Genomic DNA, 144179 nt, shown 5'->3' with positions numbered 1-144179 from the left:
AATCACAGAGATTAGTGTCATCATAGAAGGCTTAAAATAGTGCAGGGATGATGATTCTTCTCATATCTACGTTTAACTCATAGTAGATGATACACAAGAAAACTATGGGTCTTGGAGAATGACAGTGGATTACCGTAAACTTAATCAGTTGGTGATTCCACTTGTATTTGCTGTTCGACATGTCAAATTAACATAATTTCTAGCACCTGGAAGGGACCTATACATTTAGCAAATAGTATTTTTTTCCTTCTAGTTGGTAGAGAACACTAGACTCAGTTATATTTTACCTCACAGAGATAGTAGTATACTTTCCCTGTTTATCTCTGGGCTGGGTCATGTATCAGATGCTCAGACATATTTTAGTTTTCAGGGAAGTTGATCATCACACCATGCTATGGAACATCATACAGGTCCACTATGTTGATGACATCATTCAACTGAGCCTGGTGAAAAAGAAGTAGCATGTGTTCTTGGTAAGATGCATACATGACAGGATATTTAAAAGATCATAAAAATACAAGGGTCTGTCACTTCAGTAAAATTTATGGAAGACCAATAGTCTGGAGCATTTTGAGATATCCCATCCAAAGTGAAAGACTAACTGTTGTACCTTCTGCTAAGAAAGAGGCTCAAGCTTGGAAGCTTTCTTTTGGCTTTTGGAGACAGCACATACCACATCTGCATGTGCTACCTGGACTCATTTACTGAGTAACCTTAAGCTGCCAGCTTTATGGGGGGCCCAGAGCATTAGAAGGAATAGAAGCAGGCTACCACTTGGCCTAATAATCCAGCCAATCTAGTAGTGACTTGTAAAGGAAAAAATTCAGCTTTTTTCTAACTGCTTAGGGAAAAACCCATTTCTTCCTGACTATGTGTTTCTTCCCTGAGAGTTTCCTTTTCTTTTACATAGACACTTCAATTCTGACACTTCTCATCGCCAAATGTGTGGAAGTTTCCCCCACACCAATCAATTCTCTGCAACACCAGCTGTGTATCCTACAATTTAACTCAATTCTTACACTATCTCAGTTCCATAAGACCACCCTTCCCTTCAGATGCCAGTTATCACCTGTGCTTCTGACCAACTGGCTATAGACCAGAGGCTCCAAAAACCTCCCTTGGGTTTGATTAATTTGCTAGAGCATCTCACAGAACTCAGGAAAACACTCAATGACTACTAGTTTATTAAAGGATATGATAAAGGATACAGATGAACACCCAGATGAAGAGATACACAGGAGGAGGTCTGGGAGGGTCCTCAGGAGAAGACCTTGGGGACATAAGCTCTGGCGCTGGAATTGGGGTGTGTCACCCTTCCAGTGTGTGTGTGTGTGTGTGTGTGTGTGTGTGGGTGGGTGTTCATCAACCCGGGAGCTCTCTGAACCTTGTACTATTGGGATTTTTGGAGGCTTCCTCACATAGGCACAATCAATTGTTTACTCCATTTCCAGCCCCTCTCCCCATTTTGGAGAAGTGTTGGAGTGGGAGAGGTGCTGAAAATTCCAAGCTTCTAATCATGACTTGGTCTTTGTGGTGACTGGCCCCCATCCAAGAGTCATCAGAAGCCCACCCAGAGTTGCCTCATTAGAACAGAAGATACTCCTAGTGCTCTTACCACTTAGGAATTGACAAGGCTTTAGGAGCCCTGTGTCAGGGACTGGCTCAGATATAAATACTGGAACACGAGATGATCCTAGTGTTCTTATCACTTAGGAAGTTACAAGGGTTTTAGGAGCTCTGTGCCAGGAACCCAGGGCAGAGACCAATATATATATTTTCACCTATCTCACGTGACTGGAGTGTCTTTATCAGATGAGGATGGTGCATGGAACCTATAGGAGTATGGAGCTTCTACAGGAGCGATACAGTACACATCCCTAGAGTTTGGAGCAAAGTTATCCTCTATTTGTCAATTGATTACTCTCTCTTTGAGAAATAGGCCTGGCTTGCTTCTCACGGTCAAGTGACCACGTGACCTGAGCTGTCCGTCATGGGCTGGGTGTTATCTGATTAACCAAGCTACAGGAATGGGTCTGCTCATTCTTCATTCTCCAACACTTTATGATTAAGTGGTCTTGAAGGATGAGTACATTGCATGAACAGAGGGGTCACACTGCCAGGGCATCACTCACTGCTGCATTGCCCTCTCCCTCAATCAATACCTGTAGATCCTTGGAGTGAGCCCAATGAAGAAGTTACCCTAGAAAGAAAAAAGTCAAGCCTGGTTTATGAATGCATCCATATGATGTGCTTGCATCAGCTGAAAATCAGCTTCTGTAACATTATAGCCCCACTCAGCAGTGACCTTGAAAAACAGTAGGGAAAGAAAATCTCTCTGTGGGAAGAACTTGTCAATGTTGCTTGAAAATAAAGACGTTCAGATGTCCAGGTCAACACAGATACATTGGTAATGGCTAATGGGCTCTGGATTAGCCGGATGGCCAGAGATTTGGAAGGAAAAAGATTGGAGGACTGGTATCAGAGGTGTGCAAATGGAACTCTTAGGATGGGTACAAAGTAGGAAGATATTTGTGACTCACATGTTTGTTCAAAATAGGGCATATTTTGAGGAGAAGTTGCTGAAAAATAAATTGGACCTGTTTTGTGTTTTGTGGATGTCTGTAAGCCTCTTTCTTCAGTCTGATGGATTGTTTCCTCATGATTAGATTCAGGTTATGCATTTTCAGCAGGAATACTACGTAACTAATGTTGTATCCTTCTCAGTCAAAATATCAGGAAGCACGTGATATCAATTTGTTCTGTTAAATTGGAACTTGAGATTGTTATTCACCATTTTGGTCACCATGTGCAAATGAACCAACAGGCAAAAGAGGGGTCAGTACTATGTCAAAGGAGTGTTTCAGCCCAGTTATCAAGAGGAAATAGTGTTGCGTCTTTACTATGGGAGCAGGGAGAGGTATTTTTGGAATCTGGAAGATCCTCTGGGACACTTCATAGAAGTGCCATGCCCAGTGGTAAAAGTTAAATTAAATTATGTATTCAATATGTATTTTAATTTAATTTATATATTTAACAATAACTTTTAGTGGAAGACTACAGAAATCTAGTATAGTCAGGATCCCTGAGGATTTAGATCCACTAAGAATGAAGATCCGGGTCACTCTACCAGCTAAATAACTTGGCCCAGCTGTTATACTGGCTGAGGACAAAAGTAACTTATAACAGGCTGTGGAGGAAATAAGTTGTAAATACCAACTGTAGACTTCCAGCTACCTCTGGAACTATCATGACCACAAATGATTTCTTCCTTGCTCTGTTATGTGTTTTTATATACATTAACCATTTTCCCTCCTCCCTTTCCATTTTTCTCAAAACTTTATAAATGGTCTACTGATGGTGGTTAATTTTACAAGTTAATTTATATAGCATGGAATATCATGATGGAACTGTTACTGAACTAGAGAAGGAATAAATATCGCCCAAAGATAGATACAGAGACTTATGGAACTTTGGGTGTTCCCTTTTGAGGGGAGGTGAGTACATTTGTTTTTTGTTTTTTGTTTTTTTGGTACAGGGACAATTATGTTATTGTTTGGAAATTTAAATATGGAGAGAAGGTAAGTATGGATGTTGAATAGCCAGAGGAAGTGTCTATGGCATTTATGGTGGATTGGTGCTCAATATCCATTCAAGTTTTCTTCTGTGAACTTTCCCAATCTGCAGAAGTTAGAAAGTTAAAAAAAAAAAAAATCTGTTTTTTTTTTTTAACCTGGACTCTCTTGCAGCTAAGGTTTTGGAATTTGTTAGGCTGGGCCAATCAAATACACTTGTGCAAGATTTGGAAGGCAGAGTGGAATGGAGGCTGTATTTCTGCTGTACTTGCTTTTTTTTCTAAAAAGTACAGGCATGGAGGGATTTTTTTCCCCCTGAGGCAGCATTAACATAGATACCAGTGTCTAGGAACTCAGCTGGTTTGAGTACTAAAAGGCAGAGCATGAGGCCTCCCTGCTGGTGCGTATCAGAGTAGGGATGGTGCAACTTCCTGATGTGGCAGGTTCCTCATTGTAGCAGCTTCCTGCCACAATTCTGGAGCCAGCTTCTTCCTGACCACAGAAGAGGCAGAAGCTCCTTTGGTGACCCATTTCTGCACTGAGACTTTCTGTTCTTGAAAGCTTGTCGTGGAAGCTATTTCTTCAGCTTTCCCAATGATTCAGTAAGCCTTTACAGTAAGCTTGTAATAAGTATTTTTCCTGCTTAAACCAGCTACAATGGATTCTGTTTTTTGCAAGTAAACCCTGATCAATATAGGGGCTTAGGAGCCCACTGTCCTGTGCCAATAGTTTACCTAAGGAGCAAGCAAGGTTCAGGTGTAGCTTCTCCACTACTGCTTGTTATGCTTCTATTCTGGAGAGAAATCTATCACACCCTCTACGACAGCAATTCTTAAACTCAGCACATTAGAATTATCTGGGGAGTTTGAAAAATTCCTGGTTCATGAACTGTCCCCAGACTAATAAAAGCAGAAATCTCTATGTGTGGGACCCAGCATTCAGTGCTTTTTTTTTTTTAAAGGTTTAATTTTATTTATTTTTGGCTGCGTTGGGTCTTCGTTGCTGCACGTGGGCTTTCTCTGGTTGTGGTGAGCAGGGGCTACTCTTCATTGCGGTGCACAGGCTTCTCATTGCGGTGGCTTCTCTTGTTGTGGAGCATGGGCTCTAGGCACACTGGCTTCAGTAGTTGTGGCTCGCAGGCTCTAGAGCACGGGCTCAGTAGTTGTGGTGCATGGGCTTAGTTGCTCCGCGGCATGTGGGATCTTCCCAGACCAGAGCTCAAACCCGTGTCCCCTGCCTTGGCAGGTGGATTCTTATCCACTGTGCCACCAGAGAAGTTCAGCATTCACTATTTTAAAAGCTGCCCAGGTGATTCCAATGTGTGTCCAAGTTTGGAGAACCACCGCAGTCTGGAAGAGAGAGGGAGGTGAATTCTCAGGTTATGTATGAGTTGCAGTGGAGGAGAAATAAAACACTAGTAAAGTAGCAAATTTACCATCTCACAGTCACAATACTGAAATAGGTCTTACTGGGCTAAAATCAAGGTGTCTGCAGGGTTTGTTCCTTTCTGAGTTCTCTAGGGGAGAATCTGTTTCCTTGCCTTTTCCAGCTTCTAGAGGTTGCCTGCATCCCTTGTTTCTTGGCCCCCTTCTATCTTCAAAGCCAGCAAAGGCTGGCTGAGTCTTTTTCACGATGCTGTCTCCCTGGTTTTGACTTTTCTGCCGTCCTCTTCCACTTTTAAGGCCCCTGTGATGACACTGGACCCACTGAGACAATCCAGGTTAAACTTCCCATCTCAAGGTTAGTTGATTAGCAGCTTAATTCCACCTTCAACCTTAATTCCATCTTGCTATGTAACTTAACATAGTCACAGGATCTGGGGGTTAGGATCTGGATATCTTTGAGGGGGCATCATCCTGCTTTTCCTAAGGAAATAAGGGACAAGATCACTGGGAAAGAGATACCCCAGGGATTCCTTCCCCACACTTTTTGAATCAGAAGAGGCAACTGGAGAGGCCAAGGAACTCAAAAGCTATTATACTATTAATTTCGACATAAGTGGGAGCCTGGTACACTGTATATTCATACTTCTGTAAGAAGCATGGTTAGCCAGAATGGACTGCTGAGACGTTAGATTATAATTTGAGATTGTTTAGTCTTGCCACTTTTCTCCTATTTGCAAAATTGTATTTCAATGATTTGAAGCTTCTTTGCAATCCCCTGGTTGCCCAGCTATGGATAATGGGAAAATACAAACAGGTAAGCCTTACAGTTTGCTGACCTCTGGTTAGGAACCAGGAGGCTTACCACAAACAGGTAACCATTCTAAAATAAAAATTATGCTTTTGGCAGATGTCCTTCAAAATTATTGCTTCATATCTGGCAACCGCTGCTGCAGGCGAATTCATCTAGTTCCTCCAGCGGCATGCTGTGCAGCTAATTCATCCAGGCAGGTTCGCTGGGAAGCTGACAGTATTTCTGATACGGTTTTTCTTTTTTTTGACCTTGCTGAATGATTGGTCACACTTTTTTAAGCGTAGTCCATGCCAAGAGCATTGGAGCCACGGTCCGTAGTATAGAATGCCACAACCTTAGCCTTTACTTGTTGCCGTGCTAGAGTAGACCCTGGTTCTCAGGAAAATTCCTGGCTTGGTCCTTGGTACCCTGCAGATGCTGCCTTAACCACTTGCTCGTCTGATCTCAAAAGCACCTGGATCCACTTTTAACCAGCATCTTGAATTATCTGCACACTGGGTCCTTGACTGAAAACTCATAATCTGTGCTTCCCTGGGGCCACACTAAATAGGAATGGGTGTGGAGTGAGGTTGCAAAAATGCAAACAAAGTTGGGCTTCTCTGGCTCACTGGTTGCCCACCCCCCCCGTCCAGACTGGCAGGCCCGACAGACTCACCCTTGCCTACAATTCTCTTTGTAATTCCAGCGGCCCCTGCCATTCTCTCCTCTCTGGGCCTGAGGTTGGCCTCATGGGCCCCGGCTCCTAGGTTGCTGCTCTGGCTGCCTGGAAACTTCTCTCTCAAGCTAAATTTGAGGCACAATTATAGGCCCTATATAAGCTGTCATGGGCTTTCCTCAGTCTCGACTTTCTATTTTTATTTATATTGTCTCTGCTGCTGATTCTTTATTCTAACTTTTATTACATCACAATGTTATTGTACGGGTTTTGGTGAAAAGCTCTTCAAGTCCTCCACGGACTAATACAGAATACAAATTAGTATACAGAATAGTAACACTGATGTCCCTGTCCCCATCGAGAGACTGGGGATGGTGTCAGCTGTGTATTTGATGTCTCTACATTGAAAGGGTAGAGGGGATGGTGCCAATGCCGCCTATTCCACTATGTGGATCAGGGAGGTCTTGGTTGCCTGGGTCAGAAAAGGGGAGCTTTACCCAATCAGGCACTTTTTCCAGATATTCCAGATAGACAATGATCAATGAAACTATAACCCACCAGGATTTAATCTCGGGACTGAGTAGGTAGGAAAAATGATCACCTGGGTTTTTCATTTTTGTGAAACAAACACACAAACCACCCTCCCCCCCTCAAAAAAACAAAAACAAAAACAAAAACCACCTAAATATAGCTAACGGAATTTTCAATCTTGGGAAAATGTTTTTCATAAATAAAAAGCATAAAATTTTGGCTCAATTGGCAGCATCTAATAATCAAATTTAGGAAAAGGTCATTTTGGATGGTGCATCTAGGGTAGAAGCTATCCTGAGGAAAACTTGGAAAACTTGTCTGTCTGACTCTTGGTCTCTCCTGGTCTCTCCTCTTTCTCTCCCTCCCCACCTCTTACTGCACGTTCTTCCTCACTTCTCCTCCCTTTGCCTGACGCTGGATGGAGTTTCCATGCGGGCCCCACTGTGGTGCTAATAATAGTGATAGCTGCTGTTTATCAAGCCTTTACCACTTGCCAGGCGCTCTGCGAAGTGCCCTAGATACATTACCTCACTCATTCCTCCCGCGGTCCTCCCAGAGGATGGGCATCCTTGTGTAATGAGCCCGGACAGACATGGTGCCTAATAGCTCCATTATAGCCTTTGTCAGCACTCCAAATAACAAAGTTATTGGTATTCTTGACTTTTTCATGCTTGGTTTAAAATATATTGGTAAATATCATGCTGGCTACAGAAAGGAACTAGCAGGCGGGCTATAGGAAATTGGGGTTAGGCTTTACATATTTTTTAATCCTTTCTCTGAGCAGTAATTACTGGTGGTAGATGAGAGTACTGGGAGCTGTTGTTTCATATTGAAATTTAACTGCTTCCTTCCCTGCAGTAAAAACAAACAAAAACAAAAACAAAAACAAAATACTAGTACAGATGATTAAGAGCCTAAGATGTAGGAAAGTGCTAAGTTTTGAACTCAACCTCTCCTGACAGGCTCAGTATTAACCATTATTTTCAATGCCTCATCATATGAGAACAAAAAGTACCAGGTCTCCGTGCTGTATATTTTGCAGGCAAGATGTTCCAGGCTGTCTCTGGAAGGTCTGACCTTTTGGATTGGAGCAAATGAGTCTGGAGAGGATGGTAAGTCAGTAGAGGCCGAGATTTTTGTTTTTGTTTTTTCCTCCTCCTGGACCGTATATCACCTTCCTACCTTCCTCACTGTCCTAGTGATCCCACCAGAGTACAGAGTTTTCCAGAGTTCCTCTGCTTCACAGGTAGAGCCCTACAGATTGCTTTTAAAGTCAGAATATTTGCGACTTCAGGGACTGGCAAATGTTCCTCAGTCAGGCAGCTCTGTTCTCACACAGGGGCACGGAGCCAACTTGTTGGGGCATGAGGACACCAAGGAAGCACAGTCTTGCATCAGATGCTGAAGATCTTTCATCATATTGCTCTCACAGTGAGGCTAGAAAACCACAGTTGAAAACTGATGCAACGGGATAGAAGGGGCTGGTAGCACTGCGAGTTAAGTTACCCTTGCTAAAGGGAAGACAGAAAGGAAAATTAAAAACAATATCTTGAGGCACTGAATTTAAATGACCAGCTGCATATTACCTGAGACCATTCCACATCTTTTAGCATGACCTAAGGGAATATAATTATGTCACTTAGAGGGAAAGTGATGAGTTATATTAGAGAGTCATCAGAATGTCAGTTTTATTAACATGAATAATGTGTAGACGGCAGTTTTGTTCTCGTACTTGTCATTAATTTGTGAGTGAAAACTTCAATTAAAAAAATAAATTACTGTAGTGGGCTGAATAATAGCTCCCAAAGATATCATGTCCTAGTCCCTGGAACATGTAAATGTTTCCCTATTTCGAAAAATTCTTTGCAGGTGTGACTGAGTTAAGAAACTTGAAATGGAGGAATTATCCTGAATTATCCAATGGGCCCTATGTAATCACAGTGTAATCCTTTTAAGAGGGAAATAAAGGGAGACTTGACATATAAGGAAGAAGAGGAGAAGGCAATGTGACCACCGAGGCAGAGATTGGAGGGATGTGGTCACAAGCCAAGGAATGCTGACAGCCACCAGAAGCTAGAAGAGGCAAGGAACAGAATCTCCCCTAGAGCCTCTGCTGACCCCTTGATATTGACTCAGTGATGCTGATCTGGATATCTCACCTCCAGAACTGTGAGAAAATAAATCTCATTGTTATAAGCCCTCAAGCTTGTGGTAATTGGTTACACCTGTCGTAGGAAACTGATACACTTAACTTGAACCTAGGGAGTTAGATTCTTAAGTCGTGAACATAGGTCTCTCTACTGAAAAATATGTCTGTACCTGTATGTGCTTGTAGAGAAGGAGACACAAGAAATTGGCAGCAATGTTTGCTTCTTGGAAGGGGAACCAAGAGAGTAAGTGTCTAAAGTGAGAGGCGGACTTACTGTTCATTTTATATACTCTGATTCTATTTGAATTTTTTCAAATGCATGTATTTCTTTTTTAAAAAAATAAACTTTTAATTTTAGGATAGTCTTAGATTTACAGAAAAATTGCCAATATCGTACAGAGAGTTTCCATATACCTAAACCCAGTTTCCCCTATGATTAGCATCTTACATTAGTACGTTTCATTTTTCACAATTTGTCACAGTGAATCCATATTGATACATTATTATTAAATAAACTCCATACTTTACTCAAATTTCCTTAGTTTTTACCTACTGTCCTTTTTCTGTTCCAAGATGCCACACAGAACACCACATTACATTTAATTGTCATGTCTCCTTGGGCTCATCTTGGCTGGAACAGTTTCTCAGACTTGCTTTTTTTTTTTTTCCTAAACATCTTTATTGAAGTATAATTGCTTTACAATGGTGTGTTAGTTTCTGCTTTATAACAAAGTGAATCAGTTATACATATACATATGTTCCCATATCTCTTCCCTCTTGCATCTCCCTCCCTCCCACCCCTCTAGGTGGTCACAAAGCACCGAGCTGATCTCCCTGTGCTATTCGGCTGCTTCCCACTAGCTATCTATTTTACATTTGGTAGTGTATATATGTCCATGACACTCTCTCACCCTGTCAGACTTGCTTTTGATGACCTTTCAAGAGTACTGGTCAGTACTGGCTACTAGTCAGTAGAATGTCTCTTAATTGGAATTTGTCTGATGTTTTTGTCATGATTAGACTGGGACATGTATTTCTTTTCTTTTTCAATTAAAAACTAGTTAATAAAAAAGGAAATATATTATTAGCACACTAAAAATACTTATGTAGATTACTGTGAGGATTAAAATAGTATGTGTGTGTGTGCATGTATCTTATATAGGATAATATATACAAATATATATATTTTGGGTAGGATAATGTTGTAAAGTCAGAAGGATCAAGGTTACACTCTTAGCCCTGTCACTTCCTAGTTCTGTGATCTGGGGCAAATAACCTCTCTGAGCCTCAGTTTTGAAATCTGTAAAATGGTGATAATAATATATGCTTAATAGAGTGGTGATACATATTTAAAAATATGTGTAAAACTCAAATGCAGCTATAGTAAATTTTGTATTGTTCTTAAGTATAATATTGGAAGCTAAACTATATGCAAGGAATTGTGACTAATTTGCTTGGAATACAGGGAGTGTATAAATAAAGCAGCCAAGTTATTGCTTTAAGTTAGCTGTATGTAGCTGTATAAACATCTATGCCTTTCTCCGTTAGCTGTATAAACATCTCTGCCTTTCTAATTGTGATGTTTTATCCATGAAATACTTATTTAGTGTCTACTAGAGGTGAAATTTTGTGCAACACAGAATTATGCAAGACACAGTGCTTGCTTACAATTTAACTGGGGCAGGAACAAAATGACCCATGAGTGCAGAAGGAGAAGGGGTATTCCTGGCAACTGGGGCAACTTTGTCTTGAAATATAGGTGGCTAGAATTTTTTACTGTATCTTCTCTTGATTATCAATATATTGGATGTGCACTGCAGAAAATTTGGAAGAGTATAGAGAAGTAGAAGAAAAATATCCAAACATAATTCTATTTGGGCATAATTCCTTCCAGTGTTTTTAACCATGAATTTTTTTTAAAAATTGCTGAGATCATATCATATATATATATATAATTTAATATCCAGTTTTTTCCACCTAATATATGATAAACATTCTTTCGTGACATTCAAACTGCTTCTTAAAGCATCATTTTAAATAGTTGCATACTATTTCCTTCTGCTGATAGGAAGTAGGTTTGGCTGTTGTGAAAGAGACATGGAACAATAGTGGCTTAAACAAGGTAGAAATGTGTTTCTCTGTTGTGGCATTCTGAGCTGGTGTGAAGCCCTGTGAAGTTGTCAGAGGCTCAGACTCTTTTATTGAATTGCTCTGCCATCCCGAGGTGTAGCCCTTGTCTGCGTGGTCCAAGATGTCTCACCACCATGTTTATGGGAAACTCAAAAAGGGGAGGAAAAAAGGTGGGGAAGCATGCCTCTCGTCTTTAAGGACACAACCCAGAAAGTATGCCCATCACTTCTGCTCATATTCCATTGGCCAGATCTAGTCATATGGCTATAACCAGTTTCAAGGAAGGATGGGAATCATAGTATTTATTCTAGGTGATTATATGCCCAACTAAAATCCAGGGTTTCTACTACTTTAGAAGGAGAAGACAGATATTGAGGGTCAACTAGCAGTTTCTGCCACACTTTGCCTGGCTGTCCTCTGCTTGTATAAACCACATACTATTGCTAGAGATTTTTGATATCTCCATTTTCTTTTGCTTTAATGATAAATCTTTATATTTTTGTGCTTACCAAGTTTCAAATGTTTGACATATCAGTTCATTTAAGCCTCAAAATAATCTTATAGATAAATACTATTATCCCTATTTTAAATTGAAGAGAGTAAAGTTAAGGAATTTGCTCAAGGTAATGTAATTAGTTAGTGGAGTGGCCAGGATTTGAACTGAGAGTCCATATTCTATAACTACCACTATACTTCTCATTTTTTACCATGTACTGATGATTTCCTTAGAGAAGACTTCTAGAAGAGGAATTAGTGGGTCAAAGGGTATGGACTTGTTTTTTTTTTTTGGGGGCTGTGTTGAGCAGCTTGTGGGATTCTAGTTCCCTGACCAGGGATTCCCTGAACCTGGGCCCTCAGCAGTGAGAGCGCAGAGTCCTAACTACTGGACCACCAGGGAATTCCCAAAGGGCATGGACATTTTAAAGACTTGTGATACATTTTTCCCAATTATTTTATAGAAAGTTATACTAACTGGCCATTCCTTCCAATGAGAAGAAAAGATGTCCTCCCACTGGTCCAAAATAAATCTTCCTACTTGGTCACATAAGTCATCCTCCTAGCATTTTCCTAGAACTGGCCCCATGAATCAACTCTTCTCTGCACTTTTGCTTCAAACGTGGTAGTGGTGCTCGTAAATGGGCAGTGGTTATTTTATACACACTTATACACCCACAGTGTCCAGCCAAATGTGAAGGAGCTCATTGCATGCTTATTGAGTGGACACAGGTGACACATACTCCTGTGGAAGGTAAGCTCAGTGCCTGGCCATGGTAGGTGTTCCAAAATACTTCTTCCATGAATTTACAGCCTCTTCCCATGTTGAAACGAATCTTTCCTTTTGCCCCCAGTACTTCTGTAAGCTATTACCTCATCACAACATTTCTTTCACAGCTAAATTTCACAAAACCACAACAGTACAGCTTTCAGTCCTCCTTCCCATCTACCCTCCAACTTCCTGACATCTAGCTTCCATCCCAGTGCCCCCTCCCAAATGCCCTTTCAAAACAGAGTTCTTGGAATCCCGATGTTAATAGCAAGAGAAGGCAGTACTGTATGTTTAATCCACCTCTATATTCCCCTAGCCCAGAGTAGATCCCCAGTAATTATTTATTAGATGAATGAATATATCTAATGGCCCCTTCCTAATTATAAAATCATGAAATCTTTGATCTAGAAGGAATCCAGCAACCCAAAACATGGTACAGGCATAAAATATAAATTGCTTCAGGGAAACACACAAACAGTTATTTGTGCTGTCAGTGGGGTGGGAAGTGAGATAAGGAGGTGAAGGCAACTTCAGTGGTTTACTCTGTATGTTTCCCTGTCATTCAAGTCTTTTACAAGGGAATGAATTTATGTTCTATTTTTAAAAACATAAATGTAAGGAAAAGAATTTAATATATCTCTTAAAATAATTTAGAACAAGTAATGGCTGCAGAGCCTTAAAGGTTTTCTAGTGTATTTGTGGAATACAGTCTTGATTATTTGAGATTGGCACAAAGAAGGACAGGAGTCTTCCATTAGGCTGTAATGAACCGTGTGAGTCTTACCCAGTATGGCCATTTTATTGTCAAATATATGTTTATTTCAGATTTCTAACACAAACACAAGCTCCTCCCTTTTTCCTTCTTCCCCCTCTCCCTTCCTTCTGCAACAAGTGCAGGACTGTGCTAGGTACCATGTGAGACGTAAAAAACATATACTTGGCTCCTGCTTTCAAAAACATTACGTATTGGCTTGGGAGATAACATAAATGTAAAGGAAACAGATGATCTGTTATGGAAGAGATAACACTACAAGCCCAACATGTATGTGATTAAATTCTAAAAGTGTAAACCCGTAGGAAATGTTATGAGGTGTCACTGCTGATGCGGATTAAAACAGAGCTGACCATACAAGTGTAAACAACATATAACCCTGCTTAAATCTTTTCACTCACTAATTGTTCTGAGTGGTTGCTTCAGTATTGGTTACCTCCATTCTCAAATTGTTACTGTGATGTTACCTAGCAAGTGTTTATCCTTAACATCAGAAGTGTGAATGGAGTCTTACCAAGTGATTTTGCCAATAGTTCACGTTTCTGCTAAAAAAGTGGTATACTCAGACTTAAGCTGTCATGTGTCCACACTCACCTGTCACTTGGGAAGGCCTCTCTCAGAATGCCATATGCCCAATATCACACAGCCAGTAAGAGGCAGAATCAGGAGTTGAACCAAGCAGTCTGCCTCTAAAGCCTGTAGGCTTAGCCATTGTCTTCGGGAAAGGGAAGGGAAACCTAACCCCTGTTGAGTATCTACCATGTGCCAGGTGCTCTGTTAAGCACTTTCACTTACACTATTTCACTGAATCCTCATGAAAATACTTAGAAATAGCAGTTATAATCCACAGTTCTGTAGATGAGGAAGAAGACAGAGGCTCAGAGAAGTTAGGTAAGTTGTTTAAGGTTAGGTAAGTTTTTTATAGTCACACAGCTGGTAAGTAGTAGAGCTGGGATTCAAGCCCAAGTCCTTCTGACTCCAAAGCACATGCATGTTCTATCATTTCAGGTAATAATGATAAACATCTTTCAAAACATAGTAGTGGGAGACTAATAAAAAATGGTGTTTGGTGATGTTGGGAATCTATACCCTCTGCTAGTCTGGCTCCATATTGGGCTTGTGTTTGTTAGCAATTCCGCTCTGACATTTCTCTCCAATCCCTAAAATCTCCCTCTGGCATCCTCTCCTACCCTGTGGTCTCCTGTTTCTTCCACCCGTCAGCCACTTGATTATTCTCATCTTTAATTTCCATTAATACCTGTCTGAGCATGCCCATAGCTCTCTCATGATATGTTCCTTTGGCATTATAACTTGTATAAGAGTAGTTTTGTAATGTGTATTTGTTGTTTTTGTCCTACCCTGAATATCCTGAGGGCAGGAACTACATCTCATTTATTCATCTCTGTTTCTCTCAGCTTTGGTGCTCACAGAGTAGGCAATCAGCGATTATTTTTTGACTTGAATCTCCCTCTGGTTGCCCATAGACGTCTACTTCAATTCCTTTTCCCCGACTGTAGTACTCATGTACCACCTCTCCCAGTTCCCACCCTTCACTATCAACCTGCAGTGTCCTGAGCGCAGAGATAACTCAATAAATGAGATCTTCTGCCATGATGGCCATGTCCAGTATCTGTGTTGTCCAACATGGCAGCCACTAGCCACATGGACCATTGAGCACCTAGAATGTGGTTAGTGCAACTGAAGAACTGAATTTTACATTTTATTTCATTTTAAATAAAATTGACTAATTAATTTAAATAATTGACTTATTTTATTTAAATTAATTTAAATAACCACCACCATATTAAATAGCACAGCTCTTCAAATATGGAAGACACAAGCTCCTCAGTCCAAAGCTCAGATTAGAGAACAGGCTTCTGCAAGAATTCTGTGGAAAGGTGTTCTGGAAATACAGAAATGAAGGCTGTACAATTCATTTCCAGACAGGTAGTTGCTCATGTTTGTTCTCAAGTTGTCTTGAACAAATCATCATGCAGTCAATCTGTGGACTAAATGTGTAGATACTACCTATTGTCTATAGAGTGGCAGCTCCATTAGAATAACATTCATGTATATAGGGTAAAATGGGGGAGACATCTAAGTGGTCTGTTACTGAATGGTCCTAAAATCCCTTCAAAGGCACTGAGGTGCTAACTGGAAAAAAAATTCCCTCTTTCTCCCGCTTCTCCGTTTCTGTCAAATTTAATTTTCTTGTTTTCTTTTCCTGGAACTCTAGTGGCTGTCTAGAATGTATTGCTGGGAGCCAAATTTGTCATTTTATCTTTGGCAGTTGAAGAACTTTAATTTTTCTTTCTAGGGGTAAATGCATCTCCACTTAGAGGATAGCTAAGTGAAAATGCACTCCTGAAACAAGATTTGTTCTGCTGGCTTCCTTCAATTTGTCAAAAAGACAAAAATCTCACCAGCCTCACTTTGTAATAATGCCCTGAAATTACCTGGAATCATCTTCCACCTACTTTTCTTGTTGCTATTATCTAATACGTGTGGCAGGGAAGACGAAAACGAACACATTTACAATTTAATGTTCTGCTTATATGTGTATTGTCAATGCTAATTGTTTTAGGCAAGGTGTCTTATCTTCGATTAAAGTGATCAGTGCCTCTGAGTATAAAAGAAATAATAGTAGAGATTCACGAATCTTTTTCGTAACAGAGTCCCATACTTAACCCTTTTCTATGCTGACACCAATAACTAAGACACAAGCCCTGACTTAAGCAATGATTATCCTTCAAATAGACAAATATACGGCACGTTCATTAATGAAATTCTTTGAGGTTCCTCTGTGCTCTACCCAGCTAGAAAGAGAGGCATTAAAAAAAAAAATTGTCTCATTTGCAGAGAAGGAAGCTGAGACCACCAATCAATTAAGGATTTTTGCTTTCCCAATTTAACCGGGTATCAGTGTTGAATATTCAGCATAGCTTTCAAATCTCAAAATCTCAGCACCATCTTCAAAGCACATAAGGCATCTCTTGAAGCTAGCCTTTTGTTCTCGACACAGACCCGCTCCTTGCCCTGGCAACATGACCCACATTTTCTTCTTTCTAGATTCCTCCTCCCTCTTCACCCTTCATCTCTGTCGTGAGCAGACTCAACATGACAATGCTATTGCTGGACAGCTCAAGTTCACTGTCTCCCAAGAGGGTCTCAAGAGAGCCTACTAAGCACCTGGTCCTTTCCAGAGCTGATCTTCAATCCTCACGTCAACCCTGAGAGCAGGTGTCGTTTCCATTTCACAGACAAGGAAACTGAAGCTTAGTCAAGTGCAGTGAATGGTCTGTGATCTACCTGATAAAAGGAAACGAGAGCTCAGAAGTCCTGCTATCCTTTGGCTCTAAAGTACCACACCATGCTGTTTTATTGTTGAGAGTAAAAGTTCACTTCATGCATGTGGAGCCCAGGTCTTGTAGAGCTTCCAAGTACCACCTTGTTAGAGAAGCAGGGCCCTAACCCGCAAAACTCCTCGTGGGAGGAAACCTGACCTGGGCTTGTGTGGTAGGCTGAAGTGTGGTCACCCAGCGATGTCCATGCCCAGTCCCTGGAACCTGTAAAGATGTTACCAGACATGGTAAAATGGACTTTGCTAACAGTCTTGAGATGGGGAAATTATGCTGCATTATCTGGTGGACCCGATATAATCACAAGGGTCCTTATGAGAGGGAGGATTAAAGTTAGTAGTAGGAGATGTGACAGCAGAAGCAAGAGGTTGGAGTGATGCAAGAAAGGGGCCATCAGCCAAGGAATGTGGACAGCATCTAGAAATTGTAAAAGGCAAGGAAATAGATTCTCTCCAAAACTCCCAGAAGGAATGCAGCCAGGCCAGCATCTTGATTTGAGACTTCTGACCTCCAAAACTGTAGGAGAATAAAAACTACAAGAGAATAAATTTGTGTTGTTTTAAGCTAGTAAGTTTGTAATAATTTGTTGTAGCAGCAATAGGAAACTAATACAGCTTATTAACAAAAAGAAAACGGTCACCCAAAGATTGGGTTGGCTGATTGCAGTCCCCATGTGTTGGCCCCAGTGATTCCTGCCTTTTCTTTTTTTTTTTGCACAACATCCCAGGAGGGCCTTTTATATCAAAAGTGTCATGAAGTCCTCAATTTTTAAAAAGTTGCTAAATTGTTCTCGTGTTAAATATACCACCTGGTGAGGGACCGTCTTCTGCGGGCAAACTGCTTTGCCTTCGAGATCACAGGCTAGTTTGGGAGACTGAAACCACTTGAAAGTCTAAAGGAGAAGAGCGGTTAAGAAAGACCTAAGTCTCTAGAATCAAACTTAGTTGGAATTCCAACTTTAGTGTTTGTTAGCTTTGTGACCTCAGGCAAGTTATTTAACCTCAGCTTTCTCATCTGTAGAATGGGGATAATGAAAAAAACTATCTTATAGAGTTTTAATAGAGATTAGATGAGACAAGGTATTAAATGGGGGGTGATAATAGTTTCTATTTCAGAGGGCTAAAGTGACTTGATTTTAACCACGTAAATCTCTTAGATTTCTCTTAGAAAGCTCCTGGCACATAGTAAGCTCTCCAGAAATCTATGTTTTTATTTGAATTGAGTAAGGCAAGCAAGCCATGATGGGAAAGAGGTAGGACTCTAGACTGTGAAAGACAACTAGTGAGTGCCTTACCTAAAATGACAGAGGGGGAAGAAAACCAGTATTTTTGAATGCTTAGTAAGTATCTGGAACTTAACATCAAAGGAGATATTTTGAAGCTTAAATAAAATAAGATACCCCCGTGCCCAGTGTAGCTTGTAATTTTCTTACCCTGATTTTGCACCTGAGTCTTGCCCAGTTTAAGTAGTTTACCCAGGATCCCATGACCCTGGTATGTTGGAAGTCCCTGTCCTTTCCCTCCACCTTGCTGCATCTAGCTGCAGGGAGAAGGGAGGCGAGTCAAGATGGGTGTGGGGACACAAGGAATCAATTCAGCTGCAGTCAGGCTTGGTACCTGGTTCCTGCTCTGGTCCCTGGCACCGAGTAAACACTACATATACTTATATATGTAAATTTATGTATATTTATATATATACATGATGAATTTCAAATGGCCGAGGTACTGGGTTGCCAGCCTCTTGACGGCCACCAGATGTCAGTGCTAACAAGGCATTCCTCCCCTTGGATCTGTTTCCAGAGCTAAGTGTCAGAGTGTACTTACGTCTTCATTTGGGAAGCAGCATTGGAGGATGCGGCTGTCTAAGAGAAGTTTAACCTGGTCTTGGAGCCCATCTTCAAGTTCACCAGAGAGTGGAATGATTTTGGAGGACTGGGTCATATATTTTAGCAGAGCCCAGAACTGAATTTGGAAAATATATGGTGGCAGAACACTTGGGTCTTTAAGATAAAAGTCCAAATCATCACATCCTAAGGAACTATTTGCACTTTTTTCTTTTTTTTGGTGGTGCCGCACTTGGCATGCGGGATTCCCCTGCAGTGGAAGCACGGAGTCCTAACCACTGGACTGCCAGGGAGTTCCCAAACTATTTGTACTTGGAAGATGAACTTTCCTTGAGGGTAGGCAGTTGTGGAAACCAAAAGGCACTCAAACCCTTAAATTAACGAGGTGAAAAAGTTATTGACTGGTGACTGGTTATTGATCAGCAAAAGCTTGGAACTGTAGCTTTAACCTTTGAAACCATGAAATGTAATTTACTCATGATGTAAACCTATACACATACTTATACAATTAAAATAAAAATTTCCCCAAACAATATTTTACTACATGTGGGGCACTCTGATATTTTCTCCTCTATTCTTTCATTAAAAAATGCTGGTTGGGACCCACCAAACTGATGACCCACAGTTTGAAAAACACTGACCTAGGAGATTATGCCATAGTATGTTTTAGATGAGGTCCTGGGTTTGCAGTGCTTCGTCAGAATTAAATTCCAGGGTTAGAGTAGTCTAGGGGGGAAACCCATGCTTTGGGTATGGATCTGGACTCAAATTGCAACCTTGCCTTGGGTAAGTTACTTATTCCCTGAACCTCTACTTTCTTGTATGTAAAATGGATATAATAATGCCTCCTCACAGGACTGTTGTGAGGTGCCTGATATATAACAGGTTTTCAACATATGCCTTGCCCTTCTGTACTTGAAGGGTTTTATATTATATATGGTTAGAGAAATTACAATTTAAATAAATCAGGGCATTCTAAAGTGGAAGGGAGGTTAGATCCTAAAACCAGTTCCTGGAAATCCTTAAGAATAGAATAATCCGGGAGTTCCCTGGTGGCCTAATGGTTAGGACTCGGTGCTTTCACTGCTGTGGCCTGGGTTCAATCCCTGGTCCGGGAACTGAGATCCTGCAAGCAATGTGGTGCAGCCAAAAAAAAATAAAAAAATAAAAAGAATAGAATAATCCTGTGCCTATAGTTCAGGCATAATCACGCTCAGTTAGAGAGCTGGAATAATGCCTCTTAAAGTTTTGGGGAGAGGATGACATGCCCTGTTTACAGTGATGCTTTCTTGGAATTCCCCTGTTTGACCCTCTCCTAGAACTTATCACACAAATATTATTACTCATTTAATGATTTTTCCCTGCTAGGATCTGTGCTTCGCTGGTAAACAGTAGGTGCTCAAAATATTGCTGATATTAATGCAGATTTATGACTGAGCATGGGACTGTGGGCCAGACTTTCTATCTGGAGAATTCTAGCCAAGGAGCCCTGTGACATGCTGAGGGGGAGCTAGGAAGACTTTTTAATTTTCAAGGTAATAAATACTGATCACAAGTGCACTATGATTTGTTTCATAATGAAACTGCCTGTACAGATTTTTTCAGTCTGCGAAAGCCTCCAAGTTATGTCACCTGAGGAAGAGACTGATTTCGTAGCACTTCAGCTCTTCTGAACCCCTGGTGTAAGAATCCATAGCACCGTTGGCAGTGTTTTCTCGTGATGTACTTATATCTCTCCTCTCCATTGGATTATAAATTCTTTGAACCTGTTTTATGACAATAAAGCCTCTTGTTTTGTGATTACCTGCTCTTCGTGTGCAAAATCACCTACCCTCACAGTTACCACAGCAAGGTAGATGTTGTTATATCTCCATTTTACAGGTGAGGGGACTGAGGCTCAGAGAGGGTGTAAAGCTTCCCCAAGGTCACACAGTTAGCAAACAGCAGAGTGAGGATTCAAACTCACCCCTCTAATGCCAGAGTTGGGGTTCATAATAAATATGTGTTGACCTCGTACACTGCTGGTGGGAATGTAAGTTGGTGCAGCACTGTGGAAAACAGTATGGAGGTTTCTCAAAGAACTTAAAATAGAACTACCATATGACCCAACAATTCCACTCCTGGGCATATATCTGAAAAAACAAAAATACTAGTTCAAAAAGACACATGCACCCCAATGTTCGTAGCAGCATTATTTACAGTAGCCAAGATATGGAAGCAACGTAAGTGTCCATCAGCAGATGAATGGATAAAGACGACGTGGTATATATATATATATATATATATATATATATATATATATATATATATACATACACACACACACACATACACACGCATGGAATACTACTCATCCATAAAAAGAATGAAATTTTGCCATTATGCTAAGTGAAATAAGTCAGAGAAAGACATATACTGTATGATATCACTTATATGTGGAATCTAAAGAATACAACAAACTAGTGAATGTAACAAAAAAGAAGGAGACTCACAGATGTAGAGAACAAACTAGTGGTTACCAGTGGGGAGAGGTAAGGGGGAAGGGGCAAGATAGGGGTAGGGGATTAAGAGGTACAAACTATTATGCATAAAATAAGCTACAAGGTTATATTGTACAACATGGGGAATATAGCCACGATTTTATAAGAAATACAAATGTGGTATAACCTGTAAAAATTGTGAATCACTATATTGTACACCTGTAACATATAATATTGCACATCAACTATGCTTCAATAAAAACAAACAAATAAGTAAAATATGTGTTGATGGTTGATGGGCTGATAGACTCAGGACTCCGAGCTCTGATTCCCTGCAGACAAGCCGGAGCCTGTATTGCGGTGTCCAGGTTGGAACTGAGTGTTCCAGGATCCTGGACCCGGTTAGTGGGGCATGCTTCAGAGCACAGAGCCAGGGGAGTGGTGATGCAAAAGATAATGCCTTAGGGGGAATAGAAATGAAAAACTAGCAAGCTGAGTCCTTGGTCTGAGGGCCAGGGAGAGAGAGAATGAGAAAGAGAGAGTGATTACGTGCAATCAAGGGAGAATAGAGGGGTAAAGAGAGGGGAAGCAGGGAGGGGGACAAGTCCTCTGACCCTCAGAACAGCCCCAGACTCTCTAAACAACGCCTGAAGATTCCCGCCTGGATGGGAAGGAGCAGAGAAGGATGTTCCTTGTGTTCTGGCAACTGGCTTGTGTTACAATTCAGTCCTCTCTGGCCTTAGTCAATTCCAGCTAGAGATCATTTTCATAGACTCATGAAACTTTCGAGCTGGGAAGGACTTTGAAGATCATCTGCTGCCATCCTGTGGTAAGAGCTCTCTCTCTCTCCAGATAAAGCCACCAGGGACACACAGTGTGAAAACAAGAAGAATAATAACATTAGTGATAACAATAGCCGGAGGTGATAGTGAACATACACTACAATTGCTGAAGCATGGATGCCGACCAATCAGAAAGCACACAGCAGCAAATATCTGGTGTGGCTGGACCGGCCACTGATTTTCAGCTGTATTTCAGCCCTGGCACGTGTATGTGCTGGGCATGAGCTAAGCATTGCTTAATTAAATCCCCAGAAAACCCCATGAGCCCAATGATACGTCACCAGAGGAGGAAACGTTAGGTTTAGAGAAGTGACATTAGTGTCCCGGGATACAAGTGAGTCAGTGGAGGTGTCTGATTTGAGCTAGGAGCTCCTGGCTGCAAGGCCCATGCTAGGCTTAACAACTCTGGGGTGACGCCTGTCTCAGAAGCGCATAGCTGGGACAAGGCGGGAACAGGGAAGCATCTGCTTGGAGTTTGAGAGTTTGAGACATGTGGGTGAGGGAGTTTTTTCCATTCTGCTTAGAGAGGCTTCTTGATTTTGTCCAACAAGGGCCCCCGAGAGTGTTATAGACATTCTGGTCTCTGATTCCCATTAGGGCAGGAAATGAATAGAAAATGCTGACCTCTTTCCTATGTCAAGGCTTTCCTTGGCCTTTTGGGGAGTGGATTGGGAAAGCATGTCCATTATTTTTACTTCAAGCCTCCTTTCCACTTCAAGAGGGCTCTTACCTGAGAAAAATGGCTGGGCTTGGTTTAGGCGTGGCCCTGCACTGGAAAAATCCCTTGAATGAAAGAACCTCAGTGAAATTTCCCTGCCACTAGGCCTCATCTTTCTATAATAATGACTAGTATTATAATAATTACATAATATTTTGGCGGGAAAAGTTGGCATGATTTTTCTCTTTTGCTTTTCTGAATATACTTTCTGCCGAGCCCAGCCAAGGGCACTCATCTGCCTCAAGAAATTAGGATAATTACAGCAGAAAGAAATGAATAGTATTCAGGTCTGATTCTCAAAACAAGATCTTATTTCAAGGCAATAGACTTGAGAGCAGGTATTGTGAAGAGAGGAGATTTTCTCAATTCCCTCATGTCCTTCCTTAGCTTATCAAAACCCAGCCCTGGTGAACCAGCCCATAGGGTTTTTGTTGCGAGACATGCAGGAAGAGTGGTGGGTGGCAGAACCCCATCCCTTCCAGTCATGGGGGTGGCTGGAAAAAGAAGGGAGGCCAGGAGAGAACTATTTTCTTCAAGAGGCAGGCGTTACATAGGCTGAGGAGAACCCCGTGGGCAGAGACCTCCGACTCCCCCCCTTTACTGTGCTGGGCTGCCCTGTGCCAGCAGAGGGTACGGTTTGCTCATCTGAGACCTCTCTCATTTCCTGTACAGTGTGGATATCAGGCTGAGAGCCAGCAGGTCTAAACAGGGACCCTGGCTCAGTGCGAGTGAGTTCCAGGGCTGGATTAAGAATGTGGAGAAGGGGACTTTCCTGGTGGTCCAATGGGTAAGACTCTGTGCTGCCAATGCAGGGCGCCCGGGTTCAATCCCTGGTTGGGGAACTAGATCCTGCATGCATGCCGCAACTAAGAGTTCACATGCCGCAACTAAAAGATCCCGCATCCTGCAACTGAGAAGGCCACATGTTGCAACTGAGTCCGCATGCTGCAACTAAGAGTGTGCACGTTGCAACTAAGAAGTTCACATGCTGCCACTAAAGATCCTGCATGCCACAACAAAAAGCCCGCGTGCTGCAATGAAGACCCAGCACGGCCAAAATAAATAAATAATTAAATATAAAAAAAGAAAAAAAGAATGTGGAGAAGAGGGGAGGGAGCAGAAAGTCTAGGGAATCGCACTAAGTTGCTGAGTTACCCAAAGGAGACTATTTAGATGGGCAAAGACTGGGATTGCCAACCTGGAGGATGAACAGAGAAGTTAGAGAAAAAATAGAGGATCCCCTGCCTCTCTACCCCCAGTGGCATCCCCTCACACCTAGACTAAAATCCACAATCTTCCACATGGTAGGCAAGACCCCACCAGGCCAGCACTCCTTTGACCCCTCTCTGACCCCTTTGTCTTTTTCCAACCACCTTGGCCTCCTGGCTCTTGCTCCCACACAGCTCATAACTGCACCTGGTGAGGGGTGGTGTGGCGTGGGGGATGGGCTGGGGGGTTGCACTGGTTCTTTCTTCCCTTTGAAGCCACAGGCTTGATCTTTCATTCCATTTAGGTATCTCCTCACACAGAGCCTCGTCAGGAAGACTTCCCTGACCAGCCTATTTAAATAGTGCTCCAACCCCTCTCCAGGCTCTTACCCGGCTTTATTATTCTTCATAACAATGCTTACAATTTGAGCCTACATTTTAACAAAACACCACATAACAAAATACCACAGACTGGGTGGCTTAAACAACAGATATTTTATTTTTTCATAGCCTGGAGGCTGGAAGTCCAAGATCAGGGTGTCAGCATGGTAGGGTTATGGTGAGGGCTCTTCTCCTGGCTTGAAGAAGGCAGCCTTCTGTGTGCTCACATGGCCTTTCCTTGGGTGTGTGTGTGTGTGTGTGTGTGCAGAGAGAAGGGCACCAATCCTGTCAGATTAGGTCTCTAACCTTATGACCTTATTTAGCCTTAATTACCTCCTAAAAGCCCTATCTCCAAATATAATTACATTGGAGGTTAGGGCTTCAACATATGAATTTTGGAGGGGACACTATTCAGTCCATGGTGCCCTTATAACTACACATTTATTAGAAAGTATTTACTAGAATAGTCTGTACATTGCTATACCTAAATTGCCCATTACTGTGCCTGGCACATAGTAGGCACTCTATAAATATCTGTGCAATAAATAGATGATCTACTCTGCTTATCCTAGTGGTAGTGTAAACAAGTTTATGACTCCATTATGATAACATCTCAAATAAGCACCATTAATCAAGCATATACATATGCCAGTGAATTTACCTTAGTTTCTGATCTAATCCTCAACAAAATCCTAGAAAATAAGAATGATTATTATTGTGATAGGGATGACTCAATAGAGGCATGGCGAGGTTAAGTAAATGGCCCAAAGTCACACAGCTAATAGGCAAGGCCAAGATTAGGACCCTAGTCTGTCAACTCCAAAGTCCATTTCTTTTTAGACTCTAGACCAGTGGTTCTCAAACTCTGGTGTACTTCACAACCACCCGGAGGACTTGTTAAAACAGACTGCTGGGCTCTACCCTCTGAGTTTCTGATTCTATAGGTCAAGGGTTGGATCTGAGAATTTGCATTTCTAATAAGTTCCCAGGGGATACTGATAGCGCTGGTCCAGGGGCCACACTTTGAGAATCACTGCTGTAGACGTACAATACTTCAAGTTCCTTTTTCTTTCAGACTTCTGAGCTATTTTCTGTCACTATAACCTTTGCTTGAGTCCATCAGAAATGAGTGTGCAGTAAACGCCTGGTGTTTCCGCCTTGTCTGGAGCGGCCATCCGGAGCCTGGAGAAAGACCTTTGCCACAGGGTGGCAGCAGCACCCCAGGCACAGAGAGTTTGGCTTGGAGCTGGGGACAGCTCGTTAGCACACCAGCCCCTGGGTTCCCACAGAGTGTGGGCCTGACTGCTTCTCCCTTTCCCCTTGGCAGGGAGGAGACAGCAGGAGGGGGCCTGGCAGAAGGGGAGGTCATTGGCACACAGAGTGGTGGTTTTGTTCTCTGGGAGACCGGGAGAAAGCTGGGTGGTCCCCTCAGAGTGTCGAATTGTGCCCTTGACAAAACCGTCATGCAACGCTGGAGAGCCGGGCCTGACAAAGGCCGGGAGGAGACTGGCAGGGGTTGCCTGTGCCCCGGGCGCGCGCAGAGGCCTGGGCCCCTCCGGCCTGGCAGTTTCTCAGGATGCCCGTTTCTAGGGGTGATTGACCCCGCAAAGCCTCCCTCGGAGGAGAGGTTGGTCTGTGGCCTCCTCGGTGAGTTCCTTCCTGCTCTGGTGGGCCCAGATGGAGCTGGGAACCACTCTCCCCTCCTCCAGCCTCATCCCTAGGCCTCTTCTTTTTTCATTGAGATGGTTTTGTTCTAAACATCTTAAGAATCTTCCTAAGTGCCAGGAGCTGTGCTGAGAATTTTATATTATCATTTATTTAATTCTCATTACACCTCATGGTCTTATTATACCTGTTGATGATGAGGGAGTTGAAGTCTGATCCATCACGTGCCAAGCTTAGTTGACCACAGAGCCCCATTCAACCTCCTCCAATATATGGAAACCTGATATGAAAACTGGTTTGGAGACTTCAGGTTTCAGCCAAACTTCACATGTACAGATGAGGACATACAGGGAGACTGAAGGATTAGGTCAAGGTACCACAGTCGGTTAAAAGCAAGTCAGGGACTTGAACTCACATTTTCTCATCCAGGTAACTACCATCACCACGAATCCAATAGATTATGTTCCAGAGTTAACCAAGACAGTCCAGGGACCTTGATGAAACTGCTCAAGAATTTAGGGTTAATAGGTTTGGATTCAACCACCACTCTGAAGCTGAAGGCCTTTAAGTTTTAGGAAGCATGAAGGTACTTTTAGTCTAGCTGTGTTAGTTTTCTAACACACGTGCAGACATTCTGCTTCTTTGGTTAATGGCTCATCATCAGCTTACATGAAACAATATCACTGAGGCCCTGTAATGCCAAAGCCATGGAATTTGGTGACAGTTTTCAGACTTGTGTTGCTGACAGAACTTTTGAATGCTAAGTTCTCCCCAGGGCAGACTGATCATCATTTCCTTTTGGGGCTGAGATGACTCTTGGATGGTCTTTATTTTCTCCTGCTATGTCTGCAAGTTCCCGGCTGGCTGCCTTCAAGCTTTTTTTTTTTTTCTTTAATGATCCCCTGGACCTACAGACTTGGAAAGGAAATCCAAAAGTTGTCATCTGCCACCCGTCTTCTGTGAGACACACTGTTGTCTTTAACCTGGCTGCACATATGTGATTATTGGGAAAGAATTTATGATTTTAAGGGGCATATTTTGTGCTCCTTCTGCAGTACTGATTGGGCCCCGCTTTTTTATATCCTTCAGCCTCAGCTGAAAGAAGGGGCTTTTGTGGGAATGATGCCCATTCACGGAGGCTAGAGTTCCCTCAAAAGACTTTGAAAAATGCTTCCTTCCGAACTTTACAATGACTGGAAAATGATGGTCTTTGAGTAGCACAATATGAAAAGAATATGGGTGCGTTTCTAGAAAGAGCACCCCAAATGAAAAAAATATGTTCACATTGGAAAACAATATGTGAATGCCAAATTGTTCAGCCCTGTAACGGATTACAGAAAATATTTTATGTTTGGAGTTGGTGGGGGGTGGGGGGCAGGGGAGAACAGGAGGAAGGAGTGAGAGAAGGAAAGGGGGAAAAAAAGAGAAGAAAAGAAAAACAGATGTGAGTCTTAAAATATTTCAAGCATGGATAACTGAAACATTGTTTAATCTATTTAAGATCATTCTGTGAAGTCTTAAAGGTGATTGATAAGGCGTTTTAAATGCAGCAACAAGATTTACAAGCACATAATGAGTGATAACGTCCCCAAAACAAATAAATAGTAAGAAGAGTCCCAGATCTGGACTGCCTTTTAAAGCATGTTTTTGTCTGCAAAGAGGAATTAAAAATTAGGATGATTATTTTTAATAATCACACAAATTCTTTCACCTATAATATTCTCTTCATCAAAGCAAACATAAATTGTCTTGAATTTTTCATTTTGCTTGTAGGTAGGGTTGCCAAATTAACCAAAAAAATACAGTATTTTGGAACATACACTAAAACATTATTTGTTACTATTCATATTTAACTGGTGTCTTGTATTTTATCTAACAATCCTACTTGTATGTGTACGTTCGGTAAAATGAGACTGTTTCCAAATTGAAGGCTGAGACACCAGTTTTGTGGGCATGATGAGGGAAGACCAGCTAAAAAAATGTTACCGAGCCACTTACTGAGAACCTGTTCTGTGCTTAGGAAACATAAGTGATAGGATGGGAAGATAATAATCTAGAGCAGGATGGCATCAAAAAAGGAGGTGGGAGGGGAGAGAGGCAGGGCACAGGGGAGAGGAAACAGAGAATACCCGGAAAGGAAGGGGCTCCTGGGAGAGAGGACTGGAGAAGCAGGATGACCAGAGGGAAAGGAGAAATGGGGCGGGGAAGAATTTGAAACCCTTTGATGGCTTTCACATACTGATCTTCCCTCTGCACGGACGACCTTGGAATTTCATACTGAGCTCATCCAAGCGAGTTCTCTAAGAGGAAGTTCAGTTCCTTCCTGCGGAGAGTTCCGGGCTCCCCCCGGTGGCTATTGTGGGTATCGCTCCCCCAGACCCTGCCTCATTTACCCCCGAGATTTCTCATCTCTCACTTTCCCTCTTAGAACTCGGCCCATCGGCTTCCTCCGCTCTTCCTTCCCTGCTTTTTCTTTTTTTTTTTCTTTTTTTTTCTTCCCTGCTTTTTCTGATGGCTTATTCATTCGGAGCCTGCTTTCGGCATGGCATGACACCTCCCAACTGCTCTGGCCCCCGGAACAGGCCACACAGAGCTGGTCATTGTTGCCCCAGTTCTGGGACCACCCGAGCGGGAGAAGGGGCAGCGCGCCGCCGCGGAGGCCGGATGACTGACAGCAGCCTCAGGTCAAGTGCCCGGCGGGCCACCCGGAAGGAGGGCGGGTGCTCCCCTCCCCCTCCCCCCGCCCCTTCCATCGGGAAATGAACCCTTCCTTCAGACGCACGTAATTAACGGCACCAAAACCTCTATTTTCAACACTCTGTATATGAATAAAGGCTTACCAAAAAAAAAAAAAAAAGAAAGGATTTTACCGGGAAAGGGAATCCTGCTTGGGGTGAGACAGGGCTGCTGAAGGGATAAATATGGGAAGCACACAGACCCCCAACTTCTCACAGTGTAGGATTTAAAAAAAATTGTTAGCGTTATTTACTCATCAGAAACGTTAAAAAAAAGCGCGTTAATCTGAAAAATTTTCCAAAGTTCCATTTGTGAACAGATCTGTGAGCTACCACACAGAGGGATCTCTGCTGCCTTCCCCATCACCTTAGTCACACCCTGACAGGGCTGCCACTTCCCTTCGCCCTAATGGCATCTCCAGCTCTTCCACAGGCTGATGACCAGCTTCGCAGGCGTGACTGTGGGCAGAGGGAGGGTGGAGGCAAAATGCAGCTTAGGCTGCGACTGGAAGGAAACTGGTGATTGCAGGAAGAAGCACTTCCTAGGGGTGGACTCATTTTTTGGTGGCATCTCCCTGATTGCTTCTGTATCCAGAAAGTCCCATAGATGGGGATTCCCTCAGGGTGGCGAGAGCTGGTTTGATGCCCTCAGGCTGTGAGCATTTCCCCAATCAGCCATTCCAATACCATAGATGCCTTGTAAAAAGTTAGATTAATCAAACAGTGATTTGTAAATGTTTTGGTCAAAAGATCCTTTAGAGAAATTGATGGAAATTAAGGATTTCTCCCCCAGAAAAAGGCAGATGCACAAAACTCTCCCCGCGCTTTCAAGGGCTATTAGAACTCACTTAGGTCTTCACATGGATGATCTAGGGGTTTGTGGCCCATACTTAAGGGCCCCTCCTCTAGATGGCTGCCACCTGCTAGTAGAGGGTCAGATTAAAATGTCTCTAGACACAACTTCGGTCTGGGCATTCCATGATATTGCCTCCCAGTCCTCTGTTAAAAAGCATGGCAGAAAAAAAAAAAGCAGTTGTCGTAACTTGTGCTTTATGAATAGAACAGTTCACTAGCACATTGGCTGTTTCTGAAATATCCCTTGAGACCTTATTCAGCTCTTTTCACAAATCGCAGCAGTAATCACATAGATAAATCTACCTACCTAATTTGAAGGTCAGACAGGAAATTACTTTTTTTGGAAGAACCAATGGTGGCATTACACTTTTCTAATTAATCCCAACATGGAAATGATTCAATTTATTGGAGAAATCTGAATCTGAGGTGAACAAGTAAATGCATGCTGTTACAGCAAAGTGCTTCCCTCACCTCCTCCTGTTTCCAGTTCTAGGAGTTGGGCAGGGAGAGTGTGTCCTTATTTATTTTCCTGTGGTTGGTTTCCCCAGTTGGGCCTTCCAAAATTTTACCTAGTAAAATCTAAAAAAAAAAAAAATCTGCGTGGCATCCTTCCCAGTATTGTCCTGAACTCATTGCAATACTTCCATGAATGAAAATTTTATTTTCCTTCAGGGAGAAGAATAATAACAACATGCAAAAGTATAATGTAAAACTAATTTTTTTCTTTATTGAAAATACATCTACAAGGTAATGCTTCTCAGTCCACACTGGGTGCATGTAATATGCAGAGCCTGTGATGGGCTGGCAAGAGGATCATCCCAGAGGACCTGCTTTCCATAAGAGATGGTTAGTATAAAAAAGATCACATTGTGTAACAGAGTTAATTTGACATGATTAATTTTTACTCTACTGGTGTCATGACAGCCATGTACATTAACTTTTGTAGTGTATTTCCCAAATAGAGCCTTGACATTAAATGGTTACTCCACCACAGCCTAATGTTAACTTTTGTACACATGTACGTAATGCTCGCGATCTATATAAAAATATCTCTAATTGTATATCAGAGGATGTATGTCTAGATTTTCAATCTGTTAGCATAATTAAGTCCATTCCTCACCATTTTCAGTCAGAAACTCAAACACAGCTGGTATTGTCTGACAGCTCCCACTTCACATCTTTGACTGGATATTCCTTAGAGGGTAAAAAAATTAATCTCCTCTAAACTTGGTAGCTGCCTTGCCTGAAACTAATACCCCTAGTGTTTTTTTGTTTTTTTTTTCTTGGAACCACACTGACATGACTTCATACTGTTTCATCTTCTACGGTTTCTCTCAGGGACGCAAACAAAACCAAACCAAACTCCACTTCAGCTGAAGGTTTTAAATGATTTGGTGAATGGAGTTCCAACACAAAGAAATATCTTGTTTTTCTCATTCTAAGAACTTTTGATGATAGTCAAAAACCTTTTCAAATAAGAGACCACCCACCCGGTTCATGGACCTCTAGTGGAGAGAGAGCTCATTCATTTGACTTCTTTAAAACGTATAAGAAGTGACCTTATATTTTGATCTGCAGACTTCCTTAAGGAATGATTTTTGAACTGAAAAGAAAAAGTGTTTCAGGTTAAAAAAAAAAAAAAGAACCTCTCCTTTTAAAAAAAAACCTTCCTTAAAGATGACTTATAATCTTGGTGTTTTCAAATCCTCTCTTTATAATGTCAGCCATGCTCCATTCTTTCCTGGCCATTTGTAGTGTTCCATAGTAAGACCGTGAGCACCCTTGCTAGTTGCTAGTCTTACGTTTTATTTTCTAAAAGTCTATGGTCAGTTGAGGAGTGGTGGGAGATAGCCTTCCCAGAGTAGTCCCTTTAGTTTGTGAAGAGTAGGAAAGAAGGGAATACTTCCCCTGTTGGGAAGAACTAAGCAGAGTTTCGTGAACAATTCCACTCCTGGAATGGCCTCCAGCCAGATGACTTGTGTAACTGACATTTTGGACACAGAACCTGGTAAACCACACAGCCATCCTGCCTCCACTTAGAAATGTTCATTCCCAATCAATGTCTATTCTGAAAGTCCCATGCTCCATGGAATGATACTTGCTACAGGATGTTCTTTGGGGAAATGGAGGGCAGGCTCTTTTATCGTGCCACAGGATGTTTGGGTGAGAATCGACCATAAAGGCATCTAAGGAACTCGCTCATTTTACAGATGGGAACACTGAGGCCTAGAGATGAGACGTAACTTGCCCATGGCCACATGGAATTTTCACTTTCTGCGCCTCCTCACAGCTGTGCTGGGTGTGTATTCGTATTGTCCTGCTACTAATAAAATAAGGACACAAATCATAAGAGAAAGGGAAAAAAAAACCCTTGTAATGTAATGTCCAACCGATAACCCATTGCTGATCAAGTTGTTTTGTTTTGATACTAAAACTGAATTGTATTCTGAAGGATTTTTAAATTCTGAAAGTTGATTTAAAACCATGTTTTTAGCCTAGTATTTGTTTTGACTCTTTAATTTGTAAGAACTATCACATTTACAGGATTGCGTGCCACATAAACTTGTAAGATCTGATCAAGACTATTTTTGATCTCAGTACCTTATTAGATAAGACTAACATGAAATGACTTAAAAATTTCAAACATGGGATGAAAACTATACATTTTGGCCACTGCAAAATCCCCCCTTGTTTTTGGATGAATATTTCCCAATCCTATCAGGGCAGGGAGGAAAAGGGAGGTAAGGGGCTGACTGGAGAGAATGAGTTGAAATGAGATGGAAACATTGTATAATGGTTTTCAAACACCTGGTGCTCAAGGAAGCATTTCTTTGTGTTAGTCTACATCTTGGTCTCACTATCAATGGATTTCTCAATTTCGCTTTCCTGGGCAATCAGCTGATATGGTTTCTTCATTTCATTCTCTTCAATCACTGAGTTACCCATTTCGACATCCCGGTTCTTCAGTTCATGTCGTGACAAGTGTTCAACAATGCCAGCTCCCAGGGAGTCTCCCAGCACATTGGTGGTGGTACGAAGACGGTCCCTGGGGAAGGGAGGGGTGGAAGGAAAAGCGAGGCTCCTGTGAACATCACGGGATTTCAGCTCATATTTTGAACCAGCTGGCTAAGTCACTGGGGGCATCTCTTAAAATTCTGCTTGGTATAGCCACCCACTGCATCATTCCATAATAGACACATAACATTCAAAATCGTAGTTACTAATATATATCCTTATAATTAATAACTTATATTAATAATTATATTATTATTAATAATTATATTATTATCCTTAAATTAATAACTTTTAATAATAATTATATTATTATCCTTATAATTAATAACTTAATTAATATATTATTATTAATTAATAACGTATAACTAAGGATATATATTAGTATTAATTTTCAGTTACTAATTAGAGTACCAACAGTAGGAATGACCCTCCCCTTTCCCCTTTTAAATAAATTTTTCTTTGGTTCTCTTTCCTACCACTCACTTTCCTTTTACCAGAAGGTCTCAGAAGTGTGATCTAGAGATCCCTGGGGGTCCCTGAGGCAAAAACAATTTTCATAATAATGCTAAGATGTTATTTGCCCTTTTCCCTCTCATTTTCTCATGAATGTCTGTCTAGTGGAGTTTTCCGAACAAACAACACAACACCAAAGATAACACAACAGATTGAATGCAGAAGCAGTTAGTCTTGTATTAAGCTAGACACTAAGGAGATTTGCAAAAATGTAAAATGGTATCATTCTTGTCCCTAAATTTTTGGTTTGGAAAATGATATTTTTCCATAAAAATGTTATATATGTGAACATGTAATGAATGGATTATTGTAACCTTTAAATGAATTTAACATTTAAAAAATGCCTAAGTTTTTCTAACATGATAAATATTGATAGATATGACCCACACAGATAAAAGCTTTGGGGGTCATCAATTTTTAAGTGTAAAGGGGTTGTGACACTAAAAACTTTGAGAACCACAGCTTTATACTATACAAGTCTTCACATGAGTCAAGTAGTGACTGTGGGCCAGACAGTGAGCTGAATGCTTTCCATGTGTCAATGCATTTAATCCTCACAGCACCACCGGGAGGTAGACGACATTATTGTCTTCATTCTGCAGAGAAGGAAACTAGGGTGGCTGCGTAACCTGGCCAGTGTCACACAGGCGCAGGACGCAAACCCAGATCCAAGTGACCGTGGAACTCACGCTCTCAATTAATTATCTTCCCCCCACTTATTGTGCCTTGAGAACACTGAACTTTTTGGGGTCATTAGATCTACCTCATGGAGTCTATGTAGACTCCAACACCTACTGTGTCCTTCTAGGCTGTCACCTTGGGCATCCTGGGGGGCAATTGTAAATGGAAGGAAAAGAAAAGAGGCAGAGAATGTTAGCTGGAAGGGTGAGGGGAAAAGGGCAGAGGGGTGGGCCCTAGATGTTAGTGTCTGAGGGTGCTTTTCTTGAAACTTTCCCCAGAGCCAAAAATCAATTCCACTGAATGACGCCAGCTCTCTTCCCACTGTCTGCACAGCTGCCCCACTCGCTGTTGGGGTCAGATGGGAACATCTGCACCGTATTACGCCATTGGAATGGGAAGCGCAAGAAGAAAGCCTGAGCCAGCCCGGGAGGCCCGCTGTTCGGTCCCAGCCACCATGGGGATGTGTTGTGCAATTCAGAAATGGCTTTGCTGATTTATGTTGGCTTTGTAGACAACGGGTTACCCAATCCCCGAATGGTTTTATAGAGTGAGAAGCGTAGCAGCCAGATGTACCCTGCAGGCTGATAAGGGAGAGTGTGCATGGCGCCTGGGGCTCGGTGGCCAGATAACGGCAGGGATCAGGCAGGGAGGACAATTTAATTACAGGCCAAGCCTCCCCTCTTCATGGAGCCCTTTGGCAGGGGTGCCAGGCTGCCTGGTGCCCTAGGATGACAGAGGAGAGCCCCACGACAGCAAGCCGAATGCAGTCTCAGCGTACTCACAGGAACCAGTCCACTGCGATGATGAGCGTGATGTCGTCGGTGGGCAGGCCCACAGATGTCAGCACGATGACCATGGTGACCAGGCCCGCCTGAGGAATCCCAGCTGCCCCGATACTGGCAGCCGTGGCTGTGATACTGTTAGAGGAAGTCCCCAAACAGAAAACATTTGTTTAAATCTCCCCAGATAGAGAGCAGACCCTGTAAAACATGCACAGGGGCGATGTCTGACTTGCCAAGTTAACATAAGAGGATGTGCTTTAGAAAACTGTAAGTGAGATTGTATAAAACCCATTGAGCTAATAATCATATTAACTAATATTTATCAAATGCCTATTACGTGCCTCCTGATTTGTTAAGCATGGCTTACCTCATTTATTTCTCACAACAACCCTTAGGAAGTTGGTCCTGTTCTTACAGCTGTTTCTAAATGAGGAAACTTGTGCCTATATACTTTTTCATGTACCTGGAAGTATTTTGTAAGGTCTAAAATACTGTACAGTTACAATAACAATTTGTTTCTAATAATTCCCTTATCCAAGCAGAGGATTGTAAAGATACTGAACTTGTATGGTTACTGGGGTCAGAAAAAAAATCAAATTTATTAATTCAAAAACAAAATGATTTATGAACAAGGTTCTGTAGCACTAGCAATATTTTTTATGGAGGCAGTGTGAACCTCATTTGTAGGGCACATAACCTGTCTGGGACTCAGTTTGTTAAATATCTATTTGATAGGCTTATGTGAGAATGTGAAAATGTTTTTTGAACAATAAAGTATTACCTAGATATAAAGTGGTATTCATAAAGTAATAAGTCTGTGGAAGAGACTCTTCATGGTTCCCCCGCATTGTTCCCCTTGTACAGTACTAGAATGTTTAGCTGGTGTATGGCCGCCCACAATGAAACTATATTTCCCAGCCCCGCTTGGAACTTAAACTAAGTTCTGGCCGATAAGACAACGGTGAGGGGCTTCCCTGGTGGTGCAGTGGTTAAGAATCTGCCTGCCAATGCAAGAGACACAGGTTGGAGCCCTGGTCTGGGAAGATCCCACATGCCACGGAGCAACTAAGCCCCTGCGCCACTACTACTGAGCCTGTGCTCTAGAGCCCGCAAGCCACAACTACTGAGCCCACGTGCTACAACTACTGAAGCCTGCACGCCTAGAGCCTGTGCTCTGCAACAAGAGAAGCCATGACAATGAGAAGCGTGCGCACTGCAACGAAGAGTAGACCCCGCTCACCGCAACTAGAGAAAACCCACGCGCAGTAACGAAGACCCAACACAGCCAAAAATAAAAAATAATAATAATAATTAAAAAAAAGACATAGGTGAAAGTGATCAAGCAAATTGCAGTTTGTGCCATTCCTCCTCCTCCCACTGGCTAAAATTTGGAGGTGATGTTGAGCCATCCTGGACCACCTGGATGAGGGCGATACCCCGGGGATGATGGAACCACAAGTTTTGGTCCCTTACACTGTAGAACACCCATCAGCCTGGAGGGCTTTGTGGGGCGGAGCTGCTCCACATGAGAGAGAAGTACAGTTCTATCTTGTCGAAGGCACTGTAATTGTTATTATTATTTTTAACTCTGACACACGCAACTGAAACCTTTTCATAACACAGGGCTTTTCAACCAGTATGTCAAGGTATGCCCAAGAATAGGTTATAGTGAACGGAGATATTGAGCTCCCAGCCCCAGTTTAGCTAGACTGGGCCTGGGGCTCCCAGAACCTCTGGCCATGATCAGCCCCATCTTTTTTTATCCCAATGCATCCTACAACTATCATCATTTCCCGATAGTACAAAATATGTATACAGAGTCTGACATAAATTATTTCTAAATAAACATAGATAGACATACACACACAAATGTGAGGGAACTGATAGAGATTTAAAAAGACTAAAGTGACATAAAAACCAAATACAAGCCGTAAACCTGGATTTGATCCTAGTCTGGGGAAAAAGCTATACAAGATATTTTGAAACAACTGGGGAAATTTGAATATAGGCTGGATATTCCAGAAGTTTTTTTAAGAATCTTACTATTGTGGTTATGTAGAAAACTATCCTTATTCTTAGGTGATGCATGCTGAACTATGTACAATGAAGTGTCATGAAGGCGGGGGTGGAGGTGGGAAAGAAGCAAAAATGGCAAAATGTTAACAATTGTTGGTTCTAGGTAGAAGCTGTGTGTTGTAATATTCTTTCAACTTTCCTATGTGTAAGACAATGTAAGACAATTTATAATAAAAATGTTGTGAAAAAACTGATTTATTTTGATTTCCAAATTAAATTGTTAATAATAATTAAAACACACGCACACACACACACACACACACACACACACACACTGAAGAGCAGGGTCTGATCTGGATTGTGAGATTTTGTCTCCATTATACTCTTTGGTCTGTTGTGCACCATGACTTTCATTAAGCAAAAAGAAGGGATGATATTCACATGTGCACATGGATATGCCTGAAACTGTCTCCAGAAGGATACAAAAGAAACTAGCAAGTAACAGTGGTTGCCTCTGGAGAAGGAAACTAAAAGATTACCGGAAGGTGGGAGAGGGAAAATTACCTTTCACTAGACAGCTCAAATAATAGTTAAAAAATAGTCCACAGGGCTTTCCTGGTGGCGCAGTGGTTAAGAATCTGCCTGCCAATGCAGGGGACACGGGTTCGAGCCCTGGTCCAGGAAGATCCCATATGCCACGGAGCAACTGAGCCCGTGAGCCACAATTACTGAGCCTGCGCATCTGGAGCCTGTGCTCCGCAACAAGAGAGGCCGCGATAATGAGAGGCCCGCGCACCGTGATGAAGAGTGGCCCCCACTTGCCGCAACTAGAGAAAGCCCTCGCACAGAAACGAAGACCCAACACAGCCATAAATAATAAATAAATAAATTTTTAAAAAAAGTATAGGTATTATTAAAAAAAAAAAAAAAAAGTCCACAAAAGGAAAATTCTCAACCTGTTTCTCAGTGTGCTCTGTCATATATACTGTCTAAAAATTAACCCAAGAGAAAATCTTAATCCAGTTTTTCAAATGTATTTTTATTTTCTAATTTTTTCAATAAAAGCTAATGAATAATAAAAGCTAAAATTTCAATGCCTTTTATTGAAGTTTAACATTTTTTAGAAAGAGAAATATCCATACTATGTATTCTACAGATTTTAAAAAGAAAGAGCTGGATATGTTTATAGATGGTATATGGATGAGTAAATCAATCAAGTGGCAAGCAGTATGTATGGTATGATTCCATTAATTAAAAAAAAAAATGTGTGTGTGTCTGTGCATTGGAAAAGGTCTTTGTACACCAAACAGTAACCCTGGTCACCTATAGAAAGATGAGGAGTGATGGTGGCAGACAAGTTTCACTTTTTACTTTATACATTTCTGTATTATTAGAAATTCATTATTTATAAATATGCACATCTGTAGTTTAAAAAAAAATAAAAATCTCTCAATATCAAAAATAACACTATTCCTATGAAGAGTCCCCTCTCCCAGTTTCTTCACTCAAGCCCTGATCACCGCTCATCATTTAAAGTCGTTCTTAAGAAAATGTCGTATAGAATGTTCCTTGTACCTGATTGTAATAATCTGTCCAAAGTTCAGGTCGAAGTTGTTAACTTGAGCAATGAAAATGGCAGCCAAAGCCTCATAGAGGGCAGTCCCATCCATGTTAATGGTGGCCCCTACTGGGAGCACGAATCTGGTGACACGTTTGTCCACGCCATTGTTCTCTTCCAGGCACTTGAAGGTGATGGGTAGGGTGGCAGAGCTGAGCACAGTAAAACAGGACATGTCAGCTGACCATCCTCACAGCTCAGACCGTGTCTGTCTGTTTTGGTATTTTGGACAGAGAGTTCCTTCCTTCCCCACATCCTAAGTGAAAGGGAACTAAGTCAGCACTAGTATAAATAGGGGAGCAGGGCTAGGGACAGTGGGTCCCCTCACTGGGTCATTTGGCAGCTCCCCTGCTTCTGGGTTCCACTGTGAGGCATCACTTGTGATTACTCCCCACCCCCCAACAAGAGCCTGTGCCAAGGCTCGGCCATCTCTCCCTTAGGCAAATGGCAACTGGACGAGGAAGATGAGAACGGGCAGGAAAGGATAGCTGATTTCCATTTTGTCCCCTGTAAGGGTATATAGCCAGCTGGTCTTTGAATCCCAACTAGGTCTGACTAGCATTGGAGTCAAAAAACCAATTCCTACGTCTGGACATTTAAAACCTGGAAAAACACACCCCCGCCCCTCAATCTGAAGGTTCTGGTTCAAAGTAAAGTTTGAGATACATTTTCTGATAGAAATAAGCCACGGGTATATGCGTACCTGGAGGAGGTTCCCAGAGCCGTGATGAGCGCTTGCAGCAACCCGCCGATGAAAACCCAGGGGTTTTTCCGCGTTACCAAGAAGTAGAGGAGGGGCAGGACAATGACGGCATGGATGAGTAAGCCCACGATGACTGTCACTGTGTACATGGCAAGCTGCCCGCCAATGACTCCCATGTCTTCCATCTCAACAATTTTCCCTGCAATCAGGAAGAGGATGCCCAGAGGGGCGTACCTATGTAGAAGCAACACACGCACAGTTGGAAGTCTGATTTCCAACAAGCTATTCCACAGAAATTACCAAGTGATAAGAAAAAGTCAGAGAGTTGACTTCCAAACTTTTCTGCGCAGAATATATGAGGACTTGCAGAAACTGTGAACGTCTTTCTTTTTTTTTTTTTAATATAAATTTAAATATAACTAGTGCATAATTAGGTTTTCCTCTCACTCAGAATTTCTCTAGGTCACAATTCTTTTTTTCTCCTAAACCAGGAAAAAAAGGCAGGTTCAGAGGTTTTGTTACTCACCTCTTTTTTTCCTAAATAACTGTCATTTCATCACACCTGGGTCACTTTGGGGGTCCTCAGATGCCATCCACCGCCCCCATCCCATCCTGCTGTCTCCTGCTCCCCTGCTAAGTACTCTGAACAGTCAGAATCCACTGAACCAATATCCAGACTTCTGGGAGCATTTCCCACGTCGGAGCCTGACTCCCAAGCTAAAGCAAGATGCACACGATGGCATTTCAGTGTTTTAGATTTGCAGACAGTCTCTTAATCAAGGACAACTTTTATTAGTTTTTCCCATATTACACACTACTTAAAATATTACTTAGTATTAATCTTTTTAAATTTAAATAAATGTACTCTAAGAGGAAATTGTATGTTACAATGCAAATGAAAAACTAGCATCATTTGCCATAAGTAGAAGGCAATCATAAAATAAATTCAGAGTTATCAAAGTTAATAACATGCATGTTTGTACTACCACAATCAGGTTATGGGTGTTCTAATTAAGCAATTATTACCCATAGGCTGCTACTGCCATTTGTGATCTTTCGCCTGTAGACTCGAAAGAATGAACAACGGAGACATGAAATGTCTTGTACACATTGAATCAAGGCCCCACTCTCTTTGTCCGATGTGTGCTGTAAACTACAACCCAACTCACATTACCCAAAACAGAGAAGCTGATCACCCTTCAGGAGAAGGGTCTGCTGGGAACTATGGAGGACTTATTTCATATTGAAAAATACAATGGTTCTTTTAAAACTCCTTTAAAAACACAGGCCAGGAAATTATAAGAGTACCTGTTTTCAGAAATGTAATAACTCAATGTTGAATGTGCAGGCAAACATACAGCTAGAAAAGCTACATGTGAGGTTCATTCAGCAGCCTTGAATAGGCTTCTTTCATAAAAGAGGTGAAAGGTGGAGGCATTTTAATAATATGAAGATAAATGTCCACTTTCAGCTCTGCCAAGATTTCCAAGGAGGGCCCCCAGCATTTCAATGGGGACTCCTGGGGAGATGACATTCTGATCATCTTTGTGCCCCCAAGTTCATATCCATCTTGAACAAACTCCTGAAAAATGGATTTCTCTGGGCCTTGGGGGCAATAAAGACAAAGGATATTTTTAATCATGATGGTGAGGGCTTTTCTTAGAAATGGATGTCTTCCTGCCTCAGGTGCCAACAGGGAGTCTGGATTTAAAACAAAGGAAAAAGGGAAAGCAACCCTCACAGGAGGCTTAAACCAATCACAGGGTTCTCTCCCTGCTGGGGAGAGTTTACTTTCCAAGGCCAGTGTTCCTCTGCGGATTTAGTCTTTTCCTTTGTCTCCTGCTCTCAACTTTCTTTGAAGGAAGTTGTGTTATAAATTGTGGCTTGGCCTTCTATAATACTTCCCATGAGTCCTTCAGGCTGGATGCAGAATGGCCATTTATACTTCTTTCTTAGGACTGAAATGGAGGAGAGAAGAGCTCGGTTTTTCTGATGGTCTAGGGGCTTTTCCCTCTCCTGGGAATGCTCTTCTCTCAGTACTTTGTATGGCTAGCTTCTGCTGATCACCCACCTCCTCAGAGGCCTTTCTGTCCCATCCAAGGCAAATTTTAAGCCTCTGCCCCATTCACTTTTTATCACATCACATCATATTACGTGAAAGAAAACCTCATGTTTTATGTTATTATTTTTTCCATAGCACTTGTGACTAAAGCACATGGATGATTTGTTTGTTTGTTTAAGAATGTAAGATGCAAACAAGGTCTTACTGTATAGCACAGGGAACTATATTCAATATCTTGTCATAAACTGTAATGGAAAAGATTTAAAAAAAAAGAGAATGTAAGATCCAGGACATCCTTGTCTGTTTTCTTCATTGCTATATCCATAGTACCTGGCATTAAATGCTTGGTATATAGGAGACAATCAATAAATATGTATTGAATGAATAACTAATTAGTTATCAAAAGGAGGAATGAGGAGTGGGATCCCATCAGTGCTGGAGTAAGGGAGTTGACACCTTTCAAAATCAAGGAAGCAAACTTATGCAGACAGGCTTGCAGATATGTTCAAGGTCACTACCAGCCCAGAAAGTTACTGATTTTCTTGTGCTTACCCGAATGAGATCATTGCAATTGGCTATCCTGCTTGGTGGCATCTTCCTCAGTACAGAACACAAGTTGATGGCAATAAGCATCTTCTAGATAGCATACATAGCAAATGGAAATACATACCACATTATCACCGCTACCAATCTCATGATGGCTTCGTTAAGAGAATCAAAGAACTCTCTCAGGGCCTGGCCCTGCTCCTTCATGTTTCCAATCACAAATCCGAAGCACATGGAGAAGACAACTAGTCCCAGGGCATTGACCCCATTCACAGACCCTGGCACTGGGACTAACTCCTCTGTGATCCTCGTCAGAGTCTCCATGGCCTCTGACACATTATTTATCACGGCACCCACAAGTGTTTCATTGGACTGGATGGGCACTTTAAAGCTTCTCTTCTCATAGTTGGTTTTAAACTTAAAAAGAAAAGGCACAACAGGGATTAAAAGTAATTTTTGTTTTCTTCTTTTGTACTTTTTGCTCGGATTTTCTATAATGATATACATTACCCCAAATTCAGAGAAAAGCGTTATACAAAGTATCTATCTACCCTGTCTGTCTGTCTATCATCTATCTATTTATCTTCTATCTATTTACTTATCATCTATCTAATCTGTGACAAACCTCTACTACTTCCTCAGCACAGACAAACACACACACACACTCAAATACACAACAAACCATAATAGGAAAGAGGTTGAAGATGGAGTAAACAGATACATGTGCTTCTGCTTTTTTCTGAAACCCTAATAAAATGACTATAAATTCAAATATTCACAATAATCCCTTTACGTTCTATGGGTTCATGTTAGGGGATCATGGACAAATCACCTAACATCCCCTTGTTCATATTCCACAGCTGTGAAACAGGGATAACTGTGCTGGTTCTACCTCACAGTGTTGTTGTAATGATCAAATTAAACAGAATATATGAGAACATCTGGTAAATTTTAAAGCACTATACTAATGTTGGCTGGTGGTGCTCAATAACAAAGCCCTTCAGGGACTAGACTTAGTTGGAGACTTCAGTGAATATTAAACAATTTAAAATCCCCAAAACAACATTCTTCAAAGTATTCCTGAGAGTATTAGTTCTTAAGAATAGTTGCGTGAATAATAGTTGAGGATGACAACCCAGTTCTCAAGTCTATAGAAGAGTCTCCTCTTTCCCCATAGCTTCTGCATAGATGCCCCAGACAGAAGATGCTGAGTGTATTACTGTGGCCATTTGAAACAATTAAGCCCATCTCTCTGTGATTTTAACAAGAGCAGAATTTCTGGCCTTCACATTGATGGGAGTAAAGCACCAGAGAGAATAATAATCTATGGATGTTGACTGGATCTAGAGTCTAGGTGAAGAAAGCACAGGTGTACATGAGTGTTGGGCCATTTCTCTACCAAGAGTAAATGGGAGACTTTTTTGTCCAGTGGGAAAGCACTATTCCCAAACAAGGACATGGCCAGCTGTCAATACTGTAGACATATTCCCTAAACAATCAGTGGCACTGCTCGTAATTTTAACAAAGAAAGTGACACCTTTTTGTCAGTCAGCTCTCAAATCTCTATTCTACTGGGGTGCTTATGCATTTTACGGATTGTCTAGGGTGAATTATCAATCCCAATTAGCCTTTCCTACACCTCCAACTCTTTCCCCTTAGACACAGTTTGCAGCCTACACAGAAATTGCAACCTCATTTGCATTCTGATCTAAGACAAATAGATCTGGGATGATACATTTGCTTCCCTTTCAAAATCCTGTAAATGCAATCCAAAACCAAATACAATAAATCTTCATGAGTCAGCACTTTTCCCAGCGTTGCTAGACATCAGCATTTTTGATGTCACCTAGTGCCAGCTGACTAACTGGAATAGTCAACTCCATGGTGCTGGGGTTGGCTGGTTGGGTTGAAAGGGGTTTATTATTTATGATTACAGTTGTTTTGAATAAAGAGAGTTAGATTTTGCCCTTGCAGGCTTTTTTTTTTCTAAATAAAGAAGGAATTCTGTTTGAATTTTGCAGTGTGCACATGCATTACCTATTAAAAATGGTCAATACAAATTTTAAACAGGGAAAAAAGCAAAGAGTGTAAAACTTGGTCCTCCATGAGTTTGGGGTTTGATTTTGTTTGTTTTACAGATCCCAAGCACAAGGGTTAGGGAATTACAACAAGGGTGAAGTGACACCATCTGGAGAAATGTTTGGGAGCTATAATTTAACAACTAGAATGTCTAATTGTTTCCCTTTTAATATCTTGGGCAACAAAGCTTTTTTGTTCAGGTGAGGTTAGAATGAACTTTACTAATTTTATCCCCTAATAGTAAAATGTATTTGTGTCTTCAACACAGAGAGCCAAGAGTTGCTTGGATTTGGGGCTAAAGGGAACTGGATTTCACTATGGCCTCCTGCTAGGGGTCTCATCAGCCTGGATACCCCTTCCCGGGAAGCAGAACAGAATGTAGAAGCAGAAAGAGGATGGAATTTGAAATCAACATAATGGATTTGAATTCGGGTCTGCCATTTACTACTTGTGAAATCTTACACCTACTACATAACCTCTCTGAATTATCATAGATAAGTTGTCTCATCAATGAAATGAAGACAATGATACCCATCATATCTATGTGAAGAGTAAATATAACATTAGTGCTTGGTACAGAGCGGACATTCAGTACATGATGGTGGCAGTGCTTTCTGATGTGGTTTCTCCTTTAGAATCTACAAGGCCCTTAGTAGACTTTGAAAAAAACAACCCATTGATTTTTAAAATCAAACCCAGAAACTTGAATAATCTCCCTAATCTTTAAAGCAAGTTATAAATATATCTTATACTGGAGTTTGCTTGCTTGGTGAGCTTTTGTGTATGGGCTATGGAGGAAAGGAGAGAGAGCCTCCTGATTAGCCTTCTTAATAATTAACAGAGACTTAATGAGTCATTTGTATGCAAGACATATAGTGTCTGGCAACTAATAAAGCCTTCAGTACAGGGAAGACCACCTCCCCTCCTCTCCCAATTCCCCAGAAAACTCTAGTGCTTTCCATCTGCTTGGCAAGAGTAGTGTTTCTTACTACAGAGAAGTGGGAAAAAATTAAATTAAATTAAAAAGAGAACCCTACTCTGTTTGGTACACCAAAGAGGAATTTTAAAGGTGAATTAGTGGCTGTGTTTACCTGTTTAAAGCAAGCTTCCACCAGATTTGGAGGGAACATATTCCTGTAAAGAAAATAATGGTCACTTGAAAAATTCCCAAATAATAAATTAGTTCCTTAAATACTTTTTCATTGTGTCTAAGGTAAAGATTGCACTGAAATAAGCAGCAAATGGAAAAAGAGAAAGATTTTGGTGGATCTTATGAAATGGGACATAGGTCATCCCTCAGCGTGGCCCATGTAGTTCATATTTTTCAAGGAAGTCCCAAATTCAACTCATCTGTCCTTTTGTCAGACAATGGGATTTTTTTATTCCAACATCAAACCCTGCTCCTAGGAAAAACCCAAGCGAGAATGGAAATGCCTTTTATCATAAGCATTCTGGTTAACTGAGGTATTATTCAGTAATGGCCATTTTGGTATCATGCCATGTGTTTAAGGACCAAGTGTTCGGAATCAAATGTCATGGTCAGACTGTTCTCCACAGAGTCCTCCCAAAGGCCCTCTGGGGGATGAGATATTGACTCTGAATTGCTAGAGCTTCTGAGGCTCTTTGGTGACCAACAGGGAGATGGCCCACAAAATTTGAACTTGAGGCCCATGTGGCAGGGTTTGCTACTGCCTCAGTGCAGCGTTTGTGTTCATGGTGGGGAAGAAGTAAGAGGCAACACTCTCGCTGGGGAATCTCTAGCCAGCTGTATGACCTTGGCTAATTCATGGCACCCATGTAGGTCTCAGCTGATTCATCTGTTAAAGAGGAGATTGGATTAAACTATCACCAGGGCTCCAAGACTAAAGACTGCGGGAGAAGGAGACATGACCCAGGCAGCTGGAGAGTCTGAGATTCCAGCAGGTGTATGTCATCAATCAGATTTTAAGGTTATAAACTCTTGTCTCTTCCTACTGCCTAGACCAGGGGTCCCCAGCCACCGGGCTGTGGGGCAGGAGGTGAGCGGCAGGCTAGCCAGCAAAGCTTCACCTGCCGCTCCCCATCGCTCGCATTACTGCCTGAACTATCCCCACTCCCCAGCCCCCATCCGTGGAAAAACTGTCTTCCACGAAACTGGTCCCTGGTGCCAAAAAGTTGGGGACCGCTGGCCTAGACCATCCAGTTTCTTTGTCCTTCCCATCTATGCTCTATGGGTCTGTTTCTACAAACCCTGAGAGAAAAGTGAGTTTAGGAGATTCCAAGATAAACGCTCGAACCAGGTGTCTGGGTGGGGACAGGTTAGTCTTACACTTGTCACTGGGGCAAGGAGGGGCAGAAACACACCAGATAGAGAATGACAAGATCCCAATTCTTTAAACAAGGAGTAGAAATTATACAGAAAGAAAGTATAATAAAATACCCCTAATCCAAACTCCCTCAGGGTAAAGTTCCTGAAAAGAAAATGGTGAAAAGCCTTAATTAATTGTACGAACTAAATAAAATCATTATCATTGGGTGCCAACTTGGTATGAAATAATACAGAGTGGCTTGTTACCTTCGGATAATTGCGATTAACTCCCTGAAAAGGGCTTTCAGGGAGGCACCGTCGGGCTGCCTTGTGCTTACATACAGATGACACAAAGTCACTCATGGTCGGAATTGAGAGGTGCTGCTGAAGAGACCCTTTGTTGTCCAAATCACTCTTGAATCTACCGGCCACAGACCCATTCCTTGAGATGGCACGTGAACTCAAGTCCCTAGGAGGAGTTTCTCTCAGATGGTCGGTGGGGAATCCTTTAGAGTAGGCATCTAGGATTGGTAAGCCAGTCACTGTGCAAGTACGTTGTAGAGAAGGGAGGAAAGGGCTAGGTTTGGGGAGGGCAGCCTGGGTGGGCTACTTGCTGGAGGAATGCTAAGCAGGTGGGGCATTGAGAGGTCCGTGCTGGGATATCTTCCATTTGCCTTTCTCCATCCACTCTCCAACCTGCTCTGTGCCTGGGAGGCTGACCGCTCACCTTCTGGCTTCCTGTTGGGTTTGTCCAGTGGGAGGCGCTGACAGATCACAGGGCAGTGGGAGGAGAGAAGTGGATGTATATATTCTTCCGGCCCTCCCTCTGGCAGGTTGGGCAACAGCTCCCTCCCTCCAAATTAGAGCTGTAGCCCCTATCCTGAGGGCCCTTTCCCTCAGGACACAGCCTGTCCAGACTTCCAGTATCGGCTCCCTTCTGTCCTCAGAGCCACAGGTGGTAACAAAACAGCTTCCTATTGCTGTTAGTCCTCTAGTGTCTCACCATCACTTGTAGGTTCCCTTTACCCTGCCCACACCTTTGCAAACCCCGTTCAGTGATCCTTTTGGGCTTGCAATACGCTTCCTGCCAGCAACTGACTGATGCAAAGGCAAGTGTGGAGAGAGAGCAGGCAGGGAGGTGCCAGGCTCAAACCTGGGCTTACTTCTCAGTTCTGTGTCCAACATATTCTATCCTCAAGTCTGTTTCAAGTATTAGATAAGCTAATTTTAATCAGTGTACGGTCTGTGTATAAAACAATGCTAAAGAAGCCATCCTTTAGTCTTTTATTATTGATCTGCCAAATCCTTTCTTCATAAATAGTACAAAAGGAAAACCTTGGGACAGGTATGATCAGATGATCTCTAAAGTCCCTTTTGGAAATAAATTGTCATGTACAATGGATGATGATACAGATCACAAGTTCCAAATTAAAAGAGTCCAATGAACAGGCTATACTTGAAAAAAAAAAAAAAAAGTAGCCTTAAAGAGCAAGACTTGAGAAAAGTAGGTCAAGAATTATTGAAAGGCATGATGCTAAGTGAGATAAATCAGACAGAGAGAGACAAATACTATATGATTATCACTTATATGTGGAATCTAAAAAATACAACTAATTAGTGATTATAACAAAAAAAGCAGATGTATATAGATATAGAGAACAGATATAGAGAGCAAACTAGTGGTTATCAGTGGGGAGAGGGAAGGAGGGGGCAATATAGGGGTAGGGGAGTAAGAGGTACAAACTATTAGGTATAAAATAAGCCACAAGGATATATTGTACAGCACAGGGAATAAAGCCAATATTTTATAATAACTATAAATGGAGGATAAGCTGTAAAAGTTGTGAATCACTATATTGTACACCTGTAACATATGTAATTGTACAGCAATATACTTCAGTAAAAAAATCACACACACAAAAGAACTATTAATATTGCAAGGTGAGCTGCACAGCTGAGAGGATGACTGAGTGCTCAGATTCTGAATCCTAAAAGCAGGGCTCTTAAATCCTTATCTTCTCCTTGCTCTTCTCACCTCTTTCACATGAGATCAGAAAACGGACCCTTACTTCAATTTCTGTTAGAAAGAGGTAAAGATGTGACCTTCATTTCAAGCCCAGCGGGACTGGTTCAGTCAGATACCTCTTCTAGGGTTTGATCAGCTCCCCCAAGAAGAGGGGTTGGATGGTCAAAATATACCCAAAAGGATGGGCTTGCAAGGACGTACCTGATCAAGTCCAGGAAGGCGTCTGCAGCTGTCACTTGTACAATTTTGCCTTCTCTGTGCATGTTTTCCTTTGTGCCCTTCCCAGGATGAATTATGATGACAACGATTATGCCAATCACCACGGCAATGATGGTCGTCGTCATGTAATAGACCACAGCTCGCATCCCCATCTTCCCTGACGCCTTACTATCTAGGGCCGCCATTCCTGGGGAAGGCAAACAGAAGGAGATTTTCAGCAAATCAGTTCAGGGAATTCTCCAGTGGAAGGTCACGGGAAGAGCATTTCCTTCACCACTCCCCTATCCTCTCCCACCCAGCAATGGGATTTTATACATGTTATGAGAACTTGGCACCAAATTTAATCAGGCCATCAACAAAAGGTGAAGGGAAAAAGCCATGGAACGTCTAGGCATCAGCTGTGTCAGCAATCTTGTGATCACCTATTTTCTGCCCCAAGAATTGATATCATGCGGCTCTCTGATGGTTTGAAGGGACAATCGAATTCTTTCCTAGGTTGCTACTAGTTGGGGAAGTTATGAGTGTTAATTAGTGAGGTGTGTGTGTGTGTGTGTGTGTGTGTGTGTGTGTGTGTGTGAAGAGATACCTTAAAAGATTTCTGGCAGAATAATCTAAGCATATCTCAGGTTTTGAGCACTGTGCAGAGTCACACAGATTAACTGCCATTAAGTTCTTTTATAAGAATTATTATTTTATGTATGTACTTGGGAGTCCTTTTTTTGGATATTTTTACGTAAAATTTCAGCTATTATTCTAATCACCTACTGACTTATCTTCAATTTACATTTAAAGTAGGCCAAAGTTCTCGAATAGCTTCTCTGTTGTTTCATTTTATCTCATCTCATCACAATTTTTTAAAAAGAATCATTTTGGTGGGGTTCTTCTCATTTTTGCACTCTGCCTTCCTCCACCTTGTCCCATAGGCCTGGAGTATCTTATCTCATGTGAAACATTCTTTCCCTCATTTTTAGGACATCTTCAAAATCTACCTCAGGCAAGGCATTATCCCCTGTGAGAGAGGAGGTATGACTTTGAAGGTTTCCCTAACTGCTCTAGCCAATGGAACACATCTCCATGCCTCTTGGGATGGAAAAACATTGGAAATGACCCAAAACTCTCAAGAGATTAAGTCATCTTAATAATAATATGGGCTCTTCTGTTTCATTAACCATTTCCTCACTTCTCTTCCTTCTTTCTCCTCCCCAAACCAGCTAAAACACTAAAATCCAATTACAGCATCATCCAATTATAGTTAATCAAACTTTTTTCTTTACTATTTAAAATCATGATTCTATAAACGTATTAAAAGTTTATATTGTATTTCAATGATCAGTATCAGATTCTAATAGTGGTTCAACATGTAGGTAGTGACCCTGTTCATACTAATGTATTGATATTTAGAGTAAGGTAAAGTATTGAAAAAAATAGTGTCCATGATTGCCAGATACCTCACTGGGTTTGCTCCAAAATCTTGATACAATGGTAATGAGCTCTATGGGAACTGAAGCCATGACCTTCAACTTATAATTTCATGTGTAATGTGTATTTGAATCATATCATTCATAATTTTCATAATAAGCACTTAGTACCTGCTACGTTCTTATTTTTAACAATTTATAAGGCAGATTAAAAAACAAATAAGTAACTTTCTAAGGTCTTAGTTAACACCAAATAAGGGGGAACTTGAACCCAGATCTTGTGTAACTGAATTTAACGTACTTTCTCCCCCTGAGAAAACCAACTACAGTTCCCACAAACAAGGAGGCCAATTTTGACTTTAATGCATGAACGTAGCTTCTTTTATCCTTGCCCTGGGTTTCTTGAAACCCAGGATTAATACCCACTTATGGGGGTGGCGCCACTTCAACACTTCACCATCATTAAAAATGGGCTAATCTGTTCTCAGTCCAAGTGGTCCCATCCCCCCAGGTTCATTCTCAGGTCTCCATCATAGCTCAAAACATCTTGGCTTTCCTGTGCTTGAAATCATTTCTCCCAGCAGGGGCCCACTCTCTTTCCCATCATTGCCTGAGCTTGTCACCACTGAAGCCTGCAATTCTTCGGTGGGCGAGTGGTGTGGGCACAAAAGGCCGGATATCTCTGCTAGGGGTACCAGGCGGCAGTATTTTCTTCCTCCGAGATGCTTTCTTTCCCTCTCGCCTTCTATTCTGTGGTGCTGTTCCGTTCTCTCGCCAACTCTTCTCTGCCGCTCCTGCCCACTATTCTCGACCTATAGCTATTCAGAGAGAGCGCTAAGTGGTCAAGGCAGAGCACTGGAAACCAACGTGGCAGACAAAGGAGGAGGCTTAAATCTCCCTCCCTCCCACCATGGGGGAGGGATGGGGAAAATTATACCAGAATCCACAGCTACAGGGCCATCGGCTCTAGGAAACAAAGTCTATAGGTGTTTTTTTTTTTAAAGAAATAAAGTTAAAAAAAAATGAAAACCAATAAGAAAGTATTTTCTCCATATGCTCTAATTCTGAAATAGATGAAGACAAACATTGAGGCATTTTTTAGCAGTGAGCCCAGAAGGAGAATCAACAGTCAAACGAGAGGCCTCACCAACCTCTGCATATTGACCTTGTTCCTCTGAAAGAGAATAAAGCAGCAGCTCCGATTGTTTCAGCGGAAGAAGGAATGTGTGGGAGTATCTTCATTAACCGATTCTCCATGTAGGTCCTTCCCCTAAAAGGGTTCTGGTGTCCCACAGCGGGGCTGCTTGCCCACTTCTGCCCAGGGTACCCCAGCATCCCCTCTCCTCCTTCCAATTCTAACCACTCCCCTTTTCTCTGAGGCAGGCTTGTAAAACTAAAGGGACCACTAGAAGCAAAGCCACACACTGTCATCAGGGCAACAGCAGGATGGATGTGGACGATCTGTCACAACACTGGGCCTGAAAGAGAACAGCCTCGATGCTGGTGGAGCCAAGAAAATGGAGGAAGAGCTCTGGAAGGCGAAACCCCACATAAGCCAGCTGTCATTCTTCCTGTCTCTTACCCAGACTCTGTGACCATCTTCTTCCCCCAGCCTCCTGAAATTCCAGACAAAGCTCTACACTAGAGATAACACGCGTCTGGGCACAAGGGTAAAGTACTAAATCACCTTGTAGAAAAGGGAACTCTGGTAGGAAGTGCCCTAAATGTTTGAGAAGGGAAAAGTTTGCATTGAGCCTTGTCACTTTAAAATATATGGAAGAAAAGGGCACTGTGGTGAGGGGGAAAGAGGTCCCTTGGGTATGTAGGTACTTGCGGGAGTATGTTATGACAACTATGTGTTCATCTAAATACGTATTTGAGAAACACATTCCAGAGCAAGTAGTAAAGATAATGATCTTGACTGGTCCCTTTTGCTTCATTTGATCTGAGCTTAGCTAAACCAGCCCCATTCAAGACATCCTGACATCTTTATTATGAAAACAATCTGTCATCAGAATTGAGATCCTCTTGAAACCCAAAGAAATACTATATTGTCTTACATGTTTGTAAGTTTATATGTTTTGTAAATACTCAGTTAACTTTTGTGCTGGTTCACTAACTCACCAAATTTGCCCTCTGATCAATGGCACATATTCATCTAATTTCATGACAACTGTATGTTGTAGATATTGTTGACGCCATTTTAAAGGTAAAGAGACGAGGCCAGAGATGTTAAGTAACTTGCCCAGTGTTGCACAGCTAGTAAACAGCAGTGGCAGGATTCGTACCCACAATCTCAAGGGAGTACCCTTTCCACTATACCTCAATTCTAATGGACAAGCTAGGAGTCACCCACATTTCATTTGCTTGTTATCCATGCTAACTTTCTTGCTTTTGAGATCAATATTGAAATGAGCCACCTGACTGGAAGAAAATTTCACGAAGGGAGGTAACTGTGGGAAAACTCTGACATTCCCCACCTTGAGGGGAAGTGAGTAACACTGGTCACCAGAAGGACCAGCCAGAGAGCTGATCAATCAGTTCAAATTCCTCTCTATGCCTAGAAAAACAGCCCAGAGCATGTTCTAATGGAGGGTGGAGGGTCATGGATATTTGCTGACTGTGGGCACATGGGTCTTACTTTCTTTTCTAAAAATCAACCTGTCAATAACTGGTCATCAAGAAACTAATCATTCATTCCTGCAAACCTATGATATGTTTACCAATGAGTCTGGCATCTAAGAAAGATTGAACAAGACATTTTCTAGAATGTATAAGATTTAGACTTTGCTTCAAAACACCTGGGTATTTTAGGCAGCAGTCACTTTGAAGAGAGAGGAAAGGAAGAGAAGAGAGTTTCTTGATACAAATGGGTCAATATGCATTTACCTCTTTATTTATGAAGACAGTCTTTAGGTAATCAGTTCAGCACAACAGATATGCACCAAATTCACATTTTGGGGGTGGGGTGGAGAGGGAGTGTTTCCTAAATATGTGTATGGAACTCTGTAAGTCTATTGTAAATTAGATTTCTTCTGGTATAATATTTGGTATGACTTCTCAGATAAATGAAATATGTATTCAGTCAAGTATTAGAGGGTAACATAAATAATGTCAAGTTCCCAAGGCTCTATTATTTGCATGGATTTTATTCTCCCATCAGCTAAAAATCTGTCTTATACATTAATGTGTCTCAGTCTATTCCCCCAATAACTCCTATTTCTGGTTTGAAATGTGAAATCTAAAGAAGAAGCTGTCTGTTATGAATTGTCTTTCTACTCATCCTCGTGGTGTTTCATTGTTCTTCCAGGGCCACTGGATCAGCCCAGAAAGAACGGAAAAGGGGGGATGGCAACTGCTGATTCAAGAATATTGTTCTGTTTCAGTTGTTATTTTATTTTACATATACTCCTTCTCCACCATGGGCTTCTCAAACACTCATCTAATGAAAGCCGCCTGTTCTCAACCCTCCTAGAATTTCAAGATGGGCAAACTTACAACAAGGAAATCAAGGATGAGCTCTAGTATGTACCGTATTCATTTGAATAAAAGGTAATGATTTTTTTTAATAAGAAAGTTAAGCTCTAGAAATACAATATACTTCATATTTACAGACTGAAAAATGAGCTCTTGTGTCCTAAAGCAGCTGCGCATTGCTGGAGCAAGGGCACACTGGAACCCTCAGCAATGGACAGTGAACAGGAGAGCCACAAAGGTCCGAGGAAAGGCGGTGAGGGGGAGGGAGGGAGTGTGAAACAAATCACTTTAAATCTCTGTCTAAAACTATGCGAAGGTTTTTTTCACTGAAATATTGTCTTCCGGCTTCTTTATAGACTAGATTGGAAAAAAAAAAAAAAGTTCTATGATTCTAGGGGTTCTGGAACAGAAAGCAAATCTTTAAAAGTTAGGTTAGAAACTGTATCATAGGGGGCTTCCCTGGAGGCGCAGTGGTTAAGAATCCACCTGCCAATGCAGGGGACACGAGTTTGAGCTCTGGTCCAGGAAGATCCCACATGCCGCGGAGCAACTAAGCCCGTGCACCACAACTACTGAGCCTGTGCTCTAGAGCCCGTGAGCCACAACTACCGAGCCCCCATGTGCTGCAACTATTGAAGCCCGTGTGCCTAGAGCCCGTGCTCCACAACAAGAGAAGCCACTGCAATGAGAGGCCCGCGCACCGCAACAAAGAGTAGCCCCTGCTCACCGCAACTAGAGAACCGCAACTAGAGGAAGCCCATGCGCAGCAACGAAAACCCAATGCACCCAAAAATAAAATAAATTAAATAAATAAATTTTAAAAAAACACGAAAAAAAAAGAATTCTTAAAAAAAACTGTATCATAATTTTGCATCACAATGAATATGCTGGTTATAGCCTCAGAATTTCATCGAAGAGACAATATTTCAAACTACTTGAGGCCAACCTCAGGCATTTTTAGAAGCACATTCTTCTTAAAAAATGGTGGCACAGTGATTAAGAGTTCCGGCCGTGAGGTTAGAATAGCTGGATTCCACTTCTAGCTCTGGTACCATGTGACCTCTGTAAGCCTCAGTTTCCTCATCTATAGAATGGGAATAAGGAAAGCTCTCTCACAGGGTTTTCATGGCATTAAAGGGACTTCTATACAGAAAGCACTTAGCATAGTGCTTGGCACATAGTAAGCATTCAAGAAACATTAGCTGTTATTATTATTAATTAATCAGATAAGTAATAAGCTACTCTCTAAGTGTTATTTGACCTCTCTGAGCCTCCATTTCACCTAGACAAGAAGATAATAATACCTACATTGCAAGTGTAGGGAAAACTTACATAAAGAATCTGTACAAAATAGGCCCTTGATAAATGTTAGTTATGATTATTATATGACTCCCTCTACTAGAATTTTAGTGCCAAGAGAGCAGAACCATATGTCTTATTCATTGATGTAGCCCCCTTGCCCAAAACGGTGTCTGCACAGGAAGGCGCCCAATAAATGTTTGTTGAATAGTCATTCTTACCACCACTGCGGCTGTTATGCCCGAAGGAGGCCACACACTTTTTAAAAAAGCGTTTAGATTAGGCTCCTGTTCAAATGACGAGCACTAAAGTTGCTTTTGCTTAAAGCACTCTGAAATGCGGACTCACCAATTTTGATTGCTCTTCCCGCCAATTAATCCAAAATAGTGAGGTTCCTTCTATCTTGAAGAAGGAGAGACAGACCTTGTGGGGAGTGACCCAGTATCACCTGGAGCTTTATCTCCAGAGCTGGGAGGTCATCAGAGCAGGGCAGGAGGGGCAGGAGGCTGGCACGCCTCCATGCAGAGAAGGGAATGGAAGAGGGGGTGGGGTCTAACACGTGCTTAAGTGGGTCATGGCTAGTATTTTTATCCATTAACGAAAGAGGATAGAAAACAATAGAGTGCATACATGGGGTAAAGGTATTGTTTTGTGAAACTTTTTTCAGCTGTGTGTGTGTATGTCTGTGTGTATCCAGGTCACAGTGTAAAATACATCTGTATCCTCTTTGCAGGTTCTGGTAAAAAAAAAAGAAGAAACACGTTTGCAAACACTGGTATCTACCTCCTTTCAGTTAATAGTAGAGGCTTTAACAAGGAGCCACGAGCTATGGGCTTCCCTTCCTCTCACCTTGCTTCTGATGCCCTTGGGCTGCCCACCCACCATACCCAAGACCTCATCCCATCTCTCTAGCGGAGACCAAGGACATGACGACCAAGGACATGACGGTGCTGATTTCTGGAATCTGGGCAACTCATTTGAACAGAAATTCTACAGACATTGTAACGAGGGAAAAAGTTTTAGAAAAGGTTTGTTTTGTGGAATATTGAGCCAAGAAAATTCTTTTACTTTAATCAGTGATTCTTTTACTTTAATCAGTGATTCTTAGTGAAGAGAGTTAAACCATCTCCACAAAGAGCTGAGAATGATTTTGTGGAATTCACAGTCAATTAAATCACAAGTATTCTCACATGGGTTTTCACCCTGGCCAACTTTTCCTTCCCGTTATGGCTGTTCACAGTCTCACAAAACTTGGCATTTCATTCACCTATAACACCACTTAGTTTTATGACGTTATATTGCATGAGAATGACAAGGAAGCTTCCTTACAAATTTACCACTTGTGATGGCATTTGTCAGGCAAGTTGATTTTTTAACTTGACCCTTACAACTTGTCAACGAGTCTTTTTTGAGCTCTAGTGTGCATTAGTAGAACGCAGTGTGGAAAGGTAAAAGGGAAACTTTCTCTTTCAAAAGATTGTTAAATAGAAAAACTAGCAGAGCAGACACTAGTACCATTGGCAGAAAAAGTCCTATCATAAATCACCTTTTATTCTCAGTCTGGTAGGACTGAGCAAACGATCCCTTTTCCCTGGCCATAGACATCCTTGAAAATGAACTTTCACAGAAGGAAGCAGTGAGGGGAAGCAGAGGCCCAGCTTCAACGGCTGCTACCTCTCATGTCCAAGAGCTTCTGGGTCCTTCCCCTTAACCTTTGGCGGGGGCTGGGCAGGGAGGGGGACTGCTTCTCCGGGGTACCAGCTGGTGAAGCCCTCTGAGTGGTCAAGCTTTGCTCTTCTCTACACTGGTCTTAACCATCCAATAGCCTCATCACAGCCTGACACAGCCCTGCCATGAATGGTTCCAGTAACGCGGGAACCCACCACACCGACTCCCTCTCTCTCTCAGCAAGGTCCCAGGAAACTCTCAGAAGGGCCAGCTCTGAGTTTCACATCTCACAGGCCATCGCTGCCGGCGGGAGCCCCACGGAGAGGTGACCGTTCACCCCACACACTAGCCCATCCTTCGCTCACGGTATTGGAATGTGCCACACAATATGCTTTTCTTGAAGAGGAACCAGGGAGTCGTTCATCTTCTTTATGTGTGCTAAGCAGAGCAAGAGGGAGAGGCGAGTGGGACCCACGATGAGCTGGGGAGTAGTGATTAGTAACAGCTGACAGCCTCAGACCGAGACCCTTTCTTTGGTTACCTCATTGTGTAGCAGCGGAGCACAAAGGAATGACTGTCTTCTCGCCAAGACTTAGAAACCCAGGACCACAGAAAATAGCAGCTAAAAGAAAAAGTGTGGGTTGGATGGTCGGAGCAAGGGCCGATCAGACGACTCTTGGTTATACCTGTGAAGCCTGGCTTTGAAAAGAGACCCCTATGATGTGGAAAGTCACACCCACAGGCGGTGGACCTTCAACCAGCCCCCACCAGGAGCACTGATGTGAGTGGGGAAAGTAGGTGACTTCACTCCTGACAGAAAGAGCACGCAGAGAGCAGCAAATTGCTCTGGTTTAATGAGAGGAAGTTCTTTGAGGGCCAGAGCTCCAGCCCCCTCTGCCTTTGCAAAAGAATCACGATTTACAACCAACCACCGGATAAGTTGCTCGCAATTTCCGTAACAGCCCTCTTTACTCCGGGTTGTCTAACTTGCCACGGAAAAGACCTTTATGTTCTGGGCCTCGTGCAACTTTCTTAAGAAGATGGTGATCAAAAGAGCACATTTTCTAAAATAGCTAGTGGGAAGCAGCCGCATAGCACAGGGAGATCAACCCTAGAGGGGTGGGATAGGGAGGATGGGAGGGAGAGGCAAGAGGGAGGGGATATGGGGATATATGTATACATATAGCTGATTTACTTTGTTATACAGCAAAAACTAACACACCATTGTAATGCAATTATACTCCAATAAAGATGTTAAAAAAAAAAAGCACATTTTCTAGCTGGCAGGATGCTGAATGGGACTGAGTTCTACCACTGGGCCAGACTTGTCCCAAGTTAATCAAAGGGCGTCGCGAGTTGACTGCAGAACATGTCAGACTCAAGGGGTGCTCTTTCTTCCCATGGAAGGCCTGTCCCTCGCAGGAAAAAAAGGAATTGAAAGCCTCATAGAAACTGAAAGCGACATATGGACATTAAAACCCAAATCCATCTGGCCCAGATTCCCAGAACAGTTGAAGCAGGAGTGTGACTCCAGGCCTTGAGGAGGCTGGGAAGCAGCAGAGATTCCTGGGGCCAAAAGTGTCATACAAACTATGTGACCCAAGGTCCACCCCACCCCTCCAATTCCTTGCCATCAGAGGATTCTGGAACCATAACCCAACCTGAAAACTCTGAAATGAACTGAGATTAAGTTCTGTTGCCTGAAACTGAAATTAAGATATTTTTAAAAGGTATATTTCTTAAAAAAAAAAAAAAAGAAAGAGAGAAATAGTTGAGAGTAAAACATGTTCACCTCAGCTATTTTCTGAATTAAATCCAGAATATAGAATCTTATATGCTACATAAAAGAATAAATTTTTAAAACTTCAAGTGCACATAGTATGAGTGTGTTTCGTGTTTGGTAATTGCAATCATTGTTGCTTTTGTTGTGGTCATCCATTTACAGTGCTTGGTGTCAGTTTATTTATCTCTTGCAAAAATAAAATACAGTGTGTGTGAGTGAAAAAAAAAAAAAATTCAAGTCCATGTTTTGACCAGTTAAGAGAGTGTACAAAATTAAGTCTTTGGGGATAGAGTTGGGGTTGGGGAGAAGAGGAAGCTAGTGAGAGTTGAGGAATGACAGATAAGAAAGGGGAGAGAGAAAAGAGAAGAAAGAAAGGGAGACTTAAAGCAGAGAAGTATGGGATGGGGAAACAGTTCAGAAGGTGCTTTTATCTCAGTCAGCATGTTTCTTGGGCTATGGCCAACACACCTCCTTTCAGTTCTGATTAGTTTTCTCACCATTTAAAAGTTCATCAATTGTTCTTATCTAATCTATAAAGGAATAGTTGCACCCAGGGAGTGGGAGATTATGCTCCCAACTACCTGACCCTAACAATAAAGCAGTATCACTTCGCAGAGTGAAAAAGACTGTAAACTCTAGAATTGGTTGGCTTCCCTCATCTCTGCCTTACACATAAGTCAGAGAACATTCCCTCCTTGGAACAGGAAAAGCTGCATTTTTGCCCCCAGGGCTAAGGGCAACAATGGAATTGAATTATTCCTGATATATTCCACTAGAAGTGGTGCAACACTTTACAGCTTTTTTCCTTCTACACAAGGGAGTTAGTTTTGCAGCATCAGTTTCATATTTTGATGTTTTTTTCCATGGGGTATTTAGGAATTCCAAAAAATTCTCCAAAGAAAATTACAGGCAGCCCCTTACATTGAATTTCACTTACCCTGAGTAGACTTCAAGGAGCTGGAGGATGTCAAAGAAAAGATGTGGAAATGACATTTGGTTGATTTTGAGACTGATGGTGCATGCGTGGGATTGGTAATAATATTCTTTAACTTGGAATTTAGGGAGAGGGTGGGTAACGATACAGTCACCAGTGTCTGGAAAAAAACACAACTAGTGGATGGGCACATTGGAGTAAAATTTGGTAACACAAAATGGCAAAGAGAGAGGGGGAGGGAGAGAGAGAGAGAGAGAGAATATGAACTGGGGACATTGTCTTTAACAAGGAATATGGGATAAAAGATTTACAAATAAGGTAAAAAAAAGCAGGTACAAAACATTGATTTCAAATGACTAATTCAAATGACTATGACTGCCCCATCACAAATAATGGAAAGCGGCAGTAAGGAAGTGAAGTTATATTAGGGGTAACTTACTTCTTTTGAAAGTGGCTATACTGATTGCTTTCATAATTAAAAATTTCTCACTTACGTGTTCACTCACATTTCATTAAGGACCTTCTCAATGCTCTGGCCAAAGACATGATCATTAAGGCCCTCATGTATTTAGTAAGAAGTAAGACTTAAAAATATATTATTGTGAAACAGCCCTGAACAAATGAAATGCATAAAATTATCCAGCAGTATGATTTGAGATAGAATTGGGAGGAAAATAGGGAAATTTGTTGGCATATACTGGACAGAAATGATTGTAATAAACTGAAGGGTTTGCTTGATTTGAATCCTGGCTCCCTTACTTATTAGCTTGTGACTGGTCAAGATATGCAAGCTCTCTGTGTCTCAGTAAATGAGGGATAATAATAGTATTTACTTCATAGGATTGTTCTGAGAATTAAATAAATTCCGCATGTGATGCCTTAGGACAATATCTGGCACATATCTTAGTCATGATGATGGTCATTTTTTTTTGTTTGTGTTTGAAAAATATTTTAGGTCTGAAAGACTCCTTGGAACACTACTGTAAAATGCGAGATCTCAGTAAGTAAAATTAGACCTTATATTTCTAGGCACATGCTAAGTGCTTTATCTGATTTAATCCTCTCAAATGACCTGCCTGGTTGGGACTTAACAATGGTCAATAACCATTTACAGATTAGGAAACAGGGAGGTGACACCACGTGCTCAGATCACACAGCTAGTAAGTGGCTATTGTTGGCATCTGAACTCAAATCTTTCTACCCCCAGAACTGCCCTGGAGATTCTTTGTAAAATAAAGTCTTCTTTGCACCGGACTTGTATCAATTGTTGATTTGCATTTGATTCGTCTAATGAGGAAGTCTGACAAAAATCTGTTAAATTCGTACTTGAAAGGATGCCTTATATCATAGTAAAAAAGTCTTGGTGCATGTGATGAAAAGGAAAGCGGTGATAATGAGTGGCTACTGTCAAAGCAGTGGGCAGCCTGCACTAAAATTAGTCCAATACCTTGTTGAACTGGAGAGTCATAACATGCCAGCTTTATTCAGAAGTTGACATACTAACAGATATCCTAAATCAAAGAGAAAAAAGAAACCTCAACCATGGGTAACTGCACATTGCAAAGGCCTTTGGGTAATTCCTGGAACTCCCAGGTCTCTTGGTGAAGCTGCAGTATTCCCTCCACCCCATACCCTTCAGAGCGGCAGTCATCAAACTTTCTCTGACCCCATCCATGATGGCACTCACCACCTCCTAGGCTAACTCTTCATTGTTGGGCAGCTTTGATTTTTAAAAACCGGTGCTTAAAAAGAACTGAAATCTGGTTCTTTATATTGCCCCTGAGATACATTTTTGCTTCTGGAGGGACACAGAGCAAGTCCGGTCCACATTTACCAGAGAGACCTCGGTCTTCTTTTCTCCAGACTAAATGCACGTCATTTCTCCAACTGATCCTCATGTATCACTGTTTTCAGAGGTTCATCAACCTGTAATCCTTCCCACTGCCTACCAGTCGGGGCCCTCATGCTCTGCTCCAAACCTTTTTTTCTCAGCTTCATTTCCTACGAGGGCCGATTCTACTGTATTCTTCTGGGCAACCTAGACTACTCAGTATTCCCTAGACACGCCTTGAGTTTTCCTGTCTCTGCATCTTTGCTTTTAAGGCTTCTTCTGCTCTTGTCTTCATTTCCTGTGGAAATCCTCCCGCCGGTCCAGCTCCTGAATTCCCAGAGCACTCTTTCTGTGCTTCTTGGCTTCAGAGCCGGCTTTGTTTTACAGTCATGTCTGTACCTGTTGGGCTCTCCATTAATATTTTCAACTCCTTGAGGCTAGAGACAGGTAATGTCTCTTCACATCTTTATTCTGCACACCGGTTAGCACATCACCTGCCCCAAATAGATGTCCAATAAATGTGTCTTGGATTGGATTCAACACCCTCTTAGTAGATACCCTGCTTTGTCAAAGGTACTCTTGAATGTGCTTGGCACTAAGCAAATACTCCCAAGGCATTGTGACCACTGCAGAGTACAGTGAACTATTCATAATTCTACCGAGGAAGCACACGACTATATTCATTCATTTTTAGCCACCACATCCTACTGTTGGTTCACATTAAGCTTTTAGTCACATTAATGGCTGCCAAGCTCAGTCGCTCCCCATCCTGTGATTGAATCTTTTGAATCTAAAAGCAGAAATGTGCATTTATCCTCTGCTCAACTTCATTTTGTTGGTTTCCATGCAGCACTGCAGCCCACTGAAGTCATTTTGACTCGTGCTCCAGAGGCATATGTGGTTGAAGCCATTCTTTGGGGGCTTATATCATCTCAAAACACAGTGTAGGTGCCTTCTAGGTCTTTAAGTTGTTGATTAAAAAAAAAAAAAAAAAGCAACAGGACAGGGTTTTTTTTTTTTTTTTTTTTTTTTTTTAATTTTTTATAGCTACTTTATTTATTTATTTATTTATTTATTTATTTTTGGCTGTGTTGAGTCTTTGGTTCGTGCGAGGGCTTTCTCTAGTTGCGGCAAGTGGGGGCCACTCTTCATCGCGGTGTGGGGACCGCTCTTCATCGCGGTGCGCGGGCCTTTCACTATCGCGGCCCCTCCCGTTGCGGGGCACAGGCTCCAGATGCACAGGCTCAGTAGTTGTGGCTCACGGGCCCAGCTGCTCCGTGGCATGTGGGATCTTCCCAGACCAGGGCTCGAACCCGTGTCCCCTGCATTAGCAGGCAGATTCTCAACCACTGCGCCACCAGGGAAGCCCCAGGGTTTTTTTTAATAAGTGCACTAGGGTACTTTACCAGGTATCTTTCCAGGTTGCCATGGAGCCTTAAACACTCTTTAGATCTAAATGTTCAGTCAGTTTCAAGTCCACACCACCGTTTCATTAGGTTCTATTTTATTGTCAGAGGTATTATAGAAGACTCTAAAATTTCAGAATAACCAAAATAAATTGTATCAGGAATTCCACAGCCAAATGTTATTATAGGAAGGGAGTATTTTTAAAACATAAAAAGATTCCTTGTACTACAGGGAACTGTCACAAGATGTTTTGTGAGAATACAGTAAGCCTGACTTTGTAACTTTAGGAAATAACTCTCTTCTCCTAAAAGAACCAGTAGTATCAATCTAGAAAATTATACACTGATAAATATTTTTCTCTATTAAATGGGAATGTAATATCATTGGGTAGATACGTAAATACGTCAAGGATTAATACAAACATAAGTTTTTCAGGACTTCCTTGGTGGTGTAGTGGTTAAGAGTCTGCATGCCAGTGCAGGGGACACGGGTTCGAGCCCTGGTCCAGGAGGATCCACATGCTGTGGAGCAACTGAGCCCACGCACCACAACTACTGAGCCCACGTGCCGAAACTGCTGAGCCTGAGTTCTGCAACTACTGAAGCCCGTGCACCTAGAGCCCGTGCTCCGCAACAAAAGAAGCAACCACAATGAAAAACCCGTGCACCGCAACGAAGAGTAGCGCCCACTTGCCGCAACTACAGAGAAAGCCCGAGCGTAGCAACGAAGACCCAATGCAGCCAAAAATAAACAAAATTTAAAAACAAAACAAAAAAAGTAAGTTATTCATATGAGAAAGAAATAGCATAATAATTATTTTAGGCTTCAGGAAAGTTCACTGTATAACTCATTGGCAAACAATTCTGAATGTGTTACGTTGATCATTAAAAAGTCGATTATTTAAGTGTATGCCTTTAATTCATCTTTACTTTTACTCCTTCCACCAGTAACATATCAGCTTGTGGTTTTCCAGGTTGTAGACCTTCAGTTCTAAACATACCTGATGGTCTGTATTTATTGCTATATGTCCAGTGGCTATCACAGTAGGGACCCAATAGATATTTTGTTGAACGAATGATGAGTGACAAAGCCTGCAAATTCAGCAGGTAGGAATAACTAAGCAACTGTACTAATCCACAAATCAATGAGTTATTTATGTAATATCTACTATAACTTGTCACTGTAACTAGGGCTGAGATGTAAATGTCCAAACAGTAGTTCCTACTCTCAAGGAGTTCTTTCGTTGAGTAGACAAGTCATATTCTCACCAAATAATCAAATGATCAACCACACGTGACATAAAAAGTTAAGTGCACAAGTATGGGAAAATTGTGGAGAATATTTAGCTCATGTGGAGAAAAGACTTTATCATAGGCAGTAAAATTAAGGCAACAAATGCACTTTAGCATTATAAATCAATCCAGTACAAATCTAGTGGCCACACCGCATGACACTACAGAGAGGGGGCTTTTGTGACAAATAGATCTGAGTTTGAACACAGGTTTGGCCACTTGCTGCCAGGGACACCTTGGGAAGTTTCCTCATCTGAAAATGGGGATAATAATAATGATCTTGCAGAAGGAATAACAAGTATGTGTGTTCAATGCCCAGCATGTCTTTTATACTCAGTAACTGCTAGCAATTAATATGCAGGTGAAATTTTAAAAGTCACTGACCAATCAAAGAATAAATCTGCAGTCAAGATCATCACTTCACCATTTTAAGGTAGAAGAGGGTAAACATGATCTGAATGGCAATACCAGTGTTCTCATATATTTTCAGCTTCAGATGTAAATCACACATTATTTAGCCAATTTTTGAGGAATTACCATGTGCCAGGCTCTGTCCCAGACTAAGTAAACCATGTAGCACTGTCTCTAATTTGCACACATCTTAATGCTATGGAAACTTGATTGTAGAGAACATAATCCCACGGGAGAATCTGCAAACACCCTTGGAAACCAAGTCTGTTATCAAAAAGCCAAAATTAATTGCTTAAAACTGGGGCTAGGTCATGGCTAAGGAAAGTTGAGTCCAAGAAACCAAGAGGCTCAATAATATACAAAATGACACCACTAGTTAGCGGTGAGGCTAGGACAGAACAAAAGCTTCACCATGAACTTTGCAAAGTAGTTTAAAGCTTTGTTAGCGCACCAATTTGAAACCGGTTAAGTTTACAACAAATAAAGTTTTCCCAATCCTGGAAGGTCATGAGCTTTTTTGGCAAATGGGTTTTTTATTCTAACGTAGAAAGTAAAGTGACTTTAATTGTTTACTCAGGGTCATCTACAAGCAGTCTCCTTGCTCAGAAACATTGACAAGCTGCAGCGAGCATGTCTCAGGAAGTAGCAAATCAGCTGAAAGGAGGTGGAGTAACACACAACACGGTCTCTGAAACTGGCTTCCAATTAGTGACAGCCCAGGCACGGTCACTGATGAGACCCGCGCCAAGGCTGAGGAAATGATCCTCTCTGAACAGACGCGAGATGCACAAGCAAGGAAGGGCCTTTCACCGAATACTCTCCAGCAAGGAAGCCAAAGGGCCTTTGAACTTGATGTTTACAGTATCAAAGCAGAATCCGAAAGTGGCTGTAATCACTAACATGAGTCCCGTGCCTGCAATTCACACAGAGTACCCTCACAGCCACGATCTCAGCTGGGCTCACCTCAGGGTCCCCCCACGTGGCATGGACAACAAATATTTCTATTACTATCACTACCGTTATTTCCACTCCATTGATAAGCCTTGAATGCCAAAGCAAAGACTTCCCCCATAGCTAACCAGTGCTGAAAACCTAGTCTGGTATGAAAACTAGTCTGAGAGTTCCAAAGTTTGTGTTCTTAAGAACCAAACAGGGATTACCACGGATACATGCAGCCGGAGGGAGCCGCCTCTTCTTTGATCCTATACCCTGCACTGCTCAGTTGGTCCCTCTTCAAGTTTTCAGAATTAAACATCTCATCTCTCCACAGAGGAAGGACATCCAGAGCCCGGAGTCCCTGTTTAACAGCTCTGTGACTTCCTTCTTCAGCACCTAACACAGCTGACTGGAGGAGCTCAATACTGAATGAATTAAGAGCCTCACCTAGACAGTAGCCACGGTGCATGACTCAGAGCACAAAAGCAGTGAGGACACGGAAGGGAATGAAGCATGAAAACATATGGCAGATGCTGTCAGGGCTATTTACCGAGTATCCGGTGAAAGCACAGAGTTAGACGAGGTTTGACAGGGAACATAAAGGAAGTAGTAGAGCCCGCGCTCCCTGAGAAGTGTATCGACAGTCTTGCTGAGGCCGCAGCACATGAAAATGCCTCACGAGGGCTTGTGGAATAACTTCCAAATGAGTAGAGATGTAAAATATTTCAAGTAGGGAGATAAACGTGTAAAGAAGGTGAACAGAATAACCATTCACTGGGAATCAGCACGCAGGATACACAAACATGCTCCTTAATCCACCACTGAGTGTTTGGAAGCATGAGAACATTTCCACTGGCTTATCCAATGCACTGAGGGTTTTCTGTCTGCACAAAGTTTTCTTTACGCTCCTGGAGGGGCATAGGAACCGCTTCCGAGGAAGATTCTGACACTGAAGCTGATTAAGAAGGAAACAGGAACGTTTTGCTTTTTTCTTGGCGAACCATCCTTGGCTCATTTGAAAGAAGTTTATTGAGCACTTATTGTATGCCAGGCCCAGAGCTACAGACAGAGCTACAACCCAGGGCTGGTCTTAATGCTCACAGGCTGGCAGGCAGAGCAGTGCTGGGAGAGCCACGTTCTGGCAGAAGAAAAGAGGAGCACCCGGGAAGGGAAGCTGGGGCACTGTGATAACCTGTAAGCTGGGGTCCTGGCAACGCTTGCCTTTGCTGTCAGGACAACTGGAAAAGCACATTTAGAAAGAAGGAGCAATTTTAGTGCCAAATCAGATCTGCCTGTGCATGTTTACCAGATTGGACTCTGACAGCCAAGGATTTAGCAGTGATGTCATCAGAACTAATAAAATAGGTTAAGAGAGCTCATGAGGGCTAAGTGCGGAGTCAGGTTAGGTATTTCTGTGAACGCTGAAGCACATCAAAGGCATAAAGACTGTTGAAACTCTAATTCGGAGACATGAAATAACCCAAAATTTGAAAACTAGTACCCCTCCCCATGCTGCCAAACACCTAGCATCTGTTCAAATCTATTATAAACCATTTCCTCGGGGAGGAAGTGAAAGAATAGTGTGCAGCTGCCGAGAAGTGTGCTAGCGGGGGATGCCGCTTCCACGCTGTAAATTTATGTGTGAACTTAGTCATTAAGTAATGTCATTACTGACCACGGACATGCTGCAAAATGGACGAGGAGTTCAGTCACAAAGCACATGTGAGGTCAATGCCCCTAAGACATCATAAAACAACTTAGGAAGTACATCTTAGAAAATGCATTAAAAAGCAAACTAGCAAATTAATCTCACATCTCACATTTGGTTTGTGAAGCTGTAGCTATGCTCTCCAGTGGAAGCATTTCAATTTTCAGCACCCTCTCCCTAACCATTTCAAAGTCTGCAATTTTACAGTAGCCGAGTCAGTTGTTCTAATCTGACTTTTCAAGGTTTTAACTTTATATGGTTTACTGGTACCTAAAAATTATTCTCGGTGAAATTTTCTTCCACTGGGCATTTACCTCCTAGAGTCACTATGGGAGGAGAATAATAAAGTCATGTGATACGGCAGCGTTAGTAACACACAGCTGTATTGGGTTACTTTCATTTTACTAAACATTTTTAGGCCAGTTCTTGCTCCCTGGATAACTCTGGGAATTCTCCAGAGGCACGCAGAAGACGTGAATCTAGCTCTTTGTGTCTGTAACTGTACACCTGCTATTGATGCAAAGGATGAAAAGAAAAACACCCAAAACACATTGTTCTATTTTTAAGCTGTTGTACTCAGTTCCTGGGGAAGGAAAGATGCCCTTTCTCCCCTTGAAAATTACTGAGAGCCAGCTACTCTGCTGTAGTGTAAATTCAATTTCCAAACGTTGAAGACAGATGATCTTAAGCACTGAGGGAGAAAGTATGGTGTGTGTGTGTGTGTGTGTGTGTGTGTGTGTGTGTGTGTTTGTGTGTAGATGTGTGCGCATACCAGTTGGAGCTGGGGATGCCAAAATAAATCTTTCCTCAAATCCGGAAATGCCTATCAGGGAAGCAAAGTTGCTGGCAATCAGAAACTCCCATGTAATGTTCACTGTTTTAAACGGCACACACTGTCATGTCCTAGGGCAGAATTGCATGCCACGGCTTTAGAAGGCACTCCACCAAATATTAACTGAAAGATTGAATCAGTGAATCTTTCCAGGAAAAGCATGTTAAAGCTCTCTTTGCCTGTTTAAAAAAAAAAACAAACATGCCAACTGCATAAATTGGCAGTAGGGTGCAATATTTCTCTAAGTCAGGAGTCCAAATGTTGGTTGTTCTGGTCTGATGCTACTCAAGGACACAATGGAATAGTTTCAGGAGGAGCTGGGTCACCTTGGAACTTTGATGCTTCTTCCCTCCTGTATTAACCTCTCTGAAAAATGGTATAACACTTTTTTACATCCAAAAGGAGACTTTCATGACTTTTTCTAAAATAACTGAAGACTCTCTGGGATCTCAAAAAATGATTGCTAGGGATGGAGTGCCAAACAAAATGGTCCCTCACTTTCCTGAAACTTACAGTTGGCTGGAGGAGGTGGAAAATGACAATGGGACCACCTGGTGACACAGCACGGGTAGGAAAGGTTTCCTGGAGGAAGTGACATTAAAGTAAGAACTGAAGGGAAAGGCGGGGTTTCAGGTAAAGAGTCAAGGCAGACATGGGGGGAAGACAGTGAGAAATGAGATGGAAAGAGAAAAGCAGGAGCCATGCTCAGAGTTCTGACCTTTATTTCAAAAGCAAAGTGGGGAATTTTAGCAAGATCATACAGTCTTCATGTAAAAAAGCAGGTCAGAAAACGGCAAGTTCCCATGGGGAGTGGGGGGAAGGCGGGGAGACTAGCGATGGTGTTGCAGGCTGCAGATTAGGTTTGAGACGGTGCTGTCTGGACTTGGTGGAGGGGTGACCACAGTCAGAAGTCAGAGTTAAGGAGGTAGAATCAACAAGCCTGGGGGTGGGGAGGAGTGGGAGAAGGGTCGAAGTTTCTGATTTAGCCCCTCCTTTCTGCATTTCCTTTGACTGAAAAACAACAACAAATTTTCAATAGTTTCCTACTGTTTCTAAATCTAAAATAGCTGAATTCTCCTCCACGTTTACGTCCTTTCACCAGGAATAAATTTATTCTACGTGCACTCACCATCTTCATAATAATGAACCAGCTCTGTAAAATCTTAGTAACTTGAAAGGGACCAGTGGGTCCCTTTCAGGCGGGGAAGCAGGCTCAGAATGATGAAGGCTTTACTGTGTCTTTAGGTTTATTTTGCAGATAATTCTAGTTTGCATACACCTGGGAACACATCCAATAGCTCTCTCCCATCTTGAAACAAAAGAAGAATTTTGGAATCTAAAGAAGTAGCAATCACATTGTCAAAGCTGGCCTAACTCAGGAGCCTTTGGCCAGCTGAGTTTTACCAGCTTCTGAAAGCTGTGGATCCTAAGGCTCTTCAAGGCCTCTTTCCAATACAGACTTCTACTGCTTGTATCTATCTGTGACTCTCTTGACCAAAAAACCATGGTCTGAGGGACAGAGGAAGATGTTAAGCAACACTAGGGAGATGTAATCAGCAAAATCCAGAATGTGGAAAACTAATTTTACGTGACAAACAATCTGGTCTCTTCAATAAACTGCAAAAGAAAAGGATGGGAAAGAGAGGGATAGAGACAGAGAAATAGAGACAGAGACAGAGAGACAGAGAAAGGACCTATAGATTACAAGATTTAAGGGATATGCAAAACAAATTCAATTTATGAATGTGGCTTGATTCAAACCGACACACTGTAAAAAGAGAGGGAGAAAAGAAATGGGGAGTTTTGAAACCGATTGGATGATATTAAGAGGTCATTGTTAATTTTTAAACAAATGATCATGGACATTATGGTTATGTTTAGGGAAAATAATTTTTCTCTTTTTAGGCATAAATGACTCCTACAGAGACCACACTTTCCCTCAGACTATAGAAAGTCCCTAGCCTGTATCCAGGAAAGATGATTTTTCATTTTCATCCCAGAGCTAGAGGTCAGGGTAGAAACAGTGGACAAGTTTCCCCAACAGTGAATCTACTTTCCCCACCTGCTTCTACACTAAGAGTTGGATACTCCAGATAAAAACGGTAAGGTAGACTGACATTCCCAAACTCCACTTTCACATCTGCCTAGCAATTTAATCCTGAAAGTGAACTGAAAGTGAAATCAATGTTCCTAAAAGCTTGAGTCAGATTTTAAATATACTAAAATAATCCACGGTGAGTCATTTTATAATTTATTATTTTTGGAAAACACACACTTATTCTCAATACAGAAGGCACATCTCCCTCAGGGGTTGGGGGGTGGGGAAAAATGAGTATCAGAGCGTATATCTTTAGAGCCCTTTTAAACAATACTTACAAGGCTCCTTCTCTCCTCCCCATACCAATAAAAACAAAAGCCAGAGATTATGTTAGCTACTATTAATCACCAGGAAGAGTGATTTTTCTCTCTCAAGTAAGTTGGGACTGGAAAAATTTTGAGAACCATTGATCTGGACTTCCCTTTTGGGTATTTTCTCAAAGTGAAGTCTACCTTGATCTTTCAACACAGTCAGGAATGTTCTAGAACAAATCTATTGGAATGAAGTTCCTGAAAGAGATAGGAATACCTTTCTTTTTAACAGACAAATAAGCTGCAGAAAGGCCAGAGCCTTGTTCTTTATGCCACTTTTCTACTGTGATCCTGTCAACCAACAGAAGTTAGGATTGTGTTTTTATTTTGGGAAGCCTAAAAATAGGAATTTAAACCAACTGTCCATTCTTCATGATAGAGAAAACGAAATCCTCAGAGAACCTTTTACCCCTGAGCCAATCAGATAAATGTATTCATCTAGGATAGACTGTGACTTTCATAATTCAACATACATAAGGAATATAATAACTGTACTGTACTATTAGGACTGCTCATCATACTGACATGTAGCACAAAAAAAAGTGTATCTGTGGTGTTTTCTTAAAACAGTTTTTGTTTTCATGTTTTTTTCTTTTATTGAAATCTTAGCAACTCTTGGACCATAGGTCATCAATGCAGTTAGAGTCAAGAGAGATCAAATCCTACTCTTTTCTCCACTGAGTCTTTTCACAATGTCTGTGGTTAGAAAGAAAAACAGAGCGATTCACTGTCTCTAAAGACCAGTCACACAGGGGGTCTGCTCATGCTTAAGAAGTCCTTTCCAAGCCTCTCTCCTAGTGAGGCTGCACTTTTTGAAAGTGGATTTTGACTGTACATGTGGGAAGTTGGGATCAGTAGCTCAGTGTCACAAGAAAGCCAAGGGGTTTTATCTACAAGAACACTGTGATTGTGAACAAAGCCCATCAAAGCCATAAATACCTTCCAAGGGCAATCGAAGGTTGTAAGAGCCAAACTCTCAAACTACACAGAGGAGACAGCATGAAGTGTGGTACAGACTGCATTTGGAGGTTGTCCAAAGAGCTGATGAACTATGGGGGCAAAAACGGTAGATTTAATTTAAGAACTGTGTTCCAACTTATATTAGTCATCAGTAAGAAAAGGTTTATTGACACAAATCTCAAATTTCCTTGAGAAGTTCCCAAGTTAAAATTTTGAAACCTAAGTTTGTTGCTCAGAGTGGCACAGTCCTGGCTGTAGATAAAATAATCGAACATACAAACCTTAAAAATTTCCTTTTGACGTTCAGCCAGTGCAATCATTTTTAAAAATTTAATAATGGAAAGGTATTTGGCAGAATAAAATACAATTTCTTGCACACTTATGTGGTTGGTCCTCAAAAAAAAAAAAACAAAAAAAAAAAAGAAAAAGAGCCAAATGGTAAGTTTAATGCTGATTAATGCTTTAATTAAAAGAAAATTCTAAGTGATCACATAGAAATGCAGAGAATGCTCACTACAAACTCACAGCACCCAGAGCCCATTTTAGCCTCCTCCACATAAGGGTTGGGATAAATTAAAACAAGGAATAAAAAAGCCATGAAGTTACTCTGATAAATTTCAATAAAAGAAACTGATCTTTTTTAAAGAATAATAATTGTTGGAATGGCTACCTTTTCTCAAAAAATGATTTCAGTTGTAAAAATAAAATGAAATGGATGATCAGAGTCTGGATATTTAAGGAAATAGCCTTGCAGTCAGAATTTCACCAAAGTCCGACTTTTTCTAGTGTTGATAAAAATCTCTTTCCATGAAAGAATCACGGATTCTATCTTAACTTTTATATGTACTCTTTGGTGTAAGTAAACCAATGAGTAGATTGGCAGGAATGTGCCAAGTGAAACTGATTAAATTTCCTTAATACATCTGCTCTCTCTCTCTTTCTCTTTCTCTTTTCTAAGCAAAGTTTGGAATCATTTTGAATGCCAAAGGAAATACTCTACTTAACAAAAGATATATTTGAATTTGAGTGTATCTTGACTGAATGTCACAAATGAACACTTATCTGGAAGGATCGAGTATGCTTTGCTCCAGAGAAATTCATGGCAGCTAATTTTGCCTTTTGTATATTGAAAATAATTAAATTATTTCATTCAAGTCCTTGTAATAAATTGCATTATGAGCGGCATGTGGCTGAGAATAGAAATTGGTTAACAGTGAGTGTTAGTTGAGTACCACAGGACTCATAAAGTATTTTAAGCGGAAAATGGTCAAATTAGATTCTTACTTGAAACTACAAAAGAAGAACTATGTATTTCCAATAGGGTAATTAATGAAAACCTAAAACTTAGTTATGCAGAATCATGCAACTTTCTCTGCACTGCCTGTGTGTATGAGGTGGGCAGAGTCTAATTCCATTGCAACTCTCACAAATATGTATTTTATAATGATATGGTGTCATATGGAACCTATATTTTATTAGAATAGATGCATTTTGGCTAGTAACACCAGGGCCGTGGACAGAAATGATTTCAACAACAAACATCCCAAGGGACCAATTCTGCCTCTGACCCTTACATCCCAATACTGTAGCACAATAAACACGGGTGGATGTAATGTACTTTTAAATTCCTGCCCACGCCTCTGCCTCCCTCATATAACACTATTTGTACTCCACCGAGGCAGGAACTTTTGTACTTGCAAAACTTCAAGAAATCTTTTTTTTTTTCTCAAAAATACCCCTTTGAGCATTATTTGGGAGGACTCTTGAAATACCGAAATAGAAAGTTTTCCAAGACTTAGCAACCACTTAGAATTTTCTCCTTTAAGAGACCACAAATATGAGACCACAAATTGTTTTCCTACTAATATCCAAATCCCATTTCCCAGCCGGGAGGTTAAATTGTCATTGTCAACGTGTACACACAGTTGCACAGCACCGCGCCAGTGTGGCGCCTTTGGGGGAGCTTGGTTGCAAAGCTTAATCAGAACGGAGACACGCTGTCTGCCTTCATGCAGCTTGCACTTGGAGAGGACACTGGCCCAGAGCCACTGACAGCAGATCACAGGGCTGGAGGATAAAGCCGACCCACATACCACAGTGTGGTTTGTCCAACGATGGAGGGGGCAGACATAACTGAACAATGTCTAATATTTAGACTTACAAAAAGCTTGGGATATTTTGTTTATTTTTTGAGGGTTTTAAGCTCATGCCCCTTGTGTGGATTTCAACACAGAAAGGATAATCTGAAACAGCAGCATAAACAGAGGAAACCAACTGTTAGGGAAAAAAAGCCAGCCCTTGCTATCAAGGATAGTGCTTGTAATACTCTATCAGTGTTCTTTAAAATTCCGGACTTCCCTTGGTCAGACCAATAATCCATCCTGTCTCTGGCAGCAGCACCAATGCTGCCCTCCGTGACATCAACTTCAAAAGACCCAACCACCTTTAGTTTTCCCTTAGCGATATAGCTTTGTCTCTTTAAAGAGTGGTCAGTGGCTTACATTTTGCTTACACCAAAGGGTCTTTGGGATTTTCTTTAATAAACACAAATGAATGATTTATAATTAGCCTGTACATTACTTATACATTTGTAAGAGGATATCACCATCAATGCAAGAGATTGCTTGGGCTATAGTCCTCTTCAGGCATACAAATGAGCAATAATCAGTACCACAATAAACTAGCTCATCAAGCAGAGGTACAACTCACAGCTGACAATTCAAGAAATGAGATGGAAGCTGAATGAAACAACCCCCAAATTACTGAGAATGGCCAGTTGGCAAGCTTCACTTTGGCTTACTGATGGTCAAAAGGCAGTAGAAGCCATTCTACAAAGACACAGTCCAAGATTTGGATTGGAGGTCTTATGAATGCTTTAAAAAGTGGAGGGTCCTTAAAGAATGGAACTTTAGGGGCTCTTCTGGAATTACCCAAGTGCAGACACCTCAGGAAGCAAACCCTTTCCTTCTGAGTTGAAAATAACTGACCTGGAATTATAGCTCATAATGCAGAGAATTATAATGAATATATAATTCAGTAGTATTGTAAAAGATCTGAACAGAACTTTCAGCAACGGGGAACATTCTGTAAATTAAGATGCACCAGGCCACTGAAGCAGCTCATAAAGGCCACTTCATACCAGTGAGATTTGTACCAGCACTCCAGTCTTAGCATCCACATTCCTTGGAGGAAACTCGAGTATGTAATCCAGAGGTCCTCTTGCTTCGGTCTGTCTCTTCCCACACCCCTACCCTGACCCCCAACCACTCCTCAGGGAAACCACAGGGGCCTCTGAGGAATGTCTCAATTTGGAGAGATTATCCGATCACTGCCCTCAAGACTTAACATTCTGGATACCTCAAGCGTCTATACTATACATTTCCAAAAGTGAATTCCCGGCACAGGGAGAAAGCTATCTGATTTAAGCAGTGTATGATGTCCTTTGAAAGCTACGTGTAAAAACTCTAGCTGTGGTAGGTTAGATTAATAAGCAAACAAGCATTTAGAATGCCCCTTTCAAAAGAACTGACATTAAAATATTACATCTACCTTATTTTTGAAGATGTCTAATTGTGTTAAAGATCATATAACATAAAATTTACCAACTTAACCATTTTTAAAGGTACAGTTCAGTGGTGTTAAGTATATTCACATTGTTGTGTCACCTGTCATTTTTTTAATTAAGCTGATTTTTATTCACTATAGCTGAAGAAGGTAACACATTATATTCTAACATAACAAAAAGTTATAATTGATGAGTCTACCTACATTTCAAAGGATTTCAACAATTATTTTAGTATAACCAAAGATGTAACATTTGAATTTTATCTTTTTTGAAAGGTAAAATGCACAGTTATAATACCCAGACTACATATCTTATGACTTCAAAAGTTTTAGCTAAAGCATACATCTTTTGCAGGTAAAAGCAAAGCAAAAAAAAAAAAAAAAAAAGACATGATAAGTGTTGGCAAGAATGTGGAAAAATTAGAACCCTCATATGCTGCCGGTGGGGATGAAATTACAATTACAAGTGCAATTACAAAACAGTCTGGCCGTTCTTCAAAAGGTTAAGCAGTTTCCATATGACCCAGAAATTCCACTCCAAGGTATATACCCAAGAGAAATGAAAACATAGGCCCATGAAAGTCCACAGCAGCATTATTCATAAGAGCGCCCTGCCTGCAATGTAAAAAATCCCCCAAGTCCACCAACAGATGAATGGATAAATAAAATATGGGATGGCCAAACAATGAAATATTATTTGGCCATAAAAGGGAATGAAATACTAACACACGCCACAACAGGGATGAACCTTGAAAACATGAACCTTGAAAGAGACCAGTAACAAAGGACCATGTATTGTATGATTCCATTTATATGAAATGTCCAGGATAGACAGGTCTATAAAGAAAGGAAGAAGACTGATGTTTGCCTAGGGCTAGAGGAATGGGGTAATTCGGGGGTGATGGCTAGGAAGTGTGTGGTTTTTTGGGGGTTAGTAATAATGTTCTAAAATTTATTGTGATGATGGATGCACAACTCCGTGAATACACTAAAAGCCATTGAATTATACACTTAATATGGGTAAACTGTATGCACGTGAATTATATTTCAATAAAACTGTTAAAAAAATAAAAACCATCTTGAAAATAAGATAAACCTAAGTCTACCAATACCAAGAAATAATTTTAGGGACTTCATATAAATAAAAGCCCCTCTCTTTCTATTGTAAAATAGATTTCTACCATTCCAAGGAACAAGGAACAAGGGGAAGTTAGTGGTAGAGGGCAAAGTCTGGCAACAAGGATGTCTCTAGCAGTTGAAAGTCTGATACACACTGCTATATATCCAAATATGCTTATGTGATTTATACAGCACTTTTCAGGCCCTTGACCTCACTTTGTAGGTGTTAAGTTAGTGTTCAGGTGTTTATTTAATGGGAAATTATATACTGACATTAGCCATCTTTCCATAGAATATCTGTTTTCTGCTAAAATCAAATAATGATGCCATGTGTCCAATTCAGAGGGAAAAAAATGAATAAAGTCAATAGATTGAATTCTTTCAATTTTAAGATTTTTCCCTATAAATTTTTTGTAAGTGTTTCTTGCCTCTACTCATATGAATACTGGCAAAAAAGGGGCTAAAAATTATGAAATATAATGCCTAAGTGATATTAGAAATTTTGAAATTGTCAATCATGCTTAGATTTAATAGCTTATACTATTCACGGAAATATGCTTATAGTTTTGTTCTTATACTAAGTCATATTCTCTCACAGTAAATGTGTTCCTACATCATTTAAAATGTAAACATTTTGTATGTACCCATGAGTGTTATTGTTATGAATTTCCAGTTTATTATTTTTAAATATGTTTAAGAACTACTACATTAATGTCTGGCTCTAAGCCTAAGCATGCCGAAGGAATGCTTTCAGATATGTCATTAAGCACAGGTCCCAAGATAAGACTGCCAAATTATATTCTAAGATTTAAAAATACAGCAAGATTCCAGTATAGAAGCTACTAATGTTTCCATCTTTTTAAAAAAATAAATACTTAGTGTGTAGGTAGGGTATGCTGATATTAAGGATTTTATGGTATGTATCAATTTAGGACAATTTTGCAATATTCTTTAGGACAGTTAGTTTTAAAATAATGAAACTTCAGCTCTTAGCACAAACTCCTTTGAGAACAGTGCATTCAAATTACAGGTTAAGGAGACATGATCTAGTTGAGAAACCTTAAAGCACAGAAAGAAATTCTGGAAAAGTTGCAAATTAAAAAGAGTAGAGGCAACAGTCAGACTGTAGTACTTTTCAGAGTCAGAAGAACTTTGGAAAAAACAAACATGCAAAGCTATGTGAGCACATACACATACTCATGTTGTGCTATAATGAAAAATTGTGTTCCCAAATTTCATAGCATCAACATTTTACTGCATTATCTCCTACTAGATAGAGATGCACCAGGCTCTCTGGAAGCATTGGTAATTAATGTAAAGCACTGGTAGAGAAGTTTATACCACAAACAGAAAGAAAGTAAAGAGCTTGGCTGGCAACACTTTCTTTAAGTGACTGACAGCTCTTGGTGTGTGTGTGGGGGGGGGGGGGATGTGTGTAGAACATTAAAGAAACATGAAACAAGTTAAAATCATCTTAAAATATTATTCCTGTCTTACGTGTTCTTTGCTTTTAGAAACATAATGAAGTATGTCGTATTTGCTTCAAAATAATCCAGTGGTGGGAAGGAGTATAGGTGGGGGACAGGGTCCGGGGGTATTATAGATGAGACAAGATTGTGTGTGTGTGTGTTTATTTTTCCCCCCCCCCCCAACAGCACTGACAGGTCCTGGTAATATAAATGTCATCTCAACAGGCTGGATCTAGGAGGCCTACAATCATCTTGCCATCATGCTCTTCTTACAGAACTCTTTCTAAATGATTAGCCAGGAGCTTCTTCTGACTTGTTTACTTGTCCCCAGCACCACAGAGCTCAGACACTGGCCTCCCTTCATCCAGTGGCCTGTGAGAGGAAACCCCCTTGGTAATTTAGGGGAAGTTTCTTCCCTCTGAGGAAAACTCAGATGGAAACTCAAGTAATTGTTTAAAAAATTAAATAGAAAGACAGCAAAACCTATTTCCCCATACGAGGGAGTCCAGGAAATGGACATTTGAAAGCAGTACTAACTGATAATGTAGATGTTGCTGGGTTAGCAAAACAAGTGCAGTTACGGGTAGTGCGCTGGCCTCCAGCCTGGGGGATCTGGGGTTATTATAAAGATCTCCATGAAGAAGCTAAAAAGAAGATTATCTTGCCTAGAGAAATAAATCTGCACAAACATAAGGCTTGAGAACCTAGATTCTACCCAGACTCAAAATCGGCTGGATCATTCCAGCAGATCAATCCTTCAGCAGAGAATACCGTCACCCCAAAGCCTTCTTTCTGCTTATCATGAAATACCCACTAAACACGGAACAGAGGGAAGATGGCGTACTGTCCCCTGCAGACATACAACCCATGGCATTGCCACAGAAAACCTTGTCTGGCTACAGAACCTTCTCTCTTTCTCTCTATCTCTATGTCTGTCTCTTTCTGCTGGTAGAAACTCCAGCATCTTTTTACTTGGCTTTATGGGACACACAGAAGTCTTTTGTAATGGAATGCAGGTTCCTAGTCATTCCCAAGGTGAGCATTTCTCCTAGCAGAAGTCCATTCAAATCAAAGTCAATAGACTGGGTGTCTGTGTGTGTCCTTAAGCACACATCTCCAGTCAGAATTCATCAGGATTCATCATTGCTCTACTGAAAACCATTATCATATGAGCAGAAGAAAAGCATCTCTTTCCAACACGGCCCGTAGACCTGTAGTTCCACAGTAGTTTGAAAGAAATCACCAAATTGGTAATATAAGGGGAAAAGAGTCTTATTTTTCTTAGAGAATAATTTAATTTTAAAAGAAGTTTTAAATTTTTCTTTCTTGCTAATTTTATTAAAGAAACTTTCAAAAATGTCTTACAAACCAGAAACGATCAAAACCACAGGCTACCTTGAAGCTGCTGAAATTCACAGATAAAAATTCCCAGGAATTCCCTGACAGTCCAGTGGTTAAGACTCCATGCTTTCACTGCTGAGGGCCTGGGTTCAATCCCTGGTTGGGTAACTAAGATCCCACAGCTGTGTGGCAAAAAAAAAATCCCAACTTGGGCTTCCCTGGTGGTGCAGTGGTTGAGAATCTGCCTGCCAATGCAGGGAACATGGGTTCTAGCCCTGGTCTGGGAAGATCCCACATGCCGCGGAGCAACTAGGCCCGTGAGCCACAACTACTGAGCCTGCACGTCTGGAGCCTGTGCTCCGCAACAAGAGAGGCCACGATAGTGAGAGGCCCGCGCACCGCGATGAAGAGTGGCCCCCGCTCGCCGCAACTAGAGAAAGCCCTCACACAGAAACTAAGACCCAACACAGCCATAAATAAATAAATAAATAAATAAATAAATAAATAAATAAATAAAGGAGTTCCTTAAAAAAAAAAAAAAGTACCCCTTTATTAAAAAAAAAAAAAAAAAAAATCCCAACTCATAGAACCCCAAGCCTTCTGGAAAGTCAAACCTCACACAAAGCCTTGAGCCTGGGGCTTCTGATCTTTCAATTCAAGAACTGTTCCATTTTTACCACAAAAGTTTTTCCATAAACATTCAGTTCTGAGGGGTTAGGTTACCACAGGCTGAACCCCTCTGAGCCAGTGGTTTGTTGCGGCTGATAGGACAGCGGACCCAACCCCAGCTGGTATTAGCAGAGGATTGGTTCCTGGTGACTCGCCCTACCCAGTCACGTGACACCTGGAGCTCTGGGTTCAATTCTGGGAAAACAGTGGGATTCGGGGGAGGGCAGCCCAGTTGGTAAGGGGCCTAGAAGGACTGGGCACATGAGAAGAATTGGGAGAGAAATTCCAGGCTGTGCTCAGATGCCCTCCTGAAACTGGCTGAAGAACTGTGCTCCATGGGGCACAATTAGCACCACTAGGTGGGCCTCACAGGCGACAAGTGCAGCTCAAGTTCGGACCACGTAAGCATGAAACTTTCGGGAGGCAGCTGGCGGCCACCTTCCGGGGTGCTGGAGAGGGGACCCCCGTTCCGGGCGCCGGGATGCACAGCATCACCTCGCTCTGCCTTCCAGCTTGGACAGCCTCAGTCTCCTGTCCCTCCTCCTGAAAGCTGAGCGGCTCTGCTCTGAAAGGGAAAGTTTCTGTGGCTGAAACCCTGTCAGGTGCCTCTTCCCTCTGACTTCCCATCTGTGAGGCTATGTTTCCCGGGGTTACTTTTGCTGGGAATGTCACGGGGCCCCCCCTCTGGCTCTTACCGCGTTTAATGGTGAGCCAGGTGTGAGGAAAGCAACAACAAGCTGCTGACTGGGGAGCCTGAAAACTGGAGACTCAGGAAGAGGGATGGCCTGATACTCAGTCCCTGCTTTGTCCTCCACTGGGCTCTTCTTCCCTGGGTCACTGTTCCCATGACACTGCCATCATGAGTCTATCTCCCAACCAGACTCTGAACTCCTTGAGGTCAGGGGCCTTGTCTTCTTCATTTGGGATCCTCAGGTCCTAGAAGAGTGGCTGGTATGTAAAAAAACTTAACAAGTGCTTAGTGAATGAAATTGTCTGTGACAGAAAGGTAGACATTTCCTGGGACACCTAGACTTAAATAGATTTGTCTACGCTTTACCAAAACCCAAATCCACTAAAAATAAATAAAAAGCATATAATTTCCCAGATTTCCTTTCTATAGGATGCAAAAAAGTCAGGTGATCTCTTTAGCCCTCAGATGGGTCTTCCCATTAGATCTTACAACCTCTCCCTCTAGATGGATGTTATTTAGCCTCCCTTCCCATGTTTGTAAACAGATGGAGATAGAAAATAAAGCGGGGCCAACGGTTGGCTTCAAATGAGCTGGGCTGAAGCTGCTTTCTCTGTGCCTTGTTTCCAGGCTGCCATGAAGTGTGTTCGAGTGTTGAGACAGACTCAGTTTGTCTAAGTTTTGATTAGCCGGGAAGGCTCCGCTTTTGGCATGTAAGCAGCACGTGGAATTTGCTGCCCTGTGGATTTCAGGGTGCCACACACTGGGGCTAAGTTTCTCAGGAAATACTGGGCAGTTGTATAACCAATGATAATATTTAGAATTATGCAGCTGTGATAGGTCATCCCATCCCTCACTGCAGGGCAAAAACCGATCCCTTCCAATGGAGAGGAAGGAATTCTCCCGTGTTGTTACTCCATTACTCATGGTTTCTTTAATTTACCTTTAATAGGAAACTGATCACTGTAAGGGTCACAGACATATGAGATGTGAGGAATGTGGAGGCTCAGTTACATGCCCCTGAACTGAAGCTCTCTTCTTCTTCTAGAATTTTCACTTATACAATGTGGACCAGGACAGCTCTCACTGCTGCTACTCTGACTGCCAATAGCTACCGTTAATTGAGCACATACTGTGTGCCAGGCATAAATCCTCAGAACAGACCCACGACATAGGTACCATTAACACCTTCGTTTTACAGAGAATGAAAAGGAGGCCCAAAGAAACTCCTCCCCACCCGAGATGGATACTTTTTGTCCCTTCTTCAATGAAATATATGTGTGGGGGAAGAAAGGAAAGAAATCTACAGTCTCTTTTCTTGTACATAAGTGCCTGGGGTATTTCACAAAGGCCTCAGCTATATCCCTGAGCCATGACAATGAATAGTTTAAAATATTAAATTTTTCTTGTGTGATTTTGGCTTTCATTTTTGCAAGGACTTCACAAACCTTTCACATGTCCAAATACTAAGAATTGTCTAGCTCATCTTTTTGCCATCTTGTGTTAAAGGAAATGACAAAATTTTAGATTATCTTTATTGTAACTGTCATTTCTCTGACACTAAGGGTCATACTTTGAGGTACGCCATTTGTTGTCTGTACTTTTATTTTCTCAGGTAAGAGAGCCTTTTGCTGAGTGTAGCTTGTTGGCTTCAACTACAGTTAAGTCCCACATTCCACTGAATTCATTGGTCTATAGATTTGGAAGATGTTGTCAAAAGGGATGCATCCCCCTTCCAGAAAACTGGAGACACGGAAGATTCCTTTCGAGGTAAGTGATTGAGAAGGAATGCACACTTAGAATGAGAAAAGAAGAAAGCACTAGTTTTCTGAAAAAATTCCAAAGTAAGGAGCAGGTGATAGTTACATCTACACAGAGCAGCCTGAAATGGAGTTTAATTATTATCTAGTGAATTTAATCAGGGTTAAGTCAGCCGAGGCAACTCATAATTCTGGCATGACATATCTAGTCCAGCTGCCTATCTTGACCAAATCAATAGAAATTGGTGCCAACCCCCTATTTTATTGTGCGGTATGTTGGCATACAAGTGTTCTTCTTGTTCAAAAAAATAGGTACTTGAGTACAAATCTAGCCATTAGGCTTTCTCCAGCTTCTCTCTGGCAGCTTCTGGAATGCTAATACACACCAAGGATGTTTGGAAGGATTGAAATTTCAAATTCAGAAAAAGGAGAACATGACTTACAGGGGGTCTAGTGCCACAATTCACCAACAGGGATGTTCCAACTATGAAAACCTAACTTAAATGTCTCAGAGTTTAAATGTGACTAAATGTACAGAAACTTCTAAAACAAAATGCCAAATGGAAGTAATGCAATAAGGGTTTCATGCATTTCAGCTTCTGTCTGTACAGACCCTGGGACTTTTGAACTTAAGAGTGCTGAGTTCTTGTGTTCCTGTCGGGTGCAGAAAAGGCCAACATGGCTAGGACACAACATGGTAATACCCAGAAGGTGGAGGAGAAGTTTTCCAACAGTTATTTGTTTAGTAGACAATAAATGTGGTGTTCAGTAGCTGATTCCATGTTGAGTTAAGCTTTGATATGGAACTGTCAACAGTGGAATGAGGCAACATATGAAACCCAGCGATAGCCTGATGGGTGCACAAATCTATCAGTGCATTTCTTATAATTAATAGCACTGACACTGAAACCTGAGTTCCAATATTGGTAGCCCAAGAGTTGGATTGAGCCTGCAGATGTGCTTTGTTTGGCTGGCTCTGTTTTTGTTCTGTTGATTATGTCAATGTTTGAAAATCTAGGTTCTTATCAATTTTTGGATTTCTGGATTCTTTTGAAAAATTGGAAGATTTGGCCCTTGTTGACACATGGCAACAATTGGCTGGAGCTGATAGTTTTCAGGTCACAATCTCCTCCTTGCCTCCCTTTGTCTACGCTATTCTGCAGCGGGTCAGTTTCCATTTATCATCACACTCATCCCTGTTACCTCTCCTGTCAAAGAGAAATATTTCTCTGTATCCATGACTCTATTAAGTAGGAAAACAAAAAGTAGCCTGAAAGGGCAGCTTCATATATATACATCACCTGCTTGGCCATTGGAGGCATCTGAGTTTGCTTTTCCATTCTAAAATAGTGGACCCTGATTTTGTTCTCTCCCAGCACATTCTCCAATAATGCTTCCCAACACACACAGGGATCCTCTGGGGGGTGTGTACTTTGCAAAAGTCCCCCCACCTCCTCATTCACACTGAGTCACACCCTGCTTTGGTTTAGAATCCCTGTACTTAAAACCGTGAAAGAAATTTTATTGACTCTGTCACTCACTCCAGTTGATCATGAATATCTAAATTACCATGTAGCTTGGAAATTATTCCTTTGAGACCAACACCTTAAAAAGATCTTTGGCAAGCTAAATTAAGCCCTTTCTCTTAACAGTCCTGGAAAAGAGCTGACGCTCTTTTAATGGTCCCTAGTGGCAGCATTCCCAACTTGCAGTTAGGTTACATTTTAAAAGTTCATTTTATACTGGTTGTTTGCAGCTTATAATTCCTTTCTCTTGAACACCAATATTATAAATGTTGATAATTTCTCCAAGGTTTACGCACAGTTTCTTTTTAACCATGCAGAGGGATTGCATCATAGTGGTTTCTTTTTTTTTTCCCAGAAAAATTACTCAACGAAAGCTCTTATTCCTTCAACAAAGTTGATGTATTAAGTATTAGAAAATACCAGGAAATTCCACTTCAAATAACTGTTAACTAGGATTGCTACTAAAGGGAGCTAATATTTTCTCTAGTTGTACCAAACGAGGGCTTTCCTCTTATAAAACCCACTGTAGCACAATTACCAGAAAGCAGAAACCTCTAAACACTGTTCTCACCCTTGAAGAGACAGTATAAAGGAACCCCAAACCCCACAGGTTGCATCCAGGAAAACTGCAGGTACTCAATTCAGACTCCAGCCAGTAGGGACGGTGGGAAGGGACTCCCTGTACCATTAAACAAAATAGTGCATGTGAGTTCTGTCCCCTAAGTGCTTCTGCAAGAACTTGTTTCCCAGGAAAATGGCAGCACACGGATAATGAGAATGTGCCCTCACATCAGCACGAATTTAGCTTCTGTGATAAGAATCGTGGCCGCTATGATTACCTCTGGTCAGCAATGGGCCAGGCCAGTTTCAAAAACAAGTGCCCCAAATCATCCTGTCTACTTGATTGTTTTATGGGCAACTCATCCTCCAATGGAAGCTTTATGCACATGCAATCACTTGTTTGAAGACCTGAACAAGTAGAAGCCAGCAGAGATCTGCAAGGTGCTGAAAAAAAAACAAACTGACATAGTTTCTGTCCAAGTAATGGCCAGCCCTCCAAGGCATACAGTAGTCAGAATCTTGCCCTAAGACTTTTGAGTTGTTCTGTGTTGTTCTTATTACACAGAGATCTTGAAAGGAGATTATAAATATCCTTGAGAACTCCCTGGGAGGGGAAAAGATGCTCAGAGCCAGCTCATAGAATGATCTGCCTAAGGGTGGGCAGTAAGCCAAGGACGGAAGAGAAAACAGGGCCAGTAATACCTGAGTTCTGGGTTTTAGCTACAAACTCAGAAACCATCCTGCTGGGGCAGTGTCTATGGACATTCCTTCTCCAAGTCAGAGATGTGCTGTGGGGAAAGAGAAGAGTGGGCAAGGAGGAACGTACAGCAACATTTTTCTACAACTTCTTGGTTCTGTTTGTATTCTCCGATCACAGGTACCAGTGACTCTTCAACCGTTTCCCATGCAGGCGTAAATCGTTATTTCGCGTTCAGAGAAAATAAGAATCCTATCCTGCAAAGCTTCCATGCCTTGAAAATCCAAGTGTCAACTGACAAAATATCTGGATGGGGAAAATCTCCCACCCCCTCCCCGTTCTCCCACCAGCGTAAAAGGCAACGGGGGTGGGGGACAATGGAGAAGGGAACGAAATCATGCGGGTTCACCAGGAAAAGATACAGTGTTGGTGGCAGCAGAGTTGCTGAGTGTGTTGTGGGCATTACCTCTTGATGAGGCTTCCAAGAAGGCTCCCGCTCAAGTCGTGGTGGCTCTGAGAACAAGCATTCTTGCATCAATAGCTAATAGGCTGTCCAACCAGATGTTATCTGGGTGGGATAAGAGGGTGAGAAAACAGACCTGTTGTACGCTGTTGTCAACTACATCGCTGTGGGCAGAGAAGGCTGGTTGTGTAGTGTTTAGCAGTGAGCCTCTTTTGTAGTGAGGCAGACCAGATTACGTGGCGGTTCAAATCCGTTTCTTCTTGTGATTGGTAAAATACGAGAGTTATAATCATTCATGCATTACTAAAGCCTCCTTTCCATCATTTTGAAGGGACTTTTATTTTCTAGAACAGAGCATGCATCCAGCAGAAACCTGAAGCGTTTGTTTTTCTAAGCGATCTTTTGCAATAAGCACACATGAAAAAAAAAAAACAAAAAAAACAAAACTGCATAGGGTACCTGTGACAAGACTGGAGATGATGAGTGGTAACACCAGCATCTGTAACATCCTCATCAGAAGTTCCCCGGGAAAGGAGAAGTATTTGACTTGCCGGTAGCTCATTTTGTATGGTCGGAGGGTAAATCCAAGGATTGTACCTGCAGGAGGAAAAAAAAAACAAAAACACAAAGAAGAAAAGTTGAGTCTTTTTTGAAACTGTAACAATCATAGAAAAATAAGCAAGCATTTGGCTGATTATCACTCCTGTCTAATGAGAGTCGATTTATTTAAGCAGCAAATATTTGTGCTGCTTTGGAGCAAGGGATATGCCTATCTTTTCAATCATAGTCTGGAAGGGTCTGGCTGAATTCAGGGCTTCAAGTAGAACTTAGAGAAAAAATGTTCCTGGTCTTAGCAAATGAAACATTTCTTTGTCTAACTTGCATGTAGGGGAACCAATTTTGACATGGCCCAGGACACAGTCATAAAGATTGGGGCATACCTAGGAAACAAATCATGTATCCACACACAAGGCAGTATAGGAAAAAAAACAAGGCTTATTATAAAGAAGTTCTTTTGTAACAACAGATGTTAGAACTGCTGGCATAACCACTTATAAAGGGTAGTGTAATTTTATTTTTTACAATTAAAAAAAACTCCTCTTGTTCACACTGTTAATCCATTTTCATCATCTCCCTGTCTGCACACCACACTTTCTGTCTACATGGTCCTGATATTGCCTTGGCAACTATATTGTACAGACTTGCTAGTTGCTGGCAAAAGAAGACTATAAAATTAGCAGAGACTTTTTCCAAAAGTTTTCCCTGAAAACTTAGGGGATAATAAGGGAAAGAGAAAGCAATTTTCCCCTTAATTTGATTCTGCTCCTGGAACTTTAAAAAATATTTAAATGATAACTCTATACGTAAATCAAATTATGCATGGTACCTTTGGAAATGTTCAGAAATTAACAAATGTACGGAATAATTTACTCCTTCTTCCCTTTCCCTAATAAACTTTCTTTGCCCCCCCAAATTTGCTTATTCCATTATTGTAAATATTTTCAAAAATTTTACTAAAACATGTGAGTTATAGAGAAGTACTGAGTAGTCTAGAGGCTAGAGGTTGGGGGGAGGAGAGAGAACACTGTGTAGACACAAGTTTTTCCAAAGGAAGCAAGCAGTCCTTTAAGGAAACTGAACCATCCTAACTTCTTATGAAATGAGACACAAAGTTCATTTCAATTGTTACTGCAACTCCAATTTCAATTCTTGGATTCCAACAACATGAAGTATCCATTCTTTGATTACATACCGTGATATCCCAATTACGAGTTGAATCTACATGACTAGAAAATCCAGCTGACCCTGTTTTCAAGACCTTCAGAAAAATATTTATTGCTTTTTCCCAATGTAACAGTAATATGTTTGGGAGAGAAAAGTTGATCTGGAAAATGTAGAAAAGAGGAAGCAAAAGCCTGCCTTTATTGGTTCTAAATAGCAAATAGCTAATACTGACTGAGAGCTCTTTCTATTTGTCAGGCATTGTTGTTAGTGCTTTACCTGTATTAGTATCAATATATTTAATCCTCACAAAACTCCCAGGACATAGGTACTAATTTACCACCAATTTACTGATGGAGAAATCTAATCATAGTGAAGTTAAAACATGCCCAATTTCAACAGCTCTTCCATATCAAAGTCAAATAGCCGTCCATTCAAGTGGCAGAGCTGGGATTTAAACCCAGGCAGTTTGGACTCAGATTTCACATTCTTGACTACTTTTCATACTTCCTGTCTCTTCAGTAGAGCAAAGACAACTACTGTTAGTTCTTCCCTGAGCTTCTTTCCAGAATGTTCTCTTACAGAGTTAAATACACAGAGATCACGCAGACTATACTTTTCCATATATAGTCACCATAAACATCACTTTTAAGCCTCATGATAGCAGATCCAGTGACTGTATCAAAATTTACTTACTACCCTTTTTGTTGTTGAACACTTGGTTGTTTCACAGGTTGTTTACTTTTATGAAAAACACCATTATGAATATATGAAGGCTGGTTTTTACCTAGGAATATTTTGTTTAGTGTAGTTCAGGGAAAGGGAACCAGTGCATTAAAGAATCTGGTTACCAGCTCGGGGGAGGAGAGAAATAGGTGAGGGAGATTAAGAGGTATAAACTTGCAGTTACAGAATAAATGAGTCATGGGTATGAAATGTACAGTGTGGGGAATATAGTCAATAATTATGTAATATCTTTGTAGAATGACAAATGGTAACTATACTTATCATGAAGATCATTTGGAAATGTATAGAAACATGGAATCACTATGTTGTACACCAGAAACTAAAATAGTGTAGGTCAATTATACCTCAAAAACAAACAAACTCATAGAGATCAGAATTGTGGTTACAAGAGGGGGTGTGTGTGGGGAAAGGAATTGGATAAGGCAGTCAAAAGGTATAAACTTCCAGTTATAAGACAAATAAGTACTAGGAATGTAATGGACAACATGACAAATTAACACTGCTGTACGTTGTATATGAAAGTTGTTGGGAATTCCCTGGTGGTCCAGTGGTTAGGACTCCGTGTTTCCACTGCAGGGGGCATGGGTTCAATCCCTGGTCGATGGACTTTCACTAAACTTTTTGTGATAATCATTTCATGATGTATGCAAGTCAAATCATTATGCTGTACATCTTTGGGTGTGTGTATGTGTGTAGTTTTTTTTTTTTTTGGCCGAGCTGCAAGACTTGAGGGATCTTTGTTCCCAGACCAGGGATTGAACCCTGGCCCTCAGCAGTGAAAGCTCAGAGTCCTAACCACTGGGCTGCCAGGGAATTCCCATGCCATACATCTTAAACTTATACAGTGCTGTATGTCAATTACACCTCAATAAAACTGGAAGAAAAAAAAAATAAAGCATATGACTACCTCAACTCATGCTATCGAATTGCTTTCCCAATGGATTGGCCCAGCAGTCTAATAACCCATTAGTGAATGAGAAGGCTTTATTTCCCATACCTCTAGGAACAGAATATTATCATAAAAACTTGTTAAAAGAAGCAGAATTTTTGAATGAGTAAATAGTCTGTATATTTGTTTTCTTTTGAATTTACTTAATATCTAATGATGTTGACCATTCCTCCTAATTGTATTTTCACCAGTCATTTACTAAATCCTGATAGTTTAAGAGTTTATGTATGTGTGTATATTTGGTATAGATTCTTTATATAATAGAGATAATTACCCTTTGCCTATGTTTAAAATAATATTTGCTATAGTTTTTTTCTAATTTGCTTGCCATATATTGTTACTTAAAATATACAGGTGTTCTACAAATAATGTCTACACATCTTTTTTATTAAGTGATTTCTTCAAGAGTTATAAACTTTAATTTCCCTCACCCTCCTAAGTTTGAGAAACGTTTAATACACTTTTCCTTTTTTGATAGTTTACTTGGTTTTAAAATCTTAAATCTTTAATCTCCCTGGAACTCAGTTTGGGGTAAGGTATTTAATTTCAATTTTCAGTGTGCATTATTCAATACAACAGTATTAACAGCACATAGGAATTATAAAAAGCTCTGGTTATATCTGGTTCTTTCCTACTTGTTCATATAAAGGTCAAGTTACTAAAATCTGTGCTTTATCTTATAATAAGTATGCAAGTAATAAAATAAATATTATAAAGTTTACTTCCAATCAAATGTATTTTCACTGGTATTGGTTATGTTTTGTGACTTTTATTTACATGCATTTAAACGTTTGTCATTCAATTATAACAAAAAATATGCACAGTAAGCCCAAGAAACTCATTTTGGTCTTCTGAAATTTGACCATACCAAGCTAGTAGGAATTTTAGATATCCTTCAAATAACAATTTAAGAACAAGCTTGGTTTTACAAGACCCTTTCTAAATACATTTTTAGAAATGTATTTACTTATGTACAACAATATTTTCAAGGGTGGGTAGGATCCTGCCTAGTCCAGAAATACCCATTTAAATTATAATTCAGAAAAAATTGGTAAAATAGCTGCTCTACTAATGATACAGGTTCTAGGGGCAAGAGACAAGCCAGTGTAGATGAAAGAAGGGACTATTCTTTCTAAACACTAGGTGCATTTGATCCCTTTTCCCAGAGTCCAGGCTTTGCCAACATTGACTCTACTCCCCTGTCTACAAGCACACCAGCTGTATGCAGCCTCTTTCTCTCCCTGAATGCTCCTCGCACCTTCCCTTCCCTTCCCCCATCAAACCCCACATTCACTTCGTGCAACCAATTTTCATCTAGATGTTAGGAGGGAAAGCAAGCCAGCTCAGTGAATGAATTCTGGGCAATACATGAATGACAAAGTCTCTTAACTCTCCAATATGCCAAAAAGATGTCTAACAGAGCAACAGAAAGACAGTCAAGGAGGCAAAATCTCAAGAGGTGGTGAAATTTTTCATCTGTCTCCTTCCAGTCAAGCTGGTCTTGCTTGGAAGTGTAGTCTTGGCATCTACCCTAGAATGTCTGTGTTTCTTTACCGTCTCCAATACGGAAACCACACTTTCTAAAAGCTCTTCTTTATAGTAGGAACTGTAGAAAGATGGCATCATTTATTTATAAGGGATAGTTTTAAGTCAAGTGCTTTGAAGAGAGGAGTTGTTTAGAGTGATGGCACATTGCAAATGCACTTTGAATCAGTTTTGTCCCTGACTGTGCTTTGGTCTACTTACTGTCTCTGGGTTTATCAAGTGAGCCATTTCTACCCTTAGGAAAGATTATGTGGGGAAGGGCAATTTTTATTGAGCTCTTACTATGTGTTAATGGTGGTGTGATCTTCATCACAACTTTATGAGATAGGTATTATCATATCTATTTTAAAGATGAACATGCTGGGGCTTCCCTGGTGGCGCAGTGGTTGAGAGTCTGCCTGCCAATGCGGGGGACGCGGGTTCGAGCCCTGGTCTGGGAGGATCCCACATGCCGCGGAGCGACTAGGCCCGTGAGCCACAATTGCTGAGCCTGCACGTCTGGAGCCTGTGCTGCGCAACAGGAGAGGCCGCGATAGTCAGAGGCCCGCGCGCCGCGATGAAGAGTGGCCCCCACTTGCCGCAACTAGAGAAAGCCCTCGCACAGAAACGAAGACCCAACACTGCCATAAATAAATAAAAAATAAATAAAATTTAAAAAAAAAAGGCTTTAAAAAAAAAAAAAAATGAACATGCTGATGCTCAGAAGTTAGTTAACTTGTTCAAGGTTACAGAGCTAGTAAGTGGTTGACCCGGGGGCTTCCAAACAAAAGCCAGCGCTCCTTCTACTAGCTTGCTTGAAGACAGTTCTCAAATGCACCTGGCCTCTGGGTCTTCAGCATCTCTAACCCCCAAAATTGTAGAAGCACTTGAGTACTAACCTTGGATCTGCTAGAGATGTCCCAGAGGCACCTTCGGAACCTTCCACAGGTCCTCTTACTTTTTGAGGATCCCACAATATGGTTATTAGTATCAAGTCACTGTTTAAAATGGTTACACCAAGTCCCTTTGCATGGAATGATTTAACTAAATGTATATAGAATTTATTAATTAAAGTAGCCTACCTTTTCCCTCCAGTGCACACATTTTCATCCTTGGAAACCATCAGTAACAAAGGTGGGAAAGACATTAAATGAAAACATGCTTCAGGTTCTCATGCTTAATGACAACAGCTAACAGTCTTCAGCACATGCAAGATGCCAAGTTCTCACAAGCACAGATGCCTTGGAGGCCAGGAATAGTACTACCCGTATCTCACAGATGGAGAACCAGTCACTGACAGAGGGTAAACTGCCAAAACCACAAACCTGTATAGGTCGGAGCCATAGTCAGCGTAGAGAGGCGTCAAGCTCTTCTCAAGGTCAGCTGAGTGGCTGAGGTGGACTTCATACCCAGCTCCAGGGCCCAGACCCTCACCCACTATGCGGTACTCACGGCCTTTCAGTAGACATGGTACTAATTTAAAGAGCTTAAGTTAGTACAAAATATTTTATCTACATTTTCATTCTATTTTGAATTAGGTTAACTAAATATAGAGCTTAAGTTGAGGAAAGATTTTGTTGATTTTACTTAATGAAGTCCACATCTAGCTTTTTTTCAGTTCATTTTTAAATGAATAAACAAAAGCCATTTTTTTCTTCAGCTTTCTGCTGGGACAGGCAGCATTAGAGGTGAAGCCAACGTGCTGAGGTCAGCCAGCTATCAGCATCAAGTCAAGAGGAGATGCCCTGCATATGCAAAGATGGCTTTTCTGGGTAAGTAATTCAGGTTTCTGATTACAGAGCCCAGCAACGAAAAGAGTCTTCCCTGAAAACAAGTTCTCACAGCCTGATACATAGACTTCTCAGAGCCCTCTCCACTCTGCCCTTCTGACCAGCTAGAGGGACAGGGGTTGGGGGAAGCCAGCTTCCCTTCAGAAAAGCAACTCACTGCCTCTGCAGAGCTGAGTTCCATTAGTGGGCACTTATTTAAGCACATTGATTGATATTCCCAGAACTAATAAAAACTTTTATGGCTACCAGATCTTTAGTGCAAGAGAACAGATCCTTTATTATTGATTACTCTGCAAAAATAACCATAAAAACCAGAAGAACTTCCTAACAGGATTTGTTACATCCGAAGCAAACTTTGCAAAGTTGGCATCTTGGTGACATTATGTAATACATAGATGTCACGAGCAATATCAAAATTGCTCATTCTCAGCCAACAATCTCATAGTATTCTTATTTTGGTATTTTAACAAGATTTCTAGAATCTAGGAAATATCTTAACAAAAATGTTTACAGTGATCAAAATTAACTGCGCTTGTTGAATGCTGCAAACAAAGATGCATTTTTTAAAAATACTTTTTCTCCCCTAATGTGGAAAGCTCAAGAAAAGAGTCCTTCAGGGGTTCACTGTTTCTCCCTGGGGAGTCTATACAACAAACACTTCTTTGGAAGATTAAATATCACTTCACTTTCTAAACTAAGACACGACGTGCACTCTGGAGCCTCAGAAAGAACACATACCTGGCTCACTTTTGAAGGCCAGACACTCACAAGTTAAAGCTAAAGACCTGTTTTAAGAATTTGGTTCATATCTAATCTGAAAAAAATTATTGAAAATATTAAGAAGCCAGAAAATATTTAAGAGTAAAAGAATGAAGCACAATCTGAAGTAAACTTTAGACCAAATCACCCACTTTAACTTTTGGTGGATGTTGGCGTTTGAAATAATAAAGTTTTACTAACGTTCCCTCCCTATCTCCAAACTCTGTCATGAACAGATCAGCAGACCAAAGCCTTCTAGAATTATTATTCACAATGCAAAATTCTCCAGAAAAAGAGACGATGCCCCCCAAAGAGCTCAGATGTCAAAAGAGAATCTAAAAGTGATAGTGGCATTGATCTTGAGAGGAAGACCTCACATTCTGAGGCCAGCTGTAAGAAAACTACCAAAGGCCCACCCAAGGTGAGCTAACTAGCTCTTCTAGCATTTACATTGCAAACCAGTCAAAGCCCATTCAAACTCCTACCGGGAAAAAGTTTGGCCTGTAGATCTTCAGCCAGAAAGGAGGCCATGCTGTCTGCTTGAATGCAAGATGGCTCAAGGATATAATAGTATCAAATATTTTTGTTGATAGCGCACCACTGGTTTTATGTGACAAAATACTATTCTTTCCCAGCTAGGGTCTTTTCATTTTTGTAGTAAAAAACCAAACACACAAACAAAAAACTAGCACTACTTTGCCTCAAGTTTACAACAATCTAATGTATGATGTAATAAAGTCACACGAGTGGCATCCATTGCCTTTGCCATGTTCTATTGGTTAAAAGCAAGGTCACAGTTTCCACCACACCAACAAGTGAGCTGCACAGGATGATAAGGGCTTTGTCTGACCTGCACAGTCTCTAGGCCTGGCCCCCAGCTGCCGTTGAACAGTTTCCCGAGCAGAGGAATCGCTTAGTTGCACCGTGAATCCGATTCCCTACTGCGCTCCGTGAGTGTAGGAGTCTACCCTTAGGGACCTCCCTTCTCTACCAAACTGTGATTTCTCTCATGATTTGGGAAACTGGTTCTTGACTGAACTATGATTTCTCATATGCTTAGGTTTCTAGATTCACAAACTAGGAGTGACAGCTCTCGATTCCTAATTCTCTCACTAGGCAGGTTTTTTTGAGTATGAAAGACAGCAGGTGTGATGCTGTAGAAAGATCATAGTCTGGGAGTCAGAGATGAGGGTTCTGGGCCTGATGCTGCCAGTAAATTACGCTAGTAGATACTTCACTTAAATGACTGAATCTTCATAGCAAACCTACAGGACTTAATATCACCATCTTATAGATGAAGAGACTGAGCCCTAGAGAAAATAAGCCATCTGTCCAGGATTACATGGCCAGTAACTGATGTTGGCAAAATGGGGTTTCAAACTTAGATCTGCCTATTTCCACAGCTAATATCTTCAAGTCACATAATCTCTTTGCCCTCCCTGCCCCCTTCTTAATCTGAATAATGGGAGAAATAGATCAGAAAGGCAGTATCTACGATCTTCTTGAACTTTAATATTCTCTGCTACATATTCTGAGCATTATCTTAGCTGCTTTATATGCATTCATCTTGTTTCTTCTAATGAATTCTAAAGTCCTTGATAATGCATACGAAAGCTTGTAGTAAGTCATAAAATGCTTTATCAATTTGGCCATTATGGTTATTATGGCAGGTACTCAATAATTATTTGAGAGATCAAATAAAAGTTTCTATTTCAGAACTTGGCTAGATTGTGGCCCAATCTGGAGAAGTTAAAAGCCTGTCTCATGCCAGCCTGATGAAGCTGCTGGACGTAAAGTTCCATTAACTCATTTTTATAAAGAAGCCAAGGGCAAAATGGAGAATTTACCTGCCCAAGAGGTCTGCTGGTCCCTGGCCTTTTGTTTCAGCCCAAACTTCCAGGCATTTCCTGATGAGAAGCTACTCTGTGTTTGAGTCAACCTTTCCACCCTCCCCCACTCCTCTGTTCCCACATCCTTCAGAGATCTGGGCCCTGGCTTGGCTCATTCTTTTGTCCTTTGGTATTTCCTGTTGCTGGAGGTGGGAAATACCTGTTCCAGCCTTGTTCCACCAGTGGTGCCCAGATAACCAGCCGTGGGTGACTGATGACCAGGCAGGGTACAGATGCAGACTCAAATCCGCACGGCGTGCAACACTGAGAGACAACTGAATCGCAAGAACCTTGGAGTTCTGAAAAGCCTGGTGCTTTTCTTAAAACTGCGCTAACATAGACTATGTGAAATGGTAATATAATTTATAAATAATCCTACAGGTCTTTAAATGTCCAATCCACTGTCATTTAAAAAAATCTATTTTAGAAATAGTAACTGAAATCACCAGAATCTGTTGCCTTCCTTTCTGGTTAATATATATAGTTGTGAGTAGAAACTGGAAATGAAATATATTTAAAAATTTCCAAGCTCTCCCTGTGCCTTTGCTTGTGTGTCATATGCTTGCCAGCCCACACAAACTTCAAAGTCCACTCATCTCTACCTGTGGCAGCAGCCCCATTGGGGCAAACTCTTTTAAATCTCACAATTTGAAAGAGTAAATGACTACAACCTCTATGGGGTATAAATTAGCTACACAAAATCACAAATGGGTATACCCTTAGTCTCAGCAATTTCACTTTTAGGGATGTATCCCACAGATATACTTTACCAGGGTGAAATCACTTTTATCCAAGATTATTCATTATACCATTTGAAAAATGATATCAAGGGGCTGGAAACAACCTAAGTGTCCCATCAATTGGGAATTGCTTAAATAAAGTGTGGTTCACCCATACAATGCAGCCTTGAGAGAATAAGGAGGTTCTTTATGTGCTAGTAAGGAATGACATCCAAGGAATATTGTAAAGTGAAAAAAGCAAAGTATGAAGTGAGCTATATATACTATGGTACAATTTGCAAAAGGCAAAAAAAAAAAAAAATTAAATAAATATGAATTTATTTTCATGCTTATAAAATAACTCTAAAGTCACAGAAGAAACTGATAACAAAGCAAATTGGACCCCTGGGGGATCTGGGTGAGTGTGACACTTTCATTTCATTTTACTTTTGTTCTTTTTGATTTGGGGCAATGTAGATTTATTTATTTCATAAGTAAAATAACAAAATAAATACACACACAAAAATGGCCCACAATTTTAAAAAAATCTGACTGAATTCTATTTTACATCTTTTCTGCTAAATGCCTGAATCTTTCTAAAAACTCACTCTGGGTCTGGGTTGGTTGGTCCTCCATCTGCTTTAATTTGCTTTAACAATGAGTTTCCTTAATTTGGGTCATGGAGAGGGGGGACACTAGTGTGCTCAGATTTATAGTTGAGTGGATCACTTTCTGATCAAAAGGCTTTTTTTCTGGAGACAAGGAAGTGAATCTGAAAAAACTTTGAACTCAGTCGTTACAGGCTCATGTGCTGCTTCACCCAATTAGCCAGCGTTACAAGTATACCAGAGCTGAAAACTCACATTGTAAACCACTCAGCAAAGGTATGCTCTTTCCTCATCTGTCATGTTGTGTAAAGCATCCCGATGCCAGAACTTACAAAGCCCTGGCAAGTTTATTGAGTCGCAGCTTTATGTATAGGACTACTTCATTTGCCTTAAAAAAGCAAATCTAAGACAAAAGTAAATAAATAGAAAAAAAAAAAAGAAAACAACTTGGGTCATAGGCAGTCTCTTCAAAGACTCATAATTTCCTTCCTGATGCCTTTACCTTCACATTCATCAACACGCTGAAGACAGCAGCAAGCACATGGATCCCTGGGGTTTTGCCTTCCTTGCTTTAAAAATGGAATTTCCAGTGATGCAATGTGTCTAAAAGAAGAGGCCATCTTTTCAGGGTGAGAAGGGCAGTAATTGTCCATCTCTACTCTCATTAGGGACAAATGAGCTTCATCTTACAAGATTTTGAATAGAAAGTCTCTCACTAATAGCCCACTGTTTTCTCTCTGGAAAGCAAGAGCAGTTTGTGGCCTGGAATCATTGCTGGAGAACTGGAGAAATCTCTCTGGGGACAAGAAGAAAGAAGTTGTCCTCTCAGGAGACAGGGACTCGGTCTTGAAATTCAAAACTTAAGTGTACCTTTCAACTCGCTGCTCCTAAATTTACCTTCAACTCTTTGATAAGATACACAGAGGAAAAAAAGGAGTGCCTTTCCCCGACATTGACTTAATTCAGCCAGGGTATATCTTCCTTTATCTAGCCTTGGGGGTTTTATTCTTCTCTTTCTGGTTTCAAAACCACTTGAGTGCATTTTTTTTTTTTTTTTTTTTTTATAATCATCTTTGCTCTCAACTTGCCCCTTCCATTCTTTTAATCCAACCAGTTAAAATCCTCCAACAGCTTCCAGGGCAGTTAGTTTTTTTTTTTTTCTTGTTTTTTTTTTTTAAATAAATTTATTTATTTATTTATTTGTGGATGTGTTGGGTCTTAGTTTCTGTGCGAGGGCTTTCTCTAGTTGCGGCGAGCGGGGGCCACTCTTCATCGCGGTGCACGGGCCTCTCACTGTCGCGGCCTCTCTTGTTGCGGAGCACAAGCTCCAGACGCGCAGGCTCAGTAGTTGTGGCTCACGGGCCTAGCCGCTCCGTGGCATGTGGGATCTTCCCGGACCGGGGCACGAACCCGTGTCCCCTGCATTGGCAGGTGGATTTCTAACCACTGCGCCACCAGGGAAGCCCCTTTTTTTTTTTTTGGCTGCGTTGGGTCTTCGTTGCTGTGCGCCGGCTTTTCTCTAGTTGCGGCGAGCAGGGGCTACACTTTGTTGCAGTGCGCGGGCTTCTCATTGTGGTGGCTTCTCTTGTTGCAGAGCATGGGCTCTAGGCGCGTGGGCTTCAGTAGTTGTGGCACATGGACTCAGTGGTTGTGGCTCGCCGGCTCTAGAGCGCAGGCTCAGTAGTCGTGGCTCACGGGCTTAGTTGCTCCGCGGCATGTGGGATCTTCCCGGACCAGGGCTCGAACCCGTGTCCCCTGCATTGGCAGGCAGATTCTCAACCACTGCACCACCAGGGAAGCCCTTGAGTGCATTTTTGGTTGGGTCTAGTGCTGGGAATATTCTTGGTCTAGGGAATAAGCTCTGGGCCATTTTGATAGCACTGAAGCTTGACATAAAACTCATACTTTTTATCCTCGGTGAGCACAATGGCTAAACTGTGTGGCCCGAAGTGCTCCGTGTGTTTCCACATCTCACAGCAATGATATAGCTCACCTAGCTTCAGACCAAATACGTGGTGAATGATGGCACCCCAGCAGTCCATAAATATCAAGAACTCTTAACACCTGGAATGTACAGCTTGGAAAAGACGGTGCCTAAATTCCAGTTGCCTCTTCCAAATAGCGTAGGCTCTTCACAACCTTGTTTACTCTATAGCAAAAACAAAGGCCTGCAATTTTCATCCCCTGATTTATAAGAGGTGGGCAGAAGATGGAAGGGCAGGAGTGGCCCTACAGAGGTGTGCCTCAGTTGTGTCCTCAAACATTGCTTAGGAAACATTGGTCACCACACCCAGAGTCAAGAACTTGACAGTCAAGAATTCAAAGCAAGAGAAGGCAGCTGCTTCATAGATTTGAGAGACTGGCTAGAATGAGCTGGGAGATCATGAGTTCAGGAAAAAGGTCCTTACAATGGTACAGCATCATGGGCTGAAAAGAAAACCCTCATGTATCTTATTCCGTATTTTCGGCTTTAGAGGAAGACAAATTAGACTTCAAATGATAGAATTTTGGAGTTGGAGGCAGACATTAGTCCAAATGTATTTTGTTGATGAGGAAATATGAGGTCCAGAGATTTGTCTTAAATCATAAAGGGAGCTGACGGCAGAGCTGTGTCTGTAAGCAGGACCTTTAGACGCTCAGCGCTTTCTCAGCTGTGTTCCAGACATTCACAGATACTAATCAGAAGGGGGGATGAACTGGCCATGGACTTACATTGCTATAGAGGGCAATGGGAAAGCACTCTGTAAACTGTAACACAGCAACAATGGAAGGTATTATTATTGCAGATAATTGTCCTGAACACACATACTTATTTGATTACCTACTTGAAAAAGAAACAAATTTGAAATTGCCTGCTCAGTTTTCTCATTTTCTCAGCAACTTCCCATTTTCCTGAGACATCACTCCCTCCCTTGAGCAGTCTGTGTTGTGATAACAGCTGCCTGGGGATTACTTTCTGCTTGGCTCAAGAGGCCAGGTAGGTAAGGGACAGATAATGACGGTGTCACTTACACTGAGGCTTTCATCTCTGCCTCTCAAAGCCCTTTACAACTATTAAGTCTCTTCCTATGACTCTCTTGGCTCCCTCCTCTAGCCAAGGAAACAGAAGACACTTCCAGACCTAAACCAGGTGACCATCTTCTCCCCTTCCCTCACCCGGTCCTCCCTCATCCTTGGCTCTCAGTCCTCTGGCCGAGCAGCATCATGAAACCCGCGTGTATCTTCACTTGACGCCCTAGCACAGATGGAAGCCAAAGACGAAGGGTTGACAGTTTCTTCGGACACTTTGCCTGCCAAGCGTTTAAGGAAATTATTTAAGGTTACATGGTCATAAGTGGCAGAACTGGGATAGAATCTTGGCAGAGAGGTGTTATAATTATTCCATTTTACACATGAAGAAACAGAGGCTCAGTTCCAGAAATGGGACATAAACCTAAGCATCTGACTCCAGAATCCGTGGCTCTGATCTACTCCCCTATTCCGTCCTGGACTCTATCCCCAGGACAGGAGGCAGCTCTCTGGAATGCTTTTGGAGAAGGTGGGAGGGAGGGCTGGGATCTAATGCAAGTCAGCTATTTGCTATGGCTGTCCCCAACAATTTTTCTGTAGTTCTGCTCCCTGGGGAAGACAATGAAGCAGAGGAAAAAAAAAAAAAAAAAAAGACTCTAGTCCTTACACCCTATCCCTATGTCACTTCTCCAGAGCAGGGCATTATGAATCCACTGCTTCTTAGCTCGCCCTCCAGCCCAGCCCTCTGCCCGGGGAGTCTCTGTGAGTGACAGTCACTAGCTGGGCTCTGGTAACACCAGGGGAGGGCCTGCCTCAGGAGCCATCCTCCCCCGAGCTTCTGGAAGCTCCTTCTCTTCTTCTCTTTTCCAGGAAGTGTTGAAGAAACTGGAAATCTGAACCCAGAAATCTGTTCACCATTCTTTGGATTCTTGTTGTTCAACCTGGGTGGAGATGCCGTTCTCTTAGTAAGCTGAAAGGTGTCAGCATGGGGGCCACTAACTCAAGCAGTTGGCTAGTTTGGTCCAGGCAGCAGCTGATAGTTCACTACATTGATGAACCTGCTTGGCTGAACTAACTGACTCGGCTGGATATTGTATTACATGTCCAAGGCTCAGAATACCACGACAGCATTTCTGGGAGATTATTGCTTCTAGTTATAAAGACGGGCCCTAGAGTTAATACTGCTCTCCGAATAGACTCACTTACAGAGTAGCTTATGCAGCAGGATAACCCGATTCATTGATCGTTATTCGTTTACCTTCAAAGACAGAACCTGTCTTCGTTCAGTCTGGAGATGGTAAGGCTACCTTCCAAATCTTTATTTATGGTGAGCCTCTTGCACTGTATCTCCATTGCAGTGGCAGCCCACATCTCAAACTCAACATGTCCGAAACTGAAATTATTACTTCCCCCGTCTTCCTGTGTTCCACCATGACTGACGGTACCAACGCCACTCGGTCACCCAAGCCAGAAATCAGACCATCGACCTGCAATTCACCTTCTCTGTCAACTCACATGCAATCAGCCACCAGGACTCAGGAGTGACCCTTGTTCTGAATTCTCAATTCAATCTCTCCTTTCCACCCCTCCTGTTGATGTGTCAGTGCACATCCTTAGCTAATTGGGGTAATAAAACAAGAATGAACATTTCCTGAGAGGAGGGACCAAGCATCCAGAACACTGTGGTGGGTAAGAGCATGAACTTGGAGCCAGAATGGTGGATTTGAATCCCGGTCAAAATGCATCAACTGTGGGATAAGTATCTGAGCTTCGGTCTCCTCATCTATAAAATGAGAATAAAAATACCTCCCTCCCTGGCTTGTTGTGAGGATTAAATAAAGCTAACCTACTAACAACACTTACAACACTGCTTGGCACCACATAAGTGTCCACAATATATAGTATACATGTAACGATAGATGAGGAAACCTGAGACTTCAGAACGGGTAAACACCTTCTTTAGGATCACACGGTGATTAAGTACGGCCGGCATATGAATCCAGATCTATCCGTCATCAAAAGCCACCCTTTAAAAATGTTACCACATGGCACGTCTATGGTTCCACATGTGGTTGGTTGTTAATAACAAAGTAGAACGTCTACAGTACCAACACAGAAAGACACCATATACGATATAGAACTGTATATACAATATGATCTCATTTCAAAAAATGTTACGAATTTCTCTATTACTACCTCTGAACCCCATATATTCCTTTGTCATCTCATTTTTCATCCATCTCTCCTACTAAACGACCTGAGGGCAGAGATGCCACATTGTGTAGCATAGAGCCAGATACACAACATCCAATATTTGTTAAATTGCTGAATCGCGTTGAATCTTTAAAAAAAAAAAAAAGTATTTATTTAGCAGATAATAGATGAGTGACATTCTGTGACTTGAACATGACAAAGGATTTTTCTTTCTTTCAGGGAGATGTCTGAGGTCCCTCTGACACAACTGACCACAGTATGAAGTAGAAAGTGTTTCCCAGAGGAAGAAAGTCAGTGACCACTCTCCTCAGTGTGTTTTTTGTCAGACAGCTGTCTGCAATAGCCCTGGAAGACACTTCATCTAATGCTTTAATGATGAACTATCTTAAAGGGACTTAGCACTTGCCACTGCCTTCTCTCAAGTTGCTAGTCTGCTCCCATTACATGGGCTTTGCAGCCTGGCACTTTCAGACTTTGACATGGCTTAGAAATGACATTAGAAATGTCATTGCATAGAAATGACATCCCATTGCACATGTGGTTCTATGCCTGTGTTTGTAGAGGAACTGGTAGTGCAATATCTACAATTCCTTACTTTTTTTGAATATATGGATTCACACGTCTCTACTTCTCCTCTGTATTTCTAGTTTCTATTTCCACACACTAAATGCACATTTATTTTATTTCAAAAAGATGAAAGAAAACAGACTGAACAAAAAATTCACCCCACTATGTAGATTTTCCCAGTCTTTTTTAGTAAAAGTGATCAAAACCTAAGAATTTGAAAACTAAGTAATTGGGACTTCCTTGGCGGTCCAGTGGTTAAGACTTCACCTTTCAGTGCAGGGGACATGGGTTTGATCCCTGGTCGGGGAACTAAGATCCCACATGCCGCAGGGCAACTAAGCCTGCGTGCTCTAGAGTCCACGCGCCACAACTAGAAAGAAGCCTGTGCACCACAATGAAGATCATGCATGCCACAACTAAGACCCAGTGCAGCCTAAATAAATAGATAAATAAATAAATAAATAATTTTAAAAATAAATAAATAAAAATGAAATTAAAAAAAGAAAACTAAGTAATAGCTATAGTTCTTTCTTGTCATTTCATCTTTGGAGAAAATAACTATTTTCTTCTTCCTTCCTAGCGTCTTTCCAGTTTTTCCTTGTGCTGCAGCAAATAAATTTGAGAGCTGATGTCCCAGACATGTCCTTTTCCTATTATTTCTTTTAGGGTTGATGTAGACATGGTACCCGGTGGCAAGCTAAATGAGCCTTTGTTTTCACTGGGCCCTCAGTGCAAGAGGCACCAAGGGATAGCTGAAGGCTTCTTCCTTCTCTCCTAAATCTGTTTGCTACTAAATTGCGATTCCAGTCTTTGGTGTAGACTCAGTGGTCTGACTGTCAATGAGATCTCTTTATTGTTTCTTTGTTAGTGCCTTCTTCTTGTTACTTCTACCTCCTCAGTTTCCATTAGTAAAGCCAACCCTGAGGGCATCCTGCCAAGTTATCTACCCCAGCGCAGCCAACTCATCACAGTTCTTACAAATCTTAGGAAAAGTCCTCATTGGGCTAGGAAATGATCCCAGAACTCAGAGAGAAAATGGACTCTTAAATCCTGGCACTATCTTCCTTCTATCAGAGATGTTATTTCTTTGTAATCACTTAAGAACTTCCTTCTCCATTGATCTGCTTTCCATGTTCAGGTTTTATCACTTTCCATTTCTGTGTTCTTCACCTGAAACATTTCTGTCCTAGAAATGGAACTCTTGTGTTTAGAACACCATTTTGAATCAGTGTTTCTGCATCTTTTCCAAACATACTCCAGTATCACTGAGTTCTATTTTTATACGTATAGGGTTGCAAAATAAATGGGCATTTGTTAAATGAATGAGAGGAATGCAGCTTAATCATTTGTAGGAGAATTATACGTTTTCTGCTGAGTTTAACTGAGTAAATCATAGAGCAAAATGACAAAGCTATGTGAATGCATGTAGCATTGCTTGGTAATTGGCCTCTACCAAGACATGGCAGCATTTTTCTTCCTGGCAACTCTCACAAGATGTCAGCTAGTCAGGAGAGCACTGAGGCGGGATGGCAGAGTGGTTAAGAGAATGGCCTCTGGCACTAGACAGCCTGAGTTTGACTTTCACCTCTAGCATTCACTAGCTGCGTGACTTTGGGCAAGTTGCTTGATCTTTCCGTGCTCAGTCTCCTCAGCTACGAAATGAGGATCAGAGTAATCATACCTACCCACTGCCTTCATAAGCTTTTTTAAGGATTAAGTGAGCTAATATAAGCAAAACACCTAGAAAGTAGCTGGAATAGTGCTGTATAATCGCTCACAATTATTATTACACAGCCATAACTTGGTTTGACAACGACTGTAATTCAAAGAAAAAAACCGAGTTGAGAATACTGTATTTTACATCAACCTCCAAGACAATGATACAGCACTGAAATACTTCTTCCGGGAAGGTATTCAAACCTGGAGACCTAAAGAAAGCCATTACTTCTCTGAGTCAATCAGGAAACTTTCTTTTTGAACATCTCTGGAATTAATTGAACAGTCATTAATCACCAACAATTACTAAAAGGAGCCAAAGATGTTGAAATGGAATATATCTAAAGCCTTGTGACAAACTACTCTTCTGCTATATTCCTATTTGTCTGCAATCTAAGAATCCTATTTTTGGAGATAGTTATAATTATATTTACATGCTACAGAATTTTCTTAGTTTCTATTGTCATTATCTCTTATATTTGATGGTGATCTTGGCAAACTCCAAGGTAGAGATTAAAGCCTTTTTTTTGGTGGCAGATTAGTAGAAATTTAAGTTATAGCATTTTTTACAGCATGACATTGGCTTATCTGTTTACCAGCCTAAGGATTTCTATATTGGTTCAAAAATTCCAAGTAAGTAGATTTTTCAGCTATATTTTAAAGGAAGATTAATGCTACCTACAAGTAGCAGATATAATTGCTAATTATAATGAACTATAATTTCAGATACCAATAAATCAAACAAAACAATAATGTTTTATTTGTACAGATTGCTGTCAACAATGCTAAATTAGTAAGAGACTGAAAAGTTTCAAAAAAGGTTTAGCTATTTATGGCAGACGCTTAGAGGCAATGAATGAGGGATCTGTGTTTACATTTCCCCTAATTTGCCTTTCCCAGTCACTGGACGAGACAGTGTACAAACAGAAAAGATTCGGCCACTATGTCTGTGTTGATACTCAGCTGTAAGTCAGCACCAGTTAGAATATAATCACTATTAGGGATCTGTGTCTCGTTCTGGGTGTACCAATAGTGTACATTAGTTTTAAGTGAAAGTGACATTGCATAATGATCACATTTTGGCCAAATCTAGAGTACTTGCTTGTTTCTATTGTTACTTAACTGCTCAGGTCTTAAGATTAAATTATCCTCTTTTATCCTTACATGAGATGGAGAAACATTTGATTTATTTCCCTTCTCCACACAATCAATTGATTTGCATAATGCCTAATGAGATTCTTTCAGATTCCCACGTGTTTAACACATGTTGTTCCAAATGTGCCAACAGACTGTCATTTAAAGGAAAAAAAGAATCTTCAAATTCAGAGGAAAGTCTAGACTATCCTTCTGAATACCTACAATCAGTTCATCTGATAATATTCCCAGGCAGTCAGATGCCCCTGAGAAACAAGATCCAGTTGTTTTTTTTTTTGTTTTTTGGGTTTTTTTGCTTGTTATCAAATGACTTACCCACAATGACTGCGGTGACAGTGAGCAGCACAAAAGCATTCCGAAACAGGTAACTTTTAACATCTTCCTTTGTGATGTTCTGCACTTTCTTCTTGGCCAAGAGTGTGCGTTTACGGACCCCTTGCTGGAATCTCTCCATCCTGCCTCCCATCCTGGCCTCTTCTCCATTGCTTTTAGTCATGTTTTACTTCTGCAGAGCTTCTCTTCTCTGAACTTCAATGTCACGGAATCAGCCCCAGAAAGCCAGTCCTCTTTGGTGTTCAAGAACACAACTAGACGAGAGAGAAAGAGACAAGAATTACAGCCTCCAGGGGTGAGAAATCAGGGCTGCCCGACACCAGGGGAAGCTGTTGGCAAACTGCATAATCTCAGTAGGAATCAAGGGCTGGAGAGTGGCAATGCCAGATCTCAAGGCTAGAATGTGCATATTTTACTGGACCACGTGTGAGACATGTGCATAAATCCAGAATATATGAGCAGGTACTTGTGTTACATTTTTGAACATTTGTCCTTCCCTCTCCAGTGAAGCTATAAAAGGGCTCATCAGAGCTGCGTGTGACTGAGCACCCTTACCCCCACCCGATCCCCCAGAACCTAGCCAAGTACTTTGCACAATGTTCGCCCTCAATAAATGTCCAATTGAATTAAACGCACAGGAAACGCTCAGTAATTATACTTAATGGCTCATGTTGTATACATGGCAAAGGCATAACCAGGTCAATGAAATGAATTAAGATACTGAGATTTCACAGTCAGAGGTTGCTGTTATATATAATAAAGTAACTATTTTCTGCATTAAGAAAAAAACCATGATAATATCAACTAGTAAATATGCTTATGAAAAGAACACAAGTACCCACAGGCCCTGGGAAATACATTTGACTCTTTCACGTGGTAACTTTTTTTTTTTTCATAAAATAAGCTAAGTGCGCTGGGCACATTTATAAATTATCTGAAATCATAATTCATCTTCATTTTGGTCCCAAGTAGAAGTACAAAGTAGCATTTGTCTTTGTGGCAAACATGCTGGAGTCTTCTGAGGAAACTATCACCCACTTCGCAGTATTTTAAAATTTAGGATCTCTAGAATAGGTGAGATGAATTCAATTTTCATTCCAAACGTTACAGCGTGTGGTTTCTAGTTTCTTTAAAGTGCTCCTAGGTTATTCAAATATATCTAAGTAAATTTCTCCTTGGTGGAAATCAGCTGTTTTGAAAGATCTAGGGATTCCTTCTGCTGTTTTACAAGATTTCTAATCCTTAACCTTTCCCATGATAAATCCAAGTAAAAAATCGAGTCGTGCCTGTGGACGTGTGTATCTGGCAACGCGAAAAGCCAGTGTGTGCGTCCGTGGAGGAGGTAACTAGAAAGCAAGAAGCTTTTGGCAAATCCAAGTGCGGAAAAAAAGACTAGTCTTAACAGTTTTGACTTTTAAATAAAATTGCAGGCTGGGGTCAGTGATAATAAGACGTACAGCTCGTTCAAGACTTCACAGCAGATTAAAAGTTTAGGGAGAAGTAAAGAAGAGGAGACGCGAGAGACCAAATTTTTTCCCCTCCTACTAATCTCTGATTCCCTTTCCCAGTCACTTTAAAACAGACCAGCTCAGCCTTGATTCTTTTCTAGAGCTCCAACCACAATCTGCCCCCAATCCACCCTGAATGACTCAACTCCAGATTAAGAGAGGACACGGCGTAAATAGACACCACACGCTCAATGCATTAAATTACTAACATGGACTTTATCTACCAAAATGGCTAGCTTTTACTCTCGCTACTCCTCTGCTCGGGAAACAAAATACACTGGCAGAGAAATGGAACGAGAAATGTAGCCCAGCAGGAATACCGGACGTCAGACTTACCTTTTCTGATTTTGTAACGGGTGGAAGATACCCCAGGCAATGACAGGGTGAATTCCCAGCAGGTACAGCGGAGCAACAGAACGCAGCGAGCAAGGCGTGCATGTGCTCTGAAACTGCAAATTACTATCGGGGCAACTTAAGAAAAGGGGCGGAGTCTGTGCCCGGGAAAGGGGGAGTGGGGAAAAATGAAAACACCACAGGGAAGGAGGGGAGAAACCCGAGGTTTCTGGAATATTGATTAATCTTGGCGCACCAGAAGCATGCTTGCTGGCTTTGTTTTGCTCCTTAGACCACTTTTCCAGCTTTGTCAGTTCACTTTCATTAGAAATGCAAAACCGGGACCAGGAAGAATTGAAGAATAAAGCGCACACAACACTAAGAAAGCTTGAAGTCTTGATTAGAACGTTTCAAAGAAGACTTTTCTGAGGCTAAAGTTAATTATCTCACATTATGGCAGGTTTCCTCCCCTTAAGGAAACACGAGAGTGTGCTCTTTTGCCTGATTGTACAACTGTTATGAAAGAGTCCCTCTTTTTAGAATTGGGGAAATAACTGACATTTCTTGGGAAGACCCGGAAAGCAATCAAGTATAGAGAAAAAAAATACTTACTATAATTCTCTAACCTTGCCTAAACTTACTCAAGACACAAGCTGAGACATGCCTCTATTTTAGCAGTTTAAACTCTATTATAGCAAATCTAATTTAGCTCACCGTCTGAGTTGCAAAGATTCAAAAAGGTAAGAAGCACAAAGATGCCAGGATCTTTGCTAAACTACTAAAGTAAAAAGCATTTTAAGACCAAGAGTATAAATGCACACTTGAAGTTTGGTAATTTCAAAAGATAAGTTGCTGTGCAGACAGATGCCTCAATTTTAAAGGAGGCTAAATGTTCCCTACACCCCCTCCTGCCCCATCATTTTTAGCAACTAGAAAATTCTCATTGCCTTGAGCATATAACTTGCACTTCTATTCCACCTTTCTTAAGAAGGAAATAGATTGTGAAATCGATTTTTAAAAATTAAAAAGAAAATTTTTTGAGCCTGACTCAACTCCAAAACTTAGAACTTGTTTAGTATGAAGAAAAATGTTTAATAGAAACAAAACTCATACCAAAAATTACAGCCAGAGTTCTGTATTCCTGTTTATTAAATCTCATATTCCCCATGCAAAATCTGCTTAATTCTTGTGTCTGTTTTCCAACAAGAAAGTATGTCTTTTTCCCTTATTAGCAAATCCAGGGAGATTCTAAAGGTATGTGTCCTGCCAAGCTTCAACTGTTGCATGTGGGTGGGTATCTCTTTTGAACAACTCCTGGTTGAAAAGCAACGGTGAATCATGTAAATGCTAAAATTATAAATTAGCAGCAATTATAACAAGTTTTAAACTTGCATCATTTTAAGAGTTTATTGAGAATATCTACTCCTTACATCCCACCCCTCAGCAATCTTTCTCTTCCTCTTATCTCCTAGGTCACTTAACATCCATATCACATAGTTTGACACAGAGTTACACTGTCTCCTACTGCCCCTTTCTTTTAAAAAATCCTGTTAAATTTTGGCTTCTCAACTAAATTGTAAGTTCTTTGAGGGCAAGAATGGGTCTTATACCTGATACATAGTAAACATTAAATTCCACTCCTATGAATGAATGACATAATATAAGAGTATTAAACAAAACACTTTGCAACCTTCTGTGTTAAAACACAATCACTTATTTTTATGTTCGCGCTTCTGGCCTAGGTACATGGAGCAGATGTCATTTCTCAATGCCATGACTACATTTTAAAACATTTATTTACTACACTAAGTCCTCTCTGAGCTATGGGTTTAAGACTAATTTGTTCACATTTCTTGTGGAAGTGACCTGTATTTCAAGAGAACGTAAAAGAGAAATCTTTATATGATTTTCAATGGAGTTTCAAGCCAAGTGGCATTTTTGTTTTTAATTCTGTTTTTTTTAAAGGCAAGAAAAAGCACTAGAAAAACCACACTTTGGTTAGCATAGAGATGAGAAGTCCCTAGTGCCCCTTCTTTTTTCCTTTTTTCTAATCCCCAGAGCTTGGTTAAAAACCATTTCATTATTTTAGTTTGCACAGACATTATGGGAGTCCGGTGAACCCCGGAGAAGGGAAATAATTCACCACTGAAAATTTTGTTGGCTGTAATAAAAACCCAATGAGAAGATGAGATGCAAAGAGTTTCAGTTCAGAGTTCATCTGAATTACAAGGTTTTAGTCTGGGGGAAATATTGGGAACTACTTCTTTTAAGTACCACTTTCTCTTTTGGAAAGCTATAGCAATAATGCCCTCAGGACAACTTGGGTTTACTCAACACATATTTCTTCCTTTTCCTCTATTTTATAAGTAAGACCCATGAGCATTCAAACATTTTTTCCTTCTTAGAAATACTAAATAAGTGAAACAGCAAGAAATTATGAACATGTCTCTATATGTCTCTATATGTATTTCATTTAAAGCTACTCTGGGTAGGAGACACAGAGCTAGGAAATCATATTAATTTTGGTATTCCAGAGTTTAAAAAAAAAAAAAAAAGATTTGGCAAATGCTCCTTTTGAAAAATTTTCCGAGAATTTTCTTTTTTTTTTTTTTTTTTTTTTTTTTTTAAGGATTTTCTTATTTATTTATTTATTTATATTTATTTTTGGCTGTGTTGGGTCTTCGGTTCGTGCGAGGGCTTTCTCCAGTTGCGGCAAGCGGGGGCCACTCTTCATCGCGGTGCGGGGACCGCTCTTCATCGCGGTGCGCGGGCCTTTCTCTATCGCGGCCCCTCCCGTCGCGGGGCACAGGCTCCAGACGCGCAGGCTCAGCAATTGTGGCTCACGGGCCCAGCTGCTCCGCGGCATGTGGGATCTTCCCAGACCAGGGCTCGAACCCGTGTCCCCTGCATTAGCAGGCAGATTCTCAACCACTGCGCCACCAGGGAAGCCCCTGAGAATTTTCTTTGAACATGCTATTATAAAGTATGCTGTAGGTAAATTCATTTGGGGGGTGGGGGATGTCACCATAACAGGAAACAACCAAATCCAACCTATCCTTGAACTCCATTAGTTTAAAGTATGAGGGATCATGATTAACAAGTAAGTGTTGTAACATAGTACAGAACAATCACATTTCAGCAGTCAAGATAAGGGAATTCTGGAATTTGAGGAAGAATATGATTAGAAATCCTTTTAACATTTATTGAATATTTTCCACTTTTATTTGTAATTTCATGGGAGATTTTGTCCTTCCTTGCTCAAATAGTTTACATTTTAGGATCACCATAAGGAATGTCAATTTTCCTTCTACAATTTGGAAATTGTAGAATGTTAAGACAATGAAGGGGACTTGATTTAACCCCAGGGGAAGTACTAGAGGTAACAGGAGTAGACACAGTACTTGTGGTAGTTGGTCTTTCATTTTGTCTTAAATTTTTTCCTTCTTATGAATGTAAAAAGCAAAACAGCAAAAAATCGATGGTGAATTCTGGTTAGGTTTTTAATGATTTGGGTTTATCTTAAACCTATGTGAAGCCTGAAAAACCCAACTATAGAGGTGAACTATAATTAACCTTTATCCTACTCACTCGTTCAACAAACCTTGAGCAAGTCCTGAGCTCCAAATACCAGCCCCTTTTCTCTAGGAGCCCACAGACACATCTGTAATTATTACACAGTGGGCAGTAGGGGGGCCCCACAGAAAGTTATGGGAACTCTGTGCTGGAGCCTATTTACCAGGTCTCCCTACGAGGACCCAGAGCTCCTTGGAGAACCTGTGCCTGGCTCAACCTTGTACGTACAGAGGACCCAAAACAGCAAATGAAAAACCCTTGAACTCTATTCCTAGGCAAGAGGGAGCCACAGGATTTAAGCACTGGAGTGATTTTAGTTTTAGGTTGATGCAAACCCTTTGAGGGAACAAGACTTGAGTTAGGAAGCCAAAGGGGCAGAGGAGCATTTACAAACTGGGATAGTTCACGCTCACATTAAAAAAAAAAAAAGATTCCATTGAACAGTACAGACAACCTCATGGTATTGAGGCCCGAGGGATAGGCTGGCATTGAGTTGAGACCACCTCTGCTAGAGGTGCTACCTCTCCAGGTCACCTGACCCACCCACTTCACTTGTTTTAGTCCCCAGCGCGTTCCTCTAGCACATTCTAATGTTGTGACCTCTGAATGGGTTTAAGAAGTGGTCTGAGTAAGGGTAGAGGCCTAGGAAACCCCAACATAAGAGGTAAGAAGAATAACAGGACCCCCCTCAATAGATCTGCAGGTGGTGAGAAATTATACCAACCATTTTATCCCAAGTTAGCTAAGAGTTGCACATAATGGCGGTTTAAAGCAATGTAACACATTTTCTTCATACTAAAACTAAAGAAGGTCTGCTTTTTAATGAATATTTCACAAGTGCTATTGCTATTAATTATGACTCATATTGTGAAATGGCTCTTTTCCCAGTTCTTCAAAACGAGCCAAACCTCCACAGGACCAGAATCTTAGTGTAACTGGGAAAGATCGGGTAGGTTAGTGGGAATGAAAGGTTTTGGCACAGTGTGAGCAATAATGATGGTCAACATTTTTATAGGGCTTTATAGTTTCAGAAACACTTTTACACACACTATCTAATTTGATCTTTGTGACAGTGCTTTGAGGAACATGCTATTATCACTAGCCCTGTATATCCAGATGTTGACATGGAGTTCCAAGGGATTGAGCAATTTGCCCAGCATTACAGTCAGTGAGTGACAAGAGTTCTTAACCGTTCACGGAACTTTGGTTTCTCATCTTTTTCCAAAAGAAGTCCCAGTAGCTTTTATTAAGACAAAGAGAAAAAAGAGTAAAGAACATTAAAAGGAAGGCCTACCATCTGTTATTTCTTCTGGAAAGTCAACCCTAAACTTCTCCTGTCCCCTCTCTCCTCCAATCCCTGACAGGGTTGATTGCCCTTCCTATGTGCTCCCAACACTCCCTGGGTTTAAATTTCCAGAGTGATTACCACCCTGTTCTGTAACTCTCTCTTTCTAGACTGTGGGCCCTTTGAGAGCAGAGCCTGTCTTTATAACTACTGCATACCCAGTCACCAGTACAGAAGGTTGCTTGGTTAAGTAAGAGTTGCTGCATGAATAAATGGACACATCACAGCCACAAATATGAGAAATTGTATCAGTGCATCTCCAATCCTAAAACTTGGAGAAAGGACATCAGTAAACATCAAACTTAAAAAAGGGGAGAAAAACTAATGGATTCCTTTTTCAATCATTACAATATAAAAGAGATCCAAGTGGAGCTGCTCTAATGGAATGGGTGGGAGGTGGCGGTCAGAAGCTATCTCAGAGTCCCCCTCCTCTCTCCCTCAGGGGGCCCCCTCATCAATCCATGGATTCCACCCATCATCCTTGAGAACAAAGATGTGTTTTGTTTTGTTTTTTTGGCTGCCTGGCATGTGGGATCTTAGTTCCCCGACCAGGGATTGAACCTGCGCCCCCCTGCAGTGGAAGCGTGGAGTCTCAACGACTGGACCACCAGGGAAGTCCCAGAACAAGGATGAATGAGGAAGTCATGTCAGCTTATGCCAGGATTCCTTAGTACTAGGTCCAGGTTTAGAACTTAGGTCTCCCCATTCCTGCCCCCATCATGTTTTCAATCACTAAACCACAAGTTCCTCCTCTCCCAAATTTGAATGTCATCTGTAAAATGAGGTTAGGCTATGTTATTTTGCTCAAGTCGCTTTCTCTTTCAACAGTCTATGATTCTAAATCATGTCATGCCAATAATAGGCTTGCCCCATCCACTTCGGTGTATTTAGTTAGTGTCACAAATTTTTATATGCACTCAGTGATTAATGGCTTCTCATTAGATTCCTCTGCCACAAATTAAACACAGACATATAAACAGTCACCAGAGGAAGCTTATTGAAGGGCAAGGGTTTTATGAAGCACAGCGATGACATGACTCTTTTATACGTGTTTACTGGTATAGAATCATAATTACAGCAATCAAGACAGATATACATCTTTTGTAAGGAAAAAAAGTGATTATAATTTAAAAGCGCACAGCTCAAAGTTGCCATCACAAAAACGACTATTATAGCAACTATTTCGCCTTTGGACATTTTTTTGGCAGGAGCTCTGGGCATTGTTTATTGTGAGTCAGAAACAGGCACTGAGAAAATATGCAAATTTTTTAAGCAAGAGAAAATGCAGCTTTGAGTTGAGAAAACAGGGTGAATGGTGCAAACTGTCTGGGTCTTGCACACAAATCAATCTTAGAGGCTGAAATAATTTTTGGTCATCGGATGCTGTGAGAGTAATTTGGGGTAAGGTCAGAATAAAGTTATTTTATGCTTTAAAATGTACATTCAAGATTTGTGCTGTACTCTGGAATCAAAGTCCATCTTCTGCTAATGCCACATCTATAGCTTGATTCTAAATTGAAAGACCAAGGAAAAAACCTCCGGAATGCTACCGATCCCATTTTGCTTGGCTGGGCAGAGGAATGGCTCTGGCCTCGTGAGGCAGCTCACCTCTGGGTCACAGAAGTGGCAAACCAAGTGTCCTCCCTCACCCTGCTGCCTCCTCACACAGGATCACACCTGAAGAAATGAAATTCACTAGGGGTGACCAGTTCACTCCTGTCGCTAGACCTCAGTTGTAAATGGGAGTTTCTATCAGAGTTGCATGAGTCAAGTACCAAAATCTCTTAATATCAACAGATGAAACTAGGGGAGATAATATAGCCTTGGAGAAAAATACACTGAGGCTGGGGTCTGGTGGTGGAAGCTTGGGTAAATATTGGGAGCCTTCCGCCACTCCAAACAAAAGGTGAGACAAGAACTAAGTTTCAAACTTTTTTTAACCTGATGAAGTTAATTCGTATATGGGCCGATGTCACAAATCGAAACCTCAGACAGCCTGCACTGTCAAGGAAACCTAACACACTAACTCCAGTCCTCCCACTCTGCTTTAGCTAGCTTACCTTACCCTAGAACATAGGACCTGCCAGCCTTATAAGGACCTCTAGCCAATCATGCCCTGTTTCAGCGTGGCCTCTTCTAAAGCTCTACAAAGTCACTCTGGCCCCAAATCCCTTGGGACGGGGGCTCTACTGCCTGTGAGGGACTGTGCTTCCCCAGTCCATGGGTTGTTTTCACTGAATAAAGGACATCAAACTCATTTCAAAATTGTATTATTTTTGTCGTTAGATAAACCCTTTGTTCAAATAAAATCTCATGATGAAACAAACAGTAATACAGCACATCAGGGATAAGCCTAGTGTCTGGGTGGGATGCCCAGAGCCACTAGATTTATCCTTCCTCTGGTGTCCCCTCCCTTCTCCCCACCACCAGCATCTGGACCCTGAGTGGGTTCCCAGGGCAAGATATGGAAATGACTGCATCAGGTAACTCGAAGTACTCAGATTCTGAAAATAACGTTCTCATAATCTGGAATAATCTCAGAGGAAAAGACAAAAGGCTTAAAGTAAACTCTAAGGACCCCACAGTGCTAATGATGCTTCAGTGAATAAATCTTATAGAGGTATGGTTTGTTTTAGTAAATTCAACCACAGGTAAGATGTATGGGAGTATGTTTTTCAGGTCTCATGCCCAGGCCTGGGGTGGGCGGAGGGGATGGTGGGTGGTGATGAGACGGACTGAACTGAGCAATGGGTCATAATTTTTATGTCCTTGCAACCTAGCTAAGCTCCAGGATAGATGCAGGAAATGCAACCCAGCCAAATTAATGGTTTGCCTGAAGTCAACTAAGTGAATGTCAAAGTCAGCACCAGAACCCGGTGCTCACACTCCCAGCCCTGATCATTTTCAGACAAACACACAGTGAAAGCCTGCTAAGACGTGATTCACTTATGAGGCAGATATTTTCAACTCCAATGTTATAAAGCTATTGGTGTCCAATATGGTAGCCATTAGCCGTGTGTATTGGAGTGCTTGAATGTGGCTAGTGCAAATTGAGATGGGCTGTAAGTGTGAAGTATATATTGGATTTTGAAAACTTGATCCACAAAAATGTTAAGTATGCCATTAATAATTATTCATATTGATTACATGCTTGTAATGATAATATTTTAGATATTGGGTTAAGTAAAATATATTAAAACTATGTTAAAGGCAGTTTCACCTGTTTCTTTTTTGCTTCTTTTAACGTGGCTAATAGAAAACTTAAAATCACATATGTGACTCTCATTGTCTTTCTATTGGAAAGACAGCACCGTTATAAAGTGATTACTCTTTATAGAGGCGTTCTTGGACTTGGTAGAGCTGGCAAGACCCCCTCTCCAGTCCATTCTCTCCCAATTTATTTAAATAGATTAGCATGTGGTGAGAATATTTTGGTCTCTGCCAGAGGTTTAATGCTAATGGTCATAGTAATAATAATAAAACAGCTACCATTTATTAAATCTTTTCTATGGGCCAGGCACTGTGGCAAGTGCTTTACATTTGCCTCCTTTACTTGTCACAGCAAACCTGTTGTCACTAAATTTCATCATTCCCACTTTACCAGTGAAGGAATTGAGGTTCTGAGAGGATTAACAACCAGCCAAGGTCACAAGCCGGGTAAGTGGCTGGACTGAGATTCCACCGCAGGCCGCTTGCTTTCAAAGCTCAGGCACTTGAGTGCCACACAGCTCTGCTCTGCGAACGAACACTCCCAAGGAAAATACTGTCTTCCGAATTGCACAAATTCCCACTAGGTTTGAAGGCACTGGAGGGAAGGTGGGATACACAGAGAAGGGCAAAACGGGTGCAGTCCTCAAGGATCTTCCGGTGCTGTAGGGAAAACATATGCACAGTGAGATAGATGACCAAATAAGACCTGATGAAATTGAAAAATAAAACTCTCTAGACAGACAGTTTGCAGGGAAAAGGGAGGGTTGCACGGAAGAAGCAGCATTTCAGAAGGAGCTCTGCGGGTGAAGTTTTTGGCACACTTAGGAATAGCTAGGGAGAGTCTTCCAGGTGGAAGAACCCAGGAGCAAAGACACAGCACGGACTCAAGAGCAACTATTAAAACAAGGCGCAGCCGAAAGAAAAGACCGAAGAGGTTGAGCACACCATGTTTTAGACAAGTAGAGAGTAAGAAGGTAGAAAGAGCTTGGATACCTTGCTTTCTTCTTTTTTTTAAATTGAAGTGTAGCTGATTTACAGTATTGTGTTGGTTTCAGGTGTACAGCAAAGTGATTTGGCTACACATACGTGTGTGTGTGTGTGTATTCTTTTTTTGGATTCTTTTCCATTGTAGGTTATTACAAGATATTGACTATAGTTCCCTGTGCTATACAGTAAATCCTTGTAGTTTATATGTTTTATATATGGTAGTGTATATCTGTTAATCCTAAACTCTTAATTTATCCCTCCCCCACCTTTGCTTTCTTGACAAGCATTTCTTGGGTTGAAAAAAAGTCTTTGGGTGTGACTTTCAGAATCAAAGATAGCTTTGTATTAATGCAGTGTGTAAAATGCTCAGGTCTTTTCTCTGGAATCTGGCCAAATAAGCAATCACACCTACCACCACAAAATCAGCCCCTAAAACCTTCGGAGAACTACCCAATCTTCATGAACCAAAAGGAACAGGGTATCCAAATGTAACAAAGACGCCACAGGAGTGATCCCCTGGTGGCCCATGTTCTTTCATATTCCAGGATCTTTATCAGCAGAAACGAAATGCCTTCTCATCCACACCCCTGCCTCAGCCCCACCCCAAATCCACACTCGGGTCAAAATCCTCATTTTCTTCAACTCCATTATGGGAAGGTAAGTCTCGGAGGCAGTAGATCCACAAAAGGATAATAATGGCTAACATTTATGAGGCAGACTGAGAAGACTAGAAAAAGCAGCTTTCACCAGCATGTAGAAGAGAGTGAATAATTTTATTAGATAATCTATTGGGATCCCTCTTTAGATGTCTGTTAAGTTTTTCAAATGTAATTTTTAAGACAGAACTCACTCCTCACATCCTTGGCAAGGTAACCTTCCTCTGCTTATATTTTTTTTCACAAAATCCAGTGTGACTCAGAACTACCGGTCCAGTTTTCAAATTCTTCCAGGAAACTGGAGCCATCAGGTGAGGCCTATTGTTATGGAACAGTTTAGTGATTAAAATGTAGTCCCAATCTAATTTCAGCCCAGGGTTTGTCTCCAGGTTAAAATGTGTGGGGTGGAATTAGGGAAAGGAGACCTGCCAAAGGTTTAATTTACCCCTGGTTAACTACCCTTTGCACCAGTCTTTTACTACAAATTCAGTACCAGAGCCAGGACCGAGCAAATCCTACTCCGGGAATACAGTCAGTATATATATATATATATATATATATATATATATATATATATATATATATATATATATATATATATATGTCAATCCTGGAGCTACGCCTCTGGCATTCCTTTTACCCACCTGGCATGTCTGGTCTTCTCAACTTCTTATCACAGAGAATTCACTGCTTCCTCGCTGGCCTTTTAGAACTCTTCTCTTGGGTCTGCTGGATGAGATTGCAATCTTTATTTGATACTGGGGCTTTATGGAAGAAGGTCCATCCTTCAGGCTAGTCTTGAGTTGCTGAGAGCTGCCTGGAGATTTAGAAATGCACATTGGACTGTATGAATTAAAACTGGTGTGGTCAGGGTTAAGAAAAAGGAAAAGAACAAACAAGAAAAGGGAGTGGGCAAGGGCACAACTCATCCTCAAAAGGGGAGGAAGAGGCTATGGTGCAGCTAGGATTCTGATTCTCATTAGGAAGTCAGTGTAGACTAGAGGAAAGCTCCTCTCTGACCTTTCTCTTAAGGCTGATGTGACATGTTCAGCTTCCTCAGTGTCACCAGCATGGGCCCTGAAGATTTCTCCATCTAATTCTAGTGCCCCTTCAGTGCTTATGGAGAGCTTAGATTTGTTAACATGTTTACATAAATTTCTCCCCCCCTAAAAATTTTTGAGGATTTAGGTCTTCAAAATGTATTTTCTTTACAAAAGAGTAAAAATTATAAAGTAAAATGTGTTTCCCTTCTACACTTCTTCACACCCACAACCTTTGCTCCACAGTCAGCAGTGTATTTTTACCCATTTAAAAAAAAATTGAAATATAGTTGATTTACAATGTTGTGTTAATTTCTGCTGTACAGCAAGGTGATTCAGTGACACATATGTACAGATTCTTTTTTATATTCTTTTCCATTACGATTTACCACAGTACATTGAATACAGTTCTCTGTGCTGTACCATAGGACCTTGTTGTTTATCCGTTCTTTATATATTAGTTTGCATCTGCTAACCCCAAACTCCCACTCCAAGTTTATTTACACTTCATGAAACAAATTTCTGAGTCGCTACTCCGTGCTTGACACTGTTTAAGGCACTGTGGGTAGAGTGGTGAAGAAAGGAGAGGAGGTCTGGACTCTCCTGGAGCTTATATTCTAGTGGGGGAGACAGACCCTAAACAAAGAAATGCGTGTGGCTTCAGGAAAGGGCTCTGGATCTCACTGACTGGGATAGGAAGCCACTGCAGGGCTTAGCTTAGCGCAGAGGGGTAAAGTGGTCTTTTTAAAGAGTGAACTCTAAGAATTCCCTGGATGTCCAGTGGTTAAGACTCTGCGCTTCCACTGTAGGGGGCATGGGTTAGATCCCTGGTTGGGTCCTGCCTGCCGTGTGGCGTTGATCTCCGGTGGCCTCGGCCTGCAGCGGCTTGAAGCAGGGTTTCACTGTCCGGTCAGTGATTGAGGTCGGGTCTCAGGGGTGAGAGCACCGAATCCCAGCCACTAGATCAGTGGTCAGCGACAAGGCCCTGGCCCTACGGCTTTGCAGAAAAAGAATTCCCACAAAGACAGAAAATAGTGAAACAAGTAAAGTATTTATTAGGAAAAAAAGAAGTACACTACGTGTGGATAGACACACGGGCAGGCTCATAGAGTCATGCCCTCGTGGCAGTTTGAATTACTTTTATGGGGCATTTCTTCCAGGTTTCCTTGGGCCAGTCATTTTGATTTGCCTGGTTTAAAGTCCGTATTTGGTGTATCTCAGGATTTTCCCATGTGTGTGCATGCACTTCTTAACCAAGATGGATTCTACCGAAGAGGCCTGTGGGTAGTGAGCGTCAGTTGACATCAGTTAGCATCACTTCCCCGTTGACCTCCAAGGAGCCTTTCTGTGCATGTGTATTTGGGGAGGTCTCCTGCCTTCGAGAATGAGGAATATGTGGTCTCTTATCTTCTATCTGGGCAGGACCCAGCCTCCGCTCTCAGTTGTCCTGTTATTCCCATCTCGGAGTATCGGAGTATCGGTCCACATGGAACGAACTCAAACCGTCTGCCCTGAGGGCCCATCTATCTCTTCCCTCAGCGTGGCCAAAAAACAAACAAACAAACAAAAATAAAAAAGTGAACTCTGGCTGCTTCATGGAGAATGGTTAGTAGGGGTGAGAGACTAGTTAAGAGGCTACTGGATAAGCCCCAAGGAGAGATGATGGTGGCTTGGATTAAGGTGACTAACCAGAGAGGTGATGAGCAGTAGTCCTATGAGAGGATGTCTTTTGAAAGAAGACCTGTCAGGATTTGGTGCTATTTGGACAAAGGGTGTGAAAGAAAGAGTAGTGAAGGATGGAACTAAAGTTTTAGGCTTGAGGAACTAGGTAAGTAGAGTTTAACTGAAATGGGGTTGAAAGCCTAAGGTTCAGGTTAGGTGTAGGTGAATGAAGAGCTTTTGGATCCTCTCAGATCTCCAAATGGAGATGGCCAGGTGGCAAGGGCATTCAAGAGAGACAGAAAGCTGGAATTCCATATTTGGGACTTGCCACACAAAAGCTCCAGCTGCAAGGGCATGCCAAGTGTGCATAGAGACAGAGCAGAAGATTCATAACTGAAATGGAATGGAATCACTAAAAATTAAATAGTCCATTTTATTTTGCTTAATATCATACATGCTCAAACACTATCACAAAGGCTGAAGTTATATCTAATGGAATCTCTATTATTCGCCTCATAGTGTTAGCCAAATTTTTTGTAAGCATGTATTGGCTCAAAAAGGATGACACCAAGGTTTTTGGCCTGAGAAACTGGAAGACTGTGGTTGTAATTTACTGATTTGGGGAAGAGTGGGAACAGACTTGTGTGGGGTGTGGGCAGAGCAGGAAATCAAAAGATAATCAAGTGGAGATGTTGAATAAGCTGTTAGACATAAGAGAAGGAATTCAAGGGAGAGGTCTGGTTGGAGATTAGATTTGGTGTTATCAACCTCTAGACAGTGTTTAAAGCTAGGGCACGGTTTAATATTAACAACACAGATTTCCTCTCCACAGGGTGTTAGTGTAGCTAGAGATATGTAATCAAGAATTGATCATCAAGGAATGGGCCGGGGGCTCTCCAATTCCTAGACATGGAAAAACTATGGAGGAATTGGAAGGGAGACCACGTGGTAAGCAAGGAAAAAGCAGAAGTGTTGTCTAATATGCCACATTATTTTAAACATTACAGGTACTTAAAATATCAAAGAGTCAGAGACTCTTTTGAAATTTAATGCAAACATAGAATACCATAGAGGTGTTAATTACATGGCCTCTGTATTTAATTCTAAATCTCCCCAGGATTATACATACTTGCCTGCTTAGAAAATAATTGTTAGCCAAAGGATTGGGGGGTTGCTTTCCCAAAGGAATATTTTGAAATTACGTTTCCAGCTGTACATTCCCAGCTAATCAGCATGGCACATGGACCAGAGATTTTGGCTGGGTGTGATATGTGAAGCAGCAGACAGCAGGGCATGGCTTCTCAACTCCTGACTGCCATGCTGTGAGATGCTCTTTAAGTCTCTCTGTCATGAATTTGAAGGGTAGAGAGTGGGGTGGTCACCTAAGTCAACTCCCAGGGGATGAGGTTGGAGTCTTTAAGCAACCACAGGAGAGCCACGTCACTTGATTGGACTTTGCATTTCTTTATGTTTTGAGGTTGTGTCAAGATCTTTCCGTGGAATTCTGAACCTGGGGTTGGAGGAGTTGTCCAAAGGGTCTTCTACAGATAGAACCCAGGCATCGGTGAACTTGGATGTGAAAAATATTACAACTTTATTTTCATTAACTTGTCATTGAAATTCAGCAATTCTTTTACTTATGAATGTAGGCAACAAACCATATTAATATTAGCAGTATTTGGACTTTGTCACCAATAGAAAGAATAGATGTTATTATATCGCCTTACAGTTGTTTCAGATATCTCAACAGTACTTCAAAACTGCAGTAGTTATTGGACCTGACACTGTATTTTTTTTATTGTGTTAGTAAAGAAGCATATATACGTATAACTGTATTTCAAGATAATTGTTTCCCTTTGTAATCTTTTGCTTTATACTTACATATTTTTTATCTTATTGTGAGAAGGGACTTAATTAGATTGCCAAAGGGAACAATTGTGCAGAAAGGTGGAGAACCCCTGCTGTCTCTCAACTTGTGTCTTGAATTCTTGCCAGTACTTCCCACTTCTTGGCACCATACCACTCCTAAAGGCACGGTAATGATATTCTACTGGACATCTTGAGGCTTTGGTCAATGACATTATCATTACTTATGGTGTCTTTTCTCATCTGAGGTTTGAAATTTTAGGCAGTGAAGTCTACTATTGTTACATTTTTCTTCACGGCTTCCGGTTTTGAGTATTTCTTGAAAAGACATTACCCACTCTAAAGTTACAAAAGTACTGTACTCTCCAATGTTTTCTTCCAGCATTTTAATAGGGCTTTTATTTTGTCTTTCATCTAGGACTTTAATCTAATTGGAATTTCTTTTTATGTCTTCTGTGATGTAAGAATCTAACTTTTTAATTTGTTCTCCTAAAATGGTAGCCAAATATTCCAACACCATTTATTGAATAGTCAACCTTTTCTTCATTTACCATATATTTTTAACAGCTTTATTGAGAGACACAAGGTGTTAGGTTGTAAAAAGTTTTTTATTACTCATATCTAATCCCAGGCCCAATTGTTCATTGCCCTCTCTGGAGGGCAATCAGTGTCATTAGTTTCTTTTGTATCCTTACAGAGATATTTACTTATGTGTATATTTATTATTTTATATCAATTATACCTCAGTAAAAGCACTAAAAATATGATAAATGAGGAGAAGATCGACTCTTCAAAAATAGAAATATTTATGCATATATAAGCAAATACATGTACACACACACACAATAATATATAATATACATTGTTTTTCCTTATCAATATATTTTGGACATTATTCCATATCTGTATTTAAAAAGATTCTTCATTCTCTTTTACTTCAACTTAGAATTCTATTGTATTGATATGCTCAACAAATATGTATTGAAAACATACTATGTGTGAAGTATTTTTCTTTTTTTTTAATAAATTTATTTATTTTTGGCTGTGTTGGGTCTTCGTTGCTGCGCACCAGCTTTCTCTAGTTGCGGCGAGTGGGATCTACTCTTCGTTGCAGTGCACGGGTTTCTCATTGCGGTGGCTTCTCTTGTTGCAGAGCACGGGCTCTAGGCACGTGGGCTTCAGTAGTTGTGGCACGTAGGCTCAGTAGTTGTGGCTCATGGGCTCCAGAGCACAGGCTCAGCAGTTGTGGCACACGGGCTCAGTTGCTCCGCGGCATGTGGTATCGTCCCAGACCAGGGATCAAACCCGTGTCCCTGCATTGGCAGACGGATTCTTAACCACTGTGCCACCAGGGAAGCCCTGAAGTACTTTTCTATGCTCTGACATATCAGTGAACAAAACAAACACTAATCTTTTCCCTCATAGAGCTTACCTTCTGAGATTGATCATAGTTTATTTAACCAGGTTCCCAATAACGGATATTTAATTTTCAATCTTTTGCTATTATAAACAGTGCTCTAATAAATACCTTATATATGTCATTTTGCACATATGCAAATATATTGATAGAATACAATTCTAGAAGAGGAATTTCTGGGTCAAAGGGTGTGTACATTTGTAACTGATATGATCAAATTATTCTTGGTAGAGGATGAATCAATTTATACTCCCAACGATAATGTATTGACAGTGCTGGTTCCTCCATGCATTGTTCTATGCAGGTTTGTTTTTTTTTTTGTCTATTTAATAGGCAAAAAAAATGACAAGTCATTGTAGAGTTATCTACATGTTTCTTCTGAAGAATGTTACTGGGTATCTTTTCATATTTTTAAGAGCCATTTTTGTTTCATATCCTTTGCCTGTTTATCTATTGAGTTGTTAGCCTTTTCTTGCCGTATAGATTGTATATATTAGGAAATGTTGGCCTTTTTTTCTGTGATTTAAGTTTCTAATATTTTGACCAGTTTTTCATTTATTTTGATATTTGATGGGTTTTGCTATACATAAATTATGATTTTTATGTAATTGAAATGATCAATCTTTCCTTTTGAGGTTTCTGGGAAGTTTTACGGTACTTAGGATTATAAAAAGACTCCAGTGATTTCTTCTTGAATTTATATTATTTCATTTTTTGAATTTAAATATTTAATCTATCTGGAATTATCTTGCCATAAAGTAAGGACTCAATTTTTTCCCAGATGACAGCTCCAACACAATTTATTAAATACTTTTTCTTTTCTCTATTGATATTAAATATCATCTTTATAACTACTAAATTTCCACATATATCTATGTCTATGTCTTGCCTTTCTACTCTGATCCATTGATCTGTCTGCATACTCAGTGTGCCAATACCACAGTTTTAATTATTGTAGCATTATACTGTAAAGACGTCCTTTCATTACTTTTGCTTTTCACAGTTGTCTTAGCTATTCTCCTTTTTTTAAAATAAATTTATTTTATTTTATTTTATTTATTTATTTTTGGCTGCGTTGGGTCTTCGTTGCTGCGCCCGGGCTTTTCTCTGGTTGCGGCGAGTGGGGGTTACTTTTAGTTGTGGTGCGCGGGCTTCTCATTGCGGTGGCTTCTCTTGTTGCGGAGCATGGGCTCTAGGTGCGCAGGCTTCAGTAGTTGTGGCACGTGGGCTTAGTTGCTCCGTGGCATGTGGGATTTTCCCGGAGCCGGACTCGAACCTGTGTCCCCTGCATTGGCAGGCAGATTCTTAACCACTGCGCTACCAGGGAAGCCCGTCTTGGCTATTCTTGCTTGCTTATTTTTCCACATGTACTTTAGAATCAGCTTATACATTGCAATATCTCATTATTTTGTTGAGATTTCCCAGGGAGCCCAATATATAGCATTTTTTTTCTCTGTCCAGGTTACGAACAAAGTGAGAAAAAAGGTAAAGAATTAAGCATGTGGGAAATCAAATATAACTGTTATTAGAGACACAGCTGAGTTGGATAGCTAAGTATACTTCCAAATGGCCTTGTGAACTGAATCTCAGGATTAGGCAGACATGTTCCTGAGCCACAGGCAACCTTGGTCTGGGGATGGCCTCTTGAGATGGGAGCTGTCCAGGTGAGGCTCTTGAAACCATGATCCTTGCAGCCCACTCACTTCCAAGAAAAAGGAAGGAATAAAGCCAAGAAAGTCTACTTTATTCTTCCCAAATTTGCTAGAGAAGGAGAAGGAGAAGTGAGTGAGAAGTGAAAAAGAGGCCTTAAAAATCCTCTGCAGGAAAGAAAACTGAGCCTTTCCCTTCCAACAATTTGATGTTGGGTGGAGTAAATTATTATTCCACTTTTTTAGGTGAGATACATAGTACACAGAAATGTTAAGAAGAGACACAGAAACCTCCATCTTCTACTTCAGTTCACTCCTTATGCAAAGCCTTTGTGGCCTTCAACAGATCCCCTCAACAATCCCCTACATTAATTACATTGATATCTTCTCTCAGCCCAATGTAAACATGACAGAAATCATAAAGATAAATTTCTCCATTATGTTTTTCTTCATTGACATGGTTTACAAATAATACTTAATACAGTCTCACAGTCAAATAATCCTCAATCTAACCTTGAACTGCTTCCATTTGGAATTCTGACATTGAGTTCAATTTTTTTCACTTTCAGGACAGCATCATCTATCTTTCTTGGCATCTACCACATAGCTTCTTTCTGTCTGACTCTTATCTCAAATTAATTAACCCTGAAGTGATGTCAACTTCCATGCTCAGTTCCCTCTACAGGTGAGTTTTTCATATCCTTGATGCTATCTATGGGATTATTGCTGTGGACCCTAAAACTGAAGGAGAAATACCCTCAAATCATCTCTGATTTTTTGAAGTTGAAGCTAGAATCACCTGCCTTACATCCATTCTACTCTTATCCCCTGGGATCTGGCTGCACTAAAACTGATCAAACATGGTGGATCAAACATGCCTTTTCAATGATCACTTAGCTCTTCCTAATCCACATATTCCTCTGGGTGGTAGATCCATCTTAGCCCTGAAACGCATGCACCCCACCCCTGAGACACATGACTTTGTGGAATTCCAGGGCAGGGACATTATACCCAAACATATGTTCTGAAGCAAAGTAATGCTTACTTTTAAATAGATATGTTAATATGGTAGGTCCCCATTGGAAGAGAAAGAATAATCTTAAATGTACATCATTATTGGAATCAAAAGAGAAGAATGTACTGATGAAAAAGAATTCAGCTTAACCTGCTAAAGAACTAATGCAAGTCATGATTGATTACAACAAGCTTTTATGGTGTTTCTCTCTGTGTTTGGTGGGGTTTTGTTTTGTTTTGTTTTAGTTTTAAAAATCATTCTCTGTCTTAGTGCTACTGAGTTCAAGCACACTCCACTGAAGAGCATGTTGTTAATGTTCATCATGGCATCTGTGCTGTATTTTGGGAGGTCTATGGAACTTAATTAGAAAGAAAGTTGGCTTTAATTTCTTCTTTTAGTCCCCCCACTTGAAAAAATAAAGCCTGGTTGTTTGAAGACCCATCTCAGAAAGTCATTCTTCAGTTTCCTCTTGATTTGTGTTTATTGCTTAAAGTTTTCCCAGGGGAGGGCTGAAAGCAACCTTAGAACAGTTCAGGCGTTCTCTTCTATTCCTTTTCTATCGCAGGGCTCCAGATAAGAGCCCTGAAGAAGGGAACACATTCAACCCTTACAGCAGGATGTCAGTACTTTATAATAACCTCTTCCACAACCCCAAGCTCTCAGCACTAATCACTTTGTACTAGTACCCTTAACACAGCACAAAGGAAGACTTTGAACGTCCCTGAACCCCACATCCCTGCTGAGACCCCGGGATCCAGGATACTGCACAGCAGTCTTCAAAAATCCCCCTAATTTTATTTCTGTCTCTGATTTCTGGGCCGGAGTCTTCTGCTTGAACAAGGGGAAGAACAGCTGTGTAAATAAATACAGATGACTACAACTGGCTGCATGCTTTCCCCAGTTGCCTGCTACACTCACATAGGCTCTCTGTTGATTGTGTGTAGGATAGATAAGGATATGGACCCAAAGTGTGGCACTATATGGTAAAAATAATTAATTAATTAATTAATTAATTAATTTTTGGCTGCACTGGGTCTTCGTTGCTGTGCACGGGCTTTCTCTAGTTGTGGCGAGTGGGGACTACTCTTCCTTGCAGTGTGCAGGCTTCTCATTGCAGTGGCTTCTCTTGTTGCAGAGCACGGGCTCTAGGCGTGCGGGCTTCGGTAGTTGTGGCACTCAGCCTCAGTAGTTGTGGCTCTCGGGGTCTAGAGCTCAGGCTCAGTAGTTGTGGCACACAGGCTTAGTTGCTCCGTGGCATGTGGGATCTTCCTGGAGCAGGGCTCGAACCCGTGTCCCCTGCATTGGCAGGCGGATTCTTAACCACTGTGCCACCAGAGATGTCCACTATATGGTATTCTTCAGAGAGAAAATTGTCTGGTATTAAGCAACTGGGAGAGTGTTCTATATAAAATAGAGATGCAGGGCTGCTGGCTCACCAGAAACAGTTAACTGTATCATATGATTGTAGTTAGGAACTTCCAAAAAAGCCTGTTTTCCTAAAACCAATTGACCATTCATTCAACAAACATTTATCGAGTGTCTACTACATATGAAACATTTTTCTAAGTATTCATGGGGACACTTGGCAAACCTTGGTGAGGTCTGTCTATGCCTTTAAGGCCGTGAATCAGAGCAAAGGGATAAGTAGTGATTAAAGGTATAGTTTCTGAAAGCAACCAGTCTAGGTTTGAGTTCTAACTCCATTACCTACTAGCCGTGTGGCCTTGGGCACATTGCAAACCCTTTCCGAGCTTCAGTTTCCTCATCTCCAATACTATTTTCCTCATGATATCATTGTGAGGTTTAAATGATGTGATGCACAGTGTCTGCTACATGATAAACTCTCAATATAAAGATTAGCTGTCATAGTAGATAGGATATGGACTAAGCTACTGTAACAAGGAGACCCCCAAATCCAGTAGCACAGCATAATAGAAACTGATTTTCTCTGTTCATAGCTAAGAGGTCTAGAATATCTCTGTCATTTTCAAAATGTAGTTTCATCTCTAAGGCCAAGATGGTTGCTCCAGCCCTTATCGCATCCTCGCCAGCAAGAAAGGAAAAAAGCAAGGTTGGTGTTGGGGGGACATGCTTATTCCTTTTAAGGGAATAACTTAGAAGTGGCACATTCTGTTTCTGGTTACATTCCATGTGCCAAAACTTAGTCATATGACTGTGTCAAGCTGCATTAGAAGGGTGGGAATTGTAGCGTCTAGCTGGCCGCATTGCTCAGCGAAAACTCATAGCTTCTGCTGTGCAAAATGGTTGGCCACGGACAATCTCAGCCACAACTATCACTGTTACCTAGCCATAGGACCCATGACAATCATGCTGTGGGAGCCTCAGAAGATCACAGGACACATGAGGTAAGAAAAAAACATTTTCAACGGAGGGAGAGAGAACTCGGAGGCATCTAAGAGGGGGCATGATCAGAGCATATTGAGAAGTTCAGATTATCTGGAGTGTAGCGTGTAATAGCAGCATCTTGTGGGAAGCGAAGCCAGAGCAAAGGTTAGCAGCAGACCATGAAGGGCCTGAGATATTTGGACTGTACTTTTCAGGCAGTGAAGACATAGTACAGCTTTTTTTTTAACAGGGGAGGGGAAGATAGGAGATGTAGTTTAAGAACATATATCTGACAGTGGTGAATAGGCAAGGAGGTGAATGACCAATTGGGGAAGTCATTTCAATAAACCAGCGATGAAATTTTGAGGGCCTGAACTGGGCCAAGGTGGTGGTGGGATTGGTCAGATGGAGCCAGGTGGGAAGCACATCTGGAAATAGAACCAACAGGATATCATAACTGATTGAGCATGGGTATGAGGAAAATGGGTCAAGAATGACTCAAATTTTTCATGCTTGGTTTTTGTCAGGCTGATGATGACATTAACAAGGACAGGGAAGCTGGGAAAAGGGGAGATATCAGCTAGGATGGGGTAGTGTTTTGTGAGCCAGGAAAGGAGGAAACTTTGTGGTACCCTTATAGTTGAATTTATGTTTTTGGATAATTGTTTGATGTCTGCTCTAGACATTAGCACATATGACTATAAACTCATTTATAGGTGCATAAAAAACCAGCTCAAACTTTGTAGCATAAAACAAAAAATTATTTATTATTATTGTCCTTCATGGTTCCGAAGGTTGACTGGGCTCAGCTAGGTGATTATCACTCAGGGTCTCTCACTCAATTATAGCCAAACAAGGGCTGCAGTTGGAATCATCTCAAAAACTCACATGTCTGATGGCTGACGGTGGCTATCCACTGAGACTTCAGCTGGGACTATTGGCCAGAACACCTCCATGTGACTGTAACCTCTCCACGTGGCCTGGGTCCTTCACAGCATGGTGACTGGGTTCCAAAGGACACACATCCTAGAGAAAGTCAAGGAGAAGCTGAACAGTATTTCTGCTAATGACGGAGTCCCACAGTGGCATTTCCACTGCATTCACTTCATTAGAAGTGAATTGCTAAGACGAGCTCATGTTAAGGGCTTGATGGGAGGACTGTTGAATTTGTGGACATGTTTTAGGCCATCACACTCTGTGAGGATAGGGACCTGACCTGTCTTTTTTTAAACCATTATATTGTTCATGCTTAGGGAAAAAGTCACATATTGGGTGGTCGATGAAAGTTTGTTGAACAAGTAAATGCAGAGAAAAATTAATGTTTCAGTGCCACAGAGGATCCCGGCTAAGGACTAGGGAATGTTGGCTCTTACTGTTTATTACTAGCTGGTCACCTGTGTGGCCATCACTTCTACACTGGGAACTTCATTTTTTAGCAGCTGCCACTAACACAACTGGGAGAGTGAGAACATCACAATCCCTTTTTATTGGGCCACTGGCTCTGGAGTATGGCACAAATGGATCTGAGAGGTGTTAAAAATAAAATGAAGCGTATTTAAAAACTTTAGTTTATTTGAGTAAAAATTGATTCCAATCAGGCAGCATGCAATCTAGCAGATACAAAGGAACTCCAGTTAGCTGTACAAAACAGAAGACTTTTACAGGCAAAAGGCAGTAGGAAGAAGTTATATGAGGCAAAAAGTAAGTTGGTTATTGCAAAGTTACTTTCCTTTAGGGGATGACAGTAGTCTATGAGCCAGATTACCTGGCTGGTGCTACATCAGGTGATTCCTGGTTGACTGGTTTAAGATTCCACTTCTGGGAGAGCTGAGACTATAATTATGTCTCAGTTTGGTGACATGGGTAAACCTGTGTTCAGCAGTTAATGTTTCAGTATTTTATCTTTTTTGGAAATGATCTAGATAGTCAATGAATACCCATCATTTAATTTATCTCACTGTAACTTTAAGGTTTCAAGTTACCAAAAGATTTTGCAAACTATTTTCAAGTAGACTTATGAAACGGAGCAGGACCCTGTGGGGCCCTCTCAGGCACAAATCCTTTCCATGTCCCCCATTTCTCATTTGTAGGAAAAAGGTTTCAGCCTCCTAGACCTTCCTGAATACCAAAGAGCAGATTCAACAGTTGTTAATCAGGGAAGTAAGGGAATGCAGAAACAAAGGAGGAGCAGTCAAGAAACAATACTGCAGGAAATTCCCTGGCAGTCCAGTGGTTAGGACTCTGTGCTTTCACTGCCAAGGGTCTGAGTTCAATCCCAGGTCGGGGAACTAAAATCCTGCAAGCTGCTCAGCCAAAGGAAAAAAAATTTAATAGAATTCTAGTGATGGGCAAGGTCCAGGTTCCTCCTCAAGGGATATGCATAACAATACCTTTGAGTTCTTCTCCTAGAATTAAGGTACCCCACCCAGGTTGAGGCTGGTAACTTCAGGCTAAGCCCAAGATTCCTGGAGCACCATCCTGTTACCACACCACCAACTAATTAGAAGAAAGTCACACACCCTGCAGCCTTCACACCAAATTTTGCCTATAAAAACTTCTCCCCCAGAACCATGGAGGAGCTTGGGGTTTTTGAGAATGAGCCACCCATTCTCCTTGCTTGGCCCTACAATAAACCTTTCTCTGCTCCAAACTCTGACATTTCGGTTTGTTTGGCCTCACTGTGCATCAGGCACAAGAACTTGCATTTGATTAGGTAGAATAAAAGTATTATACTTAATGCTGATAACTCTAAAGACATACCTGTTTTAATTAAACCAACAAACTTAAACTTGCTTTTATTTACTGAAGATTATCCTAGATCACATGAACTTGAAAAACATTTGAATTAGTTTCTACATTTCTGAGAGTATACTTGATTTATATAAATGCTTGCTTGTCTTTAAGCCTATTAAATGGAGCTCTTTACAAATTAATTTTGGCAATACCTTCCCCTGGTAGAAAATTTCACACATCTATAAATACATACATAGACATACATAAACATACAGACTCAGAGATATTATAGCTGTTGTTTTGAAATTTTAAGCATGAGATGGGTATGATAATACAAAACTCACTAGTTTAAAAAAGAGCAATTAGATCTAAACTGTGTTTCTGGCAGGCAGATGGAATAAGTTAAGATTACCTGTTTTTTACTAATTTTTGTGAAAGAGATTTTTAGTTTTTTATTGGCCTACTTTGCAAAATACACTTTCCTCTTTTTTTCTCCTTCTGATAAGAATTACCCTGGTTCCTGGAGAAGACCAGTAGAATACTTACATATCAAAAGACACAGAGAAAGAATGCAAGTTCCACCAGGAAGGACTTTTGTTTCCTAAGTTCAATTTTTTTACAATATCTGCAAGTCTTTTAAGATGAATAGGGGAGGTTTGGGGATTGATAAAAAGGATAGATGGGCTTTGAATTGTTTCTAGAGTCACACTTCTGTTCTTGTAAAGAATCAATTTGTAAGATAAGTTCTGTTGTTTTTAATTCCTTAAAGAACTGGGTTGCAACCTGAATGATATGGAGGCTGCCCCACCCATTCAACTAGTCATCTTCAATTTGCTTCTTTGTGTCAAGGAGAAGATCTTCAACTAAGATGAAAAACAAAAGACTCCTATGTTCCAAATTTAGAGCTGTGTCTAGATTTAGTGTTTTTGGAATGTTTTAGTAAATCCTTCCACAAAGGCTTCAGAAAGTTTTTCCTTCCGTCAGAGTACATAGTTTGATTTTACCTTAGGGGAGAAAGCCTCAAAAAAAGTTCCTATCAGGCGCTCAATATCAGCTTCCAACATGGCCAGCTTCTGAACATAGAGATCATTAAAAAAAAAAAAAAAAAAAGAGAGAGAGAGAGAGAGAAAGAAAAACATCCTTTCAAATATCTTGTCCGGTTTCACCTGGTAAAAAGAGCAAATATTCCTGGCTGTATTAAATGACTCCATGAACACAGAGGAGTTACTGAAGAGGGTGCAAAAGATACTACCTTTCCAAGATTTAGAGCTGTTAATGAAATTTCGTGTGCCTGACGCACAGTGAGGCCAAACAAACTGAAACATCAGAGTTTGGAACAGAGAAAGGTTTATTGCAAGGTCATGCAAGGAGACAGGTGGCTCATGCCCTAAAAGCCCCAAACTCCCAAAAGGGTTTCGGCAAAGCACTTTTAAAACCAGGTGAAGGACGGGGGCGTCGCAGGGTATGTGATCAGCTTGTGCACAATTCTCTGACTGGCTGATGGTGAGGTAGCAGGGCGGTGTCACAGGGGTTAACATTATCAGTCCTTAGGCTCCAGGAGGCCTGGGACCATGTGCTCATGGCCGTCAAGTAGTTAACATCTTCCATTTGTCAGGGGTGGGGGTTCACATCTGCAAAACAACTCAGGAAATGTGCATCAAATACTATTATCTAGGTACATCAGAGGAGCTAAAGCATAGGATATGGGGGAAGGCCTGTCCCAGGAAGGCCCCATGGGGTCCTGCTGGGTTAGACTTCCCCCCTTTTCTTTGATACTCCTCAATCTCAAGGAGAACAAATTTTGAACAAGAAAAGGAATAAAGGTTCAGAAAGGAGGTTAATCATAAACTTGACAGAGGTACCCACATTCCGGCAGACACTGATTTGAGAATGGCTGGTGGTGTCTGAGTCTGACACAGCTGCTCCATTTTTACTTCCAAATGCATTTCTCTCCTCAACGGCCAAAGCAGATGTCACCATTAGTGATTTTAATGCTTTTCTAGATATGAGAAGATGTCAGAATTTGGGCTTCTAAAATCTTCTGAAAATATCTAACTATATGAAGGCCTGTTCTGCCAGTTTTTCCCAGAGCACAGAGTGCCTCATTCCTGATCTCCACCCTGAACTCCTTTCAGGGGGTGTTGAAGGTCAGCAGCTGCAGAGGAGAGGTAGATGGCAAATGCCAATTTTCAGCCAGCAGGGCCCTTTCATGGTCATAACTTTGACCGTGGTTTTGGGGGGCATTTCATGACCATTTTGTGCTAGGAATGCACATTCACAGGTCTGATGAAGATCTCATTGATAGGCCACTCAATGTGCTATCACTGGACTAGGCCTTGTTAACAGCACAAAAATCTCTGGACCACCTATCTTGTTAGTCTCTTATTGTCCAGGTAAGATTCCCTCTTGTTGCTTCTTCCCATATCTAGAGTTACATTATTATAATCATTGATCTCATATGAAACTACATATTATCATTTTATCAGAGGCTCAGTCACACATTTGTTAATGCAAGAAACAACAACAAAAAAAGACAATATAGGTTATAAGTTGTTGCAAATATCTCCTAGTTTTGGCCAGACTCAGGAGGGGATGTGTTAATTTCTTCTTTCCTGCAACAATTCACAGGTGGGCTGGGTCAGGATATTCCCTGTGAGCTGAACAAAGGTATTTTAGTTTAATATTCAAGCATGTGGGCAGGGTTCCTGAGATGGGTCATTACATATACTTTAAGCTACAGGCAACATTCCTTTAGTGATTAACTTGTAGAAAAGCAATAGAATACAAAGGTTAAAGTAAAAGAAACAGACCTAATATGGAGTCAGATTTCTTCTTCCCTATTACAATTCCCAATGGTCAATGCCCATTCCACAGTCTTGTGGGGAAAGGGGCAACAACCACTCCTGGCTACTTCCTGCTGTACAGGGGTGATGAAGGGTGATTGTGGAATGGAATTGATCAGCCTTGGGCATGGAATATTCTTTAGAATCTTTAGTAAATAGAATAATTCTCTTCCTTTCTTCATCTATAATTATTTTAACCTGATGAAACCCCTTAGCCCTGTTATTATCTAACTTGTAATTGGACTTAGGCTTTTGGTTCCAGTTCCCATACTTATCTATTAAATTTAACTTTCTGACTGTGTCATAACTATACTTAGGGGGAAAGATTTCCTTACATCTGGAAAAACACAGATTAAAAGCCAGTAATATTTCAGACAAAACCAAACAATTATAACCATATTCACCAGTTTACACAGTCCTATATACTTAATCCTTTTTACTAACAGTTTTATGGAATCAGAGTTTCCATTAGACTTTTAAAATACCTTACCTAGTTTAGCAGTATGATTTAAAAGTTATCAGAAACCTGTTTTCTTCAAAACATCCTTTCTATGACTCTTCTTGAAGATGTGGCAGTTTTGCAAAGCATCAGCTTAGCTGTCTATGAATCATAAAGGTCTTAAAAAGGCGAGGTTAAAGATCTGATTACAATTCTTGGCAAAGAAGCTTATCCAAGTTGTTGTGACATACAACATTTTACAATAACAACCAAAATTATAACATTATACCAGGATGTATGCAAGTTTCAGAAATTTTGCATAATTTCTGGAATGTCTATATTAATAACATTTATTTATAATGTGTAATCATTCATTTGACAATGCTTTCTGTGTACTTTAGCATACCAACTAATTCTAGTCAGTTTAATATATATATATATAATTTTTTTTTTCCTGAGGTGCCTCAGGGGCCCTCTGAAGCATCTCAAAGCTAGCTGAAGTCAAAAGAACTTTAATTAGAATTTGATAGGAAGTTCATCAAAACTATCAAAAAGTTTTTATTTTTAAACATTTGGTCAGATAGAATCATAGGTCACTGTGAATGTTTGAAAACAAATACAGATCAATGAAAGGCAAGGAAGTTCACACAATCTGTCATCAAAAGCAGCATTCTAAGTAAACTTGTTCCCTTAGCTGAGAGGAAACAAATCTAGTCCTGCACCTGTCTACTTTTAATAACAAAATTCATTTACCCAATTAAGTTTAATCTAATCTCAGCCTGACCATGCATAAAACTCCTTTTTTACTCAAAATATATATCCCACTTTCCTACTGTATAGTGAAATGTTTTATTATTTTTAGTAGCTTTAATTACATATTTAAATTAGAATCCCCAACTCTTAAAAACCTTAATTTCTAGTGAAAATCAAGAGGTAAGTAATAGTTACCAAAATCTGGAGAGACTATTTTAGATATTTTTCAGAATGTAATTATTCCTATAGAGTTTACCTAAAAACTCTTATCTCATTTGCATTTAATTCACTCATAAAAATTTCATCATACCAAGTTATTTTTCTTGCTGACAAATGTTCAACAGATATAACAAGATTTCATTTAACTTCTATTAAACCTAGGTTCAGTGAAAGTATTATACTTAACGTTGATGACTCTAAAGACAGATCTATATTAATTAGATCAACAAACAAACTAACCTTAATACGAGGTATTAACTTAATAGAGTATTTCCCCTTTCACGTGAACTTAAAACTCATTTTTAAAAGATTATTTATTTATTTATTTATTTATTTGGCTGCTCTGGGTCTTGGTTGCGGCACGCGTGGTCTTTAGCTGCGGCATGTGGAATCTAGTTCCCTGACCAGTGATTGAACCCCCTGCATTGGGAGTGTGGAATCTTAGCCGATGGATCACCAGGGAAGTCCCTTGAAACTCATTTTGTCTAGTTTCTTTTATATTTAATTAGTACGTGCTTAAAGTCAATTAAATAGAGGTCTTTATAAATTCAATTTTTAAAAATATTTATTTATTTATCTTTGGCTGCATCAGTTCTTAGTTGTGGCATGTGGGATCTTTCATTGCAGTGAGCGGGCTTCTCTCTAGTTTTGGCACATAGGGTCTCTAGTTGTGGCACACAGGCTTAGTTGCCCTGTGGCATGTGGGATCTTAGTTTCCTGACCAGGGATCGAACCCGTGTCCCCTGCATTGGAAGGTGGATTCTTAACCCCTGGACCACCAGGAAAGTCCCTATAAATTCAATTTTGATAATACTTTCCAGAGGTAGAGATATCTCATATGTTTATTGTGTACACAGACATATAAACAAACAGTACTAGAGATCTCATAGCTGCACTTAAAAAAAAAAACTCAGTTATGAATCAGGTATTACAATATGAACTTACTAGCTTACAACGAACAGTTGGAATATATTAAAATTATTTGCTTAGATGACTAAGCCTTTACTATTTGTTCTTGATATACCTTATGAAGCTTATTAATTAAAGTTTGGCTGAGGGAGCGTTCCCAGAAGTTTTGAGGTTTTTTAAAATGTTATTTCTGCATCCCTTTTTTTCTTCAGTTCCAAGCAACACAGATTGATTAGATAAGCTCCAGAGAGGCCAGATAGATCATTTACATCTCAAAGGCACAGGAAGAGAAATGTGAATTCCTCCTCTAACTACTTATACAAAACCCAGCCATCTTAGACTATTTTCAGGGAACTTCCTTTTTTCCAGTTCCCAAATATCCACTGCAGTTTAAACAAACAAGTGGCAGTAATAAATAAATACAATAAATAATACATATCATCTGCTCACATTCGTAGGCCCCTTTTTCAGCAAAACCAGGAAGAGAAAAAGGGATTTGGACTCAGGTACTGAGACACTCATTCACATACACACACATACACTCCCAATATAAAAGCAATTGCAAAAGACCCACTTTGATATAACAGCCGAGCCATTAGGGCCTTTGCCCTCCAGATCTCAGGGAGTATTGAGGCATTTCCTTTCATTTAGGGAGCATAGCTAAAGATCTCTTAGTTTTGCAAAAGTACCCCAGTAAGATGGAACAGAACTCTGATCATCCATACTTAATTATTCACAGCAGGTATTATCAAATATCAAGCAAACAGCAATTCAAATTGGTCCCTCAGAGTCCCGGTTCCCTAGCCCCAAAAAGGAAAAAAGTCCGAAACATTGCTCTGCCACAGGCAAAACCAGTGCAATAGGGAAGGATACCCTGTTATTGTCACACGAGTCCCATTATTCACCAAAGACGTCTCAATTGGCCAATGCAACTACTAACACACATACAAACAACAAACATACGGTCTCCAAAGCAAATAATCAGATGAGACATAGCCCAGAAATTCCACCTCCATTCCCAGACGGAGGCTCCAGACTGTCCTGGCTCCCGAAAAAGAATGGACCACGAGTGGCTCACCCCAAAATGATACACACAAAAACACAAACAACAACTAAGCTATGGTCACACAGACAGAAAATCAGAGGTGTAGTCTAAAATTCCACTTCCACTCCCAAATGGAGGCCTCCAAACAAATTGGCCTGGCTCTCAAAATGAACCAGTTCCCAAATCGGGTAGAGTCCAACAACAATTCCCCTCTCCAACAGGGTACCCCAATCAAACAAGATGGCTTGTCCCTTAGAGGGAAAGCCCAAATTGAGGGGGGTAATTGTTCCCAGTTGTACACACTGGAGTGATGTACCCTCAAGCAAACAGAGTGGCTCACTTCCCACAAGGGAAGCAGCCCATATGGAGTGGAGGGAATTCCCAGGTTGCGCAAGCTGGAGCGACTCACCCAATAACACCAAATGTGGACCACAGCTCCAGATGTTTCTTGGCTCCAAACAGCCTCATGCCATGGACGGCCGGCGCCTGATGGGGACAGTCCCTCCGAGATCCCCAGAGCAAAATGGGCTCCGGCAGCTGCTGGGAGCTCAGGCAAGGGGCTGCCCCAGGCCGGGGTTGACCTGCCATGGGCATGGACTCCTGGCTGGCTCGCCAAAATTGTTAACAATGTGCCTGGCGCACAGTGAGACCAAACAAACTGGAACGTTGGAGTTTGGAATAGAGAAAGTTTTATTGCAAGGCCATGCAAGGAGATGGGTGGCTCATGCCCTAAAAGCCCCGAACTCCCCAGAGGGTTTTGGCAAAGCACTTTTAAAAGCCAGGTGAGGGACGGGGGGGTCGCAGGGTATGTGATCAGCTTGTGTACAATTCTGATTGGCTGATGGTGAGGTAGCAGGGTGGTGTTACAGGGGTTAACACTATCAGTCCTTAGTCTCCAGGAGGTCTGGGGCCATGTGCTCACAGTCGTTAAGTAGTTAGCATTTTCCATTTGCTGGGGAGGGGGTAGTTTCACATCTGCAAAACAACTCAGGAAATGTGCATCAAATACTATTATCTAGGTACATCAGAGGAGCTAAAGCATAGGATATGGGGGAAGGCCTGTCCTGGGAAGACCCCCATGGGGTCCTGCTCGGTTACAGAGCCACTCCCAGATAATCAAAAAAGAGACTCAGATAATTCCCCTGAGAGTTGGCAACAGTTCATAAAATCCCAAATGAATTGCAACCCATATTTCTGTCCAGCCATATTTTTGAGACCCCTAACCTGAGGTTTTCAAGTCAAGTTCTCAGGACACAAAACGATACAAATAGGAGGTCAATAGATGTCTCTGGGAAAGCATCAACAACCAATGGGTACCTGAAAGCAAATTCACCAGTCACAATTTAAAGATCTAATTCTTACTTTTTTTTTTTTGCCTGCCAATCTAAAAGGAAGGGACAACATGAAATTTTACCTTCTCTCTCGACTTGGCACCACAGATAGAGATCTGGGAGAGGGGAGAGCTGACTTGGGTAAGAATTCTCCCCCTTTGAAGACTTCTGCTAGTTTCCCCCCTCTGCAGGTTCTGGAGCAAGTGGGCTGTTCCAATGTGTCTCATTCTGGTCACCAGAAACTATAGAGGAGGAAAAATAATTTTCCTTCTACCCTTTGTGGTCAGTGCTTGGCTGAGACCCCTTTCTCTCTAGAGGCACATCATGAATGGCTAAGCTTATCTAGATTAAAAGTTCTCCACTTTGGCCACTGTAATTCAAGATTATCTTTGGTAAGTTTAACCTGCTTGTTCAACCTTAAAACAAAATTTTACTCACCTGAGGCCTCACACTGGACCCAGTCCAGTTTCTAATTGGACCCCAGTCTGAACCTAAAAGCAGTCCCGTTACTAAGTCAGTCTTAGTCCAACCCAGATAGGTTTCTACATTGAACTCCTGTCACTTTTTGGGCTCAGTCAGTAAAAAAAAAAAAAAAAAAAAAGCTTAAATAAAGTCTGAAAACTCATAATTCAAAAGCTGGGGAGGTAGGACCCGAGAGGGACTTACCTACCACCTCCAGGGGCTGCAAGAAAGCAGCAAGGTCAAGGGGCTCCATGGGTACCTATGACTGGTTGCTCTTTGCTCCTGGGGGGGCTCCTCATGGGGGAGATCTCCTTTGATTCCCTCTTCTGATACCAGAACGGTTAAAAGATAAACTGAGGCATATTAAAATTTTTAAGAGATTATTTGAACAAAAATTGATTTGAATCAGGCAGCATGCAATCTGGCAGGTAGAAAGGAGCTCCAAGGAGTTGTACAAAATGAAAGACTTTATAGGCAGAAGGGAGCAGGAAGAAGGAAGTTGTAGGAAGCAAAAAAAGCAGGTTAGTTACGACAGTTACTTTCCTTTAGAAGATGGCAGATGTCTATCAGGCAGATTGTCTAACTAATGCAGATCATGATTCTTGATTGACTGGTTTAAGATTCCATTTCTGGGATAGCCGAGACTATAATTAAAATTAAGTCTTAGTCTGGTTACATGGGGCTTAGCATAAGTGACTCCATTTTGGGCCTGTTGTCTTATTTTTAACAGAGGTAAACCTAAACCATATGTCTTCATCCTGCAAGGGATTGATTTCTGCTTTTACCCAAAGGTAAAAGGAGGGTGTAGTGGTTTCTTTCTGCTTTGGAACAAATTACCATAGACTTAGTGGCTTAAAACAACACTCTTAGCTCATTGTTCTGTAGGTCAGAAATCTTGGGATCTCTGCTCAGGGTCTTACAAGACTCAAGTCAAGGTGTTGGTCAGACCGCATTCTCAGCTAGAGCTCGGGGTCCTCTTCCAAACTCATGTGGTTGTAGAACGTGCAGTTCCTTGTGGTTTCCTTGCTGGCTGTCCAGGGGCCACTCTCAGAGGCTAGAGACTGCCTACATTCCTTGTCAAGTGGCCCCTCCATCTTCAAAGCCAGCAACGGAGAGTTTCTCCCCCATTGAATCCCTCTCTTATGCTTCACATCTCTCTGACTTTCTCTGTCCCTGACCACCAGACCCAGATTTAAAGGGCTACTGTGATTAGGTCAGACTCATCTGGCTAATCTCCCTATTTTAAGGCCAGTTGATCTGGGAACTTGATTATGTCTGAAAATCATGTTTGAATAACTGGGAGTTCACAGCAGTAGTGTCTGAATAACAGGGAGAAGGTGCAGGTACACCAGGGCTAGCAATCTTGGAGGCTATTTTAGAAATCTGCCTCCCACAATGGGAAATTCCCCAAACATAGGAAGGTGTACAGGTGATTCAAATGTTGGGAAACCCAAAACCTTACAATGTCCACCGCAGGAAGAAAGAAGACAAACGCAGACAAAGGAAAACTAAATGGTAAGCATCTGAGGGGAATTACCTGGCGGTCCAGTGGTTAGGACTCTGCAATCTCACTGCCCAGGGCCCGGGTTCAATTCCTGGTCAGGGAACTAAGATCCCACAAGCTGCGTGGTGTGGCCAAAAAAAAAAAAAAAAAAAAAAAGAAGAAGAAGAAGAAGAAGGTAAGTTTCTAAAATTGAAATTATAAATTCTACTAGGGAACTAAATAGAGATGGACAAAAACAATGTGGAGCAGTACTGAAAGCCTGGCTGAGATTAGATGCAGAAAATGACAATAGAAGCTCTTGATACGATTAATGATTTCTTAAGCAATTAACTGCAGCAGTGAGTATAAAAAGATGAAGTTGGAGAAATTAAATGGAGGCATTTGCATAGCTCGGGAATTAGCAAGACAAACAGAACACTGGTCATGGAAGCAAAGGATCATGGTAAGAGCATCATTGAAGGGAAAGGAGCTGGAGGTCTGAATTCTCTTTCTTTATCTATAAAGTGAGGGTGCAATGGATAATGGCTGACCTTTAGCACTATAGCATCTATGATTCTATTTTGTGGCCACAGGGTCCTGCTGAGTTGGAAGGCAAGGGAATGATTCTAGTAGCATTGAAGAGTAGGAACTGAAAGTCACGATGAGGACAAAGATCGGGTTCTTCAGGATTTGATGGAATAAGAAAGTGTAAGTGTAAGAGAGTTAGGTAAAAAGTTGGTTTTATGCTACTTCCCACAGAATTTTAAACTTTATAGCAATATACTTCTTTTCCCCCCTCCCTTTCTTTGTTCTATTATTGTGATAGATTTTACTTCTTCATATGTTATAAATCTCACAGCACTTTTTTTTGGTTTGTTTTTAAAGTCAATTATTACTTAAAAGACTTAAAAAATGAGAAATAAATATGTTTTATATTTATCTCCAGAGGTTTAAATTCCCATCTGAAACTATTGTCCTTTAGCCTGAAGGACTTCTTTAACAACAGCAATGAATTTTCTCAGTTTCTGTTTGCCCGAAAATGTCTTTATTTCAACTTCACTTTTGAAGGTTTGTTTTTTTTTAAAATATAGAATTCTAGGTTGAATTTTTTTTTAACCCTTTAAACTTGAAAAAATGTTGGTCTATTTCTTCCTGGCTGGATCTTTTCATCTTCCTTTAATGGAAGAGTGGATAGATTTGTTCTATCATGTAATTAATTTACTGGCAAATTATCTTCATCATTTTGAGGCTTGTTTTTAAGCTTTATTAAAGTAAGTCTGGAGTAGATTTTACTCTAGGGTTAGTTTGGCCTTAATGCTATGGGGGTCTTCAGTGAAAAAAAATATCCAGAGTATTTGGTGGAGTTTCTGTTTTTCTTTGATTGGACTCGTTTTGTATTACCCTATGCCTGCACGGACTAATATCCAGTCAAAGACTCAAGGAGATATCTATGCAGATTCCTAAACCTACATCTCTGCATAGCTCCCTCCTCTCTGCCCTGCAAATGTCAGCCACCTCAGCTCACTTAAACTTCAACTAATGTCTCTTGCACTCAGTGAGACAACTGTGCTGTACTTACTTTACTTTCCACTTCTGTGGTCTGGAGTCTGGCAAATACCTTCAGAGAGAAATACAGGGTCATAATAGGGATCACTTCATTTATTTCTCTTCTCTCAGGGGTCACAGTTCTCTGATGCTGGTTGTCCAACATCTAAAAATAATTGTTTCACACATACTGTTTTCTTTTCTTGGTTATTTGAGGCCTGAGCACTGGTCTGGTACTACTTAATCTGTCATTGTCAGTGGTAGAATGACCACATTAAAAAATATTTTAAATAATATTTATCTATTATTTCCTTTTGATGTGATGGGGTAGAATTAGGCTTGTGCTTCTTCTATTATGTCAACTAGAAATTCTATGGGAGGTTATTTGATAGCAACAAAGGCATATTCAGACTTGTGTGGTGTTACTGGTGGTTGGATTGGAAGAGAAGGAAACTGGAGCAGAGAGACATTTTGGACATTTTAGACATTTTATTCTGCAATAATCCAAGTAGAACACAAAGCCTGAACAAGTTGTAAAATGTGCATAGGAAAGAGGAGTTGAAGATAACTCTGAGGTTTCTAGGTGATTAAATGATCTCAGAGAAAATAAACAGCCCTAGATATTCAAAGATAGCACAGAATTTCTTCCCTTTCATGGTGGCATATAATATTGTCATGGACTGAAAAATTTGTTAGTTTGGAAATAAAAAATGTCACCTAGGTATAAATGTCACCTAGGTATTAACTCTGGAATCATCTTAGAACTGCTGTATTTCTTCTTTTATAATTCATTCTTTATTTTTCAGATTATTATTTTTTTTATTGGAGTATAATTACTTTACCATGTTGTGTTAGTTTCTGTCGCACAGTGAAGTGAATCAGCCATACGCATATACACATCCCCTCCCTCTTGGACCTCCCTCCCCTCTCCCCATCCCACCCAACTAGGCCATCACAGAGCACTGGGCTGAGCTCCCTGTGCTATAGAGCAGGTTCCCACTAGCTATCTATTTTACACTTGGTAGTGTATTTATGTCAAACCTAATCTCTCAGTTCATCCCACCCTCCCTTCCCCCCTGTGTCCACATGTCTGTTCTCTATGTCTGCCTTTCTATTCCTGCCCTGCAAATAGGTTCATCTGTACCATTTTTCTACATTTCACATATATGCGTTAATATACAATATTTGTTTTTCTCTTTCTGACTTACTTCACTCTGTAGGACACATTCTGTGTCCACCCACATCTCTACAAATGACCCAATTTCATTTCTTTTTATGGCTGAGTAATATTCCATTGTATATATGTGCCACATCTTCTTTATCCATTCATCTGTCGATGGACATTTAGGTTGTTTCCGTGTCCTGGCTATTGTAAATAGTGCTGCAATTCAGATTTCTGAGGTCATCTTAACCTAACTAGAAAACAAGAACTAAATATTCTTTAGGTAGAAATACTATGTAAGTGGGCAAATGATGTGGAGGAATGTTAAGTGTGCAGACACAAAGCCTATGTAATAATACACTTAGAAGTAGGCAGGTCCAGAATACCAGGTCCAGTGGGAACACCACATACCAAGTCCTGAGTATACACAGAAGCAGAGGTCACCTGGGCACCATGTAGGCTTAGGCACATTTATACACAAGTAGCACGTGTACACTAGCACCGCATACCCTAAGGAATGGAGTACACTCAGGTTTTCTGATGACTGCAGAGTGATTTAGAGGAGTTATCAGGTCAGTGGTCCACAGCTATGCATTTGAAGTCATAGATGGGAGTGGGAAACAACATTACCTGTCACAAACACAGTCCTGCTGCATAGGCCTTATTTTCTAGTTGTGGTGATTGATAATTATGGGGGTTTTGTTTTTGTTTTGGCTATAACATGTAGTATAATATCAAACACTTTTATGAAAGGATAAGAAAGGCTACACAGTGGCAACAAAATATGCTAAAAAGTAAAATTTGACAAGAAGCCAGATGGTGTTAAGCTTTAATGCATGTAAGGCAATATCATCTTCTCCTAAACTGTGCCAAAGTTGATGGATAAATGCGCAGTAGGTGCTTTGAAGGTAGGAATAGAGGTTGGGGACTGGGAGGAGAGGTAAGTGTTGGATTAGGGGCTTTTAAAATAGGAGGCCAAATTTTTCTCAGTCCTCAGTTGAATACAATTAAGTGACCTATTGCCTTCCAATATCTATTCTCCCCTTCTTATTAATGGAACTATAATTTTTAGGTGGGAACTGGACACTTAGAACATAGACTGTTTCCAGCCTTTCCTATGGCTTGGTTTGGCTATGTGATAAAGTTTTGTTTAAAGAAATCTAAATGGAAGGGCTGTAGGACACTTTTTGAAATTTTTAAAAGGAAGGAGAAGGTGGCCCTATAGCTTTCCCCTGCTTCCTTCTGATGTCAGACTGGAATGTGCACTTGATGGCTGGAGCAGCAGCTGCCAACTTGGATCAATGCTTCTCAGAAGCTTGCCTATCTGCCTGCCTTCCTCCATGTACAGGCTTTTATGAGTATCTCTGGGGTGCCCTGCCCCGGTGATTGTGGCTGTGGCTCTGCCAGTGCACCTCCGTGTGTCTGTGAGTGTGTGCACAAGCATGTTCCTGCAAGGGGTGGACATCAGAAGTGCATGTTCTGAAAGAAAGCGAGCAGCATAATTCTAGTGCTTCAGAAAGAAGCGTGTGGCTGTCCAAGCTGCAAACTGAGGGAAGTCAGAGAGAGGTACATTTCAAATCAGCCCTTTTTAGGCCATTCCCCAAACTCCAGATCATTCTTGGAAAACTGGGCAGAGCTGACCCGCAGAAGGAGATGGGCAAGGGACTCTGGGGTCCACCTCTGGCCTTCCTGGCCTCCTCCACAGGAGGTCTATCATGTGAAATGCTGAGCACAGGGGCTGGATGATTTCACTGAGTTAAGAAGTCTGAGGTGGGTTTTTACTTTCTAATGGAAAATACAGCTCAGAGCAGGGGGCTTCCCTTCTGAGGGAAAGTTTTGGGCGATGGCCAAGGGAGGAGTTTGGGTAGTTGGTACTACGAGGCAAGCAGCTCCTGTCTCCCTACTCCAGGTCCTGAGTTGGGACAGTTCTTATGGGTGAAAGCAGGACCTGAACTAGATCTTGGGGAGGAGGCTTGGAGGAGTTGGGAATGGGGTGCAGGCAGCAGGATGGCTCAGCCTCTCATTTGCCCATGAGCTTTTTCTGAGGTATCCTCTCTTTTCCTCCTTTGGAAATTCTGGTGATGTAGCTGCCATTTCCCTGGGAACAATACTTTTACAAGAGCTTTTTTTTTTTTCTTTAATAAATTTATTTATTTTATTTTTGGCTGCATTGGGTCTTCATTGCTGCACGCAGGCTCTCTCTAGTTGCGGCGAGCCGGGGCTACTCTTCGTTGTGCTGCGTGGGCTTCTCATCACGGTGGCTTCTCTTGTTGTGGAGCACAGGCTCTAGACGCAGGTTTCAGTAGTTGTGGCCCATGGGCTTAGTTGCTCCGCAGCATGTGGGTTCTTCTCGGACCAGGGCTCGAACCCATGTCCCCTGCATTGGCAGGTGGATTCTTAACCACTGCACCACCAGGGAAGCCCTGCAAGAACTTTTATTGCATCTTTAAATAAATAAACTAAACAAACAAATAAGAGAAATCGTTATTCATTGTGGAACGCTTGAAAAATATTGAGCATCCTTAGGAAATAAAAGCTATGCCTACTTCCACTGGTTGTGGACAACTACCTTAGATGGTATTTCCTTTTAAGAAAAAGGTTAGGTAGTTGGAATAATCCATAAAGTTGTGGATCTGATTTTTAAAACCTAACGTTATAATGAAAACATTTTTCTGAAATTTCTAGCTCTGCTTTTACTTGTTGTGTTAGCTTGGGTGAGTCACTTAACCTCTATAAACCTCAGTATCTTCATCTGTAAAATGGAGATCAATGACAGTACCTCCTTCACAAGATTGCTGCCAGGACTAAATAAGATAATAT

At 41.1% G+C, this 144179-nt stretch overlaps 1 protein-coding gene across 1 annotated transcript; it reads right to left on the bottom strand.

The window, feature by feature from the left end:
• Positions 1 to 30060: 30060 nt before the first annotated feature.
• Positions 30061 to 105809, bottom strand: SLC1A3 (solute carrier family 1 member 3). The gene is made up of 10 exons (XM_007192203.3): positions 105673 to 105809; positions 103811 to 104082; positions 84587 to 84724; positions 47888 to 48092; positions 44465 to 44507; positions 41419 to 41711; positions 38687 to 38920; positions 37941 to 38135; positions 34350 to 34484; positions 30061 to 32404 (listed from the first exon to the last, which is right to left on the bottom strand). The coding sequence occupies exons 2-10, from the start codon at positions 103989 to 103991 to the stop codon at positions 32200 to 32202; spliced, it is 1629 nt and encodes a 542-aa protein (XP_007192265.1). The 5' UTR covers positions 103992 to 104082; positions 105673 to 105809; the 3' UTR covers positions 30061 to 32199.
• Positions 105810 to 144179: the final 38370 nt, after the last annotated feature.

This window comes from Balaenoptera acutorostrata, chromosome 2 (genome assembly GCF_949987535.1).
Source record: "Balaenoptera acutorostrata chromosome 2, mBalAcu1.1, whole genome shotgun sequence".
NCBI classification, from domain to species: domain Eukaryota; kingdom Metazoa; phylum Chordata; class Mammalia; order Artiodactyla; family Balaenopteridae; genus Balaenoptera; species Balaenoptera acutorostrata.
Note: the sequence above shows the minus strand (reverse complement) of the source record. Positions and strands in the feature narration are given on the sequence as shown.

Bases quoted from the DNA above. Each gene is read 5' to 3' on its own strand.
- SLC1A3 (XM_007192203.3), bottom strand. From the start codon at position 103,991: ATGACTAAAAGCAATGGAGAAGAGGCCAGGATGGGAGGCAGGATGGAG. The intron at 84,725-103,810 runs GTAAGTCATTTG...TTCCTCCTGCAG, and splicing joins TGTCACCGCAGTCATTGTGG to GTACAATCCTTGGATTTACC. The intron at 41,712-44,464 runs GTAAACACAGCC...TTTCTTTTTAAG, and splicing joins TGGAAGCTTGCTTTAAACAG to TTTAAAACCAACTATGAGAA.